The following is a 144,179-nucleotide window of genomic DNA, read 5'->3' on the forward strand; positions in this document are numbered from 1 at the left end:
CAGCGGTAAAGAAGGCACCGCCCAGGATAGGATTAGCATAATGTCCCTGTGCTGTTGCACACAAACAAAAACTGTCCTGACCCAATCAAACTTTGTAATTACCAGAGAGATATGCCAACAGTAAGAAATGAGAATGATCTGCTGTGTTTGGGTGTGAATTGCTAAGGTGTATCTCCACATAGAATCATTGACGCTTTAACAGACTAAAGATTAATATCTTCATAGGAACCAATGGACTAAGAGCTGAGAGCCACAGACAGGAAATCAGAACGTATTAAAAGATGGACTTGTTTTGTGTCTTTTCATGGGATTTGTTTACAATAGGAAACATTAGAATAACACCAGCATTATCTTTAAATAGCTCGGCCTATGATTATGGAGATGTTGTGGTAGAAGTGTGTAGTTGTTGTTTTTTTGAATACATGTTTTCTCATTAAATTGATGGGGGGGAAAAAATCTGGATTGCATTACATTTCCTGCACCATATTTGCTACTGCAAATGAGTTGTTTATGCATGTAATTATTTAGAGGATATGGTTGCATTGCTACACCAAACCGCATAAACACTCTCTAAACCCATTGAAGCTTTTACATTGCAGAGATTAAAGTGTGTGAGTGGGTTGTACTGTAATTTCCATTTTGTACTTCTTTCGATTATCTTCAATAAAGCCAAATGCAGTTTGTGCTACCTGACTATCAGTCAACAGACAGCAGAGATGATAGCAGCTTTCTACTGTATATTTATAGCTTGCCAAGGAAGGTGACATTGGAGGATTGTTATTGCAGCAGCAAGTGAGTCAGTTTCATTGGAGTGGATAATAATTCACTATTCACCTACAGGGATAGCATTTAAAACAAATCACTATCCCACAATGTAATATCCTAAAATGAAGCATGACATCCCTCTCTATATCATGTGTCTGATTCCGGGGCTATGCATCAAATGTAAGATCCACCAAAGATCCATTTGAGGTGGTGTCATTTCTTCTCCCGTGTGATTGTGATATCACCTCATGTGAAGGTTTGAAAGCTTCCTCTCTCTCTTGCTGTCTCGCTAAGAAATACAGTGCATGCTCACCTACAGTAACAGGGGTGTACAAATTCACAGTTTACATAGAAATGTTGCATGCATTTTGAAGAAACACATCAGTCAGCTGTCAATTGCTTCATTGAATTGTTCCTCTCAGTCAGGAACATAGTGATGGAACCTCTGGAGACACCGCTGAATGTGTCATGTGTTCACATACAGAGCAACGTGTAGAATATATGATGCTTAACAGAAAGACAGCAGCTGAGGAAAGGAAAAAAAAGATGCCCTGCTTTTGCTTTCTATCATTTTGTATAATACAGCGACAAGCAGCAGCTGCCCTGGAGGAGCTGTGGCCCAATGAGTCTTAGTTTGTATTCCACAGAGGTAGATACATATGGTGGTTATAGAGATAGAAGGTGCTATAGGAGGCTTTATGAGTTTCCTGTGAAAAGCAGAGTGCCATTAATCAAGCCATGTCAGGGCTGATCTCAGCTCAAATACTGCTGTCCCCACTGAACGAAGAGCCACATAAAGAAAATATAGTTTATCAAGTCCACTAAAGACCTGAGTGAGAGGAGAGGACTGCATATGTCTACTCTGTGAATTCTTATTTTATCCATACACAGGAGATTAAAATGGTCACAACTGCCATAAGGAGTATAGGTTGTATGAAAATGATTGTGAATGCACTATTACCAAGTATCTTATCGCTGACAGGGAATGTGAGACAATAACAGGCCTTGTGGCGCTCTACTGAAATATTGTCCATCACAGACAGAATGCTGTTTTCTCCTCATGTTCTGTCAAAGATATTCATCTGGCTAGAATGTGCGTTTTTTTTAATATCTTGTAAACTGTGGTAACTCACACTACATGTTTTAATCTGCCTTTCTGCACAACCAGATCCTGCAACTTGCTAGTATTGTGAAAAACACAACTGCAATTCACGAAATACATTAGCAAAACAGAAAACACAATGGCAAAACAGAAAATAGCATTTGGTGTGACTCAAATCAGAATTGATAAGTACATATTGGACGATGATTTCTCGTCGCTGATTGGATGCACTATCTGGCAGCCTGCGACAAGTGGAAGTACTACTTCCTCTTTTCAATTTCCGGATGACTGGATGCCTTGCAGCACATTGCAAAGAGTGCAAGTATTAAAGTATATAGATACACGTAGTCTCTTTTCCATGTTGTTGTTTTTACCGGTTTTGCGGCAAGTTTTGCCCTACTGTGCTACGAGCGCAAGTATTGGCGATATTATATATGTATTAAAACTCCGGATTTAAGGTGATTGGAGGCCAGTGGCAGGAGTTGTGGGGAACCCGAAGGCAACATGTTCACTTTATCTAATTTGGTTCAACACATGTTTCAAGATTAAATGTCATACGTTCATTGAATAAAGTTATGGTTATGAATACATGATTTGCGGAGAAGCAAATTATATTAATTATGCAAACAATTAAATTGTGTAGAGCTGCATCCCCTCTGAAGATATAAAGGATGTAAAATATACTTGTATTTGTTTTATTATTGAATTATCTACAACGTCAGATGTGTCACAGCTATCAGTCAATTGCACCAATCAGATCTTTCATATTTTATAATAGAGACTAACTAGAAATTGAAGGCAATAATTCACTGGCAAGGAAGCACCCACCATCATAGAAGAGATGACCCTCTAGGTATAAAGTGAGGAGCATTGGAGACATAATTAATCCAAAAATTATAAATTATAAATACACAAAAAGGGAGAAAATCTGGAGTTTAAATAGATTTCTTACACACATGTTACATAATATGGCTCATTGTGTCAAAACTTTACACACTCTACACAACACTTGGAGATAAACATTACCATCCTTTTTCAAAATGACCTTTTTGGTTGCGATGCTCATGTGGTCACAAAATCGAACCCCTTTGTCAGACCACGCCCATCTTCGAGCTCAACCTTCAATTTGATCTGAACTACAAAAATTGCGTGACTTGCACATTTGGGCGTTGACAAAAATGTGTCCACAGACAAACACACAGACTCACAGTGAAAACAATAGCATAGTCACACAAATGCAAAGAAAAGTAGGATTACAGTACAGTAATCAATACAATATGTTACTGTAAACCACCAAATAACCGCAGTAAAATTACAGTGCAATGGTTAACAAAAACTCTCATTGTAATGGATTGAAAGGGATGGGGTGGATAGTATATGGATCCTTCTTTTGGGATCATGCTACATCACCTCATCACATGACCAGCAATGTCATCCGTGGCTAGGCAACGAGGGAAATATTGGCTTGTATCCAACCCTGGACTGACCCCACTTCAATGTCTCTTACTCCTCTATCTCTTCCTCTTCCTCTCAATCTCACTGCATCCATGTTCTCAAAGTTCTCTCAAAAAGTATGTCTATTTGCAATGCTAAGGCTTCGACTGACTGGTTGCCAGTTTCAGCTATGTTTCATATTTTGAATAGAAGTGTTTCCTAATGATTCCAAGATATATTCTTGAACAAAGTGTCTAATATAAGAAACCTTTGTTTAAGGCATTTTTACAAATGTTTTAAAGTGTAACGTTTTGATGCATTTGTCACAGCATTAGCGTTCAGTGTGTAAGCAATTGGCCGAAATGTAATAGCACTAAAAGTCTTTGTATTTACACTTTTCCCAGTTTGTATTACAACTGCTGCACCGATATTTCCTTCGGGATAAATAAATCTTCTTATCTTACTATAACCCCAACCTGTGAGAGGCAACAATGACCCGCAAGGCACCCAGTCTGCATGAAATCCAAAAGTATTTCCGTTTGTCACATTGCATCCAATCAGCGACAAGAAAGTATTGTCCAATATGTGCCTATTCAGGGTGGAGTCTCACCAAATGCCCTTGTGTTTTGTGAAGTGCTGTTGAGACTAGTTTTGCACTTCAGGGCCCCCATATTTAATTTCACACTGTACGGATCAACTGACTGGTCCCGACATGGTGCTCACTTATCGTAAATGTGGAACCCCCTAGTTGGTTTTGTCCAGTGTCAATTCCTATAAAGTTTATTCAAACCACATAACTGCGACCTCAACAATGTTGATAAAAGAGATAAAGGCAGTATTACTTTATTCAATTTCACTATGAACGAAGAAGACAGAGCTCCATGAGGTGCAAAGTGGCCCTCTTGCAGTGAGGACACACTTTTTGTGGCCCTCTTTATCCTCAAAGTTGCCCATCACTGATTTAGGGCCTAAAAAGCCCAAAAACAATTCCCAGCACTCTCTTTTCAATAACACATACACACAATCAACCTTTATTTTTAAATAGAACATGATATTCAGTCTTAGATGTGTGCGTCAAATAATTTTCAAGGCAAAGATACTTTAAATCCACTGCAGCCTTGCACTTTGCCAGTAGAGGTCACTGTACCTGAAGCTTCGAGTAATGAACCCATTTCCAAAACAATTGGCTGAAGTGGTTCAGTGCTTCACAAAAGATTAATTTGCCCATCACTACAATCCAGGATCAATGCGGTGATAAACGCAGAAGGACCACCCACACCAAGAAACATAGACGAAGCGTCAATGAACGATGGGACAAACAGGTATATATACACAGACAACTAATCACAAGAACAGGATACAGCTGGAGGAGGCAGGCAAAGACACAAGGGCAGCAGGGTGATTAGACACAGGAGGATCAAATCAAGGCCGGGCAAACAAATCACAAAAGGCGGGAAAACACACATTGTAGGTTGGCTTCACAGTAATTGATCAGAAATGTTAGAAAAGAGTTTGTTTACTAGACAAACGGATCAATCGGTAACAGTCAGGTGGAGATGTGTAAGGAAAAACTAACTATACAACCATTTGAGTAAAGACAGCTTGGTTTAGGCAAGGTTTAAAAAAATATTGTGGTTACATAATTAAGGATTGTGAGTGATGGTGGTCAAAGTTAAATAAATCAATATGGGAATGAAGAGTTTTCCCATGTTATTGTAAAGTCCAACATCCGCAGACTTTCGCATTGGTTGGCTTTTCTATATACATTTCTCCTTGTGCTGGTTCCTTCTTATCTATCTACATGCATGTCTAAAAACCAAAATCAATATGGCCTGCACTCCCACAATAGTCTACAGATGTTGGTCCCCAAGGTCAGAACAGAATCAAGCAAAAATGCTATTAAATATGCGGCCCCTTTTCTGCTGGGAATAATGTACAGAAGGACCTGAAATCATCAGAACTGATTACTAATGGTGAGTTTAAGTCCATTTTAAAGGATTGAGAAATAGGACTCTCGGTCGATGTGGTTGCTTTGGAAGCGTGTCACGAAACGAATGTGGGGGAGAGAGAGATATATATAGAAAGAGATAAAATAGATTAGAGAGAAAGAAAGATATAGATATAGATAAATATAAATAGAGATAGGATAATAGATATATAAATATAAAATATATAAATATATATAAATATTAAGATAGATAAATAATATATAGAATATATATATATAGAGGATATAAAATATATATAAATATATAAATATATAAATATATAATATATAGATATATATATATAAATATATAATATATATATATATATATATATATCTATATAAATATATATATTAATATCTATATATATATAATATCATTTATTTAACATGTCACACTACTTCTTCATTTGCCTCCCAATAGGACGAGAGCAGTCCAAATTACTAGAGGGCTTTGTCACTTCAACATAAACACATTTTATTTTGGGCACTTTCTGAAATGTTTAATGCTCTTGTTCTTAACAATGCACATAGCAACGTCAGAGTATAGCTGTAAACTTTTAGTCATTGATTTTCATTAGGATAGCAAAATTACCTTGTACTGTATTTTGTGTCACTGTCATACTCTTGGTTAGATGTGGGTGTCTTGTTCCAGCCTGTGGTTTATAATGATTATCCATGCGTGTCTGTAGTCTCTGAAGAGAGAAAATTAGGCTGGCATCACACCATAAAAGTGATGAGCTGTACTTGCGCCTGTCTCATGCCGCACTGCTAGTCTCTCTGAACTCGTTCTTAATTTAGCTGCATAATTTGTATCTGAAATACTAATGGTAACTGAGTTTGTGTGAAATGATTGTGAATTCTTTAAAGCGTAAGCACAAATACAACAGGCAGTGTTTGGCCCCAACACAAATATGAGTTGCATATTAATTTGCCTCCCCGGAGGTCTCATTAAAACTAAATGATTGATTTGCAGAATGGTTTTAACACTAGCAACAGCACTCAAATAGTATCTTCCCAGAGATAGCCTCTGCTTTTCATACTGTATTTTTCAGTCTCAAACCAGTCACTTGTGTATTAATCCAGACACAGAGATCAGAGGACAGAGAAAAGCTAACATAAGCAGGAGGTCCAGGCAGAATTAGCCTCGGTTGTCCTGGGAGGGGGGCTGCTTAGTAACCCTGTGGATCCCTGCTTTTCCCTCCAGTGTGCAACAGAGCATGCTCAGTGGGAGAGAAACCAGTGCCTGTTTACATCAGTGAAGCCTTCCCCTCTCTTTGCTTCCCACTCTATTGGGAGTTTTAATTTTGGTTGTTTGATTTAATATTGTATGAGAAACAGAGGAGTGTGCATGTGTGTGAGCGAGGTCATATTATACAGTTGGTTGTAATTACTCCCTGAGGGAGCTCTCCTCCCCCAGGGACATTTGCCTCAGTAGAAAAAGAGATACAACCATGTATTTCTTCTAAATTTGACTCAATGGCATTAATCTTAACCATATCAAATGTACTACCATCTGTGTCTGACATGAGTGTGTTTTAAATAAAACTAGTGTGTTGAAATAAAGAATGCTCCTACACATGTTTGATCCACAACCATAGCTCTGTTGTACTACATACTACATTGTAATACATAACTTGTTGCGCTGGTGCAAAGCTGCACTCTTTAATCTTCCAGTCAAACAACAGCAATTGAGCATCGAGTATTGTTATGACAACGACACCATCTTAATTTTCTGCCAATCGTCATATCTGCCTTCCATAACATCTTGTGTCATTCGCTCTCCCTCCAGCTGTTGTCACCTGGTCATTGTCTGATCCCCTGCAACAGGGTTGTTGTTAATGACATCACCAGCATCTGTAACATAATGACAACATCTGCAATTTGTAGATCACGATTAACAAGGCTCCAATATCCAAAACATTTAGTTTTATTCTCTGCCATCAACCTTTTTTTAGCATTGAACATATATGCCAGTCAATTGTGAGCACCCATATCTCTCACGCTATTTCTTGTCATATTCATGCTTTGAGCCCAGACTGTAAAATGCCCCAAAAAGAAAGAAAGTAATACATACAAAATGCATATATATATATATATATATATATATATATATATATATATATATATAATATTATACTATTCTATATATTGCATTTTGTCATGCTATAATGAGAGGAACAATATTGGACCACCTATACATTTCTTTCAGTGACATGCATCATTTTTTAACAACTCCGTATAGTGGGCTGTATTTAGAAATGTTAATATGCCCCTCAAACAATTGGTCATAGAGCAGAACATTGTGGTTGGACTAGACAACTGCCCTTGTAAATAGATGGATCTTGACGAATGTTCATGCTGAAAAAGAGAAAGCCAACATCTGATTATGAATGTCTTCCATATACAGCAGACTCGTGAAAATGACAATAAAGATCTTGAACTTGAATTTGGAGACTTCTCTTGTGTTGTGTCAATAATTTCAGTGGCGATGGTCTCTCCTCGTGGGAGGGTCAGCCTATCTGCTGCTGTCACTGTCAGTGTTAAGGTTGGTTGCTCTTCTGCTGTTCAGGCATTTCCTGCAGACTTCTGCCTCAGTGACACTCTTCTGTCACAAACTGCCACTCTGAGTTAAAGCCCCATGACTGATGCAATGGCGTCCTCTCCCCTCGCAACTCTCTGTGGCATTACGTTCTATTAGCCCACCTAACAAACCTCTTTAGTAGGCTTGTCTTTCAGAATGGATTCAAAGTCACTGCATGCTGAGCGCTGTGAAGGGATAGTATACACTGGAGAGACTCAAGTGCACAATATCGTCAGCACATCTGTCCCTGTTGACCTAAGCTGATCACAGAGAGTCTGTGGAGAGAGCACTCAAAGCAGGACTCACTCACTGCAGCAAGGAATGAAAGTTATGGGATATAAATATCAGTGTTAAAGGAAGTGAAGCCTGGAAGTCTCTGGGGGGGCAGAACAAGACCGATTGTCTTTTTGTATTTAGAGGAATTAAAATTACATTTTTAAAAACTGACTTGCTCCAAGGCATAAAATAGTGCCTTTTTAGTATATTTACTTCAATTATTTTTGGAAGGGCCTTAATTCAGATTAGATTCTACATTTTCAAGTATATTTTAGCACATTGTAAATCAGTAATCCAGTTTTCTGAATTGCTCACATTTATTGTGATTGCAAGTCATTTTTTATTGTACTTTTGTAAAGTTGAGGAATGTTAAAAAAAAATTAAATAGTCAAAATCTAAGCAGCTGAGGTTTAGATATCCTGACTATTATTATCCTTGTATGGGCCAAACTCCAAAAACACTGGATCCCACACTTCCCATAATACAACCTATACTTAAACCGAACTCCATGCCCTGAATCTGGAATACAGGATTTGTATTATAAATGTGTAGTCTCCAAGACCAAACAGGGAAAGCTCTGATGACATCACTATTACATCTTCAGGGCTATATTTCAGATGACGAAGCTCCTCCAGAGCCACAGATGACACAGGATTAATATGTACAGTAAACTGAACTTCATGTTTAAAGTTGGTGAAGAACCCCTTTTATTTGCCTTAATCATTAACCTGTATTTGTTTCACATTAATGTAAGGAGCTTATAATTTCCCCGATAGACTTTACTGTAAAACTGTTGAATGTTGTTAACAGCAGCATAAAATTAGGAAAGTTTAATTAATTAGTGAGGTATAGAAGTATTTAAATTTTTAATTTAAAAGTCAACCAAACATAAGTGGTCAGTGTGCTGTGACTCTTTTGATATATTGATAGAATGTAAAACAATGTGAAATTGCCCTTTACCCTTTATTTGGAACTGGCCTTTATTTGGGAATATTGGTGGCAGGCTCTTGCTGTGAAGATGCTTTTCTGCAGCAGGATGTAGATGTTAACATGAATGCAATTCAATATAAAGAAATCCTGGAGTAAACGTTGGAGTCTGCATTTTAGCTCTGTTTTTGGTCTCCACCACATCCAGAGAAAAATATATGTCTCTTTCAATGCTAGAGTCTACACTACGTTCACCAACTAATCACTAACTGTCTCTGTCTGCTGTTTGGTGCTAAGTAGGTAGTGTACAGTGGGTTTGCAGCTGCTTGCTGCAGCTGCAAACCCACTGTACACTACCACGCTACACCAGTTTGGGGGTCCTTGGCCCAAAAAACGTTGAAGACCCCTGCCTTAAAACCAAAACAATGAGCGATGAATATAAATACTAAAATGCTCCAAAGAGTTGGTGACTTATTTAGTTGGTGGTTGAAGGTAGAGATGTGAAAAATCAATCAAGATGGCTGTATTATTACACATTTGGTCATTTCAGGATTAATATGACATGTATTGACAATATGACACCAAGTCGGATACATTGGAGCTTTCACAAAAATCCATGTTTCCTAGTCATAAGTACGACTTGAATGTTGACATGAATGGTATTTACAAGTTGGAAACTCATAAATCACGATAACGCCGCATGAGACACAATACACACGTTAGTCATTTGTACATATGAAGTTTAGCGGAAGTTCAGTCAGGAAGACTCTTCACGCTCTCATTCATTCACAAATATCTCTCTATCTCTCTCCTGCTCCTCCTCTATCAGCTGACTATGGCCATTCATCCTGAATTAAACCAACCAGATGTTGCCTTGATCTTCCTAAACCAATCATATCGTTGCTGTCGAACTTTAAAAAACTCTCTGCTGTCAGTCGTCATTCCAGTACGAACCGACGAGACCCTCCTCCATCCCATTCATCTCCAGTCTTCAACGCATCCAGGGCCCACTGAGCTCATCAGAAGTTCCGCTCTACATGCCATCATCGAGATCTTCAGCCAATTCTCTTCACTTCTTTAACACAGTCTCCAGGGAGGAATATTCCTGTATTTACTAGTAACCATCACTACCCTCCTAAACATGACTACGTGACAATGGGGTGTAATTGCCAAAGGACTCTCCACAGTTCTAACTTTATTGTACACCATGTAATACATTTATTTGAAAAAGACAAAATGCAGATATTTCAAAAGGAATAGATCATCACTTCACAGACGACAGCAACAGTAACTGAGTAAACTCTTTTCATATCAGCGCCACTGAATCAGATTCCATCATGTATAAGACACAGGTCTGTTACACCTGAAGCAAGCGTTACATGTGGATTGGGAACCTATCTGGCTTTGGTGAGTGATAAATGAAACCCCTCTGAACAAATTAAATGATGTATAACAAAATAATGAAATAGTGTTTAACATGTATTAGCTCTGTGTGATCCCAACCATGGGGGGTTTTGTGGGATAATGAGTCTAAAGCCCTGTGAAGTCCTGCAGTAAATCAGCAGGAGCAGCACCCCCACTTTTAATGCTGACTCAGTGCCGGGCACTCTACTGACTACACTCCTCTGCCTCCTCCTCCTCTATATCTTATCTTTTTTTACAACACTAGCAGCATTGGAACATTCATCCATGCAACACTTTAGTCCAGAACAAAATCACTACTGCTAGCTAAACTGCCATTTGAAGTACATAAGTATTACAATCAAAGTGGCTATAATCAATATTGTTATGATAACAATGTATGCTATCACAATGTGAAAACAAAGGTAGTGATGAACCTACAGCAAATTATCACCTGAATCTGCAGCACTTTACTGTTTTGGTTCACTCTCACTACTCTCATAGCGTCATTTTCAGGTTTAAGAGAAAAAGCTCTAAAAAGCCCTGTACACTTTACTGCTCAGCACCAAACAGCAGACAGACACAGTTCAAGACTAGCTGGTGAACATAGTAGAGCTTTTATCTGCTAAAGAGACAGATCATTTACTCAGGAGTTGGTAGAGCCCAAAAACAGATTTAAAATAGAATGAATATTGACCTTATATTCATTAGATGGCCAGAAACAAATGAATGCTCTGTAACAGATGTATGAATAGTGAATAGGTAAGTGCTTGCTAAGAACTTCCCCATATCAACGTAGAATTTTACTTGAGTAATTTCATTCCATGCTACTTCAAATCTCTACTCCACTTTATTTTGCAGGCAAATGTTGTACTTTTTATTCAATTGATGAGTTGTTATTATTAGGCCTGTCAAATTAGCGCGTTCATTTCGATTAATTAATCACAGAAAAAATAACGCGACAAAAGATTTACGCAGATTAGATGCCCCTTGACTCTTTACGTCAACCGACGCGACGTTAAAACGTTACTTGGCCCAGTGAATAGAAAGTTTACAGTTAATACACTCCCGGATGTAACTGTTGATGCTCCGTTCTGTGCGATTCCTGCAGTAAAGAATGTTTTTAGCTAGCTAGCACCGCCGCTGATGCTAAAGTGAGCGACCCGTCTCGTCACACTCTCGATCAGGCGTTCAGATGCAGAATAAGTCGGTCTACCTGAGACACATTAACAACCCCATCGAGAAATGGATTGCAATCTACTGCAGGTGGTAGAGGACAGAGGGTTAACGGAGGCTTTACAGATGGCGTCAAATGACACAACTTTTAATGATAATGTTTATTGTGCCCGAAATTGCACTTGCAATTGCACTATGTCAAACCGATGGTCTGTGTTGTCTAAGATAATTGTGGCATACAAGATATTGGAGAAATAGTATTGAAATAAAAGACATGTTGACCAGTTTATTATGCCTACTCATTGATTCACTCATCTTCCAAAATCCATTTGAATATTTTGAAATGCTTCTCACAGCAAATATTGATATATGCGATTAATTTAGATAATTAATTAATTAATCACAAAGCTTGTAATTAATTAGATTAATTTTTTTAATCGCTTGACAGCCCTAGTTATTATTTATTAATGTATTCAGTATCTACCTGTAGAGTATTTCCAACCAGCCTCACCTTTACCAGCTGCAACATTAAATTAATATTTACACATGCATCCATAGTATAATCCAACAACAGGCCCAATAAATCTATTTTCTCAACCAGCTTCTTCGAGTGATGAGACCCGACATACTGTACACGAACACACAACTTTCTGCCAGTTTATATTGTTTGCCATGACAGATATCATTTGAAAAAAGTGATGACACGAACTTCTACATTTCAGCATTTGAATCAAAATGTGATTACAGTTGTGTCTTTTAATTAATAATTTATAACTACTGTTTTTATTCAAACGTTTACTCAATTGATAACATTGATAACATTCAGCGACTAGATGGCGCACTCCCCCTCCACCTTCCAGTGCATTCATGTCAAAACAAACTGCATATTTCATAGATTGTATCGGTGTAGATTCCCAGTTAGCTAACCGGCAACCTTAGCTTTAGCTTACCAGTCAACAAAGAAAAATAGCCGCCTCAAGTGTGGCTTTTTAGCCCTTGAATCTCCAGTCAGCTGACTCCAACGAGCAAAAGCAGAACCAATATTCACCCTAGTATTGTTCCTCCTTTTGTTATTGAGCACTTGGAATATGGTACCGGAGTGAAGCCGGGTGCATACCGCCATATTTCAGTTTTTTTCCACACAAACTTCTTTTCTTTACATTATTCTAGGTATTTTTCACAGCAGTCATTTTTACTTGCGGTTGCTCTTTTGTCTTTGACGGTGTGACAGTGAGCCAGCATTAATAATACCAATAATACGAGGACTCTGAAACGGAAGCAGCTAACTGGAAATCAGCTATCAATAGGGTCCGAGCACTGACAATGTGAGGGTCGAAGGACGCTGTACTTTAACAAACTCCTCCTAGAGATTTAATCCAATCGACTTCAAATTTAGTCAGTACCATTTTAAAACCTTAACGATGAAAAGTATCAAAATCATGACTTGTCACTGAATGGCCTTGCCGTGGCGTCACTGCCAATTTGAGCAATTCACAAAACACGAAGTTGTTGTAACTTCAGCATACATTCTTCTATCTCCTCCAAATGTCCCTAATATAGCCCTATTATATGGCAACCCTGGGAGCTAAACACACAGCAAATTGAGAAAACACAATATACAAAAATCAAGGAAATTAAGAAAACGTTGTCACCAATCATATGCCAGAAAAAGATTAAGGATTTCCCAGTACATCAGGAATGTCAAATGCAATATGCCAAATACCAGGATGTTCGACTGCATCCGGTTAAGTTTTGCAGTATACAAGCTTGTCTGGCTATTCTGACCCACAATCCTTTGTACAGCAGATATATGAACAAGATGGTCGAAGTTCAAGATGCAATGTTATGATGAAGTAGTATGTCTCAATTATATACATACTGCATGCAACAGTACATACGTTGTAAGGGCAGCTCCAATACATACTAAAAGTTTTGTTTTTTTAAAGTATGCAATTCGGAATGTGTTCGACTTGCAGCGTGTTTCTGTATTTGTTTGTGTTTTCTGTATTTGCAGCTTTTCTTCAAAATATTGGGCTTGCGTTGTCAAACCATTGAAGATGTTTTCCTAATTTGCTGTGCTCTCTTGGCCACAGTACTATTGGCACTAGTGGGTGCTGTTCAGAAAAACTTGCTTATAATCTTGTATTTTATGCTTGTTTGGTATTGCCCTTTGTGAAGGTCACTTATTTTACAGTTATCCATGAGAGATTGACTCATGGATATGACTCATGGAAGGGTGGAAATGTGATTTGCCATTTGATGCATGCTATAATTTCTTTATACACATACTAATAATAAACGAGTAAATTTGTTTTGATTTACCACAAAAAAAGAAATTATAGTTAGTGCCATCTTTTTCTCAGGATGAGATGAGTATATCATCCAAAACAATCCTTTGATGTTTCCTTCAAAGCTAGAATAGAATCATATTACAATGTGTCCAGGCTCATCACTTAGACAGAGTGGGCCTGAGCAGAGAGCATGGCCAGATCTCCATGACGATTTCCAGTGTTAGAGAGGCCTAAGCCCCAGCCAGCCAGCAGTGCAAAAAAATAATAACTTGGTCATATATGAAAAAGATCGATCCTAGAGGATGTCAAACAGCTTCCAGGTTTCGCCAACAATAATAACTTGGGCGTCAAGCAGGACCACAGCAACAGGCGCAGCCATGACTCATGATCCAGATGCAACCACATGGCAATCTGCAAAATCTCCGGCGATGATATGCCGAGCTATCAAAATGCATTTATGGAACATGAATGCATACACATTTCAAACAGTTCAAGTATGGTTTCTAATAGTATGAAGAGTGGAAACCAATCACTGACATACTTCTTGTGAGTGTGCTTGTGAATCTATGCAATGTAATGCAACCAGGCTTGTTGTTTGAATGATTACTTTTAGAAATGGTGTGTGTGTGATTGCAAAAAGCATATCAAAGTGAATTTCTAGTGCGTATGAGGAAGTCTGGCCACAGTGGCTAGGAAGGTAGTAGGAGGAGGCAGATGCAAGAAACATTGTCCAGGTATAACAAAAGCTTTTTTCTAGTTAACTTGGCTTAAATGAGTGAAACTCAACTCATCCTAACTTGGCATCATCAACATCAACATGTGCACACACACACTGCGGCCAACCCCATTAACAGCCAAACAGCAACTGCTTATATATTCCTTTCCATCAGCAGGAGTCTATCTAGGCCGTACCATTCTTGCAGGTAAATCCAATTCCCCTCCTGAAAATAGGTAAGTGACTAAATTATTCCTTCTTCCTAACCTCAAAGTAGAAACACTTCACATAGTTTACCATATAACGGACATTTGAAACCATATTTAACAAAGTGTCTGCAAGTTACAGATCAGTGATGGAACTATGGCTTAAACAAAGAATTAAAAAGCATGGTTACATTAGTAAGCAATACGGCAATGATGGTGATAAAAGGGACAAATAGTGTGTTCTCACCTACTTTGTCTGATTCATTAAAGTCAGGAAATGTGCTTTTCTTTACCTACTCTTGTTGTTGTCCTGTCACTTTTCTCCTGTAACACTGCACATGTCCAGGTGTGGGACTTGTAAGGGATTATCTTATCTTCTCTTATCTTCTCTTTATCTCAGAAATTAAAATGTATTATTATAGGTTCATTTACCCAGTAGTATAAAAGTAATTATAATTATGTACCCACATTTACAAGCTACAACATGACAGTTATAAACACATTAATGTATCACTAATTATAATTCAGTAATATAATATATATGATTCTTAAATGGGCCATTTTCCATATTGAATGCTTTTACTTTTGGTACTTTAAAGGTTTAATGTATAAGAAATGTCATACAATTTTAAACATAAAAATAAATAAATAATGAACTAACAGAATATGAAGAAGTAACAGTGTTGATGTTGTGTCAAAGACGTCTATGTATTGTGTTGCAGAGATATCTACTGAAATTAGCATGCTAACTGACTAGCTGTGGCCCGTCCAGTCTAGGAGGCGGTAGTGAATCGATGTAGAGCTGGGAGATGGACAGGTCTTTCGTTAGCAGTCAGCAAATAGGACTGATTTCGTTGACTCCCCACCGGATCGCCAAACAATCTGTTGTTACTCCCGGTGCTGGGATATTCGGCGTCTTGGAGTGGCTGCACGCTCCCGGGAGGCAGTACTATGTCGCCGTGGAGGAGGATTAAAAAACACGAGTCGTTTCCTTGTCTACATACAAACTATCAAAATGTAACGTTGCACAGAACGTACAGCTCCCAGTGCCACAGTAAACACAGATATCTAAGCCCCACGTGAAGAACACTAGAACAATAGAAGAGAGATATATAGCTGTAGAATATAATCCACAATATAAATAATACATTAGAACACTCTAAAACTTAGAATACAGCAGGGATGGAGCAGGCCTCTGAATTACACATTGAACCTTTAAGAATATTTAATGCTAATACTTTTGTACTTTTACTTAAGTAAGCTTTTGAATACACAACTTTTACCTGTAACAGAGTATTTTTTAAATGTAGTATTTCTACTTTTACTTAAGTAAAAGATTTGAATACTAGGAAAAAGTGGCACAATAAAGTATTATTCAGTGTGATATATTAATTCATCATTTACACAACACAGGGGCCAGCAACTGAAGAGGGAAAATATAGTTAAATATTTAAAATAATATATTGATCAAAACCATAGAGACATGATTGTAAGATCACAATGCCGTAATAATGTGTTTGTGTTTGCTTTTGAAAAGGCTTCAACCTTAAAAGACAGTAGATTAAAATTTTAGAACAAAATCCAGGTCCATTAGGGGGCAGGGGGGAGAAGTGGGAGGGAGGGGAGAGAGTTCAGCATCCCGACTGATTATAGAAATCATGCTCCATCAGTGCGACCAATCACATCATGAGTGATAGAGATAATTATTCATTAATCATAATGTACGTGTCTCAACCTTCAGACCGGTTTTTACATTTCAACTGAGATTACATATTATGTGCAATAAACATTTCAGTGACCCAGAGACCTCTTTTTTCTGGAACCTGAAACTGCAGAGTATCCCTCATTTTAGGCTCTAGAGCAGTGGTTCCCAAACTTTCTGTGACCAAGGCACACCAAAGACCAAGTCAAAATCTCAAGGCACACCTGTGTTCATATCCGGGAAAAATCCCCTCTATAACAATATAGTACCACTGTTATCACTCTGTGAACATTTAGTCCTTGTAAGAAGCTATTCTCCTTCACACTAGCAGAGAGCCTTTGACGTGTCACACTCTAATATTTCCCACCATGGCAAATGGCTAAAACTGGGTTCGCTTTAACAGATTTCTTTTTTTAATGATTGTTTTATTTATATTTAGGCCAAAGATATAAGACCTATTGTTTCTATATTGTGAATTAAGTGTGTAGGACAAAGTACCGATAAAGTACAATGTTTTCCTGCCCTGCCACGGCACACCAGGATTTGTCTTACGGCACACCATTTGGGAACCACTGCTCTAGAGTACTAACACTGAGTCCTAAGCAGCGTCCCGGGTTTGAATCCAACCCCTCTCTCTCCCTCTTTCCTGTCTATCTTTAGTTGTACTATAATAATATAGTAAATAATAATTTAAAATGTAAGGTGTTATATTTAAAATTTACTTTTCCACTGCAGATAGTACCCCCTCAGTGTAGGCAGGAATTCTCAGCTGATCGCCATTGCCACGTCATGTGAAATTGCCACAACATCATCTTCAACGCAACACTCGTTGAATCCTTTCATCCACCAAACAGAGGAACGTCTGCACGAAGCCTTCATAACAGTTTCGCATTAAAAGACAAGCCCTTGGAGTTTTTTGAAAGAAAAAAACATGAACAAGAAGGACATAAACAATTATTGATGGCCACCACAACAACAAATGCGAGTGCACTGAGAGCGTCATACTTGGTGATTAACCGTGTTGCTAAGAGAAGAAACCTTTTACTAATGGGGAAGAATTTATACCCCTATATTGGCCCGGCTCGTTGCAGAGACACAAGCTCAGGGCTCCCACTAATTCAGCGTAATGGTGAGTTTTTTATGCACTTTATAATTGTTTTATGCCAGTCATATTTATCTAAATATGAAAATTGCTGTAGATGTTAGGCTAGGCTATTCAAAAAGGCAGGTTTTCAGCAGGATGATATTAAATTTAACGTTTGTTGGAGTTAAAATACTGCACATTTCCTATAAGTGAAACAGTTAATACCTTCAGCATAGAGCATATCACCAGTAGCTAATCTCAACCTCCTGATGCTTGGTGATACCAGTTATACTGAACTGCAGTGGAAAGATGTTCTCCACACCATCAGCTGTCAGCTTGGTCTCAGTGTAACACATGAATGAGAAGAATCATAGTGACTGAATCGAGTCAAAAAAAGTCAAATAAACATAACGACATTTTAGGTCACTTTCAAACACCACTGATGGATGTCCGACTTCAATAACTTCAATAATGCTAGTTACAAACCATGGCAACAAGCATGTCCAAGTGCATCACTTTTGAGTGTCCCCTGGAGCACTTTACATCAGTGTTTTTTCTAAATGCTGCCTACGGGTTGTCAAATCTATAAAGATGTTTTCTTAACATGCTTGTGTTTGTCTATTTGCATGCGTTTCTTTTTCTTTTCACGTGATGGCAAAGAGGTAACTCCATGAAGCCAATAAAATAACTATCTTCTGTGTAGACACTAGTTGTGGTGAAGTTCTGGACGAGACATGTGACTGAAGAGACTCTTAAATGTTTATCTGCTCAACTGGACGGATTCAGTGTGGATTCAAATGTCTGAGGATCTCACTGTACAACAATCAGCCCAAATACTCACAGGTGCGTGAACCTTCCTGTGAACTGTTGCACCTTCTGTCCACCTGCAGCTGTTGCTGTTGCTAAATCACACCTTCCACAAAAATAATGATTTACGGTCACATTTTGCTCATCAGGGACATGATTTTCAATCTGTGAAAAAGATTGCTTTATATACCAGAGGGCAGAACAAGGCTATTTTAAAATGATGCTGACAATTTGCTATGTACAGTATTTACCTTTTGTGCACACACTCACAACCAATTTGCATGAAATGGAAGAGGGTTATAAAACCCTACAACAGCGTGTCTGCATCGATGCGGATGCCCTACTGACCACAAGCAACGCTGTTTTGGGTCTGTGCAAACATTTACTAGTAAACTGCACAAACTAAGATAGACATTTGATATTGTCATACAGACATTAACAATTTAAAGATTACATTGTAATTAGGATCAAATATAGCCATCTCTAGTCTAGAAAACAGTAGACGTCTTTATTTGATGGTAAAGTGCTGTATGTTTACATGGACTGTTGCAAAAACCAAGCAGCTCATAAACATTAATTTAAAAAACGATAGATGTTCAAAATAAGAGGCTGATACGAAACCATGGTTACGAAAAGTTAGGACAGTTCTGCCAGAGAGAGGGAAATTGCTGCTGTATTTTTACCCTACACCTTAAAGAACGATGCCTCATTCAGCTGTGAGTGAGACTACAAACAGAGTTCACTCTTTTACCTAGTGGGAGGGTGTGGGAACTAGATGCAATTGGGCCATAGTGATGATCACTACACAGGAACACAGGGGCTAAATAGGGGCCCAACGCTCACTGTTGTCCCCAGGGCAAACTGGTGCGTTAATCCAGCCCTGCCTCCGACTGCTGAGTTCCTCAATCCACTAGTTTTGAGGTCGAGTCCAGACTCCAGTCCGTTATGATCCACTCCTTCTTATCCTCCGTCCCCTCTCTGAATGCAGCACTGTGATTGGACGCTGGATGCTTGTCAGGAAGAAAGAGCTGCTGTGTTGAGGCCGAAAACTCAGACACAAGCAGGACTTGGATACAGGAGTGCCTCCGGGAAGGGATATATGTACTCTACTGGACACTACTAAATCATTTTAACTAACTGATCTCCAGCGCAGCACCGACCGAATCTCCGTGCACCCGCGTTCGAGGCCGCCCCGGTTCTGTGTGTCGCTGCCTGCTGGTCACAGTAATCCAGACTCGCTGCTATTAATGAGATTGAGAGGAGACTGAAGCTTGCTGTGTGGCAAAGCACACGCCAAACCTGTCTGAGATTTAAGTCTTATCCAGCAGGGAGGAAACCTAAGGGCTCAGCTGTTGCTGCTGGTAGCCAGGGCTAACAGCTGAGGCTGCCACACCGGATAAACATCCCGTTCAAGCTCCAACTACATGGGAACAAGTCAGCGGCGGACCACAGTCTCATTTTGCGCAAGAACTGTCACTAGTGTCATTTTGAAGCAGCGCAGTGGGCTTTATTACTGGGAATATATTTGATTGAGGCATCCGAAAAGCAGCAGTTTGAAGCCTCTGCATCAGGTGAGTGGAATCCGCAGTTATTCACGTCTGACTAGCAGCACGGCGACTTTACCTCACCAGCCTCATTGTAGCTGCTTTAAACCGCTTGCCCCCTAATATTTTTTTGGCACGACTTGTGTGATTTTCCACTTGTTGTTTATATAACCTTAAAAAGTCCTTGTCATTTTAGATTTCCATTAAGGTCTCTCTCTCTCTCTATGTATAGCATATGTGTGTTAATCCAGGCATCAACGCAGCAGATTGTGTGTCTCTATCATCCAAACCTACGGGAAACTGCTCAAAAAAAGGTCCTTTTAATTCCCTCCCCAAACGAGACTAAATATAGGAGGGGGAGAGGATTAACAGCACCTGGGTTCGGTCAACCCTCCCGAGTTTCCCAGCTGTCGCACTCTGACTCGTTGTCTTTAAGCCATTTGGAAAAGACAGCACCGAAAAATGTTTCTCTTTTGTCTTTTATAAGTATGCTAATTCTTGTCTCTTCCCAGTCCTTGCGCGTGCTGTTCGGGTGCATCAACTGCCACACATACGTAACACTGGAGCGAGTTGAATAGCAACAGTTGTACACAGAAACACTGCTACAGTGTAACAGCACAAATGCTAGGCTACTATGTAGCAATAAGTGGCATAAAGATAGTAATTCAAACCCTGTCTAACATTTTGGAACACATTTTTCGTTTACTACTTTACTAATAAATAGTAAAAGGTAACACGATATCAAATACAATTCATATAGGCCTATAAATTCACTAAATAATTTCACTATAAATGGTTATTGTAAGTTATGTTTTCAGCATATATATATATTAAAAAAAGATATCCTTTTAACCACAAATTACTTTTTTGCCAGCTTCAGTTGTATCATAATCCGTTAATTTCAGCTACATTTAGTACATATTTCCATAGCTTTTCTAGTGAATGAACACATTTTGCCTTTCATTATTGTCCCATTAAAAGCCTTGTAAACTTCATCATCAGGCAGCATTTAATGGTGATTTTCATCTGTGATCATTTATTCAATTAGCCGATTATAAATGATGATATTTTGTCAATTAATTGATTATTAATATGGTTCAACATTTCTGAAAATATTGAACATCCAATCACAATTTCTGAGAGGAAGGTGTTGTCAAGAGATTGTTTTTCTTACCATTTAAACCTATTCAGTTTTTAATCATATAAAACAAAAGATGGTACCAGTGAATGTTTCTGCTTGAGAAATACTGTACTTTACTGATTCCCTTTCTGTCTATTTTAACTTATCATTTAATTGACCATCTTCAATTTGCAAATTATCATATTTGTGAAACTAACTATGTAATATTTGGTGTGATCACTGATCAGTAATGTTATCTTCTTGTGTAATGAGTCATAATTAAACGTTTAGCTTTAGCACTACACTGACATCAAACCATGTGTATTTGAACAGCATGAGAAAAACTTGCTGCTGTCAGATGACTGAATGAATATGTTTTTAGGAACAAAGAAACACAGCCTTGGTGACATTGCATTTTTGAGATACCTGTGATTCTTAAAAGTCCTTCACCTTCAGTTTGTAGATGCATGGTTTACACTGGCGCAACAAAGTTCAAGCGCAGTATAAAAGAAACCACATTCTCTCATTTTTTGCTTAATTTTATCTCTAAAATGTATTTTGTCCATAATATGGTTATCTTTATTGGAAGCACTGTGAGTAAGTTCACCTCACTTCAGAGATTTAAGCATTTAGATACAGACCCTTACAGATAATGAGTCAATAACCTTTTAAACAATCGGTATCTCTATCTGTCCCTGGATACATAGTGTATCAGTATAATGTCTGTTTGTCTTCATTAATGAGCGTGGAGGCCGACTCTCAGGGGAATGTATGGTGGAACAGCAAACAAGCCTGTTCTGTCCGCTGCTTCATTGATTTCCCCATTCAGGCCCGGCAGCATTAAACAGCCACATTTCAGGTGACGATGTAATCACTGGAGATATTCTGGAAGTTAATGCCCCTCCACTGGAGATAAGCTGAAACTACTACCTTATGAGTAATGAAGCTGAAAGAACATTCTGAAATCTTTAGACAACCAGGTGAGATCTACAATTCATATGCCGGACATGTTAGATGTATGCACTGTTGGACTATTAATATACATTTTGCACTTAAGTTATTTATAGCAGATGTGGCTATTCGAAATATTATCTTCAGAATGAATAACTCTGTATTTGGACCTCACTTAATTTGGACAGAAACTAAAAAAAGGACTTATAACAGACTCAGACTGTGTGTGTTGTCCTTCATGCTGGTCCAATGCTACTACACTGAAGAAAAGATAAACAAGTAGTTAATTGGAACTGTGTGATGTCCTGTCCCTCGCTGGCATTATTGCACCTAACAGATTCTTATCACAACACTTTGAAAAACAAGTGGCCTACACAGAATACAGACATTTCATGCAACTGCCTCAGTCTGCATTCTGGTTATGTATACATGTACCTGAGCGGATAGGGATCCTGTTATTTTAAAACAATTTCATTCTAACTGGATAACATTGGATTTAAGCATAACTTCAGTTTCTGACATCATGTAGCACCCATGCATTTTGTCCATATCCAGCGTCAAAAGTGAAACTCATCTGATCATTACTTTGCAATGTTATACGTATTGCAAATATATTATATATATATATAGATATATATATATATAATAGTATATAATATATATATAAATAAATAAATATACCATATAGAAATGGTAATAGTGCTGCATTTACTCAAAGGGCAGTAAAACATAATCCAGTCATTTGGCCAATTGTGAACCGTATGTGTATTGGTCTCTGAGGTGATGGGTTAACGGTCTCATAGGACTGCAACTAATTATCATTTATCAATTTGTCTGCCTATTATTTTAATGATGATTTTCCTTAAAACTTCAGATAATGGCTAAGTTGACATTTTCAAATATTAAAGAAAGATATTCAATTTGCAATTTTATATATAACAGAGAAAGGCAAGTCGTCACATTTAAGAAGCTTGGTTGACATGATTTGATTATCAAAACAGTTGCGGATTAATTCTTCTGATTATTCAGAAGAAGATTGTTTCATCTCTGCGTTTTTGCCCAAATTGTCGTTTTTTGTTGTAAACTACTACTGTTATTTCACCAAGCGCTGTGAGTGTCTTTGTACCTTTTTTTTTTTTTTTAGATTAACAATTACTTTGTTATAAAATATGAATCCTACCTGCTGTCAATAATTTTTTTATTTGCGGTTAATTAAGGAATTAAATGTTGACATCAATGGTCCAGACAAACGGATGGATTCATGGTGATTGGCAAGCAGCATCTCACCTGCATACTAATTTATCAGCTGATTTGTACATAGTTAATGTTACATTTAGTATGTGGCTATGTTTATGTGCTGCTGTAAAAGAATGGATGTTGGGCAGTAAATGCAACTGTGTGATTGTTGTGCAAGGTTTCCCAGATGTAGAGAGGCAGTGTGGTGACTGTTCACTGCCCTGAAGAGACGCTGCTGAAATAACCTCTGACATTCAGACTGAATGGACTGACCCTTTTCTTTGCGTCCTCAGTGGGCAGTCATGTGGGAGTAATTCAGAAGCTGGTTACCACCAACATTTGTCTGTCTCATGCAACAGCAAGTTGATGGTCTATCAGCTGCTAGCTGAGATTTGGATCTAGAGGCTGAGCTCAGACCTGTCTATGATAATGAGCATTTATAGAGATAGGTGTAGGTGAAGGTTTCCATATTTAAACGTGTCATTTTAAATTAGATTTTATTTTTTGCTAATGCAGAGCTACAGCAAACCTTTAGGTACTCGACTCATGCTGTCTAGCGTTAGTGTAATTCTGTGTGGGGTTTTTTAAGGTTGGTTGGTGGTTATGTTTTATGGTTATTTTACAGTTTTTATGGTGTTATTTTTAATAATTTGTATTCTTGTAAAGCACTTGTCCTGGTCTCGTTTTATGAAAGGTGCAATGCTGAATAAACTTTACTCAATTACTTGTTTCAAGAGTGTTTTTAGTGACTTTTCCCAGTTGGGAACTACATCTTTTTTTCCCCTAGGTTTACTGCTTTGGAGGGGCTGCTCAAAGTGAGTTGTGAATAAAAATAAAATATATTTCTTTTTTTAATTCAAGGAAAAATTTCAGGCAGGGCGTTTACTAACTCCAAAAAGTCTATACAGCATTGTTGTTGAACATTAGCATTGTATGCGAATCATCCAGTATAAATGTAATGCATGCATGTTGGCAAACCTAACAATACAACACACATCCAATAGCAGTATGTCAATTGCTCAATACATGTTGATATTACAGTCAAAGTAAAAAAAACAACTCTTTAAGAAGTTGAATGTGTCAGCTGTTTTATTGGCATGTACAACAGCACACTAAGACAGGTTGGACTTCTGCATATCAAACAAAAGAGATGCACTTGCCATGCAGGGGATGCATTGTGTGAACGTCATTAGCTTTTGTCTTATCAAGCTCAATCAATAAGAGCTGTGTGCCTGTGTAATCCAGCTTTGATGCAACATGCTTTTCTATTGACATTGTAAACCCACATATTCTGTCCTGCGGCAGTGATATGTTCAAACCGCTCTACATGAATTTGAACATGAATACATGAACATGAAGTAAAGGTGGGCATTGAGTTGGGAGGCGATGACACTTTCCAGTATTTTTGGCAGAAAGGAGAGATGGGGTGGAAATTACCCATGATGTCAGGGTGGAGTCCAGGTTTTTTAAAGATGTGTTGATGTCTGTGACAAGTGAGGAGATTGTTGGGAGACAGACCTTGGAGGGGATGAGATACGGAACACGGGTGGAGCTTTTCATCCCGGTCGTGAAGTTGTAGACATGAGCGGAGGTGGAGAGGGCGGGGGAGGTAGTCAGATTACTGTAGATGGTGTCCGGCACCATGAAAAGAAATAGTTGCAAAGGATCTGGAGGTTTTCTCCCTGGGGTTGGAGGAGCCTGAGTGTATGAGGTTTGAGTATTAGGTTGACCAGGCTGTGCTGAGAGCAGGAGTATACAAGAGAGTGAGTTTATATTTGGATTTCGCTACCCTCAGCAGTGAGTGCTGGAACTTTGAAATACTGGTTTCCAAAAGTAACATCGGATTTCTAATGCAGAAATTAGTGTGCAACTAAAATGTCACTAAACTGTAATATTTCTTCATCACAACAGCTGAATTATTGAGTAATCAACATTTTTTTTGCAGTGGCTTACTCACTGATTAAAGATGTAATTGGTTATTCATTATTTCCCATTGATTGAATTTGATTTATTCTTAATTGTCTAAACATTTCATTCTGAGTTGCCTGTGTGCTGCGTTTCAATTTCTCTGTGTAGTTGCAATCAGTAGATATTAGATAAAGGCCATAACACCGTCGCACAAAGCGGGAACTGTGAAAACTGTCTCAACATGGCTGCTGTTTGCTTACCCAGAAACGCCTCCCCTCTCCTCAGACTCATATTATCGGCTGCTTGCATCAGTGCCGATAAGTTGGTCATTATCTTTGTCTACCTGACAGAGCTCACTCATGTAAGCAGAAGCAATCCAGTGAGAAGTTATTATTCATACGTCATGTCTCATGTAGCAACTTGTGACATTTGAAACATTTCCTTTTCACGTCAGGTGTCTTCCACAGGTCCTCTGCTTCTTTTGTGTGAAGTTGTGTTGCTGCTAAGGGCATGTGCTATTCATTTCTACAGAGAAGGCTATAGAAGGTTATATTGACCCAGTCAGACGTCTACAGAAAACCATTATGCCCAGGTGACGCCCAACTGACAACCAGCTGTAGTCCTCAATATTTCTTCCTATCTCTGGGCTTTTTAGTCGTGGTAGGGTGACATGCATGTCTCTTTTATGTTTACGCCCTGAAGACATGAGTGCTGGACATACACCCCTGGGAATAAGGAATAAGACTACTAGTGGCCAGATGTATAAACTTTGCATACACATGTTGCATAACATGTAAAAATAAACTGAAGACTGGGATGTTGATGGACTCTCATGATCTTCTTAGCAGTCTGTATAAGTCTGGTGATCTGGACCTTTGACTGTCAGGTTTCCAAATCATGCACAGATACCATAGCGCTAGAGGCTCTCATCTACTGCAGGATGGAACAGGAGCTGCACTTCCCGGTTCACAGCAGAGGTTCTGAATCTTCTTAGGAAGTGTAGCCACTGCTGCACCCTAGAGCAGACATATTTCACATTGACTTTCCACACCAGTTTGTTATCTACTTGGATGCCCAGGTACGCACCTGGGCATCGAACAGTCTGTCTTCTTTTTATGTGTGGGAAATGCCCGATGCTGTTTTTATGTGCATGCACATAGTTTCTACAAACGGTACTTGCCCCAGGATAGATAATGTAATGTTGCAGCAGGAGCATCCTAATAAACATTCTGCTAACCAACCTGAACAGTCTTTTTGTTGCATAAAGCTTTGAGCTCGTTCAAAGAACCGCCATTTTTGGGCATCTTGACACGATTGAACCCATCTTGGCTGATGGGTTCAATCGTGTCAGGTTTCAAAGACAGTTATGGCCCTTTTAATGCAGGTGTATAGGAAGAGAAGATTATGACCTCAAATCCTTTTGTGTCTTGAGTCCAAGTAAGAGTTGGGTCGATTTCTGGTTTTGCCGGTCCGGTACGATCTTACTGAACTGGCAGTTGTCTTTATAACATATGGTTTGGAAATGTTTACACTGGCCCTGCTCTAGTCCATGTTTGAAGTCTGCAGCTCTGGTGAACCTGGTGTCTGTTATTAGGATTGTTTTTTTACATCCAGTATTAGAAGAGGCCTTTTGTATAAACAAAACAAATAACATCTATTTGTCCAAGGTGAGCACCACAAACAAAAATCCATCCACCTCCATTGTATAGGGCTGATGGCAGAAACCTCATAGGCAGAAATCTTAACTACATGCATGGCTAGGTATCAGGAACAGCAGCCCTGCCATAAATCTTGCAAAGCTCATGATGTTCTATATATTCTTGAGACTCTCAAATGAGTTGATTCAGCTCTGGTACATTGTGTTGTTGGACAGTGATTGGATTGTATTAAATTATCCCAATGTGCCGAGAACGAGCAACATGACAAAATGATACCAAGAGGGTAATTATCATTAATGTTTGAATTGAGCAAAGGTTGTTTGGACGATTATTTGTTTTTAATATTTGCACCAGTATATCTCCAGGGAGCAGAGGAACCAACACGTGGTTCTTTAGCAGAGGAGGCGGGGGAGAGGCTTTAAAAACGGAAAGGAAAGATCAATCTGTTATGTTTTATGTTGCTTTTTAACACACAGCCTGATATTCTCTGACACAGAAGATCAGGAATACTAGTGGTACTTTTTCTTGAATGTGTCTAATGTTCTTCAAGCAGAGCAGTGGAATATACTATAAGATCCACTAACATGTACCACATGTTTTTTCCCTTCTTGTTACACTGCAATCTAAAATAATCTTTATAAAAATGAGTACATAGCAGCAGAATTTATGCAATATTGTTTGCTTTACATTTGTTGCCTACTGTATGTGTCCCAATGAAATAACAGGTATAGATATTTAACCAGACTGATCTTATTTTTCACTATCCAAATAATACATTATCACATCTGCGCTCTAATTTCATGTACATATGCAGTGCAATGCTGCACCAGCTGTCTTAAAAGGAGAGCGCTGAAACACTAGCAGGCTGTAGTGGACAAAACCCAGTAAAGTAATGATACACGGTGATGCAGTTAAGAGAGGATTGGATCAGATTGTAGCCAATTCAGATCTTTCAACATATGCCTGGACCGGCCCTGATACTAATGCTACTAATGCTTAGTATCAGATTGGAACCGAGAAAATAGTCCTATTAAATAATTAAATAGACTGTGGTTTGTCACCTTGTTTTTTTAGAAAGAAATTTTGACAATTCTGGACCTTTATGCTTGGAAGCTGTATCCTGTTTAAATGTCACTCGCCACTATGACAGTCCTCAGCACCCATGGGGAAGACACTGATGACACCATTTCTGTTTTTAGTCTCATGCCCTACTTTTCTCCCCATGGTATGCATAGGGTGGGTTTAGGGGCAAGTACAAAAAAACACTACCACATGCAGAACAAGACTTGGTGAGGATTTTGTTCTTGTTATTGAGGTCATTTTCACAAATGTATGGCCTGAAAGAAAACAGACTGATGCAAAGAAAGTTTTTTTTGTTACAAGTCAGCCATCATATTAATCAAGGATGATGATTCATACTTGTCCCAAACTATTGCATGTTTATGCACGGAACAAGGTAGTGATTATGTCCTGGGTTATGTCTTTCTTTTAAAAGCTGATTTATTTCCTTGAGTGTTGGAATTGTAACTTTCCCTGTACTAACAGCACTACTTGTCTTTTGACAACAGCAAATAACTTGCAGCCAGAGAGATATGAGATATGAGTGTTTCAGTAGGATGTGTGCTTTCCTTATGCTTAGCCCCCAGCTCAGAGTTGGCTATAATTATTTGCTTCATATGGGCTGCTAAAGGTCTGTGTCCATATAGTGAGCTTATACAGCGTATTTAAAGGGAAACAGATTTAAGACGGCCGTAGCGGACACACTGAGTTCAAAGTGGTTTCTTTTTCTTTGCCCTCTGACTTTAAAAAGTGGAGAAAAACCCTGGTAGAGGAGTGATTTAAAGGGTAATTCTGGTTTAATACAACTTTAGTCGTAGTCGTTGGGAATAGGATTTGGTGTATTGCAGAATCCTCCAACATCAACATTCTGGGAATGGAAATGATTAGGTATTAGGAGCAGTGGGCAGCTACTATAGGTCTGATGCCTTGCTCGTCAGGGGACTTGAACCGGCCATCCTTCCCAAGCCAAGTGCCTACGCTACGGACTGCTTGTATTTCTTGCCCTGCCTGACTTGTTGCTAGTGGAGAATCTGCTTTCCCAGATCTCAGCAATCGCCTAAGTACCTACCACCTATCATTACTGAAAGGAAAGATGGCCAAAACTATGTCCTTAATACTAAATTTGTAACAATAATGAATTATCCTTTAATTCCTGATGATCTTTTTGGATTGCAACAGGAAGTTTGTGGCAACGCATTGGGCAGGGATCACAGATGTGGCTTCCTCCTAAGTAATACCACTAATCATGACTCAGGGTGTCTGTTTGTGTTGGGTTTGAGGAAATGTGAAATCTTAATACTGCATCAGAAAACAGCTCTCAGGTAGGCATCCTACGCACAGTAAGCTGATTTACATGAAAAGCAGCTGGTGCCCATCGCACGGCTCTACACTTTGCTGCTAAGGATGTCTGTGAATTTTCATCACTAAATGCCATTATGTGCTTCTAAGCGCCAATGACAAACATACTGTAGAGCCTCCTTTGCATGGCAGTGCACACGTCCCTCCCGACTATAACAGAATACTAATGAGTGTTCAACTAAGGTAACATAATGAAATGGAAGGCAACTCCCCCTGCACAATCAATATTTTTCTCCTCTGGGGTGAGGTGGGTAAGGCAGGAGCCATTTAGTACACAGTACACTCTGTACTGTCAGGATAATGTGGATTGTTTTGACCTATAGCCACTCTTGATTATCATGTAGAGAGAGAGAGAGAGGGAGAGAGAGAGGCTCTCCTCTCTGCTTGCCTCCACAGAACAGAGGCCACTCTTCATCTTCATACTTTTGACTAAATGTACGAGGATGTGTTGAGGATGAACAAGCGTGGTTTTATTACCCACGCTTGTTCATCCTCAATTTCTATTTTATCACTGATGGAAAGATGGGTCCCTTCTTTCTTTTGTACTGCTTGTCACAGTCTTCTTTAGCTAACTGAACTGACTGACTCAAGTGTCATCTTGTGACCTTTTATATAGAACCCGGATCACATTTATATATGTCCCCCTGGCCATAAGACTATACAACTCCTCTAAGTGATGGCCGGGCGATTCCAACATTTGTAATTATTTTTACATTTGTAAAACGTAAAAATTTGTAAAGATTTTTTTGTAAATTTGTAAAAATCGCTTATTTTAAATTGTATTTGTACTTACTTTTTAATGGAGGGAGGGGGGGGGTGTAATGTTAATAAATGTATAATGTCTTTTAAGCTACTGGATGCCTACATTTCCCTCGGGATGAATAAAGTATCTATCTATAATTGATAGACTTTGGTCACTTGATTTTGACCATAGGGAACTGTGAGATGTGGCTGAAAGCTCCCAAAAACCTAGTAAGTGGATGTTGAGTTGAGATTATTTTGTCACGCGTACTGAGCCCTAAATATATTCCCACAATTCAGCTCATCTGGCAGAGCGAGCGTCCCATGTACCAAAGCTGAATACTTACTGGTGTTGGAATCAGATTCGCTACCCTTTGCTGAATGCGAAATGTTTGTGAAAATATGTAGTAAACTGGAAACATTCTGAAAATATTTCACACTGATTAAATATTTATGATTGTCGTTATAAGTGATTGCACCTACAGTAAGTGTTCAATAATAGATAAGAGAGTGGAAATCAAATGAATAAATGCTATATATTTATACGACTATGACATAATCCAACACATGTTGAAAGCTCGGCTCATTACTATGTAATGTTATTTCATACTGCTCCTTTTCACAGCAAGGGAGTTCATTGCAGGACATTTTATTTTTATTCCAACAGTATTTGATACATAATGTCCTTAATCCCAAGTGCTTTTATTTCACATTTCCCCTTTTTTATTTAACAATTAAGGCAAACAGGGCCAGTGATATGTGATTGGCTGTCCACCTTTGCTTGAGGAAGTGTTCTCTAACTGGACCTGTTGGAATTTTAGTTGTGTGTGTATATATAATACTAAATTGAATTTATATAGCGCTTTTCGAGACCTCAAAGTCTAATGTTTTATTGAACCTTTGCCTAAGCTTTGTGTTAGGTTAAGGCAACTAAAACATATTTGTTAGTACAAGAAAAATATCATGTTTTGGGTTGAAATACCTACTTGGTTAATACAAAAGAACAATTGTGGCCATGATTAAACGAAAACCATCTTGACTGTTGTTAGGAAAAAGGAGAAGAGCAGTGGTCTCCCATGTCAAAGTCCAATGCTTTGTTACAGTTATCCTCCCCCGTCCCGTCTTCCCTTCATTTGCCTTTGCTCCTGAAAGACAAGAGTTTATGTCACACAGCCGCTGAGTTAAATGGTTACATTAGGCATTTAATCAAAAACACACAACACACTGTGTTTTCTTAGGGACTATTTCTGCTGTGGAAAGTAGTCCCAATGAAGCTGTTTACATCAAGTGTTGTAAACCCCACAAAGGAAATTTAATTTGTTTGAAACCTCAGATGGGTAACTCAAAACCTGGACACATAAAACCAAAACTATCTACGTGGATAGTGATGAAAACAAACATTTAACATGTTTCTCCTTTGTCTTCTTCACTAGTTCCCATACATTAAGGTGGCAGCAAAAGGTCTGTTCTTATTGAAGTATAGAAAAAAGCTGTAAGTTTACATAACGCACTACATTTTTGAATGTGAATTGTGTTGATGTTGGGTACCCGTTGTCCAAGTGTGCAGATGAAATGAAAAGATCTCTCAGAGTCAGTTATATTTCCAACCTCTGTAAATCTAGCATCTGTGAGCCTCTGAGGTTCTAGCGACACTGCAGCACCTTCCTTCACACAGAACAATTCAATCAGACTTTCTCAGCATGTTTCCCTATGGCCTTTTTCTACCAATAACCCACTGCTCCAATAATCATCGCTCATCACTTTTAGTGTCAACACACAGCTATTTACTATTGAGCTGTGGATATAAAATTCCATTTTCTATTAACTTATTGTTGGGCCACAAGGGAAGGCTCACAATTGACATCTCTAGCAATGACTATAAATTTGAAGCCAGGCTATGGATATCGCATTACTTTTTTGTATACCGGGCAAGTTTAGAAAAGATTGGACGTGATTCGTAGCTCTCAGGGAGGGTTGAGGCTTTTATAGTGCAAGTTAAGTTTGACCAAAGATTAAAGTAAATGAGTTTCTTTCATTTGTTAAACAGTTTGTGGACTGCAGTTTTTGAGGGAGAAGCTTGGTTGTTTTTGGGGCGGCTAGAGGAAGAATTATTCACACTATTTCTGGTTGAAGGTGGCAGTAAACAAATCATGTGGTGGCTTATCACTTCCAGATCCATGCAATAACACTGTGATGTAATAAAGGATCTCACTTTTACCGCTTTTCCCAAGAAAGCTGTCCTGGGGATCATGTTGAAAGTATGGTCATGAAAAAGCCGTTGAAATAAAGGTTATAATCTTAGCTGGCCAGACTCCTTTGCCCCTGCAAATCACGAACAGTGTTTACCAGCAGCCCCAACCATGAATTTGGCGCAAAAATCACAAGCCTCAGGTGCATGAATTTCATTTTAGTTGAATTAATTTACATTACCTCCTCAGGTGTACTCTAAAACCACTCAATGGACCGTTTTAGGGACGGCTGAAGGTCGAGCAGTGCACAATATCACCTTAAATCTAATTTAAATTAGCTTTATGCATTAATTATGCATTTGAAGCACTAATCCCACATACTACAACTTGTTCCTTAATACTGATCCATCTAAAAAATAAATCAGAATCTATAGTTCTATTCATGCTAGATACCAAGGCATCAATGTAAACTGGTGAAAAGACGTAGATTAGGAGAAGAGCATGCACACAAGCACATGCTCTAATCTCCATCTGTCAAAGCTGGATATAAGGTAGGAGGACAGACGGTGAAGACCCCCCCTCAACTATTTATTTTAAATATCCACTAGGTCTTGGAGAGATATTTCCAGTTTCCACTTTGACCGGCTGTATTTAATGTAGTTGTGCATGCAGATAGATTTACTCTACAGTTGTCTCATTGTCTGTCTTTGTGTGAGGCTGTTTGTAAAGCTGTGGCAACTGATAGTACCGCGTTACATTTGAGCCAGGAAGCTGATTGCAAACATTTGCTTCAGTCTGAGCTCCTGCAATCTTCTTTTTTGCTACATAATGCCTTTTCTCCCTGCATGACTGGATCCGCTTGCACAATGGCATGCCGCCTCACTTTGAACATGGTAATAAATGTCTTTAGTGTAGCATTTGCAATGCAAATCACAATATCCAGTGGAGAGCTAATATCACAAGGGTCAAAGGCTAAGGAGCAACTGAAATGATTCATAGTCCGGCTATCAAACCAGTGCTTGTTGTACTTGAGAGACTTGTTTAATCTCCTTTAGCCTCACTTAACCCTGTCTCACTCTGAGTTCTTCACATTGCCCAGGCCACAATAAAAATCCCTGGAGTTTCAGAAAGTGCTGGAAATACTTTTTTATTTATTTTTTTAAATACATTTTTGAAATCCGCTCTCTCTACTGCATTCTATTGGGTGACACCGTGATATCTGGCATCCTGGCTTGTGTATGTGCCAGCCTCCACAGTGTCCGCCAGAGGTATTATGTTGCATCCCTGAGCAGTCTCTGGTGAAGATTAAAAATCCACTGAGGTCAACAGGGTAATTGGACAAATGTGGTTGTAACGGAAAGAGGATTATATCTAAAATCGACTATTATCATATGAGACCTCTATACTTTCTGCCATGCATCGCACCAGAAATTGACGAATTAGTTTAGGTCATCAGAGTCAGATTAGTATGTGACTGCCTAAAAAACATGAACCCCTTTAAACTGGCAGGTAAAACGTGGTTTAACTGCTTTGTGGTTGTCATTGTTTCAGTGTCTAATTTAAATGATATATGAAGGATACACATGTGGGCTCAATGGAGATATTTGGTCATGTCTAACCCCACATTTGTTTTGTGTAATCAGATGTCCAGTGGTTAATAATTCAATTATTCAAAATGTGTCTTTTGGCGCAGGAGGTTCAGTTGTATTTTGAGCAGCAGAAGCCATGTGCTCAGCTGTAATCCTGTAAAACTTTCACTAACATGTTTTTTCCTACTCTTTCCTTCTCCCCCAGTGCCATGAATCAGCCTGGACAACAGCTGCTCCCCACATAGAGGTCACTTTACCTCTCTTTCCATTTGCTTTGGTCCAGAGGATGCTGGGAATGTGTCGCGGGCGCAGGAAGTTCCTGGCGGCTTCTATTGCCCTGCTCTTCATCCCAGCACTCACCTGGCTTTACCTGTCAGTCGGGAGCTTTCAAAGTAAGCACAGATCTCAACAACGAAGCCCGCAATGAAAACACACTAACACAGGGCTGCTGCTGTGTGATATAACAGGTTTTTTTTCTGGCTTTCACTTAGTAAAACAAGCCTTTTGAAAACTGGGTCTGTTTTGGATTCGTCACATAAATGTATTGGTTATTACCGACCAGGTTATCCTTGTGTTGATGGTCCAAATGGAGACACACTTGCAGGGATCATTTGTGGACACTCGTGTTCATATTACTGCACAGTCCTCTTTGTTCTGCATGTTTTGTGTGTTTTACTTTACATCATCCATCATTTTTTACAAACCCTGAGCTCAGTACAGACTGTGTACCAGTTGTGCAGCACGGTTGTATAAGAATTGGAGCCTGACTGACCGGTAGGGGTATTTCACACTATGTTCAGACTAGCTGCACTTGTCCTTCACATCTGTCCTTTACGAGCTGCCATTTATGTAAACATTAATTAATTGTAATGTGGTTTCTTTATATTATCCCTTTACTTTAGTTTGTTTGCCTTAATCACCTCTTCGTCCCCCAAACTGAAAGTAAACGGTAACATTCACTCACTTTACAGTTGATATTTGGAAATCCCACTTCAAACTATGTTCAGCTTCCAAATGGACATTTTAAGATGTCCAGGCTCCTGACCACTGTAACAAAAAGACTTCCAAAAAGAAAAAAAACAGCAGAGTTGAGACTGCTACAGAGTCTCAATGTAAAACTAAATAATGCCATTAACAATGCAGGAATACATAACGGGAAACTTATGTCAATGACTGCTCTGGTGCATGCTTGAAGGCTTCCCTACATTCCAACCTCAGTATGCTATGATACATTACATTACACACATTGATGGCATTTTTCTCTTATATAGCATTTAACTTCTTAATGTCCCTCTCTTAAACAAACTACTAATATTAGGTTAATTCCAATAAGAACATGTCATCCACAACTAATTTAATTCATTTAAGGAATAACACTTTATCAATCCCCAGAATTAAAACAAGAAAAATGTATTATTTTAGACTCTTGGAATTACAACAAGTACAAAGAATAAACAGCATTGTTTTTCACACTTTTTCACTGTACACCATGCCTTAATGTCAAACGTACAGAATTTTCCTTAAGAAACTAATTTCCTGTAGACAAAGTCACCCCTCCCTCCTCTTTTTCTTCTGGAGGTGCTATATTAATGAATTACTGAGGCCTGTCCAAACTTGATTACTTCCTACAGATGATGTAGTCCAGGAGTTCTTGGAGCCATTTTAATGACTTTGACTCGCAGGATTGAAATGCTGCAGTAGTGCCATTATTAATTATGATTAAAATGACAATTTTGACTCGGGGTCACAGTCACTGGAGACTACATATGTGAATACGCTCCCATAATACAATAGCCACCAAAGTCTGCAAAGTAATTATTAGATTTGGCAGTAAATTCCTGGCGTTGGGGAGTGCTTTTCTAGGAGTGTGATAAGTTGTGAAAGGACCTGGCTGCAGGGAGCGTCAGCTGTAGGTTTGGCCTGAATGTGTGAGACAGGAACAATGTGCCTCCACTGCCTTGGACTCCCTTCACACTTCACACTCTCCATCTCTAACCTCCTTTATGTTGCTTTGTCTCATCTTCACTGTTGTTTTATTCCTCTTTCTCCTCTCTCTGTTGTGTTGGTCTGTCCGACGGAGTGAGAGAGATGGTGAGTCTCTCTGGGGTCTTCAGTGCTGTGTCTGAATGAGCTGTCACATAGAGCAAATCCGCAGGACGAATAAGGTCTTATCGATAGAGAAATACAATATAGGGGCTATATGGGCACCATTGTCCACATACTTTTATGGGCCTGTTGTCTATGGTGTGGGCTAGGGATGAGTATTGAACCTGAAAACCTGTTTGTAGTTAGGGTTGGGGTTAGATGGATAGTATGTTGTCAACTTGACTCCTTTTTAGTCTCTTATCAAATTGCTTTGTAATCACCTTTTGTTGGCTCAGCAGACATGCCGTTTTTTAGTGGCAGCCTCCATAAATGTTTACAACCAAAACAGGTGTAGCCTACGCTTGATTGATATGATATGTAAGTTGGATTGAGACTCGGCTATCTTTCCTCTAGAGAAGACTTGCCACTCTTTTGGTCTTGTTGAACTACAAAAACACACAGTCTCCTCACAGCCTTGGAATGATGTGACACTTCAAAGACACCGCTTAGTTTACCATGAGCCTGTAGCTGCACCTGGAACTTCTGAAGTTTTTTTTTAATTAAAGTCAACACTGACCTCTTCACATTCTGTTGATGATGTTAGTAAAACATCTTTTTAACTGAAACCGTCATCAGATTGTACGGTAATGTGGGTGTCGACAGGGACTTCATGGTGCATTCAGGCACTCGAGCTGTTGTTTGAAAGTACCCCTCTTGCCTTCTAGTGGCTCTTCTTTTTGTTTTAAAGTTTGTACCCAATTGACTGAAAACTGTTGTTATTGCATATTAAATGAATTATTACATTTGACCTTATGGCCTAGTTTTCTGCATTCCAAAATAATGGGGCTGTTATATCACCCTTGATTACCATGTAGGCTTTTCTTTTTAAAGAAACATTTTAAAATGTGAATTAGAGTTTTGAGGGGATAAAACCAATATTTGTGTTTTCAGTCATGGGGATTGTTGGTGTCAACACTACAGGAAAAAAAAAGTGAAAAACCAATACATGAAGAAAACTGAAATGTACAGTAGACTACTTTCCTGGAATTCTTTTAAGCAGAATATTATTTGGTGGTTTGGAAACTTAGTGGGAGGTTCAGGCGTATATCACAAAGCACCTCAAGAAGCACCTCACCTTCCTCTATCTGTGTGTTTTGCAAAGGCACCATTGCCATATCCTGTGCTTAGCGCCAGCGTGTCAGACATTGAAAAACCCTGCTCCATGCTATTGTCAGATATACCTGAGTAGAAGAGTAAAACAAATATTCAATATGTAAAAGTTTGACCAGTTTTAGTCTAATTACCCCAAGAGCCACCGTGATCTCTACTTGCTACATTGGCACACAGTCATTTTCTCAAACTTCTCACAGCCCCTTCCCTTCGGCCGTTAGATCTCAAACACAAGCCCCCTAATGCTTTACACTGAGACACATGCCAAACAACTTGTTTTTCATCTTCTCCCTCAAATATCATAAATATAAGCTATGTTGTGAAAAACAATTTTATTCAGCTCAAGTTAAGCCTTGCCACACTTTCTCAAATGAGGAAAAAGATTTATCCATGCTTCCATCTCATCATGTCTGGATTATTATTAAATGTATTGCTGTTTTCTCCCTGGTGTAAATTCTCCCAGCAGACAGCCAAATATGGGGTGTTGATAACTTTCAAATTGCTTCCCTTAGTTTACGACGAACAAATAATTTGACCCTGAGCATTTTGGTTTTCCACTCAAATTTTCTTTAGACATTGCCATGCCTCTTAATGACCACTTCGGGGTAAACATTCAAGCAAGCAATGCAGTAGTGAAAGGATAAACCAATAAATGAATAAATGAGTATGAATTACTCACAAATTACAGCTGGCCCCAGAAAACCAGATTAGTGGATCCCATATTTTATTCAAACTGGCAGTAATGCGGTCTGGAAATGCAGAATGTTTTTTTACATTTTTTATTGAAATTAAATAACTTCGATTTTTCCCAAAGCCCAGTATGCAAATATTACATTGTCCGTTTATTACTTCACTAATTTGACCTTCCTTCCAATTTTATTTAAGTTCCCTTCTAGCTTTATTTGAACTTGTGGGTCCTGCTTTCATAAATGGACAAGTTTTTTATATTTATAAGAAAAGACCCACAAATCCCACTGCAGTAATTCGGTTCATGGAGAACATTCCCTCTGGTAGTTTAGAAGTAGAAATGTTCATGTGTCCTCAGCATGACTAAGGCCTTTATACAGACCACACATGGCTGACTACAGAGAACCACATCCTGGAAGAATTAAAGAAATTATATCAGAAGCATTTGTATTTTTCTTGGAGCTACTTGGCTTATTTATTCAGAACTATTCACTCAAAGACCTTGTGGGGAAAACACATACACGCATACATCCAGGCTGTAAGATGTATGACTATGGGGGGGGGGGACAGCTGTTCTTTGTATGTTACTTACATTGGTTTGGCTTATTTATTCAGAACTATTCACTCAAAGACCCTGTGGGGAAAACACATACACACATACATCCAGGCTGTAAGATGTATGCCTGTGGGGGGGGGGGGGACAGGACAACTGTTCTTTGTATATTACACTTGCATTGGTTTGGTTTATTTGTAGCCAATAGTTGAATTCATATTCTATTGTTTCTGTATGTTGCACTTTTGTTTGGCTTATTTGAAGCTATTGTTCTGCACTTAAAGGATTGTACCTATTTGCAGCTAACGTACTTGCAAGATTATTTCTGTTCGGAGTTGTATCCTCATGATTGTTTGTGCTTATTGTAAGTCGCTTTGGACAAAAGCGTCAACTAAATGAACTGTAATGTAATGAAATGTGTTGTGGTTGTGCTTTGTTTGTGAAAAGTTGCAGACTTTGTGTGATTTGGCAGCCATTGGTGGCAATGTCACAAGGGAATGAGGTATTCTGGTTTAGAGATGGCGGCAGGGTCTGTGTTTGTAAAGACTTCAATTTAAGCCTGGAATTAGTTTCTTTGTTATAAGAATTCTAGAGTAGAAAACTTTAAACATTATCAACAGAATGTGAAGAGGTTATTGTTTGACGTTGTGTCAAAGGTGTCAATGTATTGTGAGAGATATCTACTGATATTAGCATGCTAACTGACTAGCTCCGGCTCGTCCTGTCTTGTAATACCGCTTGTTCCTCTAGAGGCGATAGTGAGTCAATGTAGAGCCAGTCTGACCTCAGTCCAGGAGAAGAAGTACAACTGCACCGACTGGCTTGTCAATATTACTGCCATGGTCCGTGTCTGTTTTATAGTTTGTTTATTGGATTACAAATAATTAAAAGTGGCAGAAACAAGACACCGACTTGCACCATGAACAGAGATACGACAGGCATTACACAGGAGTAAAAAATACACAGTAAATATATCAACACAATAAGAGAATACTACTAAAACTAAAATATAAACATAGTTTAACATACTGTAGTAGGTTTTTTTTATTTGTATAATTGATGACTGTAAATGGCTGGGAACTACATATTGCACCTTTTTTTTAAATAAAGGAAAAAGACCATGTTTCATTGATTCACTGGCCACAGAAGACCATTTGTTCTAGATGTGATTAAGCACGTAAAGTTGTGTGAGAGCTATATCATTGTTGTCTTAAATGTTCTTGTTTCTATTTCCGTCACTTTATAATTCCAACAGCCCTTGTATTTGTCCTAGTTCTCCCATAATTGAATCGCCATCTTTGAAGGTGTAGTACACTCCACAACAGTAATTTGAGTCATACAGAACATGACAGTTCCAGGTCTCTGCAACTTGGTTTAGCTCTGTATCAACAGGCTCAGAGAAGACATAAATCTCTCTGCCTCACATATTTATTTTAAACGGCAGTGGTGGGGGTAAGGGAAAAGGATGCCAATCATTACGTAATAATAGCAGTTGGTATCGTCTCTACCACGTACACTTGTTATAAGGTGAGAGATGCAGTAGAGGTCTTCACAGGTCTAGTGTGGGTCGCCCTTTTCTAAAGATTCACTTATGCACGTCAGATTCAGGTAGGTTTTCCATGACTCTGTTTTGTTGAAGTATTATTTATCCAGCGAGTACTTTGCATTATACACAGTCTGGTTTATGAAACATCTACACATGCATATTTGCATAGTGAGGAGGTGCAGATATGACGTCATAGTTCAGGGTCAGTTCAGATGTTTGGAAAAAGGCAGAGGCAGTGGATAGTCACATTATAGTCAACCCACTTAGGAGGCCCTAGGTGTGGGGGGGAGAACCCGTAGCATGTTGAAGAGGGGATAAGGAGTGACATGCGCCTGAGGAAAGGGCACGACGGGCCTAAACCATGGTGAAGGCCCAGTGACATCCTCGGAGAAGGCCTGATCTCAGGCACTCAAGGTGCTAAATCCAGAGGATGAAGAGGAAAAAACACTGTTTGATTTACGAGAAATGCACAACCAGGCAGCCTCATCCAGGGTTGCAGTATGTGAACTAAGGTATAAAGAGGGGGCCCAGATCATTACTTCGGCAGAGCTCAGCCAGCTGGGTCCTCAGAGTTTTGAGCTGTGCTTGTACGAGAATAAACTCTTTTGTATTTGACTTTGCTTCTCTCCAGTGATTTTCTTTAATTCTGTTATAACTTGTAAAACAACCAGAACGTCTATAGCTTATTAGTTTCAAAGTGTTAAAGGAAGAGGTCTGAACTTCACCCCTGGCACGGAGGGAAGACTCTTTTTCTACAACAGTTTCTGATCAGGTGCAAGGAGCACCTGCAGGGACCGCAGAGGAACAATGAGGACTAAGCAGGTTTGACAATGTTCAGTGAAAGAAATTCATAGACTTGGTTCACTTCCTGTTTGTGTTTTCACTGAAACATTTTGATGCATTCATTCAAGTCCTATAGGACTTACCAGAACCACCATTTTCAGACTTTTTATATGATGTTTATGTCAACATCCTAAAATTGTGCCAGAATTAATATAGAATACAAAGAAAACTCAAGACAAACAAATGTAGAAGTTTGTACCAGGATTACTTTTTGCATTTGACATCATTACCAAAAACAATAATAATTATAATTATGTTCCTTTTAGCTTTCTTCCTATTGCTTTTTATTAGTTCTTTGTGTTTGATTAACTACATTAGTAAGAACCCATATATTTAAGGTTTAGAAAAACAATTATTTTGTGTACACATAGGTAGACAACATGTGTTTAAAATAAATAATTATAAATTATCTTTCAAGTAAATGTAATTACCACTAAAAATGTAATACAATAAGCATTATTTGTCCTGACCACAGGCTTCAAGAAAGACGCATTAAACCAACAAATATACCACAATGTTACAGTGTGAACACAGAACAGTAAATGTAAGTAAGCTTTAAGAATTGTTTATCTCAGCTTCGAAAACGCAATGAATCTTATGAGTTAATTAAATACTACCAATAATGGTCTATTTAACCTGTAGCCTAACATATCATCTGAGCATGTAACAATAAATAAAAGATGTCTTTATTGTTGGTACAAAACCTTACTGTAAAATCAACCATGGGACTAACATTGTTATAGTATTGATTTTCTGTTTTAGCTGCAGTCTGAACTAATATCCACAGCTGTGCGCACAGTAAAGAGAAATGGCGGTCTGAGACCACATTCTGAAGGAAATGGAACATGTGTTTGTCACATCAGATGAAGAATGTAGGAACTGCAGCCCTCATACATACCGTAGTTCGCTAATTAGAGGGATTATAGGGGTCTGAATTTAAATGAAGTCACCATATTTAATATTTAATCACAAATCCTCAGTTTGCCTTCAGACTGGTCTTCAACAAGTGAAACATATGATCAGTTGGATTGAGGTCAGATGTTTGACGTCAGTTAAAAACATTTAGCTGTTTGGCCCTAATGGTTGGTTTGTATAGGAGCAACGCCCTATAGCTGAAAGTCCTAACCTTCACCAGATTTTAAACCCTATTTGATGGAGTAGATTGAAAACAATGAAACTCTTTAACGGTACTTTATGATTTCTCAGGTTTCAGCTAGGATGTAAATAATCTGAGGTCCTACTAAAGCATTTTTATGGGGGGGGGTTTTCAAGCGGGATAAAGTAGTTTAGACTAAATATGCTTACTCAGGAAGTGACTGAAAGCTCCAAGTCATTTATTTACATTCTTCTCGTGAATATGCAGGGAGCTGACAATAAACTCTATGAAAAGGTCATTTAGGTTTTGATGTATTAAATGTGTCTGATCAGTCAAGATAATCAGTCATACAATCATACAAAATATCTTTCTTCAATTTAGCCCAGTTTCTGTACATTACTCCATTATCTACATAGAGTTCCCTACAGAAGCCTTACGGGAATCCAACAGTATTTACCTGTTCTCCAGCGGCAGCAGCTGATTGTAGCTTCAAAGGTATTTTTGTGATCTCACAGATGTCTCCTTAGAAGGATAAAATGTTTGCCCAGTCCAACTCTCAACAACCATTTTATCAGATGGTAAACATCTATATGATCATAAACATACCTCAGAAGATGCAACCTGCTGCAGGATAACAGCATGATACAATAATGTAATGCATAGTTTACATTTTGATTGCAATAGTTCCTACTGTTTTATTTTTTTACTTGAATTAAGACTAAAGCATATACTTGAAACAAAGTTCTTCTGGGGTCATCTGGAAAATGCTATTTTCCTTTGGCTCCAAACTAGGGTTAGGGTTAGGACATGTTGTGGTTAACAGGAAATGGTATTTCTCGATGCAATTAACGTCCATCCGCCTTATCCAAACGATGAGACAAAATGGCGGCTGGCTGTTGTACTTGTGCGGCGGTCTTTCAAGCTGTCTGCAAGTGAACAGATGCCATCGCATGACAGATGAGTTTCCACCGCCCAGCAGTTATTGGCCTGAGAGCAGTAGGGAGAGGATGGTGCTTTACAGCTAATGATGATTAGATCTGACATACATGGATGCACTGGGAACATGGCATCCAAACAGTCATGAATCACTCAGCAAGTGCCACAAGTGTCTCTGTTAGCTGAATGAGAGGTCAGTTGATCATCTACAAGAGCTAGGAAACATGAGTAACTAAGTACACTTAGGCAAGTGCTCATGTACAATACAACACAGTCCTGTCCTGTGTGTTTTTTGAGACAGTTGTTATTTTTTTACTCCCCTACATTTATCTGACAGTTGCTGCTTCTAGATACTTTGCTAAATCAAGTTTTTAAGAATAAGGAAACAATTCCATATCCAGATGTATGTCGTTTAAAATATCAACATTGAGTTGGGACGAAATATTTCGGTAAATATCTAATGATTCCTAACTTATATTGCTAACATATTGCTTCACTACTGGTAACATTTGATTGATGTGTACTGAGTAACTGTTTCCATGTATACGACGAGCTTCATGACACATACCTAAAAGCCAAATTAATTGGCTTGGCTGCATAAAAGACCAGGTGCATCTGCTGCCCTGGAAATGCCATATGCAATCTCTGAGCAGCACAAACAAATGGCCAATTCAGGGGGATTAGGTCCAGCAAATCCGCTCTGCAAATTAATTACAGCTTGGACAAAATGGAGTCCAGAAGGTGCTTTGGTTCTCTGGGAGATGACTTAGTGGCCCTCCATGAAAGGACCCATACTGACTACCTTAATATATTTATGGCCACAAGGGAAAATAAATGTAAAGGAAATGAATTAGTGAATTCATTAGCACACTTCGTTAGAGAACAAACCAAGCCAAGACCAATGAGAATGTTTGCAACATTACTTTAATTAATTCCCGACATCATTAACCATCTTTACACTTAAAAAAAGGAAAAGTACAAATTATACATGGGATGGAATTTATTGGCACATTCTCTGTAGGCCTGTTCAGTACAGGAATGTTTATCTGACAGCCTGAGTCAAAGGGGGACCAAGAAACCTCCCAGTTGGGTGAGCGCAACAGGTAGTTGACTTAGATAACAGATGGTATCATACTGGAAAGCAATCTGTTTCCCAACACTGATCGATACATGTAATTTGAGCTATAATGCCTCTGGGTTCCTGCTATACTGTAATATGTAGAGTTTCCCAAGGTTGTTTTCCCCAGTGAGATTGTGAAAGGAGAACTTATTGTATTATTTAATGAACTTCAACCAAGCCCCCCCCCCCGAGAGAGAGAGAGAGAGAGAGAGAGAGAGAGAGAGAGAGAGAGAGAGAGAGAGAGAGAGAGAGAGAGAGAGAGAGAGAGAGAGAGAGAGAGAGAGAGAGAGAGAGAGAGAGAGAGAGAGAGAGAGAGAGAGAGAGAGAGAGCTCTTTGCCTCTCTATAAGATTCAGGGATGCTTGTTCATCTTTGAAGCCGTCAGAGAAGAGCAGAGGAAATTGCTACTGACTTGGATTAGATTGGCAGAGTGCGGACTGCTCTGCTGTGCTGACAGTATTGATTGAACGATATCTGTGTACTCCTCTTCTCATCACTCCTAAAATGTAATCCAACTTATTTATGGTGGATTCGTCATTAATAGAGAAAGCCAATGAAAATCTAAGTACTTTGACCATTAAAAACCGCTGAAGAAACAGTAATGTTGCCCAATGAACTATTTCCATATTTACCATATTCACCTTTTGTTGACAGTCCCCTATAGGGCTTGACCACTCTGTGGTGATGGCTGGACTGGGTTGTCTTCTTCACAGTTTGTTCACAGGTTGTTCGGCACTCAAGATACTCAAACGTATGTTTAAATTTAAGTCAAATGCAGTGATTAATGCTGTGGCTGGAAAGTACAATCCTAGTCTATATAAGCATGATGGGTTGATAGTTGCCTGTCAACCAGAGTTTCAAGGATATTTGCAAGGGGAGATTTTAGATATTGGACAATAATTATTCATGTTAGTGGATTCACCTTTTAAGCTGTCGAATGACCTGAACTGCCTTCCATAATGTTGGTATCTTGATATATGGATAATGCAAGAAGAGATTAAAAAAAAAAAGAGCAGTAAGACTCGGGAGATAAGGATCCTGATTGGAAACCTGAAAGTGCATTGAAAACTTCATAATTACTAAAGGACAAACTGCTGTTTGTGGCCGACAACATACCAGCTGTGCGTTCTAATACTCATACTACCATACTATTTATTATGCCCGAAAAAGATTTAGTATTTCCCAATACATAGTATGCCAAAAATACCAGGAAATCCTACTGCATCCAGTCACATTTTGCAGTATGCTTTTCATGGCTATTCTGACCCACAATCCTTTGCACAGGGGATACATGAGCAAGAGGGTCAAGTTCAAGACTCATTGTAATGAATTAGTAATTTGTCCAAATGGTGTGCATACTGCATGAAACGGTACGTACGTTGTAAGAGCAGCTGTAGTACATACTGAAAGTAAAAAGAAAATTTGAATTCAACAGTTATAAAAACGATAAATAATTGTTAGATTTTAGAGAAGTTCTTATTAGGGTCTTTCTGAGCTTGTGTTGGGGTAATTGCATGGCTGGTTTTGTTAGATAATTTGTGAGAATATCAGATCTTAGTTTGTAATGTTTTAATTTTCCAGAAAAAAAATCTACACCATGACATTTCATATCTTGCAAATATGTTTATCAATATTGCCTACACATTTTTTAACAATGTTAAACATCCCCATGATAAATCAGTTTTTCCCTCTTCCTGCCCCACAGTGAAGCCCCTCCCCTTGTCTCCATTGGAAACCCAATCATCAACGCCGGTGGGCGGAGCAGGCGAGCGGCAGGCCTTAGAGCTGAGGGTCAGGGCAGTGGAGGAAGAGAACCGGGCACTGCGCCGGGAGCTGAGCCGGCCACCCAGGAGCCCGTCTGCACGCCTTCCAAACGGTGGTCACCGTGGCAACCAAAGCCGAACTCATTCAGAGGAGGGCACCGGCGACAATGAGGGCCAGAAAGCTGCTGCAGTGGGAAACAGCTCAGACTGTGTTCAGCAGCCAGTGGTGGATAAGTGTGAGGTGAGATATGTCTAATGTATCATAGCAGTTTTTAGTTTCATCAGTAACACACCACTTCCATTTCTATATGACCTTGAAGATGTTTTCCAGGAACCATTAGCACACTGTGAGACCTTATTAAAGCTTGGCTTTAGCCTCCTATTAGCCTAATCCTCAGCCGTGATGGTGTTGGTTTACTTTTGGGATATGGCTCACTGTCAGAAGGCTGGATAATGTGAGCGCTTTAACACAGCCATGATCTGATCCCCACACTGATAGTACCTCACAGCACCACACCACACCACCTCAGTGGGAGTCTGGATGACTAGAATAGACTTACAGATAGTCAGTTGTACTGGTATAGATTCAGGATATTGGTTCAGGACTATGAAGCTCATGGGTTTACACAGCAATTGTCATAATTAAACAATTAATGTAATTGTATTCAGCCCTTAATACAATTGAAATTCCCTGTTTTCAGTTCCTTATCTTCTGTATTATTCACTACACACAAGCAATAAATAATTCTATAGTACGACCTACACAACATTGGATACAGTGTGTCTGGAACACAAGTTTATATATATATATATATATATATATATATATATATATATATATATTGTATTGCATTAAGAATGCACCATAAAATAACAGGAAGTTTAGAGCTGACAGTCCTCCAACACACACACCTTGTGCTTTCTCACTTGCAGCTCTGCGATGTGTGCATGTAGTGCTCTAAGAGAGGATATGCTTTCAGATGGTTTCTTATCACCACCTTCTACTTCCCCCCCCCCCCCCCCCCATATACTGTCACTCACTCACAGTTATTGGTTAGAGCCAGGCACTGTTCAAAAGCCAGCCAACTGCAGGGAAAGCAGAGATCCATCAGGGTGGAAAAGGAGAAAAAGAGAGGGCAGTCTGACTGTAGCTCCCTTCCAGCAGTGCTTGAACATGACCATTTGGAGGGATAGCCCGGGTTAGCCAGGCCTCCCTCACCCCTGCAAGGAGATAACTGTAGAAGGTCTGAGAGGGGGAAAGAAAATGCACATGGAGTTTTTGACATCTGGAATCAGGGAGAGCTAAAATTGGAGCCATAACCCAAGGTTGTGAGGGAGAAGTCACAACCTTGGGTTACGTTAAAAATCAGCTAAAGGAAAGTAAATGCTGAAAGTATGCATGCATATATATTTATATTATCTAGGGTGTATTATTAATAATGTAATGACCTATAGTTATATTTCTTGATATTGACAAGATTAATAATGTTAGAACTTTTTGCTAAATGTATTCTATAATATAACTATTTTGTTATGTTTATGTTAGTACATTTCCATTTTTGCTGCGTGTGCTGATTTTATCTTTGAATCATCACACAAGGTTAGAAGGTCAATGTATTTGTCATTTATTTTACAACACAGGGTTGTCCAATGAAATATAAGTTGTAGCCGCTTCATTCTACACACAGAACAAAAACACATTTTAATAAGAACAAAATCAAATTAATGAATATATATATATACAGTTACTTATATACAAATCTGTATATACCTAGAGAGACTTTGGTTTATAATGGGAATGAGGAATGTGCAAAACCTAGCGTCTTATTAGGAGAATCATCTGAAGAAAACATTTTTATTTAATTAATGTTTCACGCAAAAACTGTAGACACTAATCAGAGCTGAAAAAGTGCTGCCATCATCTCCACAGTCTTCCTCTGGAGCTACATACAACCACAACAACCTCCGGAGCATGATACTGAAGGCGGATCAGATAAGCAATATAATCAACTCTTAGCTTCTCCCATCTCAGGGCTCCAGAATGTTTACATTGGTTTCATTTAAATGCACTAGCACATCATTTAGGTGCACCCAAAGTTCATGTCCACTGAAAATGTTGGGTCAGGATTATGCAATTTACCGGGGACAGGTGCAACAGGCGTTCAATGGAGTTTGAAAGATTTGTGCAGTAAAGGTCTAATGAAATACAATTAGTAAGTAGCATTATAGGAAGTGTAGCATCTGGCTTTGTCTTTCAAGATGATTTACACTTTCTAGGGTGTAATTATCTCTATGTTCATCGCAAATAAATGTCCATAAATTACAGAAAAATGGGTGTTCATTCTGTCTGAGGGGATGCCCACAATGTCGGGCTATAAACCAATTATTTAAAAATGGATGAAGATTAAAACTATTAACAAAGTGGTTGTTATAACTGTGTGAAGGGTCATTAGATCCTGCAGAGCTACATATGGTTCAGATGTGTACATTCCATAGTGCATGCTCAGTTTTGTACTGCAATGAACTGTTACAATGGACACTTCTGGTAGAGTCCCTTTTGGTTTCAAGTGAATTGTTAAAACAAGAATTAGGTTTTAAGCCCTTTTTGATAAAGTTTTCCTTTTTAAACCTTTGAAATTAAAGTGCATAACGCTGAAAGAATATCCCAAGAGAGGGATTTCTTTAATGCTCAATAAGCTAGACAGAAATGGATTGTGGACTAAAATGTTTTGGCATCGTAATAGTTCGACTTCACAGAGCATCTTATACTGAAGAATGTGTGACAGCCCATTAGCAGTTCACTTAGTATTACTATTGTTGATCAGAATTCTTCCCATGATACTTTGATATAAGGTAATGAATGTTCTACTGTATGATTTGCTATAAACACTGTTCTCAGTGTTTTAAGTAAAATAATGCTTTATATCTACAAATGACATGTTTTTATTAATTATTCTCATCAAACTCAAATCTGTAGTTGTGTTTTCTTCCCTGTGCAGAAAGATTTTCTCGCTTTTCTAACTTCTTTTCTATCTATTCCTTATAATCCATCCAGACGATCCACGTGGCCATCGTATGTGCAGGTTACAACGCCAGTCGAGACGTGGTGACACTGGTTAAATCCATCCTTTTCCACAGGTACAGCAATGAGCTTTTTTTTTTACCTTTTTACCCTTCTTACACCAACCAGGACTCTTAGAAATGATATTCATATCATTTATAGAACTGTAATTAGCAACATAAAAAAGTGTGTGTGTGTGTGTGTGTGTGTGTGTGTGTGTGTGTGTGTGTGTGTGTGTGTGTGTGTGTGTGTGTGTGTGTGTGTGTGTTGACATACGAGCACTTACCTGTTAAATCGTGTGAAACTTTACTTGGAGTTCATTGGGTGCCATTAATCCTATGAATAATGAATGGTTTATTTTGCGTTGGAGATGGAGGATCGATTAGTAATCAGTCAGCTCTCGAGTTGCAGGTGAATTAATCATGAGTGCAATGATATTTACATTTTATACTGCTAAAAAGCTTTCACTATTGCTGATGGACACATCTTTAGACTGTGTCATTCATTTTATTATTATTTATGTGCAGAGATACTTAAGACAGGCGGTCACTTTTTATTGTTTTAAATGTTTTATTGTTGAATGAAATAATGTAGAATAACGTCAGGTTAAACATATGCTATCTGAAAGCAACATGGGGGTTTAACCACTGTTGTGTTTATTCATAAAAATGCTAATGTTTATTGTGAATATATTGCATGACTCTTTGAAACTCACACATCTGTTTCTCAGAGTCCCAATTCATTCTAATCAGAAAACACAAATGCCATGCAGTTACTACTAGAATCAGCTGAGTTTACCCCCCCGGTGATGTTTATTGTCCCAGATATCCATATATCTGCTTAGAAATCATGTTGCTCTGTAAAAATTCAGATCTGCCCTCATGAACATGTCAAATAATCCAGTCCGCACATCGATGGTTGCAGGCAGCCAAAGCTAAAAGAGAAACAAATACGAACAAAAGTCCTGAAGCTGGAAGTAAAAGAAGTGGAGCACCAACAGCGTGCATTTCAAAAAGTGAATTGATGATAACGTATTAGAAAACTTGCAGTACAGTCGGATGAAATGCTAGCTAGAAGAGCATAGCTGTTCTTCCAAGATTAGGTATACAATATAGTGCTCAAAGTGTAAAGCAATCTAAAGAAGGAAGTATGACCCCTACCTAAAGAACTCCTCATGCAGGGCAGAGTTTACAGATACCCCCCTGATTCATCAGATGATAGTTGATGATGATTTTTTGTGGATTACTGGTCACCAGCAGCAAAGCTAATACGACAGGCCCTGTTTAATCCAAGGGGATGTTTAAATGTTGGCTCACTGTTTTGCTGCTGAGTGACAAATATGTGAGTGGACAGATGCCTGAGAGGTCAGCCTGTTGGACCGTCATCTTGTGTGGGGCATTCTGCTGAATGATTGAAAGGATGGGATGGGACATTGATTGTCAAACACCACCTGGACCTGTGATAAACTGACCTGCAGCTTTTATCAAATAATCTCCCGTTGTATTTCTTCCCTATAGTGTCGATTTGTGATGGAATGTTGAATATGCTATACATTCCCTGTGAAAAAGAATGAAATTATATATGGCATAGTTACTGTACTATAATGTCAGGTAATTCCCAGCAGCTATATGTTGTTTAACCTACACTGTAAATCAAATATTTGCCACCAGTTCATATCTTGGCTCAGTGATGGAGAGCCCTGTAGAATCGCTCTCACTGTGACTGATACTTTCCCACCTGAAAATAGCCCCTTTCTGCTGTATTCAGTCACATGGCCGGGCCTCTCATCATTCTGATCTTTCCAACAGCAGCTGTACATGTCCTGTTGGGATAATCCGAAACTGTCATTACCAGAAAAACGACAGCATCAGGTGTCTGTATAAAAGCTTTTAATGACCTGTGTATTTATTCCTTTTTGTGGATGCATGAAAAATAACTATTCTATCAGAAGCAAAAGTGGAAGTAGTAGTAGACATTATAACTGCAACTTATTGTATGGTTAAGTTACGCGGACATAGGCCAGATACTCCACAATGGATATTAATGCTAAAGCCTCAATAATGCGATCAGCAACATAATACACAAGTCATTACAGAAAGAGCTTATTTTAAATTATGCTGCTATGGGGAAGTACATGGCCATGTATGTCAAGGTTAACAATCATAAACGGATATTATCCGAGTCCTCTGGTTTCCCCTTCCACACTAAAATGCAAGACTGAAAATGGTATGTAAGTTCATATAAACCACACCAAACATCCCCTGACTAAACAGATCCTACTGTAGGTTTCAGGGAAAGCCACTGATCTACGCCATAGGGATGCACCAATGTGATATACTGCATTGGCATTGATTCTGACCTTAAGCACATCATGTATTCACTAAATGGGACTGATCCACAAAATAAATAGTTTCTTTTTTTAATTCTATTATGTGATTGTCACAGCGGAAACCTCGTTTTCTGTTCAGTTCAGTGTATTTGCTAAGGTGACAAAATGTTAGTCTGTAAAGCTACTGCTGGAACTAATTCATCAATACCTGCATGTGCTGACCATGCTACTCCGAGACAAATGGACTGTTAAAGATATAACAAAATCTATTACATCCATTTACAAAGTGCAGTAAAAGAGAATGGCTCAGAAAGGAGGACTGACATTCCATCTCCTCGACAACAACCTTTTAACAACTACGAAGGAGGTTAGTTTTGTTTTTTCTAAGGAAAAAGATGGAACCATGCACAACTGAAGTGGTTAGGTGATTAAATGCAGAAACCTGTAATTAAGGCCTTTTTAACTGTGGTGTGGAACATGGATCGATTTACTCAATGGGCCAACTGGGCATAGGCCCCCTAAAACCCTTAGGCACCTGGACCAGAGCCTCTGCTCTGTATAAAGTGACTGTTAACGTTTCTGGTTGGAATGGTAATCAGACTAATATAAAGAGACACAAATATACTACAAAGAGACAAAGCTGCTAAAACAAATGAGAACCATTTGTCAATCTAAAACTGAAACAAACTCTCAACAGTCCTGACTTTGGGTATTAGAATCAGTATTGGAAGGGAAAAAATTGGATCAATCGGTCCATCCCTAATCCACATATATTGGAAGTGACTTCCTCTTTACATGGTGGTGAGAGCTTAGGTTCAGAACAACCCTTCACTGAGAAGAGGAGAGCACAATGAATCGGTATCTGTGTCTGCTCTGAAAGTCTTTACAGGAACAAGATAACAATATTGCATTATTAAGATTATATGATTAGATTATCATGGGCACAGCTCTGATAGTCAGGATGGACTTGATATATTTGCTTCCGTATTGGCATACTCCCAAGCATCCAGTGATAGGCTTGTTGCTGTTTGTCCAGAGCATGTAAAGACTCTTTCTATTTGCACTGCTGTCGCTGACAGCTTCTATAGAATCATAGTTCCGATGCATTTTGACAGCTCCCAGCCCCCAGTACTTATTGAGAAAGTGCAGCTGACACATTCATTCCCAAAGTCATTCAGCACAAGACACCCGAGGGTGCTCACATCCTCAGCTCAGTGTCACTATTTCTTGACCTGATTTGGAAGTCCTGAATACCTATGTTGCACACTCCCCCTCTTCTATGCGTGTGAGCTGTAAAATACAGAGTGTACATGCTTCTCTGGATGAAGCTTTGGGTGTCTTGTCTGATGAATCAACTCCTTCACTGTGCTGTGTCAGTTTTACCAGCCTCAAGGATGCACTCATTCCCAAACTATATAGTTGAAGTTGAGTTAACGTTCTCTAATCAAACAGCTATTACTTGCTTGTTGTTGTGAATGTTCAACTATCACGTGCTCTACATGTGCAGATGGAATTGTAGGTTAGGGTTTGGTCCTAAAGCTCCTGTGAAAATATCATGGGCACGTGGTGTATTCATTGAGAATATATTCTTGAAAAGATTGGAATATGTGTGTGGCCATCATTATTGTTATCTTAAAGGGACACTCCTTCAATTGTACAAGACTGGTGCTTGTTTCAATATAATTTTCAGTACAAGGTCAATATGATACCGGAGTTTTGGAACAGTACCTTTTTTTTATTTCCATATTTTGAGGAATGTAAATGTTCTCCTGCAAGACCCCTTATCCTTTAACAAAATAAGCTAAAATTCTCAATTGTTAATTCTTGTTTGAGAAGTATATAAGAATTTGTATTATGTCATCTGAGGCTGTGAAGGAGCTTTGTCAAGTCGGAGAATTATTTAACAGAAGGCCTGTGCTACCCACTGGACATATGCTGGTATAAGAGGCAAGATGTTATAAAGTTATATTGACGGAAATATAGACTCTAGTATTTTTGGTGATTTACCCACAATCGAGACTACAAGTCAGCATATCTCAGTTGTGTACCATATTAAATAACTGCAGTACTCTTGCAAAGGAAAAGGCTTGCACTATTCTATATTATTTTTCTTATTAATGCATTCCATGAAAAAAACAAAACCAGCAATGTCTTAGTCCATATCTCAATACTTTTTGACTTCCCTACACCGTTTGTGACTCCTAGCTCCAAGCCTAGTGGTTCCTACTGAAGATGCACATCTTTTAAAACATATCACAGATATATAGTTTTAATTATTTTCAAAAAAGGCTCATAATTGGTAGTATTCAGGAAACGTTACTCAAACAGAAGGAATTTGCACATTTGTCGGGGACTATTTTCAGCAGTGGATTAATCCACAATTGGTGGCAGCAGGACAGTATATGTGGGATTGAGTCCAAATAAACTACAGTGTGTAGTTTTTGGACAATAGAGCTCTATGGCACAGGGGAATATGATGCATCGCAATTTGGATACACACACAATAATTGTAAGTATTGGACACGTTCATGGTTGGTTTGGCTCTGCACATGGGATTTGTTGTTAGTAGGAAAATATAGAATATCACTAGATGTATCCTTTATCCGAGATACTGCAACGTACACTGTTCTTTTTCATCTGAGGACCTGTGTTGCACATCGTACCTCTCTTCCTCTCTTCCCTTGTTTTCTGTCTACCCGCTACACCGTCCGATCTAAGGTCGAAAAAAAGGAATGTATCTTCCTATTGGGTTGCTCAAGTTGCTGAAGTTTTTAAGTATCAGTAAATTAATATATTTAAATTCTGATGTACAATGTAGATATTCCTGTTGAAACACAGATATTAATGTGTGTTCAGTAACATTTAATGATGCAAAATGACAACACCGTCGATGGATATAGCCTAATATTGACAAATGTATGGACATTTCTGGTTTGATAGTTACTTTACTTTGTTCATTGATTTAACAGTGGTAAAAAATGTCTGGAAACAATGTCAATATGGTAAAAAGGCAAACATCTTATCTACAGTCCCTGAGAAGGTTGATGTTGTTTCTCATGTTGTTTTTCCTTTCCAGTCAAGTCGCAACATTGTTCAAACCTACTTTATACAATTCTTTCCAACTTTATGGAATAGACAGATTGCCCCTTTTGTTGTAAATAACTCCCTGTCTAAACATGCTGAAGTTAATCAATTTTAATCAGAATGTTTCTGTAAAAGAACATGGAGCTCATTCATGTTTGGGTATGTGTGTGTGTTTGTGTGTGTGTCCACAGGCGGAACCCACTCCATTTCCATTTCATCACAGACTCCATTGCTCAGCAGATTCTGTCCTCTCTGTTCCATACCTGGATGGTCCCTGCCGTCAGGGTCGACTTCTACGATGCAGATGAACTGAAGGTGAAGAACACAACTCCTCTTCACCTCACTAACTCCCATCTTCCCTCAGAAATACTCAGACCTACATTCAACTTCACCTGCTATCATGTAGTGCTTAATGATCTGACTGCAACTATCTTTAATACTTTGGATACTTTAGCTCTGTTAACCATCTATTAAGGATGCTGTTTATATAAACTACACATTTTCTTAAATTCAGTAAATTGAACAGCAAATGATCCCAACCCTGCTTTGGTTTGGTGTGTCAGTCTGAGGTGTCATGGATCCCCAACAAACATTACTCTGGAATCTACGGCCTGATGAAGCTGGTGCTCACTAAGACGCTGCCATCCGACTTGCAGAGAGTCATCGTCCTGGACACAGACATCACCTTTGCAACTGATATTGCTGAACTCTGGGCTGTCTTCCACAAGTTCAAAGGTAATTCAACTTCTATTTTCGAACTCCATGAAATTTCACTGTATGTACATGAATATTTTACCAACGGTTTGACCAGTATGGTACTTTGTAGTATTTTGTCTTGAAACCGATGATGCTCATTCTGTGCGCTAGGGGCGTATGGCAGAAACCTATGCTGGCATATACAACGTATATGAACGTATACAGAGCCTATTGATAGCGTATCACGTACTTATACAAAGCGAATGGCCAACATATTGAGGCCGTGAGGCATGTTCAAAAACGTTTCACGGCCTCAGCATTCAACAACGTACACCAGCGTATTGCCGATATTCCGTATACACCAGCATACGTTTCCGCCATACGGCGAAGGAATACGCTGGGAATGCGCTATGCATCTGTTGGGCATTCGTCGAATACGTTGGCCATTCGCTCTGATACGTTTTGTATAAGTACACGATACGCTATCAATAGTCTCTGTATACGTTCATATACGTTGTATATGCTAATTTTCATATGCGCCAGCATACGTTTCTGCCATACGCCACTGTGTGACAGGGCCTTAAGAAAATGACAGGCTTCACTGTTTCCTATTAAACCTAAGTTTTATCTTCTAGAAAGCTTTTGAAACAGCATAGATTGTTATTGAGCTCTTAAACCCATGGCATTTAGGATTTTTTGCATTTCAAATTGTATAGTTGAAGGAGACCAAAGAAGGATTCTATTTTGTTGGAAATGCATCGAATAATCAATATCATTGTTAGTTGCAGCCTTGTAGTTTTTTAATTAACTTCCCCATCACTGCCTTGTGACAGCAGTACAGACTAAATGTCTGTCATTGCAGCTGTGGGCCTGTCGATCTTTAGTAATCTTTTCCCCCCCCACATGTTCTCAAGAATGGCTGATTCATCACTCTTGTGGAGAAAATTACCACCATGACTCACCATGTAGGATTTTACTTGTTGAATCAATACATTGTTGGAATCAGCTGTGCGTTACACAGGTGGTGCTCCTGTGATAAGCCTGAAGGAGTAGCTCTCTATATTTTCATAAACTACAGTGTCTGCGCTGTCAATGAAAGTAATTGCTTGAAAAAATGTTTTAAAGAGTGCAGAGAGAAGATGATACCCTGGCTACTGCACCTCTGCAGACCTGGCCAATGCATGAAGTGGACATGATTGTCCATTTAGGAAAAGTTAAGCTGCCAGCATGCTACATCAGAACTGCTTGTTGGATGTTGGAGCATCTTTGGAAACCACCCACCATCCACACGTTTTCACATGTCAAATTAGGGAGGGCCGTGCCTCGACAATTTCTTTAACTTTCCAAATCAGACAATCCCTCATTCACACCCACTTCACGCTGTGATTGGCTAGCTCTGTGGAGGTGATAAAGGATCCAGGGAACTGAACTGTAGTCTCAAGTTCATCTTTTCATTTGTTATTTCTCTCAGTTTTCCTTTGAACAACTAAGGGCAACATTAAAAAATGGCTTCCAGGTAAGACTGTCTGAAATTGTTCGCTGTTATATATTACTCTCACCTCTCTCTATGACAGCTAGATTTTCACTCCGCCTTCCAATGTGGTTGATAGAAACATCTATTAACACTTATGCCTTCCAACATGGTCAGACAACATGTCTACCAAACTAGTTCTGCTCAAGCATAACCCCTACACATATTGTTGGACGCAGCCCCACCCGATTCGGCCATTGGAAATGGGGTTTCAGAGGCTGTCAGACAAGCACTTGTTTGAATATAATCAGAACTTAATAGTATGAGAGAGGACCTGCAAGAAGTGTGGAGGCGACAGGACACAAAGTCCTGTGAGTATCCCTGGGAGGTAGGGATAGGAGGAGAGCGTAAATATTGAGGAGGACATGTAGGCAGGAGGAGGGAAGGAGGAGGCGGTGGTGAGTCACTTCAATGATTTAAAGGTAGTGCTGTCCAATAGTGCAGCACAGCCAGAAAGAGTTTGGATCAATCTTAATTAGCAGTTGACTCCAATGCAGCACCTCTGCAACCAACTCTTTTTACTGTCCAGTCTGGCTGAACTGTCTTGCCCCATTATCTTTAAAGCATCACAACAGAGGACAAGATAAGACACATTCAATAAATGTTACTCTCAGGCTTTAGCTTTCTTTACATTACTTATTTAAAAAAAATGGTTTGGAGGGCTGGTACAGTGCCATGATTTAGCCAGCACAGCTCTTATTGTATCAGGTCATAAACTTTATCAAGCTCATGTAAGCCACGAGGAGTTTACCCATATACTGTCCTAGCGAAGGCAATCAGTAGGGACTAAGTCTTTGGTAGACATTACTGTAAATACTGGAATAAAAGCTGATGTTTAAACAGTGGCCTAGTTTAAATTATAGTGACCAGCACTAACTAATACAAAGCAGTAACTGATAAAGGTCAGGTAATAACATCGTTGACAGAATTACTTGTACTATAATGGTTCACCTCTTAAATTCAGCATAGTGTATATTTTCACAGGACTAATTCCATCAGTAGTACAGTTATGTATTATTTACCACACAGCTGCTCTCTCTCTCTTTTTTTGACAGAAATATTATGTACATTAATGCCAATCTCCTCTACATTTTGTTTTAGCAATGTAAGCCACAATCAACAAAACACCACTTCCTGCTAATGCTTCTCATTAAAATCCTCCCAAATAAAGGATTATGCAGTTTGAGCTCCTGAAAAGCTTTTTAATGTAAAATATCTGTGCAATAGGAGTTTTATTGTTGATGACTTAACACTGGAACAACAACAAAAAAGCCACAGTAGAACAAACTGCAAATTGATTGGTGTGGTAATTAGTTAGTGTAAAAGTATTTGTGTTTTTAAAAAGATAAACTCAGAGCAGCTGAGTATGACATGACTGTGCTGTTGTACTGGAAACAGGAAGAAAATAAGTGAACATGGAAGAAGTGTTGAGTTTGCATTGAGAACAGAACAGGTGTAGATCATAAAACAGGGAGGCTTCTTACTAAAATATGACATACATAAATTAGAAATAAAGGATTGTCTTTATAAGCCTTTTTCTATTAAAGGCCGTGTTCTTTCCCGTAGTAGAGGTAAAAAAAAACAGAACAGAATCCCATCTGGCATCATGAGCGTACTCTATACTAAACCTTTCTGCTGTGCTTGTGTTCACTGTGGTCTCACTATTACTGCCATCAGCTCCCTGTAAATATGTGTGAATTTCTAACATTGCAATTCTAACAGCGATTAACAGTGACAGTTGAGTTGCTTTTAAAAAGTAACCTGTGTGTTTCTATGAGGCTGTGGGATTCTCTGTAAATCAAATATTGAAGTCTTATCCAGCCTGCAGTCGGCAGCCTGTCTTGATCGTTCCTGCTCAGGTAATAGGGCTGCAGGGTTGCAGCCTCCTGCTGGGAGCTTCTCTCGCTGCTCCTCACTTGCTTCTTATTTCATGTAACAACATCACTTCTTCAGCTTTTCTTCATCCTTTGTCTCTATCGTCCCACTCTCAAACTTTCTGTTTTGATTATATTCACTCTGCAAGCTTTTAAACAGACATTTATTTTTGGTCTTGGTCTTATATCTTGAGTATATTTGTGGGTGGAAGTACCTCCCTCATTGAATTGTTTCTAAAAAAATCTCTATTTCATCAGAACATAGACCCAGTCCTGAGCTTCTCATTTCAACTGTTTTGACATAATTTTCATAAAAGCAATATTGCAACAGAATTATCCAAAACCCATAGCACTAACCCCGAGAGACACAAATAGACCTATTGTTGTCTTTTTAGGGAGGCAAAGCTGGGTACCTGCACTTCTGTTCTGGAAACTCTCATTGTCAATATACCAGGAAAGCCATACATCCTCTGAATGCCCTCAGTCTCTAGTTTGTAGTTGTAAAGTTTCACGAGGCTGTGATTATCCTAGAGTTCACAATAGCTAATTTGATACAGCAAGATCACGTTTCAAAAAATGGTCTCACTACAATAAAATGGCTTCTATGGGGACTAACATCATCAAACACGAATACAATTTGGCTCATTGAATCCACAAAAGTCTCACATTTCCAGTCATGGCCAATGTATACAATTCCAAGACTCCAGTATGCAGAAACATTCAAATACACCATTTTTAGAATAGGCAAATAAAAAGACATGTGCACTTCATGCAAAAAGCTGCATGTGTTTTTGCCCCGACACTACATGGGATTAGCATGAAATGCACATGTCTGTAAACGAAAGACTCATGTGTATCCATATAACCATTTTCATTCAGATATCTTGAGGTGAGAGGTAATCCCTGTGAATATGGATATTATTTTATTAACATTATAATTAACCTTCTTCATGACAAGCTAGCATGACATGTGTAATGGTAATTTTTTATCTTGTCATATACTGTCTTATTCTTTTTATGCTCATCTAAGATTTGTCCTACTTGCATCAAGTGAGTCCAGAGTACACTCTGGTCATGTCACCTTGACATTCTTGAATCTCAATCAAGTCTCGGCTTGTATCTCTTGTGTCAACTGGACGTGCGTAGTTGCACAGCCGATTGTCTGTAAACATAGCCACCCACTTGGTGACTATATAGTCTAATTGTATTCTCTGATCTTGGAACTTCATGGTAGACTGTTTGAACTTCATTGTGGACTGTTTGAACGTCACAATAGACCGTTTGACACTCTGTTTTGTTGTTCCATTCCTGCAGGAATAAAGAGCTCACTTCTTTAACCAAGTTAAATTATACTTTATTTCAGTATAATAGATTTACTTCTCACCAGCCTTTGGTTTAGTTTGTATCAGCTGAATTCCACGACACATGATTGGTGCCAATGGATTTCTTAGGTTTTTCTATTCATATGATATCAGTCACTCTAACTATAAAAATGATCCTGCTGCAACCTTATAAAGACAAAGTCAGCCGGGGCTGCCGGCGATCCCGCAGCTCTCAGAAGGCTAGTAAATGTTCTGAGTTTCATTACCTCTGACTATCCCTTGAACACACTTTTATATCACGCAGGCGTGCCTTTGTGGCTATGCAGATGTGGTAACTATCATTTTCCCTTTACCTTCTTACCTTTCTAATTCTCTAGCATATTCATGAATGAAGAGTTACTGGTCTTCTTATCGTAAATGACTTAAGTAGTGAATCAATCGTCTTCAGGTTGGTTCAGTTGTTGGTCACTCAAGAACCATCCCATCAGCTCTTATTGACCAACAATCTGAAAGAAGAATCTAAAAGCATCTGAAATACTGTATAACTGGGATAAGCTGCTCATCCTTTACCTACAGACATGCTCACCCTTTTCATATTTAATCTAACAATATATTGTCCTTGTCTATGTGTATACAATAAGTCAAAAACATCATTGCTCACATGGTTAATTTAGTAAAAATAGATATTTACACAGCACAAATGATGTGCATATCAGTGAGTCATACTCACCACCCTGCTGCTCTGACATTATCTGTTCTCATTCACTAATATATTCTATTTGCTGTTCTATTACATTTTTTTTGAGCGTGACTTACTGGGAAGAGGAGTGGTTATGTCATTTCAGTACATTGAAGGCCTCTAATGTGACAGTTAAATTGTGCTTAACAAATATTCACAATTAAAGCACCTGGAAATAATTAGTGAATTTAAACAGAAAATGTGTTACAAAGAGAAAATAAGTACAACAGAGTGGTGGGTATGACTTGACTGTGGCAGTGTGCTTTGTATTGAGTTCATCAAGGCAACAGACAAACATGGAAAAAGTGTTGAGTTTGCATTGACGCTAAATTAAAAGAGGAGCTGATAAGAAAGCAGGGAGGCTTGTTATCGTGATAAAATATACCCTTAAAACATGGAAATTCGAAGTAACTGCTTGTCTCTAATATACTTATTTTTCCAATAAAGCCATGGATCTCTCTGCAGTTAAAGTAAATAAATGTAATTATTTGAGAATTTAGTGTTTAAGATTGGGAATCAATGTACTACATTGTATTTCTACAAGTATTTTACTCTGATCTTAATTTATTTAGTCACTTTGATCAGTTTGTCAGGACTTTTGTGTCATCCGTCTCACAGGACACAGGTTTTGACTATAGCAAACAGTTTAAAAAAAACAGACACTGATTTTTATCAAGGCTGTGACATGCAAGTATTGGTTGTCATTATTCTCAGGATGTTAAATGTGGTCCTATACAGAACTCTGCATGCATGGAGTGTTAGTCCAATCTAGTGTAATCATTGGTAGAATGGACCCCATGTTTCACAGCTAGTTTGGTCACATAGTCAATTAATTGCTATGTCTATTTTAAGGATAATTTTTCCTGCTCGCCTACAGTGCTTTTCTTTCAGCAGTCCTGTGTTCTCCAAATGATTCAGGCTGTACTCAGGAAGGTGAAATGTTGATGCTACTTCTCCTCAACTCACCCCTTGATTGTATGTTCTTGCTAAAAGGCTCCAGGGCCACTCAGAGATGGTGACGTACACCATTTATCCATCCATTGTCAGAAATTACTGGTGCCTGCCTGGAATTTATTAAGGTTAACACTCCAATTCTAATCAGCATATATCCTGAGGTTAGGTGTGAAGCCCCGGGGAAATTAGAGCTCAACTCAAGACCTCATGTTTCATTTTAGCCTCATTCCCCAATGCCATGTCCTCCAGGGAGTACAATCCATGACCCTTGCCACTTTGACAAATTTGAGGCCTGCGAGGATGTGTACCAAGCAGAAGAGGGCAGCCATGTTGAGGTCAGGTGTTTAATGTAGAGGTGATGAGGATATTTAACGGTGTGTTGTAATGCATCTGCACCTCATTCATTTTTAAACATCTCTCAAGGGTTGTGTATAGAGCCCAGGTCCATTTGTCTTCACCAGGCATATTCTACATACAGTACTTTGTATGTGTCTTGGAAGTGTTGACTTGTGTTACGGTGCACTTTGAAATAACCCCTACCTTGCATTGTGAGCTCTAGAAGACATTGCAAAGTATCTATTAACAAAATGGTGTGCTGAAGCTTTTTCTGGACACAAAAACATAATGGTATGATTTTTACAAAAGAACAGTTAAACTGGCTAATTAAAGCAGAAATCCAACAGAAACATCAAGGGCCCTGTTTAAACGATCTATAGCGCATGGTCTAAAGTGCATGGCGCATGTGCATTAAGGGCGTGTTCAGCTCCACTTTTGGTAGTTAAACTGTGCATCATCTGAGCGCAAAGTAAGCCGCAAGGGGCAAAGGGGTTGTATTTATTCTCTTAATTAGTCATAGTTGTGTTTTGGGGCGTATGTCAGTTGTCAATGACAATTGAGGAAACTTCATCCACTGGCAAAGACTGTATGTGGTTGAAAGTTGCTTGCTTCGAGAGGAAATAAGAAAATGAATAGTAAACACTGGTCTTGAAGCAGCGTGTCTGAGAGTTCCAAATGCAAAGAAGCCTTAATTTCCTGAGGAAGCCAATGTTTTATCCAAACAATCAATCATAATCAGGCTCTGCATCTCTTTCTGTTCTCTGACACATTATTGCCCACTTACAACTAACATGCACATGTGATGTGAGCACTTGCATTGCACGCACGCGGTGCACGTTGCTCCAGGCCAAAAGTTGAACTATGCAAAGGCGCAGCTTTGGGAATGTGGCGCAACAGTGTCTACTGCCCTGGCATAACTGCGTCGCATGTGCACTTTTGAGTGCGCCTTCCGCACGTCTACATTGACAACAATTGTTTTTGACGAATTGTTTTTTTTATGTATCTTTTTGGTATTTGTATACCTTTTTTTATTTGTGAGTCTCCAGGAGAGGGATGAAAGGATATGGAAGAAGAAGGCAACAAAGGGGTTCCAAAAATGCAGGCCATTTTTGATTTGTATATCCACTAACTTCATCGAAGAAGTCACTGGTGTAAGGTATATACCACACCAGACGCTAGGATGGTAGGGGATCCGTAAAGGGGAACCAACACAAGTGTGAGTTCCTCTTGCAAACTTAGCCATACCCCGTTAGCAAAATATGCCGTGGTTAGCACAACAAGCTCACACTATGGCAAGCTCAAATGAAAAGGCGGAGCTGGAAGACGCTTTCCCGGTCAGCTACAACAAAAACAGAGAGAGACTTGTGTAAAAGATGAGGACAATGTCTCGGCATTGCTCCACGTATCTGTGTATGTGAATCTATGGAAACAAATCCAACATTCAATGGCATCACCCAGACGAGGGAAAAACAAACCGGAGACTAACTCCTTATCCACGCTGCTTTCAAACAGTCTTTAGATGCAAAAGTTGATAAAGATAATAAGTACATATATTTGTGTTAATCTTATTCTAAAATATAGTGGATAGGTAAAATAAGTAAAAGTTTGTGTTCAGTAAGGAGAGAAATAGGTAGCATACATTTTTTATTTTAGACTTTCCATGCATAAATTGGTGCCTTTGCCAGGTACAAAAATCATGCCCCCACCCCCATAGGGGGGTTTGAGTCTTTGTCACTTTTTTCACCCCAGATGAGTTTGCATGCCTGATTAAAGTTCTGTTGGCTTGTTAAAGTTCTGTCCTAAAGAATTGATAAGCCGTTGACACGACAATCACCTTTTTCTCCATTTTCTTTTTCTGTTACATAGTTGATTAGAGTAGAAAACAACTCTGTGCTTCTTTGTTTTAAAATGAACATAATTGTCCTTCCAGTGCGTTAGAGGACATTTACATAAACCTTTCTCAGATCACGTTGTTTGGAGACTTTGGAGTCTTGAGTTGCATTTGGTATGAGCCATGATGTTATTTCAAGCATCCAATACTGACTGCACTTTTAGAGGGATGTAAAATCTGCGCTACGCTCAAGTTAGTGCGGTCGCCTGCTCAGCGACTTAGTTCTCCTCATACTATGGCTCAAACTGATTCTGCATCTAATCATGTACAAAGAAATACAGCAGGAAGAAAATCAAATCATATCTTAATTGAGTAGCTGCATGCGCATGTTGTGGATAATTCATTTCAACCTAACCGTAAGGCAGAAACGTATATGAAAATTAGCTCAAGATTTGTCAGAGTCCAAATACATCCAACAAATTTTTATAAGTATGTCAAACCTATTGATAGCGTATCACTTACTTATACAAAACGTATCAGAGCGTCTGGCCAACGGAGCTGGAAAAGTGCCATTTGGATCACGTCATGCTGATGCTGGAGAACAGAATGTACTCTTGTCGCAGCCTCTCAGCATCCTCCATGCTCTCTGATGCTGGGTTGATGATGGGTTGATGTATTCATCAAGACGTGCTGTGAAGAAGTGAGGATGAGCTATTCACAGGGACCCTATATATATTCAAATCCCAATAAGCTCCCAAAACGCTAGCTGAACGCTAGCTGTACTGTAGAAACATGTTTAATAAGTTACTCTGTCGTCAGGCATAAGTGTAACATATGTTACGAATAGGTTATCCACTTGTTATCAATAAGTTGGATGTAGGGTTCACCGTCAGCGGACGTAAACATAACGTACCTCTAACGTATTTACGTAACTTATGTGTAACGTCTGCATAACTTATGAAGCACACGTTGGGTACGTCTGAAAAGTTTGAACACGCTCAAAACTTTTTCACGGCCTCAGAGTTCAACAATGTACCCCAGCGTACAGCGTGCTCTTAACGAATACTACTTATGCCTTACCTTATATCAACGTACACCAGTGTATTGCCGATATTTTGTATACGCCATATTTTTGTATATGTTATTGCATTCGTCTGATACGTTTTGTATAAGTAAGTGATACGCTATCAATAGGTTAGAACAGTGATTTTCAACCACTGTGCCGCGGCAGCACTCGTACCGGAGCTCCGACAGCAACGCCAACGGAACCCTGCGCGCCCTGAAATTCAAGTTTTTTGTTTTCTTCCTACCTTGGAAGGTTGAAAACCACTGGGTTAGACATACGTATCTGTATACGTTCACTTTTCCTATCCGATGAAAAGTTGGACGTATTTGGACTCTGACAAATTGTGACTATTTTTCGTATACGTTTCCGCCATACAGATATGTGTGACAGGGCCTTAAGTTATTGCTGCTGCCGGCGTTGCAACCACTGCTGCTTCTCTCAACCAAGTCTCACAGAAAGAATAGGAGCCATTTCTGTCAAATCTTCGGTGTGATCACACAGTTAAAAATCACCCTTTTAAGAGCTGATGACAGAACCCCATTTTACCAACAGTCGTATATTGTTTTATCTTTGTTGTATACCATTTACCCCCAGTAATGTGTGTCGATGGGAGAGACAACAGTAAGGGAAGCAGAGAGAGTAGAGTTATAGGCAAGCAAAGGGAAACATAATCTTATCAGTGAACAGGGACATGGCTTGATATCATTTTGATTGACATAAGCAATAATTGCTCATCACTGGTGTGATGAAGTCTTTCCAGAAAGCTTGTGAGCTGGAACGAGTGCCATACACTGACACTGGGATTGTAACCCATCGAGCATACTGCAGCCTCAAGCTAGGCGCTCCTACAAACGGGGATCTTCCTCTCTCAGTTCTCTCCCTAGTGGCAAAACTCATTTGATATAGTACTGTACCTTGCCATCTACTAAATAAGCTTTCAGTGCTCCTGCCCGGTATAAACTGAGGATCTACTCCACAGAGCATTCTTGTTCAAGGAGAAGTCATATAAGCTGCAACTACAGTTTTTCATTTATCTAACCAGGTGCTGTCTTAGAAGATCAGCAGTTTCAAAACTCCAGCAACACTAGTATAGAAACTGTGGAGACCATCCAACTTTTTGAGATAGAAAGGCATTAACGACTGTGAAGAGATGAGAAAACCAAATATAAATATATTTATATATATATATCTGAACTTCAACTGAAAGGAGACTCTCATCAAAGGGATTAAAAACCCTGTTATTCTTCTCTTCTGCATTTATATTTCCAATACAAACAGTGTAAAGCCAAGAAATATGCGCAAATAACCCTAATGATAAAATGCCAATTGTCCCCTACAATTTTGAGGATAAAATCAAAAGGTGCTTCTGCCTGTGCTACATCCACAGGAGCATATTGAAAGAGGAACTATACATACCTTGAACTAATGCAGCATGAGCCTTAGAGCTGAGGCGCACAGACTTTGAGCTGCAAACAGAACACTCAGATCTCAGGCGCGATATCATCATCATGGTATCATGTAAAAAAGCAGCCAATATAAATACAGCCAATTTTAGAAACGTATATGAACTGAAAAAATATGGCTTTCCCTTTCTTTTCTTTTTTTAAAGCTTATTACTTTCAATTTCACATTTTTGTTACAAGTACAAGTGTATATTTACAGATTTATGTTCTAAGTATTCATGTCCAGACTAATATACTGCCAACTCTCCACGCATACACTGTGCTACAATATTCCCCATAAGCGATGACAAATTACTTATTTTGTCACTTGTTCCAAGAAATATTTAAATCTAATGGGATGATTGCTTTGCATTCATGCTTCACAGAAAATGATCCCTTTCCATTTCAGACATTCCATGAGCTTTCTTTTCGTGCCACCTTCATGACGAGTGGGGGATATTTAAATGTCAGCTTTGACCACAAGATATCTCATTATATAAAATCATAATCCTGTGAAATTTGCTGATCACATTATTGCTCCCCAGAGAACATGTTTGATTTGAGCAATTCCATGGCTTTCGGCACCAACTCTAGGTTGAACGTTTTAGCTTTATTTAGCTTTTTTTTTCCAAAACAATTGCTACTGATGTAAGTACTGATATCTAGGTTAGAATTCGGGGTTAAGTAACTTGCTCAGGGGCACAAAGGGAAACAGAGTTGTAAGCACCCTCATCAAAGCTTTAGCCACATGTGGTGGCTCCCCTTTCTTTACTCTACTCAGACAGACGAGGTAGATTAACCATGAGCTAACCACTGTGCAGTTAAGAGTGTTGACACAAGAAAGACGTAGGCTCTGTTAAACAACAGCTGTGTAGAACTGCAGCACTGAAATGTTTTCCAATTTTCCAAAACCCACTTCTGTACAAACAGAAATAACATGTATACCCATTTTGGCAGTTTCTTGATGGCCTATTCTTAGGCTCCTGGTCACTGTGGGCTAACCCTTTTTAAATGTCAACAACACATGAGCAGCAAAGATAAAAGAAAGGAACGAGGGTCATGACATATAAATTGTGTGATTGGTGATGGAAGGCTTTCCAGCTCTGTGTATTGTCTCTAGGGTATCAGCAAGGCATTAAGAGTCTAAAAAGTGTAAAATTGTAAAAATTATCTCCTCATCTGCTTCCCCTCGAAACTTAATCCTTCGATTTGTGTGGATATTAAAAGGTAGTCGCACACCCTTTGCGATTTTGTCCAAGTTTACTCCCTAAATTGTCCAAATCTGTCTCAAGCACAAACATTGTTCTGCATGATACATCATTATTCTCATAACAATTTTTAAAAGATGATCGGATATAAACCTAATTCAAACCTGTCCTGCTCCTGCAATTAATATGCAAAGCGGCACCCGCACTAATGACAAGAGTGGGTCACCCTGACAACGCCCTACACTACATTGTGTAGGGCAGGTTAACATCATGCCTTGGCTTAATGCCCTGCCTTCTGCAATCAACAGAACTAATGGCAGATGATGCTATGGCAGTATAACCTACCAACTACCTGTCCTTGAATTTAGGAGCACTTTAGTATATTGCCACTTAAAGTGCATGAGACATTATTTCTCTCTTTTTCAGCAGTTCAAACCTCATGTGACATAAATGCTTTTTAGCTGATAACTTGGCATTTAAGGACACCGGGCCTCGTCATGCTTGCACTCACCGACCAGCCTCCCGTTTTACCTGTTGGTTTTTCTAAGCTTTTTGGTTTTGTGTGGTGTAAAGTTAACATAGTCCTTATTTCTTTACACCACTGCAAGCAAAACCTTGTCTGTCCTTGTGTTCGGGTTTATGGTTCCAGATCAATATTTCTTAAATCCCCAAAGACATTTTTATTCCCTGTAGTAAGAACACAATATTACATTAAGATATTACGTGATTTGTTTTTTAACTTAGATTTATCTGAAATAGATTTTGAGAAAAGTGTTATGTTTTACGGCTGTTTCAAGCCATAAATGTTTCAATTATTTCTGTTTCTTTTATGACTATTACATTACTATTTCCATTGTTGACCACAGCTTTCTGTGACGATAAGGAATACTGAGTTAGTCAACCTTGGACTTGATATGCAACAGTGTACTGAGATTTTAGTTTCACAGTCTCATTCTCTTCTCCTCCCAGTTGCTCATAATGGTTCATCAAGGTTAAAAAGCCAGACAAATTGTAACCAGTAATACCTGACCCCCCCGGCCCACTTTTCACCATATGAACTGCCTTTTTCTTTTTTTTATATTAATACATCCATGACCTGTCCTCTGTCCTGGACACAAGCACTAACACCCCCTGTTGCTGATTGGCTGGAATAGTGTGTGCTTTACAGAGCCAGGGCTGTGTATGAACACCAGCGCACACATAGAACGGACAGCGAGCGGACCGTGACCATATATTCCCCGAATTTGACAAAAAGTGTATTTGATCAGAATTGCTGACTCCACCTTTAAAAAGTGACACTTTAAGCACAAGTAGATTAGCACCACTAAGGCCACAAACAACCAATAATACAACACTTTCAAGCAAAGCCGGTGTTACACCAAATGGAATATCTGATGTTTTGACTACATAATTGTCTAGTCCTCGAATATAGTACAACCCCCACTTATTCAAATGTGTTTGGTATACATCAAGTATATTGTATTGTTTTAAAATATCATACAACAATCAAAGCAATGTCTATTGTAATTAACTGTTTGGCCACTTTTATGTCAGATGTGTTAAACAAACTAAAATGACTAATGTCTAGTTTTGAATTACATTTTACTTGACATCATGAGTTTGGACAAAATCATTTTGTAAATCAGTAACACAATATCATCATATCATCACAATTGAACTTATGGCCCGAGTATGTCAGTGACCACATGAAAAATGTAAGAGATTTTCTGACTTGAATGTATCTCCTGATAAGGTTGTTAATCAAAGTTCCATATGTGCAGTAGGAGAATGAAATGGGGGAGTGAAGAGAGTTGGGCCTGCTGACCTTGCCATTCATCTTTACTTGTATCAGCACCACTGACTCAGCAGAAAAAACTCCCACTGATCTCCTTGTACCTCACCACAGCTAATTTAAGAACTGCTCACTTCCTCCTCGGTGCCTTGCACCCTGGAAAATAGATTTTGAATGGCCTGAGGTTTGTCGTGTGGGTACTGTGCTGAGTGTGGCGTGCATGCATACTAGTATGTCCAACTATGTAATGCATTTTAACCAGATTGTAATTGCTGAATAGCAGGTATTGGCTTTAATCCTTCAGGGGCTCACAGGCCAAATTACAAGATCAATAGCAAATGAACAGTGCAGTGTGAATTAATCTGTTGTGATTATTCTAAATGGTGATGTGGGTGTTTGTGGTTGAAAGCTTGGTTATAGAGAACAATGAAGAATCACCTTGTTTTGATTAATTATTTTTCTTTAGGAAATTCTACTCTCGAGCCATTCCTTCTTTTCCTTCTTTTTGTTGAAACAGAGTTAGGGCAGTATTGATTCTGTTTCCTTTTCCTTGCCTGTCATGGATCTCTGACTTGGAGACCAAGTATTTAACTATTTTGAGAAAAACGATGGTTGAGGGTTCACGGTCAGTCGCTCCTCCAGTTTTTCTCATTGTGGATGTTTGGATTTAGTCAGATTTCTTTAAACAAAGATAGGCCTGGTAAGCTTAATGTGTTTACACTTTGTAGCAATTTAAAAGGGACATGAACTGAAATGAGTTTGACACCTCTGCTTTAGATCAACGTTTTCAGGTTATTTTTATAGTAGATCATAATGAACAGTTTTTTAATTTGGTTAGTTACATTATTGTTGTATTGGCATTGTTGTTAACTCCGCCAAGGAGCTTATGTTTATCTGTTTATCTGTTTGTCAGCACAAATCAGAGAATCAGAAATCCTTTATTAGTCCCTCAACGGGGAAATTTACATCGTTACAGCAAAATAACATGAGGCAAAGTGCCAAGCGCTCGATAATTAAATAAAATATAAGTACAAGCGGTTGAGTAGTTTATAAAGATGAATTTTGCACATGGTAGTGATAATTGCACATTATGGAAAAGCAACTGGATTTGGTAGAACCCATTAAATTGTTGAGCGGATCTGAATTACAGTACGGATACACCATTTTCTTTCCACTTTTGCAAGACAGGGCATTTGGCCTTGGTGGATGTCTGTGCTCTCAAGTGCCCTTCTAGGTATTGTTGTGTTTATTAAATGCCATATGAACAGTAGCAGCAATGGCATCAGTAGCAGCAAGGGTCAGCTTTCAGGTGAGTGATGTGGCAAAATGCATGCCATCAATTGAGTATGCAGAGCACTGACAGCTTAAGTACACTGCTATTTGATGTATTTTGCCATGACAAGTTGTCATTTGTAGTTGCAGGCTCAAGTCTGAAATGACTGACTTTATGGCTATCAGTTTATAATAATAATAATAATAGCATTACACTCACCAAGTTCATTTGGGCAGTTTACAAAACAATAAAAATAAAACAAAGTATCAAAATCAATGCAGCAGAACCAGAGATATCCTCGTTTTATTCCACACATTCATCTTCCTGGTGTCTAAATTACCCACAATGCAACTCTGAGCTTCAGGTGTATTATGCTAGTAGCAGCTAATGTAGTCTGGAGCCTCTAGCCTGCAGCAGAGATGAGCAGCGGCTCTGGTAAACTATTTTATTTCTATTTCCACTCCCAGATTATTTTCATTTTCAAACTTGTAGTCTTTAGAGCCAACCGACGCTGACTTCAGTGACATCGCACGTCACCCTCTTGAAACTAAAGGCTTTCTCCTGCTTTTTCAATAGTACTCACATTACATTATTAGCTTTTAACGTAAATCCAACTCTTAATTTAGGTGACAACCAGAAACCGACTACTTGCTCAGTAGTATAGATCATTTTCAAATGTTTAAATAGTAAAAAATCGAACAATAAAAAACCCTATTTTTACCAGCACCTGCGCAGAGCATGGGATGGAGCGGTGATCGATTTGAGAGGAGCTGGGAGAAATCTGAGCTCAGCGGCGCGACATGGAGCAGGGGGGGACGAACAACTCCAGAGTGTGTGGTTGTCTTCGAATAGTTCCCCGTGAATATCGAAGAGTATTTCTGCTTATTAGATAAAGTGTATTTTATTTCTTTGCGAGTGTTAATAAATTGTGAAAAGATATATGGCATATGCTAAGGAGTATCTTCTTCTTAACGAAACTTCATTAGGTAAAGCTCCTATCCTCTTCTTATTTTTGCTGCCCATATGCTGCATCTCCTTTTCTTTTTTTTCCTTTACCGGTCAACTGTCAGTGGCTTGTTGGTTTGTGGTTTGCACACGTCACTTAGGTCTGCTGCCCTTTATTCAGGGTTGTATGGCCGTTTCCCTATGCTAATTTCAAATTATCTGGCACGCACATCCAATTTCAGATCAAGCAGCATGTCATCTACATAATCACGTGGGTAATAAAAGGATTGGCATGTCATGACATGTCATAAATCCCACATGGAAATAAGACACCGTGTGTTAAACACAGTACTGCTGTGTGTTTTTCATGGAATTCCATTATGAATAAATTGTCATTCGCACAGGATTATTGCTTAATTGCAATCCAAATTGTTTAACCTTAATAAAAGCATGGAGTAGAACATAAACAGACATTTGCAGTAGATCTTTTCTTCCCACCTCTGCTGACTATCAGATTGATAACCCCAAACCAAAGAAGAATCACCTGTGAAGTTTGTCCCAGTAAAAGCAGCACTGTTTTGTTTTTGAGCTCTAATTGTCCTGCTCAGTCATCACCTTGATGGCAGATCTTTGTTCTTCGTTTGCAGCCTTTCTGAAGGTAACTGCCTGCTATCTGCTGCCTGCTCCAATAAGCTCTCATTAATCTTCCTTACAGCCTTCATTAAAGCTGCCACTGCTACACCACTGCCCACTCTCCAGGCTTCTATCTCCTCCTTAATGCCTATCTCCTCGACCTTTATCTCTGCCCAGCTTGCGTTCCATAATCTCTCGCCCTAAAGCCAACGTTTTATCCCTTCCCCTCTCCTCTTTGTTTAATTCTGCCTCCTCTCCTGTACTCTTTATACCTTTGTCTATTAGCTCAAAAACTTTAAATGCATTGTATTGTTGAGTATTAAGGTGGCAGTTCTCTTCCAGTTTGTCGTTGACGCAGACTTAAAAGCCCACCTTTTTCTTGAAGGGATTATGTTTCTGCTGGCTCGGTGTAGAACCTGTCTGCCACTGATCCCTTTCAACCTCTATTTCGCACACGGTCCAAACTATCGGGAAGCCAAGAACAGTTGGTTAGCTGGAGACCATGACTCAATTATCTCCTTATCTCAAGATAACGCCAATAACAAATATTGGGTTTTTTTATTGAGCTTTTTTAAAGCGGCTACCCTTAAATTAAATTAATTACCATACATTCTCATATAGTGACCATTATTTATTATTATTTAACTGCATAAAGAACCTTTATATGGCTTCTATTGGAGATCTATATTTCTACAGTAATGTCCTTGCATTGTAAGTCTATTTGGTCATATGATGGTATATCAGCTAATATAAGTTAAAAAATAAAAAATAGTTCTTTTAAATAAAAAATCTTTCTTAGATTTAGCGTTTAGCAGCTGAGAAAAAAACATGTTTGTTCTCTTAGGTGGACAAACAACTTATTTTATACTATATGTTTGGGTGACATGGCTGATATGATATATCTGTGATAAGATCATATCAGTCTAGCTTTAATAGTATTTCCCTTAAGAAGGGATAGAAAGAAATCCTGAGCTGATGGGAGAGCAGACAGGCTGGGTTTATGATGGTGTGTACACCAAAAGAAGTCAATTAAAATGTTTTGTTGTAAAATAACTACAAGGATGCCCTAAATTCCACGTATTAAGATATACAACACTGAAAGAAAATTCAAATCAGCACATATACTACAAAATAATAAACACAAGAAAGTGGATAATGCACTCTCCACTGATGTACAGTTATATAAATGAAAGCAGCAGAGAAAATAAGTAGATGTGGAGAATGTAATGAATGATGGTGTTGTGTTTGCTGTGTTCAGGTCAGCAGGTTCTTGGTCTTGTGGAGAACCAGAGTGACTGGTATCTGGGGAACCTGTGGAAGAACCATCGACCCTGGCCGGCTCTGGGCAGAGGCTTTAACACTGGTGAGTACAGGAGGACGTTATGGTGGGGCTGCATTTAAAACCTTATTATTTATTCTCTTCTCCTGTGAAGCAAAAGAAGATAGGCTGCGGTCAGCAGTGATATTCCAAGATCACAGATTGATGGTGTCATTTTACAAACTGCTTTGTTTCCTGCTACCTCAAAATGCTAAATTAAGTGTTCTGTGTGTACTAAATGCAATAACAGTATACTCTGGCATGGGGTTGGTCAATATGACGATATACACTATGAGACAATATCTATTTGTCATAATTCATAGATTATAGCAGCTTGTTTGTACCATGGTGGTGCTGTCTTTAAACGCTCTGGTTGTATCAGGACATCGTGGGCGTCTATGGTAATCATTTCAGATCACTAAAACAAGCGTTTCCTGTCTGGTTACTGTTTCCATGAACAGGATTTTTATGCTTTTCTTCTTCAATAATACCAATTTAAAAAACATTAAAACAGTATTCAGATACCAAATGTATGATTTACATTTCAAATAGTTCTGGCCCTAAAAGAAGAAGAATGAAATGATTGAAACTTCCATTTAAACGATGTCCCCACAGTGTTGCACGACGGCGTTTCTTTTCCAGCCCAGAAAAGCATGGCCCTCAATCATTATTGAAACAAAACGGTGCAATTTGGCTCTAAATATTTTGGGAAGCCATTTATTTGGCCCCTCTGGAGTCTACTCAGTGGTTATATTTAATAGGTTTAAACTGTGATTTGTCAGTCCATAGTATGTTCAGCTCATATTCCCTAATCACATTCCAAAAGTGCTAAACCTAGACATTTAATTAATGAATTAGACATTGTTAATTTCAGCTTGTTATATGCATTATTGTGCACGTTACACTGAAACATTTTGATGCCAAGCTTCCCATTTATTTTGCTGATTATTCCAATCTTATTGAACTGTTGCTCAGAGGTATCTTTGTCTCATTCTGCACTTTCGATTGTCAGTCTGGTTCAACCATTGTACAGCGTTTAGTTCCCTTTAGACAAAATAACATCTATTTGTACCATTAATGGTCATCTGACTGTAACTAATCAAGCTTTTAAACTGTAGTATACATTGATGGACCATTGTATCCATATGGCCCACTCCTACTGTGACATTTTGTATAAAGTATAGAATGTACTATTGGATTGAACCACAGTTACAGTTACTGTTAGGGTTTGATCTCTCTTTGTCTGTGTATTGTTTACCATCTGTAAAAAGAAAACTTTTGATTGCTGCAGTTTCTATGTTCCTTCTTTTTCTCAAAAAATATCATTTCAACAGCAAAGCAGTAGTGAGGCAGTTGTCAGCTTTTTTAAAAGTTGTACGGAAAAACATTTTCAAAAAGCTGACAGTGGAATTAATTGGATTCCATTACACCTTGTTATTATTTTCACCCTGCTTATATTTTTTTCCTCCATCAAACCCAGTAGGTCCTTTTCTTTAGAGGCCTATAGCTGTCTCTGTGCTGTTTGGAGCTGGAGGATAATCATTATATTGAATATAACCCAAAACAAGCAGCACGGCCTGCTGCAGCAGCTCTGTGTATTTCACAGCAGAGCTTGCAAAGCTCACCTGAACACATTTGTTTTGTAAAAGGTTCAGTGTTCTGCTCTTACGGTAAACTTCTTGTCAGTGCGACTGAACAGCAGATCTTAGAAATAGAAAAGCATTCGTTGCATTTACACAAAACAGCAATTTCATAGAAAGCCTCCAGTTCAGCTGCGTATGGTCAGCTTTGTGGCAGTGGCCACGGCAACAGATGGAGCACAGCGGTGTGTGAAAGATGGTTTGTTTGTTCCTATTCGCGAAGAAGTATTCACCATGTCCCTCCCTCTGAAAATTGGCTGATTTTGTTTGTAGCGACCCGAAAGATTTCCTTTATTAGCCAGGGAACTGGAAAGACACTTTTGTTTGTAATTCTTCTGTTTGTTGTGGGAAAAGGTTAGCAGAGAAAAGAAGCACGAGTTTCTCAGAATATTTTGTGTTTCCAGCAGAATTTTAACATGTTTTCTCCATTGAATGATGTCAGTCTTTAAGCTTTAAGTCTGCAGCTTTATCTCCGAAAACACATGGATGTGATTCAGAGCCTCATGATTGGACTTTATCACCTTTACCAGGCAGCTAGATACTAATCTGTGTGTGTGTGTGTGTGTGTGTGTGTGTGTGTGTGTGTGTGTGTGTGTGTGTGTGTGTGTGTGTGTGTGTGTGTGTGTGTGTGTGTGTGTGTGTGTGTGTGTTTCAGGCGTGATTTTGCTTCTCCTGGATCGTCTGCGGAAGCTGAGATGGGAGCAGATGTGGAGGCTGACTGCAGAGAGAGAACTAATGAGCATGCTGTCCACCTCGCTGGCAGACCAGGTAACACACGCACACAGCTTTAGACATTCTAACTCAAAATTAGCACATTGACAAATAAAAAGAACATCTGTACTGATTGCTGGAGCCTGTTTGACCATGGATTTCCGACTCTGCTAGTAATTACAACTGTGAGAAAAGCCCTTTTGTTTTCTGCCATTGCTACCTGGAAATGTAGTTAAACTAAGCTACAGTCAAGCGCTCTGTATGCTTCAAACAAACTTCTTCAAAGAACGTGTCATCCTACCACGCCTAAAAATCAGTGTTTTCTGCCTGTTATAAATGGCGACACTGGAAAACAAGGTGAAAAACATGTCGTCAGCCTCCTGCGGGCTTCATCACGCGTCATACAAAAGGGGATAAAGTGCACACTTTCAGACAGTCTCTTCTCTTTTCTTCAGTGTGTTACAATCACTTGTACACACAACAACTGACAGAAGTAGTTGTTTGAAGAATGCACAAAAGAGTTTGAAAGACACATTCAAACCCTCCCTACTTTCTCACCTCCACACACCTGCCAATCACTCTTGTAGAAGTGGGCATGCTGGTTAGATTGTCGGTTTTGGAAAGTCACAAGAACTGTCAAGATGTAGCTCCCCAATTCCGCTGGTCAAAAGGTGTTTGTGGCAGGAGGTGTCAGACAATGTCCAATAATCTGACAAGCATTATGGAGCATACTGACTGCTTAATGTTACCTTCTTTAAATCAACAAGGTGTGTTGAAGTGAGCTCATTTTAGCTTTATTTTGCCCAACAACAGTGCTGTTTGAACATGGTTTAAAGCGAATCTATTCTTTTTCAATGGGATGCAAATCATTTGCTTCTTAAGGCATTGTAGCCGGTGGCATATGACGTGCGTCAAAACACCCACGCCCTTGGTTTCTCTATGTGAAATCCCAAAAACCGGCAGAATCTTGATGTACGTCAAATCTCCAGAAAACAACAATTTAATCGCATTCACTCCCTGGATCAGCACATACCAGTTACGGTACTGCAGTACCTGCATGATTCATGCAGTTTGGGCTATCTAACCCTATTGTCAGACAAGAACATAAAGGACAACAATACGTGAAGGGACAACGTTATTATCCATCTCTTTTTTTTCCTTCACCTTTTCTATTCATCTATTCAACACTAGGAATGTCTTCCAGGAGACACTGTCAGAAAGTCTGCGCTGTTAAACGGCTATCTCGTTTTTTCAAGTGTGGCTTATTGGAACAGCTCTAAACAGTTTTGACTTTTACAATAAAAGCCCACGACATATACTGCCTACCAGAGGGCATTTCACTTGGAGACAACTCAACACAATATTTTAAAGTAGCTATCCCCAAATAGCCAACCAACCAGAGTAAACTGTGGAAACTCTACCCGACAAAAGAGTCAGGTTGAAGGAGGAGGCAATAAAGAGAGTGAGAAAAGATTTGCTTTCTACCATAGACCATGGAAGCGGGAGGGCCAGGCAACCTAGTTAGCATATGTTTATCAACAACATTGTTTCTGAACCATGGACAAGCTGTTCGTTGTACAAAGGTTTGGTTTCAAGTACACTTTTTTACATCCCTCTAAAGTGTACCTGAAGGTCATAAATAGGCGTTATCTGAAACCGTGCAGGGTTCTGTATCCAACAAATAGTAAGAGCAGACACTGAGACCTTGGCGAAGGGTCTCTTCATTATCTCAGAACTATTCAGAGCTCATCTAGATGAGAGGTGCGTTTATGAGATTTTAATTAAAACTTCTTTAAGTAAAGTCCCGCAAGGTATGCAGTTTGGAAAATGAACAGGGCTTTGGAAATCGTTTGAGCATTCCATCTGCCTTCTGCTGTATCAGCCCTCTTTATCGCAGCATTCATTATATGGCTGTAGAGTTTTATGTCCACCATTAGGAAGCTGGAATCTGTCACTGAGCCTTTTGTCTTGTGGACCTGCAAAAGATCAAGTCAAAAAAGGCTCTCAGATGTAACCAAAGGACATATCCTCAAAGTATTCAGCTTTACGAGTGTGATTACACAGACATTAGGGATTAAAGCCTGAACACCTGGAGACATACAAAACACTAACAAGACAGAAGAGTCGGGGAAAAAACTTTCTTCATTCATTTAAAAGATGTTCCTCTTCGTGATCAGTTTCTTTCTGTCAGGGAGAGGAGAGTCTGTTGTTTTTCAGCAATAAACATTTTATTGTCTAATATATCATATTGAAACTAGTTTAATGTGAGATATTTATGTAATTTTAACTTTTTTCTTTTAAAAGATTTGAGCTGATTTATTTCTACAAAACATAATACATTGTGATCATAACTTAAATAATAAATTCACAAAGAAAATGTCAATAAATTCAGATATAAATTATACATATATATTTTTTTTTAAGGCATTGCTGCCGGTAGATATGGTTCATGTGTGTTCAGTGTCTGAGCAAGTTATTTACACACTGTGATTCGTCAGAATGCAGATTTTAATAAATGTGCATATATATATGTCAAACAGTTTAAACATATTTAAACCTAATGAAGGACTTAAAAACTAAATATAAATGTATAAATGCGCCATCGGTATAAATGTGCGGACTTATTAGTATTATATATATATATATTACATTATATTATATTATTAGTATTTAGACGTATATGGGTAAATAAATATAAACTCCAAACCATAAAGAAAGGTGATGATACAAGTGAGAGAAACGGTACGTTGGCATCAGTGGCTTATTATAAGTCAGATCCATGTGTCCTGTCAGTTCTGACCCTCCAGTATCCTTCTACACATGCCATCATCTGCCAAGCTAAAAGACTTATGTAATATGCATTAGCATCCTCTGCAGTTTGCAAAAATGTGTCACCCTGGGCTGTCATCATTTGCTGATTAAAGAGCATGATGCCATATTAAAAGAATCATTTAAAAATGATAACAAACTATGAAAGACATGTTAAGATATGCATTTATATATATTTTGAAGATATGGTAGAATTCTCAAGTATGATCATTTGAGAATGTGTGTTTGTTAAGAATGCGCTTTTTTTTTAAACATACATTGTTTGTACTGTGCTTATTCATATTAAGAATTGGTCTTGAGTTTAAAATCCATGAAAAAAGCCGAGTAAGATTCAACACAGCTTTGTGTGGTCATCGAATAAACAGACTGAACTGTGAGGTGCAGGCCTGTAGATGATGAAACATAAGGGAAAGCATACGGCTCTATGTGTGTGTGTGTGTGTGTGTGTGTGTGTGCGCCTGCAGGACATCTTCAATGCTGTGATCAAACAGAACCCGTTCCTGGTTCACCAGCTGCCCTGCTTCTGGAACGTCCAGCTGTCCGACCACACCCGCTCTGAGAAGTGCTACAAAGACGTGTCGGACCTCAAGGTGAGACCCTGCTGTCCCCAATATGCTCACACTCAGTCACTTCAGACACACAAGACCTGACCTACATTATTCAAGAGTCTCAAGCCAACCCCACACTGAGGCACACATTTAGTTAGGCGGAATAAAAGGATTTTGCTAACCTTGGATGTGTCATGTCTTTGCTAGGTTTCAGGAGATGTGCAAAGCTGTCCAAGCATGTCAGTATTTGTTGATACAGCATGTATACATACAACAGTGTGGACATACAAAATGTAGAACTTCAGACATATTGTTGATTAGACTTTGTGCCCATTCATCAGATAACACATTTTTCCAACGAGGAAATGCACCTCTGGTCGCAGTGATTAGACTCCCTGACAGGCAGCCATCTGCACACATTTAGTTTGGCCTTATTACACCTCAAAGATCCAACACCAATGATGTTCAATAATGCCTGTAGGTGTTTTAATTGCTTTGTCATTGTCATAGCTCATATAATATCATGGCTCCAAGCATAAATTAGACTGCCTTTCAAATGAATTGATATCATAATATTAACAGTATGGATGGGTGATGCTTGATGTTTTCAAATTGCCCGAGCAGACATGACGCACAGTGAGAGCAAACCGACCTAAATTATGGAATACATTGTTGTTGTAGACAAATTCAAGTTTAATGCAAGAAAATGTCTTTATAAAGAAAAACATATGCTTACTTCAGTTGGTAGAAGCTGATTAGAAAAGCAGGTTATTTTTATTGTTTCAGCTCTTTTCAGGCTGAACCTGTCGTCGAGTGGCCTTTGGAACACCCACATGTGATGCTGTTTTTTATTGTATTGTTTTTGTTCATTTAAAAGCACTTGGATCAGACCCAGCATTTGATTATTGTAGAAACTACAAGATGTAATTAAATATTCAGAACAAAGATTGTCTAATTGTTGGCTCTTGTGCTGTATTTAAAGTGTTCTTTGGATTCCGGCTTTCCTCTTAGCTAAGCTAAACCCTTTTGACATTAACCGCTTAAAACACAAAGACAATTTACATGAAACAGATATCTGTTTTTCAGGGAGTAATGGCTGAAGGTGAATTACTGAAAGAAGTTGAAGTGGCAGTTGAGGTGTTACTATTGTCAGTGTAAGCAATAAAATACATTAAAATGACAGTTGAGGTGAAGGAAGTTAAAATTGCAGTTGACAGTATATCTAAAACTGAACACTTTTTAAAGGATATAAATGGAATAGGAGTGTTATATTTCAAGGTGTGGTACCTAGTAAGTAAGCCCCTAAAGAAAGAAGAAAGTAGTTGAGTAAGAGTGGGTGTGCAGTACTGAAGCAGGTACGCTATTACTGATCTTAGTTAGTGGTTCAGAGTGTCGGTAATCCTCAATCCTTAATTCCTTAATGTCATTACTAATGTAATGTCATTTACTTACTAAAATAAATGGTGAGATGCTTGATAAGTACAGATTCTGACCGGATAGTGTTTCCAATGTTTGAATTATTTCCTTCAAAGGGTAAATAGAGATGTGGGGAAAAGATTCCAGGAAGATAATTTGATGGAATGCAACTGGTTTCCTGATCGGTGCATAGCAATACAATGACAATACAGTACCCTGAAAATCTTTTTCACTGCTCTTCTGTCTGTGGTTCTTCTGTCCAGGTAATCCACTGGAATTCTCCCAAAAAGTTGCGAGTAAAGAACAAGCATGTGGAGTTTTTTCGGAATCTCTATCTAACCTTTCTGGAGTACGATGGCAACCTGCTGCGGCGAGAGCTGTTTGGCTGTCCCAGTGAAGCTGACCACAACAGTGAGAACGTAGGTGGAACTGCTTCTTTATTTCTGGGTGTGGTGTGATACGAAGATATGACGTTTGGTGGTAAACTAGTGTGTGATCGACTGTAGCAGGCGGGGCTGTAACCTTCCAGTGCACGCAGCCGCGCACAGAATACATGAATATGTAGATTGCAGCGCGTAGTGCGCAACCAAAGTTCAGAAGTGCGAGGTCCGCCTGGAAACTTTTAAGCTGTACACGTTAGCAACGTGTGCTGTGGTTAGCACAACAAGCTGATTGACAGTCACACTATGACGAGAGCAAATGAAACGCAAGGGCTGGAAGATCTGCCTGCGTTACACATCGAACATGCTAATGCTCCTTCGACGGCATCACCCAGATGTGCCGGTCGCTGTGAGAAGGGAAAATGTCAGATAAATGTTTTGCACTCCATCCGCTTTTTTTAAAGATTATTTTCAGCAGACTAGACTTTCAGGTCGTGGAGGTGGATTCAGAGATTATTATAATTATAATGCTCCCCATATTCTTTTGGGAACTTTTCCTCATTTCAATCACTTGGTTTTATTATAAATGTCAAGGCCCCTTAGACATAGGACGTAGACGATGGATGGAAGGCCCCTTTAATTTGTGTTTTAATCTACAGACCCCCAAAAGCATTCTCTGGTTTTATTCAGGAGTTCTCTGATTTCTTAGCTTTTATTACGCCTCACTTTGATAGAAGCTTGATTTTAGGTGATTGTATCATAGATGTATGCTGCGCCCTCTCTGGTTCCTCTTTTACTGTGGATTTCAAAGACGTTGTGAAATCTTTCAATCTTACTGGGTCAGTTAAAGCAAACACCCACTTGACATTGTTCTCTCCTCTGGTTTTAACTTGAATGTCTTGATCTCTGTAAAGCTAGCTTGTGTGTTTCTGACTACAAACATATTATTTTTAAGGCCCTCCTTCCACCTCCTGCTCCCAACGCTATCTCATGGACTTGTCCTCCAGCAGTGGTCCGGCAGTGCAAGTTCATGTGTTTTGAGGGAGTGGCTTCGGAGGGAAGGCCGGAAGGGGGGGCCTTCAGTTGGATAATTTCAAAATCTGACTTATTCTTACTGCTTTCTCCAAAATTGCCTATCCTAGCATTAAACGAGGCCTCAAATATATAAATTAAAGCATAAATCTATAACTGCAGTGCACATTCTTTGAACCTAATTTATCCAAATAAAGTATTTGTGTGTGTGTGTGAGTTGTTTGTCAATTCAAATAGAAGGTGTCTGTTTTCTGAGAAAAGAACTGTCAATCATTCAAGTAGGCTGATTGTTGAGTCTACTTGAAATGACAAACAAAAGCCTTGGCATAACTGTACCAGAGTTTGTAAGGAACTAAACAAACAACTGTAATTAACTGTGGGTACTTGAGGTAATGTAGACTCCACACTGTGAGACACAGACTAAACAAAGTCTTAAGTGGTGTCTGTCTGATGGGGCTTCCTCTGTCTGCTGGAGTATGATGTTTCATTTCCATCTTTGTGGGAGTAACCTATTGAAGGGAGGAGTTAATGAGGTGAACTATGGACCCTGCTGATCCATTCTGTCCATCAAACTCTGCCTGAGCGAATAAGGACATGAATAAACAGGGGAACTACAAACACACAGATGTTCTAGAGCTCACCCAGGCATGATTTAAAAGTTTGGCATCCACATGGAAATTGCAAAGCACCAGAATGTTTTTGTCATGGTCATGGCAGTTGTCATGAACAACTCAATTGTGCTTTAACCTCTTAACAGGTGGATGTGATAGTTTTGCATTTTCAGAGAGGTTATATCTTGCCCTTTGTTGTTTACAGTCCGCCATGATGGAGTTGTTACGCAACACCACATGTCGTTAGAAAGCTTAGAATCTCGTCTATTTAGTGAGCAAAAGTGTTTTGAGATCAAAATCACAACAGGAAGTACAATAGGCATCTCACACAAGCAAGCAAACCCATAACTTTGAGCCAACTCACCTATGAAGTCTCATCATAATCCTGTAATCAGTAATAATCCAAAAACAACACTTCCTGTGTCATATTTTTGTATAAATTATGCATTCGTTGGGTATTCGTCTGATACATTTTGTATAAGTAAGTCTATCAATAGGTTAGACATGCGTATCTGTATATGTTTACTTTTCCGATCCGATGAAAAGTTGGACGTATTTGGACTCTGAGCAAATGTTCATATACGCCAGCATATGTTTCTGTCATACGGATATGTGTGACAGGGCCTTTTAGAGGGTTGTGCTGTTGTAAGAACAACTGGAGTGTCAGTCAGAGCTAGTGTGGACTGAACAGATGGATACTAAAGTAGTGCATCCTCACCACTGACATCTTGCGCCTGGTTTGAATTTTGGTTTACTTCAAATATATCTATATTAAAGAGGATGTCGACATACAGACGTACTTTGACTGTAGACATGTTGTATAACCTGGTTAATCTCAAGCTTACTGAGATCTTAACTCACCCTATGTAAGTGCCCAGCCTACTGTGTTGAATGCGGTTTTATCATTCAAGCAGTTAATGCGTCACACCTCCTCAGACTCTAACCTGCTGAAGGTCATCATGGTCGGTCAGGAGTTGGGTTTTTATAGGACCAGCCACTATGGAGCCATAGAATTATTTAAGTGTCAGCTCTGTGGTCAGTTAATCACATTATAATTTCCCATCATGATATGCAAGAGCCTTTTTTTTTGCCAACATTCAATTCTACCGTGTCCTTAACGCAGGAAATACTTTGCTCACTCAATTTTTCAGAGTTTGATCAGCAATTTAAATCCCATTAAAGTGATGATTAGACTAATGAAGTCACTGAGGGATTGGCTCCAGCAGCATATTGCAGGCTGGGCTCCTTCATGGCCACAGTGCCACTGCAGCCCAGTCAATCACTGCAGCTCCACTAATAACACTGTTCAAAGCAGCGCAATGCCACACACCAAGTCCTCTGCTGACAGCCCTTCAGCCACCTCTCTGCTGTTCCCCAAAGCAAAATGATTCTGTTAGTTTGAGCTTCAGTGATTCCAGTGTTCAGCTTATCTTCACTTAAATCCTTGAGATCCTGAGGACAGAATGCTGACAGCCATTCCTACTTTGGTTGATGTGGTGCTCTATTAACACATCACTTTTACAGTATGCACACACTGAGCAGAAGGCTCCAGCTGTTTGTGCTCGACAAATCCTGTATTACTGTTTGTGTGTGATCAAAGAAAATTAACAACAGCTAATCAGGGAGAGTTAATTGGAAAACTGCATTTTATTTGCATTAAATTGTAACAGCTTGGTGCTAAATGGATTTATGTCGGATTAGAGGCCTGGGCCTGTGGTACACAGTGGCACGCTGGGAAGCAAGGATATGCCAATTGGCTAAGGGTATGTAAGGGAGTGCAGGTCGTCCATTTTTCGCAGGGTAGCCCTGTCCCCTCCTCCTAAAACCCCAAATTGCTACTGATGGTCAGACCTCACACAGCAGCTCTCTGCCATATGTGTGTGAGTATGTATGTGAATGGGTGATTGAGAGGCAAATTGTAAATGACTTTGGATAAAAGCATTATAAATGCAGTCGATTTCTAAATGCAGTCCATTTACCCTGGCACAGTTTTGTATATTGTTTGTGAAGTGATTTGAAATCTGTCTGTTTCCATCCTATTTTGATCATGGTGCAGATTTCCAAGACAGAAAATCAATGCTGGTCCACAGACTGAAGCAACATCACCTTCAGTGGTTAACCTTCTTTTCCATGAAATGTCTTACTATTGGTGTCCATACCTTCTCTCCCTGTAGCTTCAGAAGACTCTGTCAGAGCTGGACGAAGATGATCCTTGCTACGAGTTTCGTCGAGAACGATTCACCGTCCACCGAACGCACCTCTACTTCCTCCACTACGAGTATGAGCCCAGCCCTGACAACACCGACGTCACTCTAGTCGCCCAGCTCTCTATGGACAGGTACTGTTTTACACCAACCTTAACAAAAGGTGCACTCCACATAAATGGGGAACTTTCTGAGAGACCCTTGTTATGCAACAGGTGTGCTTAACTGTGAAAGAGGGCACTCCAGTGTTCCAGAAGTAAAAGTTCCACATATGTTAAGGGACAGGTGTGTGTGTGTGTGTGTGTGTGTGTGTGTGTGTGTGTGTGTGTGTGTGTGTGTGTGTGTGTGTGTGTGTGTGTGTGTGTGTGTGTGTGTGTGTGTGTGTGTGTGTGTGTGTGTGTGTGTGTGTGTGTGTGTGTGTGTGTGTGTGTGTGTGTGTGTGTGTGTGTGAAAACATGAAGAGTACAAGCATGTGTACTGTAGATAAAACTGAAGTAGAGAAGACACCTTTGACTCCCAACAAGCCTTTTGGTAAGAAACATTCAAAATGATGTTGTTTCCACTTTTAACAGTGAATTCAAGATTACACTTGGTAGAAACTATTGGATTATGGGCCAGTTTTTGGTGAATTCAGCAAATAAGGTGCTGGATTTGGTCACAATTGTTTGCGAATTTGCTCATGAGTACTGTTACGACCCTTCCTGTGGTCTAGGGGTGCACAGGGAGTAACATAAAAGGTAATGTAAATAAGAAAGGGCGACACCTTTAAAGTGTAACCAGGTAACTTCATTTATTCCAAAAACAGGTTTCAAACAAAAACATGTAACACAGAAGCAACTCAGGGTCAGGGTCTCAGAGTCCAAAATAATAAACAAAAACCCACACTATCTGGAAATGAAAACTCTAAAACTAGTAAACAATGAACCACACAGTCCTATAGCACAAGCAGGGCCGACAGCTCCTGTGGCAGCAAGGCAGGGAAATCAAAAGGGAGCAATCACCGGCTCCAGGAAGGTTATATGGCCCCACCGATTACTAATGGAGCTCAGGTGTTGGGCAGAGGCGTGGCCAACCTGAAACACAGGAGAAAAGAAACACACAGCTCTCTTGCAAGAGGCTGGGAGAGGCAGTGGAACGTAACAAGTACTATGGGCCATATCTAGAGCATCATACCGTCAGAGAGAATGATTACTCGGAACAACAACGTTTTTACAACTGATGATGTCCATATGATTAAATTATCCAAGATACTCCTGTGTTTTTATGTTGAGGAACACAGAGGAGATCATTGTAAGAAAACTTTGAAATGAGAATTTACAGTGGGGTGGAAAAAGTATCTCTGATACAAGTAATTCAATGAATTTGCTCTATTTTGTCATTTGTGACACAAATACTTCACCACCTTTCAAAGTGACTATGCAAATAACCTTCTGAAAGTGCACCCCAATGGTAAGACACATCATATTGCTACTGTTGGGGAGCCTGTGGAGTGCAGAGGGGAAGAGGGGCAATTGAATTGGAACCAATTTGCTCTTTTTGGTGCTGCTGTTACACGTTGAATGTTTTCTCTGCATCCAATGATAGTCTTCCTATCTCAGCTCTTTTCCATGTACATGCACATTCCCCTTGAGAATCATGTCTTGGAGTGGTCAACTACTCTCAAAATTACTAATTTCATGTGATGAGGGTAATTTACAAGCCATGCAATGTTTTTCATTGTTCTATTAACCATGCTGCGGGACAATGGGGCATATTGAGAGGGGAAATCTCTCTTTCGTGGAACTACGAACAACTAATAAAACTAATTGAAATGTGACAATGACCCCTCACCAGACAATGCTTTTTGTAAGGGACCACATGCCAAAAATGTTGAGAACCACTAGTTTAATCTCCAACAATGGATTGTACTTTATGAGGGTATTGTGTTTTTCTATGTACAATCGTAGACCTGTCACAATGAATGTTGTTGAGTAAACGAGAACACCATTTGTATATTATAAAATAGCTGTTCCTGTGGTAGTCATGCTAGTAGCATCAGTATACTTAAAATGAAGTGCTTGTAATATTGCCAGTTTAACAAAACACCCCCACACCTTTACAACTTGTCATTTGTTCGTCGATTTTTGCAACTTTTCTAAACCCGAAAGTCCAACAAGCGCACGTGCAGGAAACCATTTTTAGTAGGTGGTCTGGCCAGGATATGTGCATGCTCACAGTCAGCATACGTACACACGCCTTTCACAACTGATAGATGTTGTACATTTTCTAAAGTTAACTCTGAAACTTGAGTGGAAATAAAATTACAGGAGGATACATGACTGTGGCTCAAGTAGAGTGATCGTCCAGTGGTTGGAGGGTCGGTGGTTCCATCCCCAGCCCCTGCAGTCAGCATGTTATTTCCTTACCTCCACAAGTTGATAGTGGACACAGAGATTGTCTTTCAACAAAATATGGTTGTTATGGCCAGTTATGTTCAGCAGCCTTCACTAAACTTTTAGGGATGGTGAAGACATGCGGACACGTCCAGGTTACAACTCACGCCAATGAGCATGCCAACTTTACACATTGATTGTCAAGGTGTGCTGAGGTGAGAAAGTATGCCGGATTTGAACTTCTCTCAAGCTCTTACACAAGTACACACTTTTTGTGTGAACAACCAAGTGAAACACCAGGAATACCTTAATGGAGAGACTGTCAGAAAGTGTTGCTCCATCTCCAAGCAAGGCCGTTTGGAAGAGCTATAGACACACTACTGCCTTTAGACGTTGTTGGACAATGCTTCAAATGAACTAGCTTGTTCAAGCAATCCCAACCTTAACCATCTTACAAACAAAACCAGTGGCTCATTTGCAACAGTTTGTGGAAAAAGTAAGTCCATGCAAACTGCTGTGGATGGACTGGAGTGTCATCAAAAGTCTCTGTAATGTAAATATACTGGTACTATACTATACTCCAACTGGCTTTTAAGCTACTCCCTTTATAAATAGAAATAAATGTGCAATTGTAGTTGAAATCTACAAAAGCCCATGTCCGTTATCTCCACCTTAAGAACCTGTGGTTAATATTAAGGGTGTGACACTGTTCCGCTTTTTACAGCTTTCTCTTCAGCTACTGTATCATTTAACTTTTAATTTAAAATGTTCAAGGTGATGTACAACATAGCGGTAGACCATGGAGGAATGAGATGGGTATTTTAGTGAGACATTAGCTGTTAATAGCCGGATGTCAGAATGGTGGCATTGGTTCCTCCACCTGTCCTCACACTATGGTTTAAACTAAGATATCATAATGGATACAACTTCAACAAAACTTTAATGCTACCATCAGAATAAATGGTTCAGTATGCTTGAAAAATAATGTTTCCTTTGAGGATGATCACTTTCCATTATGGACATCCGACTAGGCATTCCTAATGTGCCACTAAAATGTAAACCTTCCACACAAGATGATTATGTGTCAATGTAATCCAAAAGAAATGTCATTGAAGTCCAAGCCCATTCATTCACCCAAGGGAATAAAACTTTTGATCAAATAACCCCATGAAACGTTATGTCACCACTTCAGAAAAACAAAACTTCAGCTCTGTATTAATATTGTCAATACTGTATGTTGTGTCTTCTGATCAGCAACATGTTATCGGAGAGTTTGTATGAGAAACAATGCTTGCTATACACTGTGTTTTAATAAGGCCCATTGTGGCTCTGTGGAGGAAACGATTGGCATTCCAGATCCAACACAGCGTCAGACAGCGCAAATAACACAACCTCAGCTTCAGATAGAATACCAAATGATTTGTTGAGTTACTGAGTTGTTGAGTTAACAAAAATGTTATTAAAGCTTGTCTCACAATCTAATGTTAAGGCAGGCTGTCTCAAGCTTACCTTAACAAATATAAAATATATATCACATTGTATAGAGTGAGCAACTCATTATTCCATGTCTTCACAAAATCTATTAAAGCTGTAGGCAGCATGGGCTCATTGTAATGGTTATGTTGTGTGACAACAGCTGCCGGGTTTGAGACTTTGTTTGATACCGATTCTGCCAGATGAATGAAAAGCAGCCACCAGAACACAATCATCATATTTTAGAAGTTTTGTTTATGACATTTTTTGTCATTTACAAGAGGTTTTACAGAGGTTTCATGTAATGTGAAGTTGGTCTGATGTGAATTCAGAAGTTTATTTAATATTGAATGTTATGTACCGTTTAATGCAGACCAGAAATGGGTCTGTATTATCTAAAATGATCAAGTTACTAAAGCTTGCATGGAAAGTAAGTTATGTCACAGAAGTTAGTTTTATTCTAATTATTATCTCACACAAAAATGTTAAATGTTTAAATGTATAGTTTTCTCAAGTGATACATTTTGTGACGTCCCCCATCCCTGTGTCCCGCCCTTCTGCAGGCTCCAGATGTTGGAGGCCATTTGTAAGCACTGGGAAGGCCCCATCAGCCTGGCCCTCTACCTGTCGGACGCTGAGGCCCAACAGTTCCTGCGCTACGCTCAGGGCTCCGAGGTGCTGATCAGCCGTGGGAACGTCGGTTACCACATCGTCTACAAAGAGGGACAGTTCTACCCAGTCAACCTGCTGCGTAATGTGGCCATGCGGCATGTCAACACACCTTACATGTTCCTATCAGACATCGACTTCCTGCCCATGTATGGCCTGTATGAGTACCTCAGGTAAGAGGAGATTGAGGAGATAACAGCTACGTTGGCAGTGTTACTGACCCCTTCACACTTGGCCTTTTCTATCTTTAGATCTAGAAATATAACTTTTGTTAGATAATGCACATGCATGTAATCCAATATTATCGCTGTGTGTTTATAGGAAGTCAGTGATGCAGCTGGACATGGCCAACGCCAAGAAAGCTCTGGTGGTTCCAGCCTTTGAGACATTGCGATATCGTCTGTCTTACCCAAAGTCCAAGGCTGAGCTGCTCTCTCAGCTGGACATGGGCACACTCTTCACCTTCAGGTAAACAACGTCTCTGTTTGTAAAGCCAGCATGGGTCAAGAGTCTTGAAGTTTTCATTCAACAAAAAGCTTTTATCAATCAAAAACAGTTGTTTATGAATAAGCACTTATTATTGTTGTTATTATTATGACTTCAAAACAGCTCTTGCCTCCTTAAACATACACGCCCTGGCTACGTTTTTGGTACACTTGCACAACCTAATGCAATCCAGTACAACAGCTCCAACACAAATTCTACATTTTTGTTTTTCTTGACACAAAACAATATAAAATGCAATAAACGTATCGTTAAATGAATGTGCCAATCAATACTGAACATTATGGCTGAGCTGTTGTTTGGGATTGCATAAGGTTTTATATGTGCAACTAATAAAGTGGCCGATGAGTGTATTTGAAATTATGTTTTATAATTAAAACAAAGCTATATAATAATGTGCCATTTTGTTTCACTTTAGTGGTGTGCTTTATCAAAACATTAAATTAAATGACATCACATTAATAAAGTAAAATTAGTATCTGCAAAATTTGAAGGCAAACAAAATGCTCCATCCGGTATTGAACAAATATTCCAGCAACACTGTGTTTGAAATAGCAGCTTATACATAAACGCTTACTATAAACTGCCGTGACTCAACATTTGGGATCTGGGGGAAGGAGCGAATCAGGCAGGTTGGACTCAGACCAGACAGGAGAACAGTGGTCAGCAAAGACTCTAGTATCAATATCCTAAATTACCAGGGACAAAATTGCATTTGTTACATGAAAGCTGGAAACTCTCCCGGCTGGTGTGTGACCGTGAGAGGGGGAGGGGCTCTTTTTTCCGCTCCATCAGCGCTTTGCTCTAACTATACATCTCAATTAAAAACCGCTATAGTATAGTGTTTTTTATTGCCGTCATCATAACAGTAACAGGAAAAGCATGCCGGTAAGATTTCTGTGTATGGTTGGGTAGTTCATTTTTCTCCTGTGTGAAGTCTTTACGTGTGGTCACGCTTCCTTCAGTCACACTCGCTTTGCATAGAATTTGCAGTCAGTAAATGCCTCTTTTGTCTTGGCAGTTGGTGGAGAAAGAAGTGTTATGATGGCACAAAGACACAACAGAAGTTTTTCCCATCAAACATTAATTGGTCTACTGTGTAAGGTCTAAACGTTTAAACTATAAATGTGCACTTCCTGTCGGAAAGACTGGATATAGGTGCATAGTTGACTCCCTACAACTATAGTTTGTTAAACCCTTTTCTTGTCTACAGGTATCATGTGTGGACTAAAGGCCACGCACCAACTAACTTTGCCAAATGGCGGACAGCCACCACGCCCTACAGGGTTCAGTGGGAAGCTGACTTTGAGCCCTATGTCATGGTGAGGAGGGACAGTCCTGAGTATGACCGCCGCTTTGTGGGCTTCGGCTGGAACAAGGTGGCTCACATCATGGAGCTGGATGCACAGGTAACTTACTTACCTAACTTAATGTCTCAGTATAACGCTTCTCCATGCTTTAACTTTATGGTGTCTGCAGTTTCTTGAAATACCAAATAAATTGTTGTAAAATCTGTGTTTTTAAGTTAAGAAATCAGTTCTGTGCTTCACACATGTATTTCAAATTCCCTTGTAGACATGCCACTGTAGAGTAAAGTATGATGATGCTTTCTTATGTTGCCTTAGGTCAGGTTTGGATGAAGTACTCATATCTGTCTTTGCAATGTCCTATTCAATGAAATGCCAACCCCTGGTACAGACATCAAAGTTTGAACCCTAATGAAAAAGCCCTTGATGGAAACAGCCTCTCAAATCTTGGCAAAGTAAGGTCCATCCATCCGTTCTCTGTAAAAGCTTATCCTTAAAGGGGGCTGGAGCCGATCCCAGCTGACAGTGGTCAAGACCTGGATAGGAAATTAGTTGTAGTCTTATCACTAAACCTGCACCAAATATTTAGATGTTTCTTTGTGTCTACTAGATGTAACCAATAAAACAACCAATGCAACTTTATATGAGGTGTTGTAATAAAGACGTGAGGGGGTTGTAACACTCAGCCGTCCAGACTGAAAGTTCTTCCTGTCCTCCTCTCTCTACAGGAGTATGAGTTTGTGGTTCTGCCCAATGCCTACATGATCCACATGCCTCATGCGCCCAGCTTCGATATCACCAAGTTCCGCTCCAACAAGCAGTACCGGGTCTGCCTCAAAACCCTGAAGGAGGAGTTCCAGCAGAACATGTCGCGGCGCTACGGCTTCGCTGCCCTAAAATACATGACAGCTGAGAACAACAGCTAGCCACCACTGCAGACCCTCACATCCCCGGCTCTGAACTATCAACACAATCCATGGGCTGGGGAAGGGGGGGGGCACAGGAAACAGACCCATGTGAGGCCATCAGGTTACTTTGAGACTTGAGTCCCTCAGACTTTGTTAGAACGTTTGACCCTCAGTGTGGGACTGCATGGGTCTTTATGTTCATTCTTTGGCCTCTGCTGTGGATGGAAGGAATAATCCAGGAGGAGATCCCTTCTGCCAGGATGAAAAAGCTGTGAAAGACAACATGAGTGACTGCTAGGCACGGACCCCAACTGTGTGGGCCCTGAGCTCTGGCTCTGAAATCTGACTGACAGCAGGCAAGAAAAGCAGACATTCAATGCCTTGTCCTATTTGTAAGGCCAGTGACAAAGTTGTGGGCTGTGTGTAACCTTATGTATGTAAGCGTGTGAGTGTGTGTACATGCAGGTAGATGTGACTGTGTGTGTGTTTCTCCAGGACAGTGCTTAGCAAAAAGCTTAAGGAGAGCTGCAGATGTGAAGCATTGTGGGCTTACATTCTGACTGACAGCACTCCCCGACTCAAATGCAAATCGTCACCAGGCGGCAAGATAAGACAAAGCGGTAAACATGTCCACACAGATTTCGAATATCTCATTGTGACGAGTGACACACACTCACATATTGAGGCGAGCAGCCAGCCAGCCGGCCATCTGCTGCTTCTTAATTTGTTTCCTAGCTGATGCATATCAGAATAAATCCTTCTCCTCACATGACAAGGAAAGTTAAGTGCAAAGATGGCTTGAGGTCGTCCATGCGGTTGATATTCAGGGTATCTCCACATCAGCCTGAGCGTGCTGCTAGAGAATGTTTCCAGTGTTCTGTTACGACTACAGAATCTGACAGCAGCTGGTGCAGTGTGCTTTTTTTTGTGTGTATTTTTAAATGGATGCCAGTGCGGTATGCACAGACACCTGCTGGAAGACCTGTCAGTTTGTGAGGCTGCCCCATCACATCGAGCAGCACGAGGAAATGCACTGAGCTCACGGTTTACTTTTCTTTCCAACAATCAGTATTATTTATCACTATGTTTACAGTCCTGATGGGTGGAGCAAGAAGGGGTATTGTCTCCGGATCTGAGGAGGACAGCAAAGAGAGTTTAAAACTCAGATCACTTGCGGTCAGGAGAGATGCTCTTTCTGTCTTTCACTCTCACCATTTCTTTCTCACTCTGGCCTCTAGTTTGACGACATTATCGTGGCCTATTTGTGTTGTCACACATCATGCGGCTTGCTGTGGTAATCCTGATATGGGTTTGTTATGGATATGCTGTTCAGCTGTTACAACTCCTGTAGCGTGTGTGTCAGGTACATCGAGAGAGAGAGAGAAAGAGAGAGAGAAGAGAGAGAGAGAGAGAGAGAGAGAGAGAGAGAGAGAGAGAGAGAGAGAGAGAGAGAGAGAGAGAGGAGCGAGAGAGATGAGAGAAAGAAAGATGACAGAAAGAGAACCGAGAGACTCTCTTGAGTACCTGCATTACGATGCATGTTACTATATAATAAGATCATTCAAATTAAAGTTTGGTAAAGTCATGAATGGATTACATTAGAGAATGTAAATGATGTTAATATCACTGTGGTATTAAATATTGTGTAGAAGTTTGAAAGGATCAATTAAATATTCAGAAATGATTGAAATCTGTCCTGGTTTTTCTGGGTAACATTCAAATCAGAGTTGTCCACAGGGTGGTGCAAATACACCTGATGATGTTTGGTGACTGACACCAGAAGAAGAAGAACTTTTGCACATGAGCAGTTTTGTCGCAACAAATTTTTTTTACTACTGTCATTAAACACAAATTGCATTTATGGACTACGAGCAAGACTAATGTTGTATAGTCTGTTTGGGCTCTCATTCACGACGCTTCACCACACAGATCATTTAGTAGTTGTTTAGTAGTACTGATCAGGGATCACATAAACACCGCAACAGTTCACTCTCTAATCTTGTGTGTAGAAGATTTCTTCCGCTTTCTTTCTTTTGCCTTCAAGTGCCAGGAGGAAAGATGGATCATTTCAGTGTTATTTCAGCTGCCTCTATCCCAGGTGACTGTAGAGTCCACTTACACAGATTGCTAACTAGCGTAGTTACACTGGAAGGATAACAAATAAAAATAAAAAAGGGAGACAGATAGTAGCGTATTTACACTTTTTCAAAATCAGACTAGTATGCGTCTCAAAAAGTCAGATTTCTAATCCCGTTCAGTCCCTCATCTCCTGCCACTTGACATGCCCGAGAAATATAATCAATAAAAGAAAAAATCACATGAATAATGTGATTCAATTGAACAATCAACTAAGACCTTGCTGTGACTGTTCAGGATTGTTTTGTCAAAGTACTATTTCCAAGGTCAAGAATGAGCTAATGATGAATACCATGTGATGTGATTGAAAGTGGACTTTGAGTTGGAATTGATTTTTCAAATCAATTGCATGTGTAGTCTATTTGTTATTAATTTCGGTGTCTGTGAAATGAAGTAAGTGAGTGGAAAACAACTCACTAATTTGAAAGTGTAGGAGACATTTCCTTATTTTTAAGATTGTACCATCGTGAAACTAGAGGCCTCTCTCTCTCTCTCTCTCTCGGTCATCTCTCTCATCTCTCGCTCTCTCTCTCTCTCTCTCTCGGTCATCTCTCTCATCTCTCGCTCTCTCTCTCTCTCTCTCTCGGTCATCTCTCTCATCTCTCGCTCTCTCTCTCTCTGTCATCTCTCTCATCTCTTGCTCTCTCTCATCTCTCTCTCTCTCTCTCTCTCTCTCTCTCTCTCATCTCTCTCTCGGTCATCTCTCTCTCTCTCTCTGTCATCTCTCATCTCTCGCTCTCTCTCGGTCATCTCTCTCTCTCTCTCTCTCTCTTTCTGTCATCTCTCTCTCTCGCTCTCTCTCTTTCTGTCATCTTTCTTTCTCTCATCTCTCTCGCTCTCGGCCATCCCTCTCTCTCGCTCTCGGCCATCCCTCTCTCTCTCATCTCTCTCTTTCTTTCTCTCTCTCATCTCTCTCTCGCTCTCGGCCATCTCTCTCTCTCTCGGTCTTCTCTCTCTCTCTAGGTCATCTCTCTCTCAGCCATGACAGCAGTCTCTCACTGTACAGGAAATCTATAGAAGGGCTTGGTGCAGGTGTGTGCGTGCGTGCGTGCATACGCTGTGTGTCTGATTGTAGATGTATGTTCAGTATGATGTGTGAAGTTTCTGAATGTGTGTATGGCTTTGTAGGGCTGGGAGGACCTGCATTGTTTAAGTAGGACAGTGCTGATTGATGCTGCTACCTGAATAAAAGCAAAGAGTCAAACATTCTGCTGTTACTTTGTTTCATCATTTCTGTCTTCATGAATATCAATTTAGCCTTGTGAACCAAAAGTAAAGAGACATTCATGTGAGCATACTATACCTCCAGAGACAGTTTACCACCTTTCTGAGTTAAAGGAGCTGTTTTCCCATGTCAAAGGCACTTTACTCATCAAAGAGCCAAAAAAACGGTTCTGTGTCTCTGGAGAAGCTTTGTCAAGTCAGGCAGGGAGCGGTAAACTACTAAATTACATTATGAGAATTGTAGGATCCATACTTAGTACAAAACGCATGATTAGTGGCATGTAGATGTGTAAAGCTTCTATACGATACAACATATAGCGACTTTGAGTTCTAGAAAACCGCTATAGAAATTCAATTTATTATATAGGGTTCACGGTTCAATGCACATAAATCTTGATTTATTCTCTCTTAAGCCCCTCATAAAAATGCACTGCAACCCTGAAATTATCTAGAACTTTCCTGAAGGAGCTGAATGTGAGAAACATTCGGACCGGACATCAAACATACTTTACCCTACCAGCTCCCGAGTATAAAGTCAGTGTGATGTTCGATTGACCCCATGTGTGAATGTGCACATTGTCCAGAGAATTCACAGCACACAAGTGGCCGTATTGATGACGATTCTATTGCAGCTGGTGTGAAACAAACATCCGAGAGTGAAGAAGGGTCATTAGCTAAATAGCTTCTGACACTGATGCCTCGATCCCACACGGTTTTGTTTTGTGTGTGTAGCTCCGTATAGTGTACAGAGTATGCCCCTAGTGTTCAACGCAAGGAAATGCATCTCTTGACAGATGGATAGTAACTCCACTGCATAGGTATAATAGCAGACAAGTTGGTTTTGTGTGGGTTTTTTTCCACTGTCCAGTGTTATGGAATATGCGTCTGGTGCATTACTGATTGTTAAATGCAAATAAATTAATGTATATGAAAGTAATAATGAACTCTCCCACTTTTATTTAACTTCAATTTAGGCCGTATGTATGTTAACCATATTAGCAAAATAACATTATTAAAATTCACAATGTGTTCATTTAGCTGAACTAGTTTCGTTTTAATAAACATTCTACAATTACACAATTTGACTATCAACATAGGCAAGCAACTGAATTAAATTAAATGGCCAATTTAGCAAATTTCTTAGTATTTTATGCTAACTTTCTGTGACATACAGTCTGTCCAAATCCTGCCACTAAAGTCAACATTTTCAACGTACTCATACAAATTCCAAACGTGAGGAGTTTCACAAACACATTGGAGATCATGGAGGTTCCTATAGTGATGAATGAACTTCCAGTTTACTTGCATATGTACACAGAACTATGTTTAAACGCTGCGTTACACTCCAGACCGGATTCTCCAGATATTGAGCAAAAAATACAAATATACATGGATACTTGGGTTGAAAGTATCCCTGTCCGTTTGCCAAGTTTAGTGTTACCGAATCCATAAATCATATTTGGACCTCTGATAGATCAATGTTAAATGTGTAATGTAAATATCAATGTGTCTAATTTAATTAGTACCTCTAGCATTTTATATGTAAACATACAGTACCCTTTGAGAGGCTTCATAGATCAGATTTAGTTGATAATGTGATCTCTTTTTGTCAGTTTAGTTTATACTGTATTCTCTTCAGCCGATAGTCCTGCTGTTGGGATATTTGACACTGAAGGCACAGCGGGTTGACCTGACTCTAAATGAAATGAGAACATGGAGAGTGAAGCACCCAGTGTATCAGCTCCCTGAAGTCTGACTGTCCCTGGTAGAGCCATCCTTTAACTCCCCTTTAATGAAGGTCTCACGACACCATTTCTCTTATCGGATAGGCTATTAAAAGTTTTAGTGGAGGCGTTCATTAATTCACTTTAAAATTTAATGCATGAATTTCAGCTGACTTTTAGATAATACATTCAGAGGATTGGATGAAGTTAGCCTGCAGTGCAGTGCACAGTGTACTGTGTACGGTGGCCCTGAAGTGCAAAACACAATGGCAAAACAGAAATCACAACAAGAAAACACAACGGCAAAACAGAAACACAACGGCAAAATAGATCTATAACTTGTGAAAAGTCAGAGCATCACAAGCTTTATTACAATTAATCCAGAGGGGACCATCACTGTCTGAACCAAATTTCATGGCAATCCATCCAATAGTTGTGGAGATATTTTAGTCTGGACTAAAGTGGAGGACCAGCCAAGAGCCAAGCTGATGGGCATGTCTAAAGAGTTAGTCCAATTAAACTCCTCAGCCTTTGAAGGACTGTATCGGTCTGGCTGCCTCCAATCAAACATTGTTTTTTTTCAGCCAAATGAGGGAGACACTCATACAGGAACAGGGCCATTTATTATCTGGGAGTTGAGTCATAAATAAGACGTAACGAGATGTGTGAGAGAATTAAGGTTTAGCACAGTTCTTAAAAAACTGCAGGTAACACTTTATAATAACCGTCCTTAATAAATACTAAATTGATAGTTAATTAGACTTTAGTTAATAGTTATTTTACTTTTCACAAAGAATTAAATATAATTAATAATGAATATGAATTATTAGTAATTCTATCATTTATGTCATTTTATTATTAGTTTATGTAATATAAAATAATTAGTTTATAAATTATATGACAATAACAATAGCATTAAATTATTAACCTTTTTTATAAGAGTTTATTGTTGAAAACAATATATAATTGTATATGCTATAGTAAGTATTTGTTAATGATTACCAAATGATTTGTAAACCTATAAGAAATATTTAGTAAAACATCTATAAACATTACATAGATAGATTATTAACCATTGATAAAGTATTACTATGTAAAAGAGTTTATAGATGCTTTACAAAGTAATTATTAACTATTTAACCGACTATTATAATCATCATAAATCTGATCGATCTATCTATGTAATGTTTTTAGATGTCTTACAAATGATTTCTGAAAGGTTTACAAATAATTTCATTAACAATACTGGGGGCTGCAGGGGCCCTCAGCAGACTCTCACTTCAGGCTGGCTTTGGTCTGCAGCAAGGACGCACAAACCTGTGGAGCGCCAACAATATACTGTTGTTTTAAGATAGCAGGCGATCAACAGCAGGGCAGGATGTCTCTCACCAAAAACACTCTGAAAGGACTGAATCTCATCATGTCATTTATTCACACATCTCAGCAATTTATTAAAGACAAGTAACTACATTTTGATTGATAATTTTACCAAATTACTGCAATGAAGGAAGGAAACGCTGGGACGCTTGATTTCCTGCTTTCTTCAAACACACTGTAAGCTTTACTGTCTGTAGCCAGTCGTTTATATATGCCTTTATAAAAGTGTGTTTCATATATGGCAACAAATCTAATTGATGTTATGCTTTATATGCTGCTAATAAAGTTGTTCTCTCAAGATTGTTTGGTCTCATGGTTAACGGTGGTTCCATACTGACACCTAGTGGTCATCTCTTCGGCCCATTTCTGAGGTTGATCTCACAGTATGAATGAAACAATCGACCACCTGATGCATTGTTGGTGCCAGTTTTAAAAATAGACAGACACAAATCCAAAACTCTTTGCAAAAGAGCAAATGCATGCTCCATGTGTTGTTTTCCAAATTGTGTTCTATAAACTCTTCATACAATTGACAAAAGCACATCATGGTGTCTACAAAGAAAATGCTGCAGCAGCTTCTCACTTAAGAGGACAAAAACAACAAGCAAAAATTCACACAAGCATTCTTTCTTGTAAAATGTTGTGGTAAACAAAATGTTGTAGGCAATCCTCTATGACATCAAAAACCTGAACTTGTAAAGCTTCATAAAGGTCAAATTAAGTGACAGTAAATGAACACCAGACCAAAAGCACTCACAGCATCCACTGGGAAAAGGTCAAGGGTAATTGACCAGGAGTTAGTAGACGGCCGGAGAAGTGATGACACCTGATCCATCTCCATCTGCTAATGAAGACTGTAAGAAGGCTAAAACCTAGTAAGTACACATTGAGAACAGATTGTCTGATAGATTTATTCAAACTAATTTTGTTTTTCCAGAGCTTTCATCCACGTCACAAGGTCCCCCTCAGGGGATGCAGTTTTCCTAGTTGTCATGGAGATTAGGTAGAGCTTTTGTCAAACTATTTCCCAGGTCAAAAATACACTTTTGCACTCAATTGAGCTAACATAATTTAGTCAAAGATTCAAGTTGTCAATCAAAATGTGTAATTAGTATGAGATACAGTTCCCATATGAGACAGAAGAAATAACATGTCAATTGTATTTGACTTTAGTGATGGAGTGTGCTTTTAAGTCTGGCAAGAATGTGACAATGAAATCAATTTGATGAAAGGAGGAGATAGGGAAAAACACACTTGAAGAGAAATAGAGTTTAACAGTTTCAAGAGAAGGGAGTTGTCTCTAAAGGGAGAAAGAACCACTGGAGGTGAGCTGAGAACTGGAGGATGAAGGTTTAGCACCAGCAGGCGTCACCCCCGCCCTTCCTGCTTCTCACTTGATGAGTGTTTACAGATGACCGTGACAGAGGTAGGTAGGGCGACGCTAGGTGGTGTCTCCCAGCAAGCCAAGCGTAGTCTCCTCACGTAGAACATTAATGGAGATTGTCTGGAGCGGGTCCATTTAGGCAATCAATCACTGTCTGCAGACCTTCCTCGTGGACAGCACAGCTAGCAGTAACATGCAAACAGAGCCAAACTATTCCTCCTACATCACACCTGGGAGTACAGGATCACCATTCCCTCCTGATACTCTGAATTGTAATAACTGTTTGTGATTTGAATGCCATGTGGGTTTTTACAACTGGTAAAGTTAAAACATAGAATATCAGCTTCCACACATTCAGCTGAAGTAGGAGTATACAAACATTACCCACAACATGATGTACCCGTATTCAGTATTTGAGAAATTGCTTAAACATTTTTTAAATGTCTGTGACATTTTATGAAAAGCTTTCATTGCTGTAGTTCTTTATTACTGTTTTGATTTTAAAACCTAATTCACAGTATGAGAGAAATTTCTCAATTTCTCATAGAGCTTTGGTCACTGCAAGGAAGCAACATCACTTACAGTCTCATTACTGAAATGTCACCCCTGTTCCATCACTGTTATTCAGCTGGTTAATAGTAGTATTTGAATTAGAATTTATTTAGTTTATGTTTATGTTTATTTAGATCTCCATCAGCTACTCTATTGCAAGAGTCGCTCTTCCTGGGGTCCTCATTCGTAGTTTTATCAATACTTCAATAACAGAAAACATCAATACCCATTCATAAGATTCATACTTACAATCCATGACACAACCACGAGACACACAACAACCAACACCTACTCAAAGCCTGTCTAATACATAATATAATAATATATATGAGAATTTCATCGCTTGCATGATTGAAAAAAAAAATCACTTAGCAAATCATCCACTATATCACAAATTAAGCGGGATGTATAGCTCTCTACATCCATATCACATCTTCGAGAACAGAAAAAAAATTGTCATATAATGTTGATCATAAATGGTAAAATGGACTTTCATTTATATAGTGCCTTTCTAACGTTACATTACACAGACCGTACAGCCCCCGGTTAACGTTAGTGCCACAGTAAACAGACAGATTGGTAACATTAACTATAAGCAAACTATTTCGCTGGTGCAGCTGGCTTGCTATTACAAATTGCACCTTTTGTTGATCACAAAAAACTTGAATTGGATTCTGAATTTGATGGAGAACCACTGAATTTTTTTTTAAATGTGTCAGATGAGACCTTTAGGTCAGAAGGTAGGAGCAAAAGATTTTGGACCACTTGTAAACAATCCAGGGATGTTCATCATGTCCAATACCATTTCCAATGTTTACTTGCAAATTGCAAAATCATAAACAAATCTTAAGTCTTGTTAAGAGCACTTAGTGTCATTCAGAGCATCCTAACCAGCTTGCAAAATATTATCCGATGGACAAGAGCAAAGGTTGCTGTTGCTCAAGACCAGTTCAAGCCTGTTACGATATGGTGCTATTCTTCGTGTGCATGTGACGTCACGCTTATTTCCCAACTCGGAATTCAGCCATGTTGGATGATATACACAACCAAGACGGCGGCCGTTCACGTGTGAGTTGCTGCAACGCTTCGTAATTTTCTTTGTATTTAAACGTCTAAGATTGAAAGAAAATGCCAACCTTGTGCTCAGTGTATAATTGTGGTAATAACGCTACTCGTGACCCAGAGAAACGGTTCTTTAGGTTTCCTACAATCATCAAAAACAACGATCCACAAAAGAGGGATGAATTGCTGTCTACCGAACACCATAAGCTGTGGTTTAGCAACATAACTCGTGAGGATTTATCAGGAGAAAAAGCGACCACTTTATATCTGGTAAGAGTTCATGCTAAAGCTATGTTTTCAATGTTTACGTTTATGTTAGCGAGGATAACATCGCCGGTCTTCTCACTCACCAACCACGGCTTGAGCGGTGTATCTCGAGCTCTTTGAGAGTGATTTACACGGGCATGGACGAGCACCCTGTTATCTTTCAGTGGTTTGGTAAAAAGTCTACCAACCCAGCCAGAAACAAAGACATTATAAGCATCTAAGCTCTTGTATGCCTTCATTTGTGTGTTGGTTGCCCGCGACGTTTGTAGCACAAGGTAGTTCACAATATCAGAATATTCAATCGGCGGTAATGAATCTAAATCCTCAATATAATCCGACGGCTTTAGCGTGTACGGGTCAAGGACACAAATTTGGACTTTTTCTCAGAATCTTGACTGTGCAGAGGACTCCAGAGAGTCAACATACTTTGAAGAAGTCGGAGTTGTATTGTTGTAGTTGTTTGCTTTAGACGCCATTTTTGATTTGTATATCATCCAACATGGCGTCGCACGCATACGTTACACAGTTTTGTCACGTGATTGCACATGAAGAATAAGGGAAGGATCCAAAAGCAGGACACAGACTTGGAGCAATAGTTGGGAGGTTTATTGAAGGGGTTTCCAAGGAAAGGGGATGGAGGACGGGGAAAGTCCAGCTCGAGGAGGCAAAGGGTAAAATGTGTAGAAGGTAGCAGGCAGGCGGGTGGACAGGAAGCCAGGGATCCTGTAGCACAGGGATTCTCAACAGGGGCCCCCAAAGACACGTGAACGCCCCCCTTTCTAAAATATTGCCCCCCGACGTCCTCTGGGGGGCGCTAGAAGCAATATTTTAGAAAGGGGGGTGTTCATGTGTCTTTGGGGAGCGTTTGTGTGTAAGGCCCACGAGGTAATTCATAAACACACGCAAAAAAATATACTCCAAAAAAATTAATCCAAATCTACTCAGATATAGAATATAACCGGCACCTCAGACTTGTTCCTTTGTGCTCGTTTATCATTGGATCACTTAAGAGTGCATATTGTTTCACATTTCTGAGGCTGCTGTGTTTAACACCGGTTACAGTTTGAATGTCTGACCCGTCTCTGATTGGTTGCAGTCTATGGCACAGATTAAAGTTTGAATCTCAATCTTCTTACCGTTGCATTTGTTTAACACTACTTAATATAATGTCTTTGTTTGCTCCCTGGGTACATGGTGTATCAGAGCAACTGAAGGTGAAAACAACAAAACATTTTTTTAATAATATAATATTTATTATTATTTAGAAATGTTATTATGTAACTTCCGTGACACTTCCCTTTGCCAAAATCTAACAGCTAGTGCAGGTTGTTGTTATGTGTGTGGTTAGCTGCCCAAAAAAGCTACAATTCCTTAAAAGTCTTTTTTGTCTGGTGACAAAAACATATTTATTTAAAAATATTGTCTCCCAAATAATAATCTAAGTGGTGTTTCAAAGCTCCAACAAACTGCTTAAAAAATCTAAGAACATATTTGTAAGAGCCTTAAAAAAAATACAATGTGTGATTTGGCAATAGCTCTAGAATGTAAACACCCTTTTACTCATTTGCAGACATCCACTGCAATTAGTCACTAAATTTATTTAGCCTCTAGTGATGAAAAACTGAAACCCACAGACAGAGCTACTGAAGCTCAGGCCTTCTGGTTCAACCCTACAGATTGAGGTGTGATCAGGGGGTACATTCAAATAAGGTTACAGAGTTTTATGAGTTAAAATTTTAGCCAAAAAAAGACACATCACCGAATCAACAAACTATAGATAATTTATATGAAAAATCCAGGAATTTCAGAATTACTATAGAATTTGGAACATGTTATGTTACAGCCGGAAGGTAGTAATTAAAACCTTGCTTGTCTCAACCAAATCTCCTCTCCTTCCGTCATTATTATCTGAGTGAGAGCATGACACTCTCACGCACTGATACTGATGTTATATAATGAATTTGGAAACGACATGACGTCTTTCATGTATAGCAACTTTGTAGTTGTGCTCAAAATATCTGAAAATGTAGTGGTAATATGGTAATGGACTGCATTTATATAGAGCTTTTCTAGTCTTTGCGACAATTCAAATTGCTTTTACAACTCAAGTCAGCATTCACACATACACTGTTGGTGGAGGCTGCTATACAAATTGCCACCTGCTCATCCGGAGCGATAAACATCCACACACACTCACATACCTGGCTATAGCTATGCCATTGGGAGCAATGGAGTTTAATATCTTGCCCATAGGACACTTTGACATGTTGACCGGGGATTGAACCATGTAACCAATAATGATACAGCCTCACAGGGCCTTTAGTGTGGGTTTTTATGTTCATTTAAAGGGATATTGAGACCATGTTTTGGGAAGTTACTGGATTGACAGTTGTCTCAGCCATCGTTACGATTATGATTGCTACTTGCTCTCTCAGCTCTACTCAGACCTCCTCACCTTAACCAAAAATGGGATGTTCTTCCTTCCAATGTAAGCAGGCAAACCCAGACTTTTTAATCTGTGACTACAGAACAGATGGAAAAGAAAAAGCAACAGGGTATGAGTAGTTTATTTTCTGATTTGATAGGGAGGCTTTTAGGGGGAAACATCTGAAATAAACATTTTTACAACAATATTGCTTATTAATGCTGATAAATGTCTTCTTCACAGATACATTTTGTATCAAGTAAATAACAGTGACATCCTGACAGTACAGCACAGTCTTATGAAATCATGGAATAAAAATGAATGTAACGTCACTCTTCTTAAGTGTTGCAAAATTCAAGCTTTAAAAACATCCACCTGTACCCTCAGAGACAAAGTGGAATGGGACCAAATGCAGGATTGGACTCTTTTGTAGTTCCGTATTGTACAGTGTGGTAAAGTCACAAACCACTGCATTATGTCCACTCATCATCATCTGATCAGAACTTAAAAATCCCACCCTTCAAACATTTTCTCAGAACCTAAAGTCAAGAAAAGTTGAATGATGTAATCGCTAGGTTTTCGAATTATACACATTATTTTTCTCCCCAGACTCCAGCTCATATCCAGTTGGTTCCTGTTAGCTCCAGTTTCTTCTGGCAGTTGAGTGAGTGCAGCAAGTGAATCAGCATGTGTGGATTGATAATAGTCACACACAACACGTTTTAGGGATGCATTGCTTTAGTTTGTGCTTATCTTATTCTTATCTTTAATGAAGAAGCAATACTTATGTGTAGGAATAATACATGTGAAAGGGAGTAGTGCTTTAATTTCTGAAGCAGGGAGAACTTTAGCTGCACATGCTTTATGAAATGCGCACAAGGGTTAACATACTTGTATAGTGCCATACTGTGTGATACACATATATTTGTATGCTGACACACACAATAACCAATGTGGGTGACAAAATAAAGAGGATTTGATTAATTTAATTTTGATTATTCAAAACACCCAAACAAAATGGATGAATACGAGGATAAGAAATGTACTGCAGTTGTAGCAATGGCTGAGTCAGTAGGTTCATGTGGTCCTACTGGCAGTGGCAAGCATCATTTCTGCTTTTCCAAAGCAATGTAAGTGGGAGCCAGGCACTCCCTATAAAGGCATTGTGGGATGGTTTTTAGATGAGCAAGGTCCTCTGGACAGAATGTTGGGCGAGTCTTCTGGGTAAACAGTGTCACAAGTCAGGGATCAGGTGTTGTGTTCCACAGAGAGGGAGCACCCAGAGGCAACTAAGGAAGCCTGACAGTAGGCACTCATGGTGGGCGGACCGAGGGTCAGTGATGCAAGAGGGTCGACGCACTACTGCAGCGAACAAGAGAGCAAGGAGTAGAGTGAATGTGAAACATAGGTATCCAGTGGTTTTACATAGACCATAATGCCTAGCAGCCACCAGTCGAGTAGCATGTAACATAGGAATAGCATATGTTGGTACAAATGTAAACAAATGTTACATTAATAATTGAAAACACATCTTCTATGGTTTTTAAACATTATCATATGTAGGAAAATATGTATGTTCCGTTGAAGTAATTATCTTACAGGTTGCAATACTCTATTATTAGGCTTATTAGGGTTAATCCACAATTTATTAGGGTTAGACTGAAGCACTCTTTTGTGCACCAGTCAATCCCAAAATTCAATATGGGGCTCAATACCAAATCAAATGTACTTTAAAGAGTCTTGAATACGTTGTCTTTGGTGATTGGAGTGTTATGTTAAATGTAACCATCATCCTCATCATCATTATCATTTTTCAGTTTAACAGACTGAACAGTCTGAAAGAGCTGATACACAGGGGTCGTGAGTTGCTGCTCAATCAAGTTTAACCATCTCTTTAATGACAGTCACACATCAGGGGCAATGCCCATGGAAGTAGTGCTCCATAAAAATGCTAGTTGATAATACATATCACAAAGGTTCAGAGGAAAAGAAGTGCAGTGGAGTGGAGCAACATTCTCTTAAATAAACTTCAGAAAAAGGTTGTCTTTCTCACAGAATTTACAGCCGACAAACAAAAGTTATATGAATTCATCCAAGAGACAATGAATGACTGAACTAAATGTCAATAGTTGTTGAGGTATTTCAATCAAAACCACAATTATGAACATGAGGTTCACAATTGTGGTTTTGATTGAAATACCTGGCTCTATAGGAGTCAGTGAGACTCCTCTTTTAGGGACCATCTGTACAAATTTTCACCATTGATTTTACAATAGCATGATATATTTCCCTGCCACTAAGTCTGCTGTGCGACTGTGATGTTGCTTTTACCTGTAAAAGGAGCTGAGGATGCTCAAACCCTCAGCTGTGGGGAGGGTACGAGGAACGGCACTGTGGCAGAAGGCTACTGACGATCTGTAAGAGACTGACACTGTTAGATAGACACAGCACTGATATACACTGTAAATATTTTAGATATAATCATGGAAGATAATAAAAGCTTCCCGAAAGGGGAAAAAAATCAAGGACTTAACACTTACCCACACATCAGTAAGGTTAAGGTTGAGTTGGATTTAGCATTTTAGAGTTTTGCTCTGTTGAAGGGCTATATTGGTATTGGTACTGTATGAACTTGAACTTAAAAATAAAAATGATGGAAATAAATATTCCTAGTTTAGAATAATGGAGGGGAATAATGATCAACCACCCACTCACAAAACACAACACACAAAGTACTAATTTATAGATATTTACAGTATATAGTAACATAACACTGTACAGTTAAAGCTTCAAAATACTTGATATGTACACGTGCATATAAAGTTGTCAGAAAGCAAACAGGCATCGGACACATTTTAGTGATATGACATTTAACAGTCTGCATGTTTTGAACGGCTTTAGCTCAGCGGAGCTGCTTACAGTATGCTAACTCTCATCATGACCAAGGAAAGTTTCATTAGAATAAAATAAAGCTGTGATTAGATATTGTAGTGTAATATGGTCGGTATTGCAAGGTGATACCGTGACAGGAGATAGGAGTTTTAGCTAGACAGACATTTCTCTTAAAATTATTTTATTTTAAATTAATGGGGTGGAGCCACAAAGCCACTTTGGCTCTGCATGATTAGACTGAAGACCAAGGAAGACACAAGGCAAAAGGGAAGAAACTACAGTATATACAATGTAAACCCTGTAGAAAAACTAAAATTAGTTTATTTTCCTTAGGTAGGTTGGGCTCCACATCGTTAGTCCATTAATTACCAATTCCAATCCAAAAATAGCGGCCAACTGATTCCAATCAAAGCTAAAGTTTAAAATAAATGATTATTTAACACATGTATTTTTAAAAAGTATAATGCTTTTCTATAGACAATATAGTGTGTTATACATTCTGTACTGCTGTGTTATAATGTGGTTATTGTTTTTGTTATATACAGCACAATGTAGGTGGCCACAAATCCACCTACATTGTAACAAATAAGACATATTTGCACTCCATTGATGCAAAACCTGGCAATATATGGCACTTTTGAGCAAGGACAGCTTCAGTTTCTTCCATTGACAGACCAACCTTGAGAGTACCCAAATACATAAGAAAGTGTGAAAACATTTGATTCGCTGGTGGCTACTATAAAGTTGCCGTGAAAAGATTTCTTGGTTATTTTAGTTAGTATTGCTCCCTATAAAAGTTTAGCCGAGCTATTGAGTGACAGAATGAGTAGGATTTTCCTAAAAAAACGTAGCGACCAGGAGATAGATCATAAACATGAATTTAAGAGGAAGCTACGAAAATGGAGGACACAGCACAGAAAAAACGCAAATATAGCGAGACAAAACAAGCTCTAAAACGAGAGTAAATCTGGGGTTGGCCTTTATCCGCTGGTAAGCTCCATAACACATCTTGACCCGGGGCCAACTTTGAATGTTGTGTTTACAAATCCTACTCATATTGTCTTTAATTGTCATGGTGACGAGCATATGGAATATACCATATGTTTTAGTCAAACCCCTTTTTTCATCAGCTATTCAACTGGTTATGCGCGATTGGGTAGATTGGGTTCCAATCATTTAAATGATTTCTCTCTGAAGACTAGCTCCGTTGCTTTATGAAATGTCTGTATGGGAAAACTCCTTCCATTTGACTGAAATAAAGTTAGTGTCAAATAAGCTCAAAGTAAAAATAGAACCATTTTGGGAAAACAATCATAAAAAACTGTGAAATTAATACTGTCACCATACAAACTATGTAAATATAAGATTGAACAAATACATTTAACACTACAATATTTCTCTCCAACCCTACTTTATGTTTATTTGACCTACATTTATATAGCCGTATCATTCACTCCAGAGATGGCTGCCAAAATTAGTTGACCTATCAAACTGCAGTCAAGGACGGCAATGCTATTACCTTTAACATGTGACTGGTCTGTTGCATGAACATTTGTCGTTTGGTTCCCATCTGAGAGAAAGTCCATAAAGATTATTATGAATAAAACTGCACAACTGGTATTCCAGTAGCTGTACCATGGGGCAGATAACAACATTTGACAGACTTCAGGTTGTCTCTCATTGGATACATTTTTACTTGATCAAATTTTTGCATAAATTGGTATGTTAGCGGAGAACAGGGAAATGTGTGTGTCACTGTGTTTGCATTAGTTGTTTCTGTTTAGACAAGGCAAGGGTATCACAGAGAGGAGATCACACTGGTTTCCTTCTTTTACTTCCACCAAAATACAGGTTACACCCAAACAAGATGCTAATATTCCTTCTATTTGAGTCCACTTTTGAATCACCTCAACTTTGTCTCAACTTATAAAATCTTGGATGTCCATTTGAGATGTAAATTGCTGACACAATGACCACCAAATCGCATGGCTGAGGGTGCGTTATTAGTGGTTGTTAGGGGAACATACTGGTGATTCAGCCCATTTTTAAAACTCATTAACATTACTGCTGACAATTTCCCAAATCTCACAGTGGTGTTTTACATTAGTGAATGTTATTTTTATTTCCCAAGTGGCCATTATTTTTCATTTCAATAGTGTTCAAATCAATAAAATACTTAGCATGACCACACAGTAACAAAAAATGAATGCTGACATAATGCTCTGCATCATTATCTCCTGTAATGGAATATGGTCAGTGACTTGACCATAGCGTACATCATTTGTAACGGGAAGAATGTTAAAAATATGAACACACCACCTTGCACTCTAGTGACCAAAAATTTAGGGTAAAATTACGTTTTTTTCCCAGCTGATAGGTAGCCAAGAATATCTCATAACAGCACATGGATGTTTATTTTTAACATTTTTCCCGTAAAAAATGTATGAGCTACCCAGTGACTGAAAAGCCTTCATGAGACAGATATACATAACAATTATAAATAGTGCAGGTGGTTTTATATCAACACAAGTGAGTTTCAAGTGACTGCATATACATTTTCACACCATGTGAAATAAATAGAAACCAGTAGCTGAGAGGAAGAGAAAACTGAAACCATCTAACTATAAAACAAGGAATCTCTGTCTCTGTCTATGTCTTTTGCATTTCTCGAGAACCGTTCATCCGATCTACCTTACACTTGGCTTGTGTATTGCTGGAGACCCAATGACATGCAATGTCGAATTTGGTGTTATTTGGACACGCGACACGTTTAATATTAATAAACTTTGTATAAACAAGCAAACATCGCTCTTTGCTGCAGAGTGGTGCAGGGCTTCAGGGCTTTACCGACTGAGTCAGACATTTCTTCTGCAGACCACGGCTCATTGACTGCAGTTTACTTTTGTTGCTGTACTGGATATACTTACGTTACATCATGGATGCTGGATCCATGGAACGTAAGAGGAAGGGATATAGTAACATGGATGCTGGATGCACTAACATTACAACTGGACTCTTCTTCACTTCCCTGTAGTCATACGAGCAGATATGCACCTGCAGAAAAGCAGAATCGAAGCACGGCGTATAGCGTCATTTTTTTAATGTCATTATCGCCAGTGGTATAGGATATAGTATGGTATACTTTTTGAGAAAACTTTTTAACTTTTAATAGTAAAACTATTAATGCTGCACAGTACAGGTCATGCAGTCAAATACTTCAAGTGAAGAGTGAAAGAGAGGCATCAGCACAAAGTATTTACTTTTACCTAATGTCTATTCACGGTGCAGATTTCAATTCTAATATAAAACATTTCAGAAAATGTAGTAGTACAATGTTTTCCTCTGGTAGAAGTAGAAGTACACTGTACAAGTGGTATACAGTTGAGTTCTCAAGTGCTTTGGGAGCTTTTTGTAAGTTATTCGGTGGTGCAATGAGTTAGAATATATATATAGAATATAGAATAATTATGATGTTTCATGATGATATGAAACATAATAATTATTGCTGTTTGGAGCCCTTTCAGTTGGTTCCAGGCAGTTGCCTACCTTGCCTAACGAAAAAAGTCGGCCCCTAGTGTGTTTTCCCGCAACTATGTTATGACAGGTGTATTGCTCAGGATCAAAGGAAATGCAGTGTTGAGTGTGAAGTTGTTGGATAAGCGGTTCTCGAGAAGCAATTAGCCCATTGAGAACAGGCATGTTTTGAACAGGCACTGTTCAAGTTATTTGGAAAATGGTCAGCAGTAAAGTTTGTGATCTGTGCTAAATTGTTTAAAAAAGTAAAACAATCCTGTAAGGGAAGTAATGTAAATGTGCTAGAAACTATCTGATTCAAATTGGACATCAAAGTCAGACTTCAAAGAAATGGACCAGCTTCAGTGCAGTAAGCATCAGGAAGGGATGTAAATTACCATCCAATCCAACACTGTGTGTCTAAAACCTTTTGTGGGAACACTTCTGTCACAATGTACTGTAAATAAATTATTGATCAAGCAGTAGCATACAGAAAATGTAAAGAGGACTCCTCGTCAAATGACATTTGCTCATTACAAATCTGATTGCAGACATAGAGCTTTAATGGTTTAAGATAGAAAAAAATAAAGGCAAGATATCGGCCTATCATGGCAAACACAACTTTCAAAGGAGCCAATCAGAAATCTGGAAAATAAAGGTGCCTGTCAAATGAGTTTTTGCCCCATGTTGCATATTAAAAATATGTATGTTATAGGCAAGAGGGTGCATCCATTTACAGTGGTAGACAAGAGTCAATGGTCAACAGACAACTGTCTAAATTACTAGATAAGGAAAGAAAGAAGAAAAGTGACGATTAAAGGTTCCAATAATACAAAGGGGGGAAAAGGAAGGTGTACATTGCAGAAAGGTTGAAGGGGACGTAGGCAACTATTTGCCAAGTCTGTATTCTCAGACCCAAAAACTATCTACTAACAGTTGCAAGTATTATCAGACTTTGATGAGTCATTATCAAACCCCATTGAAAGCAATCCAAGTCAAAACCAAATACACACAAAAGCAGCATTTAAGCCTGAGGTGCAGGTGTGGAAATAAAAATAAAGGAAGCACATTAAAAAGATTTTGGTTTCAGACAGGCATTTGTTATTAGGCTACACTGTGTAGGTGCTGTATAATCAGTTTGGTAAGGCACACACAGACACAGGGAATACGGTATCATGTGTGCTAAACTCATATGTCTCACATATGATGTTAGCCAGCAGTTAAAAGAACAACAAAAATACTAATTTGCTGTCAACTCAGGCCAAACGAGAAGATCAACATCCATTATAAATCCAGTACAGAGGATATATTAATGACTAGCTTGCTAGCTATTAAGAGCAGCAGAATGGGAAAAACCATCAAGGCAGCCTTCTAGGTCTAATTCTCAAAGCCAAAGATATCAGAAAATTCTGACAGCTACTTCATCTCCCACTAGGCATAAAGAACAAAAACAAATGGCTACAAAGACACCATCACTGGCATCTAACATTAATCCAATATTAACTCTAATTCTGCTAATTAAAACAAGTTATAAATTGCTTGGATACACCGGATACACAAACCTCAGAACTGTCTCTGCACTGGACACCCAGATGAAATTGATATCAATCTTCTCGTGTGACTCTGGGTAAGATGTGAAACATCATAAAGCATATTTCATAATTACTTTAACGTGTCTAAAAATGAACTCTAACATTCAATCTTTTTTGGGAGATCTGTTCTCTCAGTCAAAACATATCTAACCTATATAAACATATTATGATGTTAATAGTGATTATGGTTTGGTTGTTGACTCATTATAGATTGAATGAGGTGTGTCACGTTCCCTGAGTTTGGTGCAGTGCCATGAACAAGACTTAATCCTGAATACATTCATTTACTGGCTGAACCTCTGCAGATGGCCTCAGAGGCAAAAGAGGGTGCTACATTGTGAGTTTACGAGTATAACTCGGAAGTCAGCCATGATGGAGAGTCAGAATAGTCTTAAATCACTTGTTCTTCTTGTCAGTGTGTGGATATAAAGACACTAAGTCATGTTATCATGTGGTAGTACTTTCTTAAATCACATGTATGTTGAGCAAATTCCCTAATATGGTTACTCACAAAATTGCATTTTATCAGTATAATCCTTAGTAAGCTAAAACTAACAATGAAAGACAGCAGTCTGGTTTTGGGTCCAGAAATGAGCGAACAATAAGAATTAGACCAACTTCTTATTAACCTGGTCAAGGTGGCACAGGGTCAAAAGATGCAATTTACAAATTATTGTTATCAACTCGCCGTCAAAAAGTGTATATTTCAAATCCTAACCAGTGTAGCTGGTGGGGATTTGCATCATGATCTAAGGCAAGTCAGCTATAACTTGTTGGTGACATGTAGAAGACATTTGACATTTCCTCCTAATTGTCAGGTTTTGGTAATAGTTACTTTTGCAGTGCTTTTTAATTTTTCATATACTTAAAGCAGGTTCGAATAGTAAATAAGGAGAAGGAAACACCAGACTATTGAGACACATACCATAGCTAACTCCAAGTCATATTGCTTCCTTGCACAATGACTAGACTATGATATTCAGCTGATCCTACACTGGTCATATGCCATGTTTGAGTGCTCTCCTTCCTCCTTCTCATAAGTTCTGCCATGACCTTCCATACAGCCTGCACCTCTATCAGTTTATTTTTCATATGGAAGGGGGAGGAAGTCTACAGTTTAAGAGCATCCAAACGTGAACATGCATAGCTGAGTACATCACTATAAAAGAACAAACCACTGGGTGGTGCTAGAGATGGACAACAATTGCTAGAGGTTGAGCTGATGAAGGCAACAACCCTGGATAAGACATAAAAAATACTCATTGAGGTGTGTATTTGGATAGCGATGTCCACCATGACATACAATGTACTGTGCGTACCAATGACTAGTCCATCACTCCTTGTTTAAAAACTGTGTGTGTGTGTGTGTGTGTGTGTGTGTGTGTGTGTGTGTGTGTGTGTGTGTGTGTGTGTGTGTGTGTGTGTGTGTGTGTGTGTGTGTGTGAGAGAGAGAGAGAGATTATAGAGTGAGATCAAAGCTGAAACACTAGGAGTCAGTATGCTTCAAACAAAGTTTTTGTTGAAAGGCCTAACAGCCTTCAATTACCAACCCCTCACAATCCAATATTGGCTCTCGGGGGCTGCGTCCAACAATTCTCCTAACTTTCCGAAAAAACGACAACTCAACAAGCCTGCCGATTTAGCCGCAGCAATTGGCCAGGTGTGCATAGGTGTAAACAATTGCAGGCTTTCTTTTTTATTTGTCACACAGGTACTACTTCCACACATACCACAAATGCCTTTGATCATCATGTCCCCCCTCTCGAGGACATCAGAACTTTGATTTTGGCCATCTGAAACTGGTATAACCACTTTTTGCAATCTAATTTGTTTCAATCATACTGAACCCCTGGGCATTCAAGGAAAACGCTTGCACTGAAAGAAATGTGGTTTGCAGTGTATGTGTATACAGACTCACTACAGAGTGGATATTATATTGAATACAGAGGACGGTATTTAATGTGTCATGGCCCTTATTCGAACCTATGAAAGTGTCCACCAAATGTCCAGTCAATGTCTGAATGTCTCTGTGTTTGAATCACTTCATGCATGTGTCACTTCAACCTGAAGAATCTAAATGCTAAAAACTCTCATTAAAAAAGTCTCTATTAACGTCCTCCTGTGGACCAATCAGCAGTCTCAGAATAGAAGGAAGGTGTGGCCGCTTGTGCTCCTTATGTCAAATCCCTGAGCAAAGTCACTGAACATTCAGAACCCATTGGCCAAAGCATAGGCACAGAAAAAATGGAACTGGGAAACAGGAAACCACTTTGTCCTCCTCTCTGTGAGTGCCCACTTTCTCAGGTGACAAAAAGAGAATGATGATGGGAGTTGCAGTTTTAATGTCAATAAGGAGTCTGGTGGAAAAGCCTTTAAAAGGCTTATAGTAAGGGGTTTATTAAGGGGTCAGTGCCGGGGCCGGTAAGAACTGTAGTGTCTGGGGTAGAGGGGCGTGTAACTGGTGGAGTGGCTATAGGAGGTTGAGGGGCCAGAGTTGAGGTAGGAGCTAGAGGGGGTGAAAGCAGGAGAGGAGCTGTGGTAGGCAGAGGAATAGCTGTGGGAGGAAGAAGGGGACTGGGAGGAGGAGTAAGGGGAGGGTGATGAGGGACTATAGAGGACAGAAGAGCGCGACAGGCTAGACATGGGCCGAGTTCGGGGTGAGGGGCTCCATGTGGAGCGCCTGAGCCCCAGAATAGGCGATCGGTAGGGAGAGGAGGGGGCAGATCCTGGTTGGGTGGGCCTGGTGGTTGTGGTAGATGGGGGAGAGGTAAAAGAGTCTGGGGTGTAGTGTCTGGAGAGGCCCGAGCTACGGGACTGATTGGGGGTGATGTTGACACTGAAACTGTGGGAATCAACCACAAACGTCCGCACCCCCAGGGTCCACTTGGAGTGAGCCAGCTTCAGAGAGGTTGAGGGCGGGATCCACACCGAGGGAGAGGAGGAGGCCTCCAGACATTGGGGGCTCTCTGGCGCCAGAGAGCCAGCCAATGAGGCAACCGCTGGTGATGACGGACTGCAATGGGGTATGTGTGACGTAGGGGAGGTAAGAGCTGAGGCCAGAGCTGCACTGACCACAGATGGACTAAGGGGCACAGTGGGATCATCAGGAAGAATTGACGTAGAACTAAGAAGGCCAGAAAGGGGAATGCTGACTGGGGCCAAAGCCGAAGTGGAGCCCTGGGCTAGGTTGGAGGCCGAAGCCAAGGCTGGGGGACTTACTTTGGGGGTGCTCGTCTTTATGCGGTGCAGCCTGCCCCCCCGGGTGCGGTGGGTCTGCTCTTGATCGAAAGCCAAATCCTCCAGGCGCTGGGTGAGGGCCAGTTTCTGCTGGATGGCCATCCGCAGGAGGGAGTTCAAAGTCTTCTTCTCATCTTCGGCCGCAGCCAGCTGCCTCTGCATGTCATCCAGCTGAGTAACATACTCGTCACACCTGAAGAGAGCAGGGTTTAGCAGGTTGAAAATGGTTAAGAAGAAGCAGATAGGCATGTGGAAATGACCGCAAACAAGGTGAAAGAAGAGGCCATAAAGTGGGAAATACACTTTACACACAGTACATAGTGCCGGTAGGCGGATTTTGATACCTTCATATAGTCAGCGTATCTATCTGTCTTTGTGTTAAGCTAAGCTAGCCAGTGGTTGGCTGTAGCTTCATAGTTACCATGCAGACAAAAACTCTTAGTTTAATAATCTTATTTCCCAAAATGTGAGCCTATTCTTTTAAGATTAGAAAGTTTGATAATTGTTGGATTGAGATAAAAATGTAGCTCACCCACATTGGTACACTGAGAAATGAAAGAGCAGTCTTGATAGTGCAACTAAAGTGGCATTAATTCTTTTTTTGGCCGCTTAAAAGTAAAGTTAATGGGGAACTCTGTGGCTTCATCACTGTAAGCAACATGTTTCCCATTGCACATAGTCATCTGAGTCATTTTTAATCTAAATCAAATATTTAGTCGCTTCTGGTTCATCTCTGACCTGGTGGCAAACATGGCCCGCAGAGATGAGAAAGTGGCGGCATCCTCCTTCAGGGCCTTCAGCTCGTTCCTCAGCCTCATCATGGTGTCAGTCACCATGGACTTCTCCGCCTCATACTTACTCTTCAGGTTGGTCAGAGCCCCTTCCGCCGTCTGAGTTAACACACACAGATCATAAATTCTCGTGTTATAATTTCACTTAACTAACCTCAGTTTCTATTTCTCACTATCACATTTAACAATATGAAGACTACAGTGTGTAAGTCCACTGCTATATAGAACATAAATCTCACTTCTCTTAAATGTGCCACACCCAAATAGCAATGTATAGTGCAGTTGGTGCTTACAACTCTTCAAGTGAGTCTTTAGTACTCTGCACAGGAAATGAATCCTGTACAGGCTGAATCATTGTGGTAGTGCAATTGTCATTACAGTTTGCACTCTGTGTATATCCAAATCGGTACGGGAGTTCTGTTTTGTCCAATGACAGAGATCAGACTCAGTATATAATGTTAGCTGTATGTGCTGCATTGTATCACTGATGCACACATTCCTTGGGGAGAAGTCATATAAACAAGCAGTATAAACTAATAGAAGTAGGGGGAAGGGTTTGGGACAGCCACATTCTCAATCAACCGTATTGGTTGATGTGTCTCAGGGAAGGGTAGGCCAGTAAACGGACTATAAACTGCTGTACACATTTCCTAAAGGCATTGTTAAACACAGTAGTGGTGGCTGTTTTAGTATTATGAGTATTTCTTTAATTGCATATGTATCTGAAAAATGGATGAGGCTATCAACTGTATATGGATGGCATGATATATTTTTTTAACTGATAAAAACATATCTGGGATTTGTCTTTTTTGAATAAAGCAAATGTGCAAATCCCTGGTTTAGGCAGTAGATACATAGGAACAATATCCTATGACTTCATTGCAATGTTTTACTAATACATCCTTCATTTAGCAAGAATCTGTTTAGGAAGGAATCTAGGTCATGTTGACCAAAACATCATAATCAAGTCAACTGCAAGTAAAGACCATGCATGCATTTTCTCATGGGAGACGCTGATGTAACTCACAACCAATCAACCACCATATCATGTGTTTTTAACTCTTAGTCTGACAAGACTTCAGTGAATAAAATGTGTTAACATCGTTTGTCTATAGCTGGGTAATAACAATAACATTTTACAATTCATATTGTGGCAGAACTATATATATATTAAGTATATTTTTGCAATATTGCTGGATAATATTTAATGGCTGGGAAGTGTATCCGCACACAAGAGAAAATGTCCTTGTGTCATTCGAAGAAATTACCGTAGCTAATTTATAATAATAATAATAATAATAATAATAATAATAATAATAATAATAATAATAATAAATGTAATTTATATAGCGCTTTTCAAGACCTCAAAGCCGCTTTATAATAGTAGGGGAGGTGGGGGGAGGGGTTAGGACGAGGGAAGAAATGGAAGAAAGGGAAAAAGATAATAATAATAATAATAATAATAATAATAATAATAATAATAATAATAATAATAATAATAATAATAATAATAATACGGTTAACAGGGGCCTAGTTGAGAAGAGGTGCGTCTTGAGGCAGGACTGAAATATGGAGAGACTGAGAGTCACGGATGTCTTGGGGGAGGGAGTTAATTTATATTATACTTGTGCAGATTTTTAGGTTTACATTATTGCATTTCATGTCATATTCTGTTCGTAGGTGTGTGTACCTACCAGCAGTCACAAGAATTTGGTGCTACATTCATGACAGTTCATACAGGTTGTCTTTGGTCACTGAAGCTCTGACTATTGGACCAACAGTCATACCCTGGATTGTCACATCATTCACATTACATAGTATCATTATTACACTTGTCATTATTGTTCAGCTACACATCACATGTCTCACCTGTTTGTTAGCCCTGAGTACCAGTCTGAGTGTGGCTATCTGCTCTCTCTTGGTGCTTAGCAGTGACTTGAGCTTCAGGATCTCCTCCAAGCAGCTCTCCTTGTCCTTGTCCAGCAGAGGGGCCAGTTCCCTGGCTGCAGCTCTCTGTCTGGACAGCTGCAGAGACTTGTCTACTGCCCGCTGAAGGTGCTTTACCTAGGGGAGGAGAGTAGATAGGAGATGAGGACAAGAGGAGATATGAGAATACAAGGAAGAAAAGTTTAAAAGGGAGAGAAAAAAGAAAGAAGAAAAGAGAAAGGGATTTCCACTGACACGGCATGTGAACACTGTTCTACCTGCTCTCTGATGATGGCGTTGAGGTTGTAGATATTCATGGGCTCCCTGCGCAGCTCACCAGCTGGCTCCAGGGCAGGCGATGAAGATGAGGACGATGATGAAGAGGCACTGATGCTAGGTGAGCGGGTCGGAGGTGTGCAAGGCGGCAGGCTCTGCTCAGATGGCACCTGGAGGCCCTCCTTTTCCCCCTCCTTCTCCTCTCTCCCCCCCTCCCCAGACAAAGGCTGCTTGGATGGAGACTGCGATGGGCTCCGCGACTCCCCAGGAGTCAAGTTTGTCGAAGCGACAGCGGCCAGCCGCCTGGCCAGGCGTGGTGTGAGGAGAACTTTGCTGTTGTCTGAAGACATGGCTTTAAGACTGGCACTGAGGCTCCGGAGCCCTCTGCCTTGTCTAAAAGAAAAACAGAGAGAATTAGGTTTTTTAGCCTGTTAAACCTTTATGTTGGTTTAAGTTTAGCTACAACAGGAGGTCCTAAATGCAGCTTTTGTAGAAGTGTTTGCAAAAACGTTCATGTGGAAAAAGTTCAGGACGCTAAAGACTTTACAGACGACTCAAAAGAGGGTAGGAGAGGATTTGCTCTGGCAGAGGATAACTGCAAACTCTAAATGAGGGTGTAGTTGGGAAACATTTCCACTTTGAGAAAGGAAGTCCTGAGTCCAAGCGACACACCCTTCATAGAGAATACTTGCCAATCTCTCTGAATTTAGATCTCATGGGTGCATTCATTTTTCAAGTGGCCCTCCCTCTAATGCATGGTCCACAAGTTGGGCCTCAATCACTGTAACTTTAAGAAATCTTGATCCACCCTTTGATGCTGCATGTGTTCTGCTAATAAAATAACAGTCAAACCTGTAGTAGTCCAGCATGACGCGGTTGGGCGTCTCATTGTTGCACAGACAGACGTGGTGGTAGAGCTGGGCAAGCTCCTCGCTCAGCATCACCAACTCATCCTGGGCTGCGTTCAACGCACCCTGACTCTCATAGGCTGCTGACTGAGCTGTCTGCAACTCCAACTCTAGGCTAGAAATCTGAGAAAAGAGGAAAGGAAATCCTATACCTCTGTAACTATCTGTCATTCAATTCAAACAGACGCAGTCAGTATGGCATGGTTACCTTCTCACGTCGCTCCCGGCAGCTTTTCTCTAATGAGGCGACCTGCCTCTCCAGCTTCTGGAGCTGAATGCTTCGCCTTGGCTTCTCCTCCGCTGCTCCCTCTACACACTGAGCCAATCTGTCACGGAGAGCTTTCACCTCTGCCTTGAGCTCCACCACCTCTGTCACAGCCACACGGTACTTGCACTGCAGGATCTCCAGACCTGGCGTCTGATATGAAAATACCTGACTTTTGTTCAGTGTCAAACTCCTATCCTCCTCAGATACTCCTTCCTCTTCAGTCTCCTCCTCATCTCTGTCCAGCTCCATCAGGGCCTCAGGGTCAAGCTCATATGTGGCACTAGTATGGGCTTCCTGGTTAAGGTCGGCCTTTCGATGCAGGCGGTGGAGGACAGTGACTTTCTGACTAAGGCGGAAGGCCTTCTCATGCTGCTCGTTCAGTGCCCCCTGGGTGTGTTGAAGCTGACTCTCAGACTCTTGCAGACGGGTCATCAGTGATACTTTCTCACATTCAACCTGAAGAGAGCAGCAGCAAGATTAGGGAAAACACAGCATATGGTATGATCTCAGAAGTTGCCAAACCTTTTTTACAGGCTCATGCCTATTTAACACATCAAATTTAGAGTTAGGCAAAGGCAAGGTTCGATAACAGGATGTTTGCATTGACTTCCCCACTTACTGTCAATGAGAAATCTGGTGCTGGGACTGGGTCTGTATCAAATATCTGCTAATGTGAGCAGTTCATAGGAGGAGGAAAAGAGAAGACCTTTGAAGTGGCAACCACAAAGATGATAAAGCCTTCAGCTTTTTTGTACAGCTTACGTCAAAGTCAGTTTTGGTTCAATATAGCCAAAGCTGTTGAGGCTAACAACCCCTTAAAATATGTCATCACTACCAGCAAAGATACATTATCTTATGTTCGTTAAGAGACGAATGTGCCAGAATGGGAAAGATAAGGAAAATATCTTTATTTAAAGATCAGGGTTTGGTTTTTTTTGTGCAATGTTTTGATGAGTGGGTCCCCGATTTCATTTGTATATTGTGAACTACAAGTTCTTGCACAGAAACCATGATGACACAATACGACATACCTGATCAACTGTTACTGTAGCGACAGTAACGCATGAAGAAAAAACGGAAAAAAACAGGGTGGTATAAATGGAGACAAAGTGGGTTTCAAATGAGGTAAAGATAATTGTGTCTGTATTTAAGAAAACTCCACAGGGTACCTTTAATATTGTCTGCAAAATGCAATAATGTAGAGCATAGGTCTTCAACAGGGGGTCCGCGGAGTTACCGCAGGGGGGTCGCACAATTGTTTGTAGATAAAGCAAATATTTGTTTATACGGTTTTTTTTGCACATTCACATCCCCCACCCCTTAAAAATCTTGTGTAGTGTGCATTATTATTTTCATACATTAGGAGTAGTTGTAGTACTACAAGTATGGTTGCAATTTATCTGAATCCATCATTTGAGCTCCTTCCAACATTTACATACATACACAGACTTTAGTGTCAAGAAATGCAGCTTCATCACTCATTTGAGCACCTCCACAACCAGACCTAAACTGGAACACACTCAACCATAAAAACTGCATAATAACACACGAAGATATATAGTACTACACATTTTCTTATTAAAGTAAATATTTAAAGTTCCATCAGTTTGAAAGAAACAATGTCGTAGCACAAAAGTGGATTCATTAACATTTTAAAAGAGCAGCTTAGACAGCAGCAGAAACAACGATGAAACCCACCCATCTTCTGGGGAGTGGCCGATAGTGTAGTGTGTCAGCTGAGATATATAATTAAGCTCTTCCTGCAGCTCAGCCTATCAGCAAAGCAGCAGGGAGCAGGAATGGATGGGATTACACCTACAGGAACTGAAGCAGATGCACACATGTATGGATGAATGTATACACACAATATACAGCTTCATCGTGATCTGAGCATGGTCTTAATTGGTTAGTAATTGGTTGTAGGCTTTAAGAAATGCCCTGAGAGTTTGGGAACAAATGAGAGAAAGACGAATGAATGTGTGACTGTGTGTGAGAGAATGAGACACACACTCACAGAAGGTGTGATGGAATGTTGGAACACTGCATGCCTGACATTACAGGAACAGTTCAACATTTTAGGAAATAAGCTAATTATCATTCTTGGCCCCTTGTCGACAAATATCTAACTGGCAGTTAGAAACCTGGGGGGATGCTTAGACAGTGATCTCTCATTTGACAAACAAGTCATAAGAGTCATTCAAACATGCTTCCTCCAACTGAGGAGCATCTCTAAAATCAGCTTTTTCCACTGTTGAAAAGTCAGTTAGAGTTTTTGAATTTTAGATTGCTGGCTGTTCCCAATTCCCTGCTTAAGACTAAAGGTGACCAGGCTTGTGCAGTGAGGGCTCCTTAGCTCTGTAATTTGCAGATCTGAGACTCGCAGAATCAGTGGCATCTTTTAAATCACTCCTTAAAATGTAGTACTCAGTAATTGGTACATCATCAGTATGTTGTTTGTTCCACTCTTTCGTACTGTGCTCGTGCTCTTATTTTCAAAAAGTTCCTAATGCTGATTTTCTTCAAGAAAATAATATGTACATGGTTGATCAGAGAGCAGACTCACCGTCATCAGCTGCTGCTTGAGCTTCTGGATCTCTGTCAGGTTCATCTCGTTGAAGAGGTCTGATGTCACCGCACCCTCAGCTTTCCGACCCGGGCCTCGGCACTCTCCATTAGCTCTGGGCACCAACCCTGCACCTGTCCCTGCACCCTGGAGGTGGCCATTACACCTGACAGATCAGAGTACCACTTCTTTAAAGATTCACTTTGCTTCCCACATGACAAATATAGACAATTAGAGATATTTATAACCAGCACAATAAAGTCCAAGAGTGCAGGTCAATACTTAATACAAGTAGGCCACCTTTTTACAAAATGTTCAGAGATATTAATGTCAACAAATCTGTAGAGTCAAACCAACACTGAATGTGTCTACAAACAAGTATTGTGTGTGTATCAAGGCCTGGTATATCTTATTCCTCTGTGACATAAAGCTCCATTGTTGTTCAAAAACTATTTTAAAAAACTGATCGTTGAACCACACTTTTGCACTGGGGGACATGTTCGTTGTTCATTCCATGAACAAACACACTGTAGTTTATTTTTACTTAATTCCACATACACCGCTGCAACAAATACTCACACCAGAGCACCAAATGTGGATTAATACGCAGCTGAAAGTAGTCCCCAATAAATACATTATTTCTTCCTATTTGAATAACGTTTGATAAAAACTACAGTGGTCAGCTGTTTCAAGAAATAACTGGGGGATCATTTCATTTTTTTTTTTATGAAATTATATATTCGTGAGATGTAATTTAAGATATACATCTTAAGTAGGAATTAATAGTCTTGGAGCTAATAACCACATACATGTTTGTTAAAGTTAGCAAAAATACAGAATATTGCTAGCCTTATCCTTTTATGTTAGTGAAACATGCGTTAACTGGTTCAATATTTCATTAAAACCACCATCTTTCCTTAAATTTAACGGTGTTTTACAAACACTGTTAAGCAGGTGGATATACAAGATACAAAACCTGATTACTGGTGACGAAGTAGTTAGCATTTTATGCCCAACCATCCAACAAGCTCATCTTCCTATGACAATTTTGGAAAAATGTTGTCAGTGTATATTATCCATGCACCAATAGCTTTTCCTCCGTAATATATTTGGCAAAGCAAATATGTAGGATACAATGAATTTATAAGACAGGGTTTACTTTTTGCAAGTTACACTCTAGTGATCACTGACAATCTAAATATAAAAATTTCTTTCCACATAAGTTTCATATGTGCAATATCCACCTTGTTGGCTCTTCTGCGTTTGGGGAGAGCAGAGTTGTTGGGGTGGCGGTGCCACTGGGTGGGGCAGAGGTGAATGTCAGGTGGGCACTGCCGGTGTAGGCCACATCACACATGCTGAGGTGGTGGACCAGCTCCTTGCGCAGGTGGTTCTTCTGCTCACGTTCGCTCTTCAGAGACTCCAGCGACTCCTCCAGCTGGGCGTCTGAGATGTCCTTCAAACGCAGCGCGTCCTGTAACTGGCTGTTGAGGAGCTCTGTCTCCTCCTCCAGGACCTTGATCTCATGCTTTAGGCCTTCATACTCCACCTAAACCAGGGGTGGAGCAACAGAAATATTAATGGGATGAAATCAAGAGATAGGCTAGCCAATGTACTGTACCACTATGTGGGTAGTAGTGAATCCAGAAGTTGTGTTCACATCCACATAAATAGGCAAAATGTATTTTCTTCCTCATATAACATTTTCAAAGCAGATTTTTTTAATACTTTAAACTGGGCATAGTTGCAAACTTGCAGTCTTCTTTTTCTTTCACTTTGATGGTCCTACAGTGCGTTTCTTTACACATTGCAACAGCAAACTGTCGCTCAGCAGAATAGATTTAAAACCAACAGAACAGCCACCCATTCATAAAGACATTGCTCCAAAGAGCAGAGACTGTAAAGATGTTTCTTAACTCTCCTGTTACCATTCCATTTACTAACAACTGTTATCCTTGGAGTTAATTTGACCCCAGCAATTTAAACCTTTAGAAAATGATTGTAATTACAATTATTACCCAACTCACCCAGGCGTAATGTGAAAACATTATCACATGTAATTTTATTCTGGGACTTTCACTCCTTCAGCCATGTCTGGTATCACCCTCATGCCCTGATTCTCTTCAGGTGCTCCCCCAGGGTGTTTCCCAGTGTGCAACTGCATATTCCATGCATAGCTGGACTGTACATCACATGATGTCCATATTTTGATATTTGTCCGGTTTGTTTGGTATGTATTGTCTGAAGGGACATTGGCCATGAAATACCACCATTCCAAAACCTTTGTTTAGAGGTCATTTTCAATTGAGAGAGGGCATAAAGAGAGAGCACACAGAGCACCTGTCCAACATCCCTGAAAATAGCCCTCCGCTCGTACTTCTCGGTGACTTCAACATCCAGTCAGAGAAGTCAACAGACTTAATATCTCTCCTATCTTCTTTTGCTCTCTCCCTGTCTCCGTCCCCTCCTACTCACAAAGCTGGTAACCACCTCGACCTCATATTCACCAGAAACTGGTCTACCTCAAACCTCTCTGTAACACCGCTTCACATCTCTGATCACTTTTTCATATCCTACTCTCTCCCCCTCTCCCAAACTAACAAACGTATCTCCCCGAAAGCTGTACCCCTCTGCCGTAACCTCCGCTCCCTCTCTCCCTCTTCTCTTGCCTCAGCTGTCCTCTCGGCCCTTCCTTCTCCTGACTCCTTCTCACTTATGGTTGCCAACTCTGCCACAGACACTCTCCTCTCGACCCTGTCCTCCTCTCTGGACTCCCTCTGTCCTCTCACCTTGCAGTAGGTTCGCCAGACCCACCCATTCTTTCTCCACTCTCTCTTCAAATTAAGTTCTATCTCTCATTACCTCTGCCCGTCCTACCACCTGTCCTCTGGACCCTATCCCCTCTCACCTTCTCCAGTCTATTGCTCCTGACCTCCTTCCTTTTCTTACTCATCTCATCAACACCGACTTAACATCTGGTTGCTTTCCTAACAATCTTAAGGAGGCAAGAGTGAACCCTCTCTTAAAGAAACCCTCACTCGATCCTTCTGAAGTCAACAACTACAGAACTGTCTCTCTTCTTTATTTTCTTTCCAAAACACTTGAGCGTGCAGTCTTTAATCAAATCTCGTCTTACCTTCACCAGAACAACCTTCTTGATCCGCACCAATCTGGTTTCAAGGCAGGCCACTCAACTGAGACTGCCCTCCTCGCTGTCACTGAGGAACTCCGCGCTGCTAGAGCAGCCTCCCTCTCCTCAGTTGTCATCCTTCTGGACCTCTCTGCTGCGTTTGACACAGTGAACCACCAGATCCTCCTCAACACCCTCCAAGAACTGGGAGTCTCAGGCTCTGCTTTCTCCCTGCTCAAATCCTACCTAAAGGACCACACCTACAGGGTATCTTGGAGAGGGGCTATGTCAGACCCCTATGTTGGACCCCTGTCAACTAACCACCGGGGTACCTCAGGGCTCCGTCCTGGGGCCTCTCCTCTTTTCACTGTACACCAACTCAATTGGCTCTGTCATTCACTCTCATGGTTTCTCCTACCACAGCTACACAGATGACACTCAACTGATCCTGTCCTTTCCCAGATCTGAAACCCAGGTGGAGGCAAGACCGAGCTCCTTTTCCTTCCAGGTAAGGGCTCTCCCATCCAAGACCTTACCATCAACATCGGCACCTCTGTTGTTTCCCCGACTCTGACTGCAAGGAATCTGGGTGTGACGCTGGACAACCAACTGTCCTTCGGTCCCAACATCGCTGCAACAACCCCTTCCTGCAGATACACTCTGTACAACATCAGGAGGATACGTAACCTACTGACTCAGAAGGCGACGCAGGTTCTTGTTCAGGCTCTAGTCATCTCACGCCTTGACTACTGCAACTCCTTCCTTGCTGGACTGTCTGCATGTGCCATTCGACCTCTACAGCTGATCCAGAATGCAGCAGCCCGACTGGTCTTCAATCTACCCAAGTTCTCCCACACTACATCGCTTCTCCGCTCCCTTCACTGGCTACCAGTGGTGGCCCGAATCTGCTTCAAGGCTTTGGTGCTGGCCTACCGTGCTGTGAATGGATCAGCCCCTTCCTACATCCAGGCCATGGTCGAACCATACACCTCAGCGTGTTCACTTCGCTCTGCGTCGACCAATCGGCTCGCCACTCCCTCACTACGAGTGGGACCCAGATTCCCCTCAAACAAAACCCGCCTGTTTGCTATCCTGGCTTCAAAATGGTGGAACGACCTCCCCATTGATGTCAGGTCAGCAGACAGTCTTCACACGTTCCGTCGCAGACTGAAAACTCACCTGTTTCGATTGCACCTTAGCGAATGAAGAAAACAAAATAACTGTTCTTTGTATGTTACACTTATATTGGTTTGGCTTGTTTATAGCTAATAGTTTAGTTTGTATTCTATTGTTTCTGAATGTTGCACTTATGTTGCAAACTGGCTTATTTGAAGACAGTGTTCACTTAAACGATTGTACCTATTTGAAGCTATTGTACTTACAAGATTCTTACTGTTCGGAGTTGTATCCCCATGATTGTTTGCACTTTTTGTACGTCGCTTTGGACAAAAGCGTCAGCTAAATGAACTGTAATGTAATGTAAGCACCAATATAAATGGTTTGGAAGGCTGCAGTATAAACTTTTGTATGTTTGTTTTACTATCTGAACTATCAATGTCCTCACAGGAACTATATTTACCCTCCTCAACGGTCTAGGAAATATCAGGGGTTCTCACAATAGTACAGGTAATGTTATGGCAGGTGAGGGCCCTAAAGATTATAAAATTGCATGTGATAGTGACCTCAATATCAGCCAAAAATAATGTCAACAAATTATTGTAAATTCTTCACATTTCTTACATGTTTTATACAGTAAAAATGGCCAGGGATCAAATTGACCCTAAGGAACACTGTTGCGTACAAAATGCATACTGGACATTGAAAATATATGTTGTATGGTAAGTTTATGTTTGTCCCCATTCAATTAGGAAAAATCATTAAATATAAGCAAAGCAAACAATGTGAAGTACTTATTTAGAAATGTTAAACATTGAATGGGGTCAAATTGACCTCAAGGATAACAGGAGGGTTAAATAACATGAAGATGAGAGGACAACAATATTGTGGGGGAGCACTAAAACCTCTGTAATACTGTTAGAATAAAAATGTCCATATTGGAAAAACTAAAGAATTCTGCACAAATTCTTCACAAAAACCTTCTTACTTGGTTTCTTCTGATTCAGTCTCGGTTGCAGGGTCATAATTTGCATGTCCATGTGTGTGTGATCCATCTGTACCTGATTCTGTTTGAGTGTTGACACCAGTTTCTGCAGAGTGATGTTCTCCTCCTCCAGCTCAGTGTAGTCCTGGAGCAGCCTTGACTCTCGAAACTTGTACTCCCTGATCTCCTCTCGCATCCGGCTGCGCTGCAGCTCCAACATCTCATTACTCTGCTGAGACAGTTCAGGGAAACAGAGCTGGAGCTGCATGCTGTTTATGACACAGATAACCCAAGAAAATGACTGAAATCAGCATGGAAGCGACTAGGCTTTACATGACAGAATTGTTGAAAGAGAGTGAGGATGGAACTCTTTCAATGCATGAAGTAAGCTAAAACTGAGTACATCTTTACCATTTCCTGTTTGTTTCCCAAAAGAATCGCTCTTGTTATGGCAAGTGTTATATAGGCCCTATCTGAGTGAGGGAAAAATGTCACAAAATCATATTTCACAAAGTGAAAAGTCTAGATTTCAAACTTGTTACATGATGGTACCCTGATTGAATGATATGATATCCGTAACCCTACGCGCTGTACTGTACCTCCCTCAGCTCCAGCAGCAGTGTGCTCAGGTGTTCGTTGTCGGCCTGAGCGTTGGAGGCGGTGGCCCGGCTGTGCTTGAGTGCTGACTGGAGCTCCAGGAGGCGGCCCATGTAGTAGGCCTCCTTGCTGGCAGACTCCTGCAGCAGAGTCTCCTCGTTGGTCTCCCCATCTTCTGCCACCTTACGCTGGGTGGAGTAGGCGTGGCCAAATGCCTGGAACATGGCAGGGGAGGAAAAGATGTCATGGACATGATTAGCATAATTGTTTAACATTTCTGCTTGAATAAAGGGTATGAATACTCAGAGATTATATGCTGATCATAAAATATCAGAGTTTAACAGCCAGCCAACAAAACAAAAAAATCGATGTCCAATCTTTATTGTGACAAATCCACTATGTTTGCTGATTTTTACTGATTTTTTGTATTTGTTAGTGGAACAATTAATGCAAGTTCAAACCTCTGTGACGACACATGACCAAATAAAGTGAAAAAAGAAACGTCATTTCACAGTGTAGTAGTATGTCAATTTTAACCCATGATGGTATGGTTTGTGTTTCAAAATGACCCAGGAAATGTGAAAAACTCTATCACAAACAAATGTACTGATGCATCTGATGTAAGCATCTGTATGCAGTGCAATGCAACGTTTGATCAATAGGTATTCCAGTGCATAAACATGCAGTCAGGTTTTCATCTAAATGTATAACATGAAGATTGCTTTTTCATTGATTTCAAAGCATCTCTCCTACATCTATGGTACAAAAGTTTATAGAATCAACAACTTGGAATATGTTGCAAAGTTCATAGTTAGTGACAGCTGAAGATGCAGCTCTATAAGTGTGACAGGATGTAGCTGAGGTCCAATATGTAAAGAGAGATGAGTCAACGTCAGAGGCCTCATAACCACTGAGCTGCTCCACAGAAGCAGAACACACCCTGCAACACTGGACACTGAGGGAAGAAAAATATTGAACTAAAAATCAATGAGAGGGCCCACGCTAGGCTGAACTTAAAGTGTAGAGAGATGGAGGGAGAGAATATGTGGGAAAGTCTCTCTCTCTCCCCTTTTAATCCCTTCCTCTTGTTTTATGTGTTGGCTCAGAGTTAAATCCAGTCAATGTGGGATTTTGTTTATAGGCGTAACTGCAGGAATCCCTGTGCATAGGCAAAATGTATTTCTGTGCATTTTCCCACAAGAGGAAGACTTTATGTACAGTTTAACAGAGTCAGCTGGGACCTGAACACCTAGAGCGTTTCTCTGTGACTGCTCACTGAGCCAGTGATACGTTTAACACTGCACACATATTGGTGGGGTGTGTTTAATCAAGACATTAATGAGCCTCCACTAAAAACTTTTACACACACAAACTTTTCCAACAAATAATGTTTATATGCAAATAGGAATTTTTGGGTCAACGTTCAAGAAGAAGTTTGACAGGTGAATGGGCGTGTAACTGTGTGCTGGTGTTAGTGGTAGAGTATGTTTCTGACATTTAAAAAAAAATATGAACATGAATCTTTTCCTGAAGTTGCTACACACCGATATTGTGTGACAAAATAGACTAAAAACACTGGCAGTATTGTGTTTGAAACATTCTTCAGGTGACATTACATGTCCCTAAACCAGAATTGTGTTAATGCAAATTAGTCAATAGACAACATTTTTGCTTTAACCTATCATTATGAACTGCAAACTCCCTGTTGCTGCCGTTACACAGGTCCACCAGCCCACTGTGACTGCCGGTGCTGGGGCTTGTTCTGTCTGGGCTCAAGTCTCTTTTAGCCGCTGACTGGGGCTTCGTCTGACGGAGGCAGCTGCCAAGTGCCGGCTCGGTCAACCTCTCTCCTCCCTCAGCGGGCGGCTCTCCTGGCTTCGACGCCACCGGGAAGAGGAGATGAATATGCAGGTTGTTTCTAGTTTCTGCCACTTTCGTTTTAGTCAAAGAAACAGTAGTGCCCCACTAAACACAGATAGATAAACCCCATGTGAAGATTATAAGATAGCAGTGTTTTTTGACCGGCTCTCAGAGTTCCAGCAGTTTGGTCGAATTTCGCTATTCTTGCCCACTGACTGACTGAATGACATACACAATATAAAGAATACATTAGAATACAATAAATATGATTAACTACTACAACTAAAATATTAACATTAGAGATAGTATGGTGGTTTAGAGGTGAAATACTGTCCTATATTTATTTTTAGCAGGTAGGCTTGGAATTACACATTCAACCTTTAAGCCTCGCATTACAATGCAATTCTGTCCGCGTTCTCCCTTTCACAATAAAAGCCCTAGACATGTACACTGCATCACACCAGAGAGCATTTCGCCAAGAGGCAACTCAACATTTCCTCAACTACAGTAGCTATCCCCAGGTAGCTGAACAACTGGAGCAATGTTAATTGTTGAAGAGTGAAAAATTATTTCTACTTAGCTAGATCAATAAGTAACTAAATCTACAAAGCCTACTTATTAATACTGCAGAGTGTTTTAGTCTGCCTTTATCATAGCACTGAGATAGGGGTTTCTATTTCTTTGGGATTCTTACAGTTGTTTCTGGCTTTGGACAGTAACGTTAGCCATGCTGCTAGCAGTAGCCACCATCAGGTCGAAATGAGATTTTGGGCCAAAATTATGATGGAATAAAACTAACGACATAGGCTACTCATGAACCTCAGCTACCTTGAGCTTAGTGCTAATTAACAAATGTTAGCATGCTAACACGCTATACTAAGATGGTGAACATGATATTTGCTGCTAGACTCGTTAGCATTTTCCTTTCGAGTGGAACTGTGCCTCCTTAAAAACATCTGGGCTATGGCTGCTACTAAAATTACACTTGCAGACTGTAAGAGCTGCGATTGGTCTGGGTTGGCTGTTCCCAATACTGGTGGAGAATGTTGAGTGTGAAGACAATATGAAAAGGGTTGAAGAAAAGCTCAGTAATCAGATATCTTACATGTCATATTTAGGTTGAAATTGTGGTTAGGCTACATGGTACAGATTCTTAAATTATTTAGTGTTTACAATACCACATATCACAAACACAACCTTGTAGTCTGGTACAAGAGCACTGGTTGCTTGATTGAGGCATGTCAAAAGGGGGAAGTTTTGCCCCAAGACCCCCAAGCAGTGAACCCTGGCCTTCATGAAGGTCAAGACTGAAATGAGTGTTTTAATCTCAGCTGATAAAAAGTTGGAGCTGATTTCTAGGTGGTTTGAACAGGTATTATGCCTCCCTTCCACCGTGGCTCTGAGAACAGTGTCCTACTTAGCTGACACAGTGCCTTACTGACAACTCTGTCTTCATCCTGTCTCAGACTGAAAAAGACGAGGACAGAGACAAAGAAGCAGAACTGGCACTCACACTGGCCTCACAGGACAGAAATGAGCGATGACAGTAATAAAATAGATTAATCGTATTCATTCACGTAAGTAAGAACGACCAAAAACACAATTATTTTCTCCATCTCCAACACCTTTTATGACACTCTATTTCACCTCCTTTCACACCATTTATTGTTCTCATTTGTCTCTGTCTGTCTCTCCTGTGTCTTGTCATGTGTCAGCATGCTAATTCGGCCGGGCTGAAGATTTTACCATAAAACTGTCCCTGGCTGAGTGACGCTGTGGGAGCGGCGAAGACATCTGAGTGGTTTTATGATGCAGCAATTTAGGTAAGCTAGTAGCTTGGGATTTAAAAAGGAATATTCACAAAGTGGGAGGAGCCTGCTCTAGCAAATGGTTAATGGTGCAAAATCTAGTATGTTTTGATTTGACTGACACAATACCATGCTCAAGAACATTTAAATCATCTGTTAGAGAAATAGTGTTTTACTTGTTTGGTTACCATATTGTTCATTAGCTCAAATGTTCAAGCCAGTGTGACACCAAGTAGCATCATGCAGCCCTTCATGTGAAATTAATCTGTGTAATTTGAGTCAGCACAGACACACAGTCTGACCCATAGTCAGACAAAGACAGCCTAGTTAGTTGATATTTCAAGCCTCATCCTCCTAATTATCTCATTCAGATTCTTGCTCTTTTGCCAATTCCTTCCTTTCACTCTCTAATGTTCATAATGTCATCATCCTGCAGAGAGACTTGAGTGGTAAATAAAGGTGAAGCTCTGACAAACAAACACATTGCCACATCAGTAAAAAAAAAGATAGGAACTGAAAGGAATGCGTGTGTGTGCGTGTGCGTGTGTGTGTGTGTGTGAGTAAATGCAGAAGGGCTGTATTGTGAATGAAGGTCAGTTCACTGCCAATGATACTGCAATAAATGCAAGAGAAACACACACACATTATTATTTAAAGCCTTTTCCTCCATGCAGGGAGATTTTAAAAGCAGGCAGACAGCAGGGGTTCCCTGACCTTTCCTAACGCTTCCTGTCATCTGGAGGAACTTTCATTTAGACAAGGTTTACATCATTTGTTCTAAAAGGTCTGCTTTAGGGTGACCTAAGGTTGAAGAGTAAACATAAATATTATTCAAACTCAGTTGAACTGCATACTAGTACTTGACATATGCTGTATCTCAACCTTTCAAAAATAATTGAGATAAAACTCAACTCTTCTACCATACATTCAAATGATTGAGTAATCTGACTGAATGGAGACTGTACGATCAGACAACTTGTACGTGTATGCACAAACCAGATATAGTATAAACAGAGCCAGATCTGTTCATATGAACAGACACTAAGGTATAACTGCTGTATGTTCACTGAGTTGGAGAGGCTGTTTTAAGTTTCAGACTTTGTCCCACAGTTCTGCCAAGAGCGTTGAACCAGAAACTACAATCCCGACCTTTGAAAATTATTATGGCGTTTGCTGTGTCTGGACCAGCTCCAGAGCATCTCCTGATGACATCATCAATTTCACAACTTCAACATAGTCAAGCATCTGAATTGAATATAATAGCCTGTTATCTAATTTAGCATAAAATGCTAACGTCTTAATGAAAATGCGTTGTGGTATCCTTACTGGAGCTGCTGCCCCCGCGACCCGACCCCGGATAAGCGGTAGACGATGGATGGATGGTATCCTGCATAGCAGTAACTCTGTTTTAAAATAATGACACTAAAGGCTGTGTGGTGTGATTTTATTAGTGAGTCCCTGAAAAAAATCATCAGAATTTTAGCCATCATGGAGACAATCTCTCTCTCCGTCCTCTTTCTCTCACCACATTAGTTGTTATCTATGTGAACAGCTCCAAGACGCATTGGATCAATATAAACCCTGCAGTCATGTTAGAACAGTGTCCTCTTTAATCTGGGACTAAGAAAACAGACAAAGAAAGCAGTAGAGGAGGAGGGAAGGAGAGCCAAGGAGAGGAGGAAAGACACAGAGAGAAGGACATAATGTGAGATTCTAGCAACTATGTGCACTTGTAGCTAGGGTGTATGTGGTCTGAGGAAACGCTGATGTGTGTGTTTTCCTTTAGATGGTCTATTGCAGTTACTGTAGGTGGGACTTTTTTCTTAATCTGCTCAGGCTAACTGCCCAGTTCTTCTTCTGGTTATTCAAAATAAGCTTCTGAGACTGCTGGAATCACTGGTTTAACCCAGACATATAAAAGATTATAGTGTAATCTAGATCTCGTCAGAGCTCAAAAGAAACCCTAAAAAGTCACTCTGGCAATTTGCCTACTTAGTACCTCCTAACATTTCCGTACCATTTTCTACATAGCTCATGTGTGGCCACTTTGAGGAGGGACCATAGACTATAAAATATGGACGTAGTCTCGTAACGTCACCCGTAGGTTTCTGAAGAGCCGTTGTGACAAGTATATCGAGCTGAAGCAGCAGCACCAGCATGAAGACAGTTGAGCGAAGTTGAACTTCCAAATATGGTTTGTGGGCTCATTATATGAGACCACGCCCAAAACATGATGAAAACTATCTCGGCCAGAGTTGCTTGCTGCAGAAAATGGCAAACTTCAGCAAAATATAATGATTGAACATTTAATATACATGTATGATTTAGGTTGTTAGATGTTTTTGTATTTGTTACCTTTCTTAGGGACTACGGATTGCACATTAGCATTTCTGCTAACTCTAGCATGTTTACATCTTTTTTATATACTGATGTTCATTAATGTGCTCTGTCCCTATCAAATAATTACATTACCGTCTTGTGTGTTTCACACAGTATACACAGTGTTCATTTTGACACAAATGGTTAACCAGCATGACTGCCTTTTAATAAATTCAATTAGACTAGACTAAACTAGTAACGCAAGGTAAATATGAACTATATGCTATTTTTAAACCTTGTTAATGGATTCAAGAAGCTTTATTCAGGTTGCACATTGATTCATTGGGGATGTCCATGTTGTGAGCCAGTCAGTTTTATCCTAGCGCGTATAAACTGTGCCTGTGCCATCTATTTTTTTGTTTTTATCCTCAGTTACTTTTTAAACCTTTTAAAGTGAGGAAATATAGACAGAGTATTTTACAACAAGCTCTCAAACTCATTACTATGTCACTGTTACTCTTTATGTTATGTTACTAATAGTGTGCGTGCGTGTGTGTGTGTGTGTGTGTGTGTGTGTGTGTGTGTGTGTGTGTGTGTGTATGTGTGTGTGTGTGTGTGTGTGTGTGTGTACTGTGTGTGTGTCATGTGTGTACTGTGAGTGGATAGATTCAGTAGATAGATATGTATATATAGGTTGAACAACTAATCTATCTATCAATTTGTCTACATTGCAGTTTATTCTTTCTTCCAATTATATTGGGGCTTCTGCTGTGGTTTAATCATTTTAGAAATTGGCTCCACTCTTGTGTCATTAATCCCATGTGGTATACCTCATAAACAGTTTCTTTCCTTTATCAATGTCAGGTGTTTGTGGGCTAGGACAACTTTTTGTCATTTTCTTTAAAGCAATTAAAATATTAAGTATTCTAAATATTTATCTAGCTGCCTCACTGGATAGGGGTTCAGTGGGAGTTCAATGAAATAGATTTACTGGATTTATAAAACCTTGACGCTAGTATATGAATTCCATTATTTGAACAACTTGATCCCAGAATGCTGTCAAAACTTGACATGAAAACATGATGTAAATGGTGTGCCCTCTCCACAGTTTTACCAACAGTTGGAATTGTTTTATTATGTTTATGTTGTACAATGGGTGTTTCCTTCACAAATAAGTATGTATCACTCTAAACCTGAACAGGATCTTGAGCCATGAGGTCTCTAAAATACAGAAACATTCAGAGAGTGCATGAAGATCCCTGTAAAGGTTGTTAACTTATCAGAAATAAAATAAAATATTGTGACGTGTAGACATGTGTTAAATGCACATGTTTGAAACGTAATTGACCCCATGATGTAAAGTTTGTGAAAGTTATTCAATGATTCACATTATAAAACATAAAAACACAATTTTGCATCTACCTTCTCCTGCATCAATCTTCTGCTAAATATTTGCTAAAATTGCTACTTTTAAAAACTTGATAGAGGAACTGCAGTTTTTGGCAACTCTGCCCTCATAGGCTTCACTGCATATGAAGAAACCTAGAAGCAGCCATCTATAGACGGAATCGGAGTTTCGGAATCGCAATGCATGCTGGGGTGGCAAGCCTAGAAAAGTGAGCACCAACTCTACAAGGGCCGCCATATTGGATTTCTTCTCTACGTGTTTACATTGTATTTAGCTTATTCTTCAAGCGTGTTGTAAACAAACCTACTACTCTACAATGAGTTCTGAACTCCTTTCTTATGATGAGGTTCAGATGTGGAAAGTCGAAGCTTTGAAAGTATTTTGCCGCAAGCGGAATTTAAAGGTTTCAGGAACAAAACTGGAGCTTATTGTCAGGGTGTTTGCTGCATCAGAGATGGGCATTGAGGAGCAACCAACAGCTAACGAAAGACTTTCAATTACAGAAAAAGAAAAGACTAAGGTTTTGGTTATGCCGAGTGGCGTTTCAGTGCCTGATCCCTTGACATTGCAGGATGGCTGGGTCAATGAAAACAGCATGACTTCTTGGCCACCGATATACCTCAGCGATATAACATTATTTGTAATGTCTGACCACCCAGGGAACGATGTTGAGTTTTATAAACGAACTTTGAACGAATACAAAGAAGGCAAAGCATTTAGACTGTTTGACTCTGGCTGGTTGAAACAAATATCTTTCAATCCTCTCGCAGATTCTGAGTATAGCTTTTTGAAAGCAAAATGTTCTCATTCAATGAAAGTTTCCCATACGCCACATTCAGCATGGATCTGTAGTCAAGAAAACTGCCGATATCATAAGTGCTTATTGCAGTTGTGTTGCAGGGTAAGCTATTATAAATATATACCTAACTTGTGTTTGTTAATTATTATAAAACTCAATATATAGAAAGTACATTTGTCAATATATAAATCCAGTATATAGACTGCATACCCCAGGTCGAGTTCAGGATCAGGGAATTCATTTGTTGGTTTTCCTTGCATGAAATCCGCAAAGATTTCTTGGGCTCCCAAGACTTCCCATTGTAATCCTGTCTCTTTACAGCTTTGGTCCATGCTAGCCTTCTATCATTGTTCTTTAGTGCTGTTGGAAATGGAAATAGTTCAAACGGGGGCTTGCAGTCGCAATTTTTGCAATCGTGAAGCTCACAATGAGATTCTGCCCATTTATTTAGCTTTCTCCCACTGTTTGAACATCCTTTCACCACACACGTCGGTGTCCAAATCCCATAACTAGAAGAGCGATGATTACACAATAAAAACTAGCCAAATACAATGTAAACACACGGAGAAGAATAAGCTAAATACAATGTAAACACGTAGAGAAGAAATCCAATATGGCGGCCCTTGTACAGTTGGTGCTCACTTTTCTAGGCTTGCCACCCCAGCATGCATTGCGATTCCACCGGAAGCCCGAAACTCCGATTCCGTCTGTACTATAACATTTTGTGTGTGCGTGAGAAAGAGAGGGGGGAGAGGTGTTTGTGTGCTGGATGGGGAACGGCAGCACTTGTCTCATATCCAGTAAAGATTGTGTAATCCTTATTGGAAGAGTGGGACAAAAGAAATAAAAGACACACTGCTCCATCCACCTCTCTCCATCATCCCTCTTTCACTGGCCTCCTGTGTTGTTTCCAGAAGTGCACAGCTGCCCGACAATCTCTCCTTTCCTCCCTTCACATACTGTTAAATTCAGGAATTAGAAAGGGTGAAAAGAACAAGAGAGCAGAAGGGATGGAGGGAGTAAAAGGAGAGGTAGAGGGGGAGGGGAACAGACAGGGAGGAGGGATAATCACATTTGATAGTGCCTCATACCACTCCCTTGGCACAGATCCTTTGTTTTACTGTCATCCAATTTTTTCATCCCTATATTGTTTACAAGACCACCACCCCACCTATGACTACATCTAGAGTTACCAGATTCCACTTTAACGTCAAAGTCATACAACTCAGATATCCAACCTCGCACTAGACACCTCCCTTTATCCAAAGTTCATTGATTAAGGTAATTAAATTACAGCTGCAATGATTACTCTATTAATCAGTTAGATGACTGACAGATAATTAACCAGTATCTATTTTGACAATTAGTATTTTAGTCATTTTTATAAAACTGGTTTCAGCTTCTCAAATGTGAGGATTTGATGAAAATAATTAACAGAATAATCAATAATGAGTTGTTAGTGCAGCCCTAAATTTAAACACAAAACAAAACAACAAAGGGATATTTATGGTATATTATGAACCAGGAATGCACATCATTTTTAACCCTCACACAAACCACTATGCAATCATTAACAACATGAGCCTATGCACGCGATAGTGACATTGCAGGAGTTTCAAGGCAAATGAACTCAAACACTGAGTACACTGTTATTATTACCCATACGAATAATGACCAAAACTACAAAAATAAGATAAACCTTGTAGTAAGATGGACTGATCCTTTCAGAAAATAAGTGTTGCAACTGCACATCTATGCACATCCAACCGTGTCATTTGATGGAGGCAGAGAGGTCACCAACCAATAGATCAGTTAAACTCCATTTCCATTAAATAGGCTTTATTGGTATGACATTTGACATGTGTTGCCAAAGCACAATTACGATTATAAAATATAATGAATGAAATTAAGTCAATAACAATATTGGTTACTGGAATATAATAGACCAATCACAACTGGTCAACTAAATCTAAGACACTCATCAGTCCATTCATTCACGTTAATGCTCTTCTTTAAAAACCTACATTCACATACAGGATACAATGTAAGCTCTGTGTTCAGGAATCATCATGAAATCATCATGACCTCATATTTAATGAATAATTCAAGTCCTCTCTGCTCTTGTTTGTGTGTGTGTGTGTGTGTGTGTGTGTGTGTGTGTGTGTGTGTGTGTGTGTGTGTGTGTGTGTGTGTGTGTGTGTGTGTGTGTGTTCAGACATGCATCTTTCAGACATCCAGTCTGCTCCTACAGTAAAGTGCTTCTGAGCATGTGGCTGTGTCTCATTCACAACTAACAGAGATCCTAGGAGAGAGTATCCAGGGTTTGTCTGAGGTACACACAGATTACAGGAAAAAATATCTGGTACAATTTAACATAAAGCAATTCTATACAACACAACTACAACCTACAGTTTCAAAAATGACCATGAAGTTAATTCAACCGTCTACGTCCCAACAATCTTTAAAAAAAAAAATCTGAATTACTTTCCAGTGTTTTTGCTGCCGTTATGTTTTTTTAATCTTCCGTATCTACAGAGGAGTAGGATCCATGAACACCCTATCCTAAACCCTGGTAAGTGAGGGAGAAAGCACAAGGAGGGATGCGTCCCACTGGCTGTGTGACGTCACAGAGGAGTAATGGAGCGTCCCCGGGGGTCACTCGGTCCCGTTCTGTTTTTAGCCTCGACGGATGCACTGATGCACTCACTGCATTTTTCATCACCACTCCACTGCCACACCTACAAATGCATCTCCTTGCAATGCTGCTTTGATGTGGAACCACACACTTCCTTTCTTTGAGCCGTTTGGCCATGAGCTCTCACAGTGGCCCAAGATAATTACATTACAATTACTTCAGAAAAACAGCACTGATGCATATCACTGAGGAACTTTTTTGACAAAGATGTATACAGTATACTGTATCCCTATGTCATCGTAAGTATATAAATATTAAACCTTTCTGTCTCTGTGTCTGTTTAGATATGTGTTGACACAGTGGGGAATCCAGCAAATGCCAAAGGATGCTAAAACAACAGCGATGTCTGGATGGCACACAAGTGTAGGAGAAGCTCATGCTAATGTGATCTCAACTGTGAGGGCACAATAAAAAAGCGTGTACATCTCAAATTCATGTAAAAATATAAAAGGCTACATTATGGAGGAATCTAAAAGGATAGAGTAATACCCATATTGTATTTACTTGTGTAAAAAATACAAGGATGCTTAAAACCTTCGTACACTGAATTATCATTGTAGCTCGTCTGTAGGACACCTGAGCTGGCACCGAGCCTGACCAGCACAGAGTGGGGTTGAGGCTCACTGTACAAATCAATTAGATGGACTCATGTGGAGCTAATTAGAAGGGAGCTGTAGCTAGCGTCTGAGGCTTCCTCCTGCTGCGAAGCCCACTATTGTTACATTAAACCAGTGAGTCCATGTCACCCAATTAGCTAATGCACATGACTACAACCAAATGACAGGAAGGCTGAGAGTGAAAACATATGACCTTCTATACTGTTTTGCAAGAAACGTATATAGCTAATTGGCCTTGTAAATAAATCTTGTCAATAAAGTGAGACATCAGGTACAACAGTGTACACCTCATGGCTCCGCTTTCAGCGAGGAAATGGTTCTTACTCTACAAACAGAGAAATATTAGTTGACAATATTTCATGTACAACCAAAACTATTTGACTGACCTGTTGCACTACATAAGCAAGAACATACATACGTTCTGTCTCTGCAACATGTTAGTTCATGGAAGGAAAATGAACTTTATGCAGATGTTTCTATTTTCTGGAGATCATTATAATACTCTTTGTGAGCTGTATGCTAAGGCTGGGTGGCCCTCTCTCTCTGTAACGTGTGATAGACACTGGGTTTTTTTTCCAGCCTTAAAAATGTAAGGCCGGCTATGGAGATACCATCTGATCTACTTGGGCTGCTTTGTGTTGTCCCTGAAGTTTCTGAAGCTGTTTGAAATATGTGAGAGTGAAGACAACATGATGGACGTTTTTGCATAGGCTCAGTTATATTCTGCTTTTCCAGTAACACACATTTGCAAACCCTCTGATGATGCTTTCTATCACAGTGAATAAAATAATATAAACCGTGATAGTGTCTTAAAAAATTCCACCATTGCACAGTTCAAAACATGAATGACATAATACATACACTGACAATAAATGATATTGTGAGTGGTGCTTGAGTTACTTAAATGGCTATGAAATAGTAATGTTTCTGTCGCGCACACACTTCAGTGAATCATTTATAGAAGATGGCCTAACATCCATCTGTGCTTAGAGTCAAGCTCAGACAGAGGAAGATGATGTGTCTGCCATTGTTCCACTGTTACAAGGTGCTGGTACTATATCTGGTCTGAACCAGCAGCTGTACAGAATGTGTTTTTATGTCTGACAACATCATCTGATATGTACATCCCATGTAGAATGTGTTCACACTCAACAACTATTGTATGCTTAAACAAAAATATTTTGCCAATACAGGCCAAATGCCTGCCAAACTAATGACATTCCCATTAGTCTTGCAGATTCTTTTTGTTAAGTGCAAATTTTAAACTTTCCACTTTTATTTATTTATTATTATTTAATATGGCATTCTGAATTAATTTTTTTTTTTTTTATGACATTGTCCGGCTTTTTATACTTTTTATGTTTTAAGAAGTAGGTGTACTCAAATGAGAAAATAATCTGAAGTGATGGTAATGGTGGTAGCGGTATTAGTGCCATTATTAAATACAGTTGGAGTCGGTGAGGTTGTGAGTTCAATACCAGGGCTGCCACCATTGTACCCCTGAGCAAGGTACTTAACCCCAGGTTGCTCCAGGGAGACTGTCCCTGTAGTTAATTCACTGTAAGTCGCTCTGGATAAGAGAGTCTGCTAAATGACCTGTAATGTAATGTAATGAACAAGGACTTTTTTGTTTGCAGTTTTGTCAATCTATTGCAGACAAGCAAGAGAAAAGGTCCGTCCACTGTTGCCAGCATCATTAAAGGTTCAGTGTGTAATTCTGAGCCACCTGCTCCAAAGAAATAGAGGGCAGTATTTCACCTCTAAACTGGGTCCATACTATCTCTAATGTTCATATTTTAGTTGTAGTAGTTTGGCATATTTATTGTATTCTAATGTATTCTTAGAAACAGCCTCCTGGTAGCTGTGAGGACGATAGTGGTGGGCGGATTGATCTTACATATCGATGTATCGATACCAACGTTGGTATCGGTATTGATCAATACTTGCGTGATAAGATCGATACTTAAGTTTCAGTCTCTCTTCTTTACGTTCAGTACACAACTCCCGTTAAATCATTGTGGTTTTGTATGTGCACTGCAAACTAAGTAAGTATTAACGCCGCTCCTCTCGCTCACTTCACGCTCATCATTATTACTCTGCCCCTGCCCCTCCTCCCCCTCAAAAGAATCTCGCTACGCACCCTCCGTCGCATGTTACCTCATCCAGGGGAAATCTTTCTCGAACTATCTGGCCCATTTTGAATTTTAGTTGAATACCCCTTCTCTACATGATAGTAGATAAGCTGCTTTCCTAAGTAAAAAGTATCGGTATTGGTATCGGTATCGGTATCGGCAATACTGGCCCTGTATTTGCTTGGTATCGGATCGATACCAAATTTTGCAGTATCGCCCACCCCTAGAGGACGAAGCGAGGTGGTGCGGGTGGTTTTCTTGTTTCTGCCACTTGGAATGTACACAGAACATGGCTGTAATATTTACAAGCGAGTCAGGCAGCTATGCTTCTTCTCCCTCTGTACTGAGGGCAGACTGGCGCTATAGTGTCTCACTATCGCCTCTAGAGGAACCAGTGGTATTACAAGACTGGACAGAGCGCAGCTTGCCAGTTAGACTGCTAATTTCAGTAGATATCTCTGCAATACAATACATAGACATCTTTAAAATAACATCAACACTGTTACCTCTTCACATTCTGTTAGTTAATTGTTTTAATGTTTTAAGTTCAAATGTTGGCATATCTTACACATTGAACCTTTAATTAAAAGAAAACCAAAAGTGCAATATTGACAATTTCACTTTTGAAGAGGCTGCAGTTTGGTTCTCAGGGGGAAGGGTTCAAATGCATTATAGAAACACCTTTAGTGTAATTAAGTTGAAATAAGGATGGCAAAGTCGACACACAGGGTGTTCATTTTCAGTTTCCACACCTACATTACATTGTTGTCTGCTCTTTCATGTAATATATTTGACCAATTCTTGAATTCACTCTCAATGCATGATGACATGACAGGAGGGAATCAGTAGAATTTCTTTTAAGAAAGTGCTGATCACAACACCAAAGTGGCATGCAGCTCAAAAGTCTTGGCATTTGGCATTTTTCTTTCAGTGAAACTAATAACAATCAAAAAACTAATAATAAATGTGGTATTAGCCCTCTCACATCGGTGTCATCATCATCAATAATTTTCTTTAAGCAGTACACCTCGTGACAAAGACGATCGATAGCAGTCCAGTGAGCTGAAATGACCTGGAATTACATGTAATGAGAGTTTTGAGGTTTTCTTGACGACATGAAGACAATGAGTGTACAGATGGATGCAGCCAGTTTGTAGAAAGTGAAAAGGATCAAGGATGATTAGATATTTTGCTGTGTTAACCTCAAAATGTCCCTTTATATTAAACCAAGGTAATCTCAAAGAAGAGTCACATTATGAGGAATGTGTAGCACTAACATATTAATGATTTCAGAAAGACAAAATAGATACATTTTGGCAGCACGGTGAAGCTGAGATGGAAATAGAGGATTTTGAATCCTCTTTTAATCGTCACACATGAACACAGCAAAATGTTGACGCAAAATGTTAACCCATCTTAGTATTAGGAACAGTGGGCAGCTACTATACTGCACCAGGGGAGCAGTGGGGGGGACGGTGCCTTACGAATCTCAGGTTCCTATGTACTGAGCTACTGCCACCCTTGGTGAAGACCAAGCAACATCCAAAATGGAGTTCTAGGCTGAAACACTTCTCAATTTATCACTAGAAACCATATTGGGATGGGATCACACCAGCCGTCACAGCAAATCAGGCCAGGGGCGTAAAATGGGGGGCCAATGGCCAATTCCATACTTCCTTCCTCCCTGTTTCCGCCCCCATTGCTCGGACCACGCCCATTTTCGAACTTGACCTTCATTTTGATCTCAACTACTCATCTGTAAAGTTTTGTGACTGTATCTTGCATGGCTGCAAATTACTCAAAACCTCCTCTGTGGTAGTTCCTGCTAAAGTAGGTGTCTCCAGGACCACAGTTTGCCATTATGACACACATACAGACTCACACGCTGAAAACAATACCAGCATTGCGGCTGGTAAATATTGTCCCAGACCCATTTTAAGTTGTATCTTGTAGTCAAATGATAATCATTTTCAAAATGCAACCTTTAACACACCACTGCCCCATCAGACTTTGTTGTAGTGACATTGCCAGTGAGTACAATGTTATTATTACTGATAGAAACTATGGCAATAACTACAAAAACAAAACCTGAGTTGTATAAACCATGCAGCACTATAATGGCATTGGGAAGCTTCCAACAATGAGTGTGCTCAAGCTGCACTTCCCTGGCTGCCGTTTCCTCCTGCAGACCACTGCTGTCAATAACAACATGTCCATGGTGGACTTGACTGTTTAAATAACAGTTTAAAATAACATACTGTTGACACATCATATGTATGAACTGCTACTGCTGCCTGCTTCCGTCTAAGCCACATACACACACACACACACACACACACACACACACACACACACACACACACACACACACACATACTGACCTTCAGGATGTAACTGCACAGTCAGCTTCCGAGACCTACTTCGGTCTGTATTATAGTCAACAAGCAGGTTAGTGTTGCCATGCATGTCTACAAGCTGGGAAATGCTGTTCTCTGATGCATATTGATCAGAAATATAAGTTGATCACTAGTGAGGATGGCACAGCCTATTAGTTGAGATTGATTATCAAGCTCAGTGGAGATAATTCACCTCCTAAAGCCAGAGGGTGAAACAGAATACTATGCAGAATTACACAAACAACGTCATCAGATATTATGCTATATGTTTAGGCTAGATATATGTGAATGATCACATGTTGGAGGGTTGATTATAAACATATATACTAACAAGAATCAGGAGTTTCCCTATGTCCAAAGTGCTCTAGCACATTTCGGCCGGTGTCATAAACTAGCTACGATATAGGGCCGTGTATTGGCAAAGATCTGGCGACACCATACATATCTTGATAAAAGGGGTTACGGTTTAATAGATTGCGATAGATTGCAATACAGTAAGCAAGGCAATATATTGAGATTTTTTAAATTTAAGTCATAGTGTTTAGAACACAAC

General features: G+C 39.6%; 2 protein-coding genes across 6 annotated transcripts in view; one reads left to right on the forward strand and one right to left on the reverse strand.

Moving 5' to 3' along the window:
* Window positions 1-19,457: 19,457 nt before the first annotated feature.
* On the forward strand, window positions 19,458-94,387 carry large1 (LARGE xylosyl- and glucuronyltransferase 1). The gene is made up of 15 exons (XM_029462103.1): window positions 19,458-20,028; window positions 34,017-34,203; window positions 45,552-45,850; window positions 48,665-48,747; window positions 54,275-54,398; window positions 54,647-54,818; window positions 72,984-73,088; window positions 75,339-75,451; window positions 78,688-78,813; window positions 80,451-80,606; window positions 84,385-84,548; window positions 88,823-89,101; window positions 89,250-89,396; window positions 90,646-90,841; window positions 91,468-94,387. The coding sequence occupies exons 2-15, from the start codon at window positions 34,098-34,100 to the stop codon at window positions 91,663-91,665; spliced, it is 2,268 nt and encodes a 755-aa protein (XP_029317963.1). The 5' UTR covers window positions 19,458-20,028; window positions 34,017-34,097; the 3' UTR covers window positions 91,666-94,387.
* A 9,537-nt stretch (window positions 94,388-103,924) lies between these two features.
* The window catches only part of LOC115028501 (protein bicaudal D homolog 1-like), a 42,439-nt gene continuing 2,184 nt past the window's right edge, over window positions 103,925-144,179 (reverse strand). For 3 of the 5 annotated variants that reach the window (XM_029462314.1, XM_029462316.1, XM_029462313.1), the window contains 12 exons: window positions 127,595-127,807; window positions 127,072-127,227; window positions 123,009-123,313; window positions 121,765-121,930; window positions 119,142-119,657; window positions 118,878-119,056; window positions 118,028-118,418; window positions 117,693-117,887; window positions 115,771-115,922; window positions 115,015-115,225; window positions 106,130-106,213; window positions 103,925-105,160 (listed from right to left, as the gene is read on the reverse strand). In XM_029462314.1, the coding sequence (XP_029318174.1) occupies window positions 106,160-106,213; window positions 115,015-115,225; window positions 115,771-115,922; window positions 117,693-117,887; window positions 118,028-118,418; window positions 118,878-119,056; window positions 119,142-119,657; window positions 121,765-121,930; window positions 123,009-123,313; window positions 127,072-127,227; window positions 127,595-127,807 (2,538 nt within the window). In that variant the 3' untranslated portion in view covers window positions 103,925-105,160; window positions 106,130-106,159. The remainder of the gene's footprint in view (window positions 105,161-106,129; window positions 106,214-115,014; window positions 115,226-115,770; window positions 115,923-117,692; window positions 117,888-118,027; window positions 118,419-118,877; window positions 119,057-119,141; window positions 119,658-121,764; window positions 121,931-123,008; window positions 123,314-127,071; window positions 127,228-127,594; window positions 127,808-144,179) is intronic. The other 2 variants (XM_029462317.1, XM_029462315.1) reach the window with 1 other exon arrangement.

Source organism: Cottoperca gobio, chromosome 23 (assembly GCF_900634415.1).
Source record: "Cottoperca gobio chromosome 23, fCotGob3.1, whole genome shotgun sequence".
Lineage (NCBI taxonomy): Eukaryota > Metazoa > Chordata > Actinopteri > Perciformes > Bovichtidae > Cottoperca > Cottoperca gobio.

Excerpts from the sequence above, each read along its gene's own strand:
- large1 (XM_029462103.1), top strand. The coding sequence starts at position 34,098 with ATGCTGGGAATGTGTCGCGGGCGCAGGAAGTTCCTGGCGGCTTCTATT. Across the intron at positions 48,748-54,274 it reads AAATCCATCCTTTTCCACAG|GCGGAACCCACTCCATTTCC; the intron begins GTACAGCAATGA and ends GTGTGTCCACAG. Across the intron at positions 84,549-88,822 it reads GCCCAGCTCTCTATGGACAG|GCTCCAGATGTTGGAGGCCA; the intron begins GTACTGTTTTAC and ends GCCCTTCTGCAG.